General features: G+C 33.7%; 15 protein-coding genes and 2 long non-coding RNA genes across 33 annotated transcripts; 6 read left to right on the top strand and 11 right to left on the bottom strand.

Annotated features, from left to right (window-relative positions):
• Positions 1 to 10248: 10248 nt before the first annotated feature.
• Positions 10249 to 12854, top strand: LOC18095115 (cucurbitadienol 11-hydroxylase). Its single transcript, XM_006369580.3, has 9 exons — positions 10249 to 10545; positions 10673 to 11003; positions 11101 to 11250; positions 11347 to 11595; positions 11705 to 11794; positions 12037 to 12115; positions 12205 to 12311; positions 12431 to 12558; positions 12681 to 12854. Exons 1-9 carry the CDS (start codon positions 10346 to 10348, stop codon positions 12769 to 12771), a joined length of 1425 nt encoding a protein of 474 aa, XP_006369642.1. The 5' UTR covers positions 10249 to 10345; the 3' UTR covers positions 12772 to 12854.
• Positions 12855 to 13319: 465 nt separating this feature from the next.
• LOC112328021 (uncharacterized) lies at positions 13320 to 15116 on the bottom strand. Its single transcript, XR_002982589.2, has 3 exons — positions 14808 to 15116; positions 14663 to 14717; positions 13320 to 13571 (listed from the first exon to the last, which is right to left on the bottom strand). It is a non-coding gene; the product is annotated as an uncharacterized LOC112328021 (long non-coding RNA).
• A 2124-nt stretch (positions 15117 to 17240) lies between these two features.
• Positions 17241 to 19979, bottom strand: LOC7480096 (ras-related protein RABA4d). Of its 2 annotated transcripts, XR_002977842.2 has the most exons (3): positions 19443 to 19979; positions 17393 to 17893; positions 17241 to 17312 (listed from the first exon to the last, which is right to left on the bottom strand). XR_002977842.2 is itself a non-coding variant. In XM_002298411.4 (2 exons), exons 1-2 carry the CDS (start codon positions 19670 to 19672, stop codon positions 17446 to 17448), a joined length of 678 nt encoding a protein of 225 aa, XP_002298447.1. In that variant the 5' UTR covers positions 19673 to 19978; the 3' UTR covers positions 17241 to 17445. The 2 variants fall into 2 exon arrangements, 1 of the variants encoding a protein (XP_002298447.1); XM_002298411.4 differs by having other exon boundaries at positions 17241 to 17893; positions 19443 to 19978.
• Positions 19980 to 21795: 1816 nt separating this feature from the next.
• On the bottom strand, positions 21796 to 25239 carry LOC7480095 (transcription factor bHLH130). 2 transcript variants are annotated; one of them, XM_002298410.4, is made up of 8 exons: positions 25080 to 25239; positions 24609 to 24702; positions 23907 to 24513; positions 22959 to 23251; positions 22689 to 22862; positions 22513 to 22578; positions 22350 to 22418; positions 21796 to 22252 (listed from the first exon to the last, which is right to left on the bottom strand). In XM_002298410.4, the coding sequence occupies exons 3-8, from the start codon at positions 24493 to 24495 to the stop codon at positions 22202 to 22204; spliced, it is 1242 nt and encodes a 413-aa protein (XP_002298446.1). In that variant the 5' UTR covers positions 24496 to 24513; positions 24609 to 24702; positions 25080 to 25239; the 3' UTR covers positions 21796 to 22201. The 2 variants fall into 2 exon arrangements, with proteins under 2 accessions (XP_002298446.1, XP_024441264.1); XM_024585496.2 differs by lacking the exon at positions 25080 to 25239 and adding an exon at positions 24815 to 25027.
• LOC127905309 (uncharacterized) lies at positions 25116 to 25758 on the top strand. Its single transcript, XR_008059207.1, has 2 exons — positions 25116 to 25234; positions 25430 to 25758. It is a non-coding gene; the product is annotated as an uncharacterized LOC127905309 (long non-coding RNA).
• A 4865-nt stretch (positions 25759 to 30623) lies between these two features.
• On the bottom strand, positions 30624 to 36323 carry LOC7463861 (SURP and G-patch domain-containing protein 1-like protein). 9 transcript variants are annotated; one of them, XM_024582735.2, is made up of 9 exons: positions 36114 to 36323; positions 34953 to 35500; positions 34035 to 34161; positions 33792 to 33898; positions 33303 to 33449; positions 32505 to 32639; positions 32235 to 32414; positions 31031 to 31209; positions 30624 to 30877 (listed from the first exon to the last, which is right to left on the bottom strand). In XM_024582735.2, exons 2-9 carry the CDS (start codon positions 35371 to 35373, stop codon positions 30851 to 30853), a joined length of 1323 nt encoding a protein of 440 aa, XP_024438503.1. In that variant the 5' UTR covers positions 35374 to 35500; positions 36114 to 36323; the 3' UTR covers positions 30624 to 30850. The 9 variants fall into 9 exon arrangements, with proteins under 9 accessions (XP_024438503.1, XP_024438510.1, XP_006369640.1 ...); XM_024582742.2 differs by having other exon boundaries at positions 34953 to 35432; positions 36114 to 36305; XM_006369578.3 differs by having other exon boundaries at positions 34953 to 35420; positions 36114 to 36305.
• A 2866-nt stretch (positions 36324 to 39189) lies between these two features.
• On the top strand, positions 39190 to 40918 carry LOC112323333 (DNA damage-repair/toleration protein DRT100). The gene has a single exon (XM_024581001.2). The coding sequence runs from the start codon at positions 39678 to 39680 to the stop codon at positions 40776 to 40778; it is 1101 nt and encodes a 366-aa protein (XP_024436769.1). The 5' UTR covers positions 39190 to 39677; the 3' UTR covers positions 40779 to 40918.
• A 2302-nt stretch (positions 40919 to 43220) lies between these two features.
• On the bottom strand, positions 43221 to 46123 carry LOC7480093 (protein gamma response 1). 4 transcript variants are annotated; one of them, XM_024601512.2, is made up of 3 exons: positions 45957 to 46123; positions 44498 to 45708; positions 43221 to 44176 (listed from the first exon to the last, which is right to left on the bottom strand). In XM_024601512.2, the coding sequence occupies exons 2-3, from the start codon at positions 45681 to 45683 to the stop codon at positions 43473 to 43475; spliced, it is 1890 nt and encodes a 629-aa protein (XP_024457280.1). In that variant the 5' UTR covers positions 45684 to 45708; positions 45957 to 46123; the 3' UTR covers positions 43221 to 43472. The 4 variants fall into 4 exon arrangements, with proteins under 4 accessions (XP_024457280.1, XP_024457289.1, XP_024457284.1 ...); XM_024601521.2 differs by having other exon boundaries at positions 44498 to 45687; positions 45957 to 46117; XM_024601516.2 differs by having other exon boundaries at positions 44498 to 45726; positions 45957 to 46113.
• Positions 46124 to 50971: 4848 nt separating this feature from the next.
• Positions 50972 to 52546, bottom strand: LOC7463860 (60S ribosomal protein L31). Its single transcript, XM_002298407.4, has 2 exons — positions 52358 to 52546; positions 50972 to 51438 (listed from the first exon to the last, which is right to left on the bottom strand). Exons 1-2 carry the CDS (start codon positions 52441 to 52443, stop codon positions 51156 to 51158), a joined length of 369 nt encoding a protein of 122 aa, XP_002298443.1. The 5' UTR covers positions 52444 to 52546; the 3' UTR covers positions 50972 to 51155.
• Positions 52547 to 52749: 203 nt separating this feature from the next.
• On the top strand, positions 52750 to 55234 carry LOC7480092 (sm-like protein LSM7). 2 transcript variants are annotated; one of them, XM_002299916.4, is made up of 6 exons: positions 52750 to 52865; positions 52975 to 53031; positions 53112 to 53193; positions 53983 to 54054; positions 54596 to 54648; positions 54846 to 55234. In XM_002299916.4, the coding sequence occupies exons 2-6, from the start codon at positions 53029 to 53031 to the stop codon at positions 54933 to 54935; spliced, it is 300 nt and encodes a 99-aa protein (XP_002299952.1). In that variant the 5' UTR covers positions 52750 to 52865; positions 52975 to 53028; the 3' UTR covers positions 54936 to 55234. The 2 variants fall into 2 exon arrangements, with proteins under 2 accessions (XP_002299952.1, XP_024458951.1); XM_024603183.2 differs by having other exon boundaries at positions 52759 to 52865; positions 52980 to 53031.
• Positions 55235 to 63987: 8753 nt separating this feature from the next.
• On the bottom strand, positions 63988 to 65005 carry LOC7480091 (zinc finger A20 and AN1 domain-containing stress-associated protein 5). The gene has a single exon (XM_002298406.4). It carries the CDS (start codon positions 64805 to 64807, stop codon positions 64262 to 64264), a length of 546 nt encoding a protein of 181 aa, XP_002298442.1. The 5' UTR covers positions 64808 to 65005; the 3' UTR covers positions 63988 to 64261.
• Positions 65006 to 71046: 6041 nt separating this feature from the next.
• Positions 71047 to 71750, bottom strand: LOC18095113 (zinc finger A20 and AN1 domain-containing stress-associated protein 2). The gene is made up of 3 exons (XM_052456670.1): positions 71737 to 71750; positions 71262 to 71599; positions 71047 to 71177 (listed from the first exon to the last, which is right to left on the bottom strand). The coding sequence occupies exons 1-3, from the start codon at positions 71748 to 71750 to the stop codon at positions 71047 to 71049; spliced, it is 483 nt and encodes a 160-aa protein (XP_052312630.1).
• A 6975-nt stretch (positions 71751 to 78725) lies between these two features.
• Positions 78726 to 85885, top strand: LOC7480090 (uncharacterized). Of its 2 annotated transcripts, none has more exons than XM_024593679.2 (9): positions 78726 to 79162; positions 81285 to 81385; positions 81501 to 81864; positions 82483 to 83319; positions 83436 to 83493; positions 83744 to 83805; positions 83891 to 83997; positions 84087 to 84174; positions 85107 to 85885. In XM_024593679.2, exons 1-9 carry the CDS (start codon positions 79040 to 79042, stop codon positions 85413 to 85415), a joined length of 2049 nt encoding a protein of 682 aa, XP_024449447.1. In that variant the 5' UTR covers positions 78726 to 79039; the 3' UTR covers positions 85416 to 85885. The 2 variants fall into 2 exon arrangements, with proteins under 2 accessions (XP_024449447.1, XP_024449446.1); XM_024593678.2 differs by having other exon boundaries at positions 82480 to 83319.
• Positions 85886 to 90212: 4327 nt separating this feature from the next.
• LOC18095112 (uncharacterized) lies at positions 90213 to 95721 on the bottom strand. Of its 2 annotated transcripts, none has more exons than XM_006369574.3 (4): positions 94752 to 95721; positions 92737 to 92787; positions 91086 to 91282; positions 90213 to 90982 (listed from the first exon to the last, which is right to left on the bottom strand). In XM_006369574.3, exons 1-4 carry the CDS (start codon positions 95605 to 95607, stop codon positions 90500 to 90502), a joined length of 1587 nt encoding a protein of 528 aa, XP_006369636.2. In that variant the 5' UTR covers positions 95608 to 95721; the 3' UTR covers positions 90213 to 90499. The 2 variants fall into 2 exon arrangements, with proteins under 2 accessions (XP_006369636.2, XP_024449448.1); XM_024593680.2 differs by having other exon boundaries at positions 92743 to 92787.
• A 10671-nt stretch (positions 95722 to 106392) lies between these two features.
• Positions 106393 to 106916, bottom strand: LOC112323673 (arabinogalactan protein 23). Its single transcript, XM_024582846.2, has one exon. It carries the CDS (start codon positions 106800 to 106802, stop codon positions 106620 to 106622), a length of 183 nt encoding a protein of 60 aa, XP_024438614.2. The 5' UTR covers positions 106803 to 106916; the 3' UTR covers positions 106393 to 106619.
• A 4426-nt stretch (positions 106917 to 111342) lies between these two features.
• LOC7463858 (mavicyanin) lies at positions 111343 to 112452 on the bottom strand. The gene has a single exon (XM_002298404.4). It carries the CDS (start codon positions 111968 to 111970, stop codon positions 111473 to 111475), a length of 498 nt encoding a protein of 165 aa, XP_002298440.2. The 5' UTR covers positions 111971 to 112452; the 3' UTR covers positions 111343 to 111472.
• A 3901-nt stretch (positions 112453 to 116353) lies between these two features.
• Positions 116354 to 118433, top strand: LOC7463857 (probable mannitol dehydrogenase). Its single transcript, XM_002299914.3, has 5 exons — positions 116354 to 116545; positions 116669 to 116782; positions 117109 to 117622; positions 117728 to 117881; positions 117979 to 118433. The coding sequence occupies exons 1-5, from the start codon at positions 116445 to 116447 to the stop codon at positions 118176 to 118178; spliced, it is 1083 nt and encodes a 360-aa protein (XP_002299950.1). The 5' UTR covers positions 116354 to 116444; the 3' UTR covers positions 118179 to 118433.
• Positions 118434 to 125457: the final 7024 nt, after the last annotated feature.

Genomic DNA, 125457 nt, shown 5'->3' with positions numbered 1-125457 from the left:
GTCAAAACAAATTGAGATGGAGAAAGAAAAAGAGATAGAAACCGAATTGAGTGCAGAGAAGAAACATCCTCCTCCTTCCAAACTAAAACAACGACCAACACTCCAAAGGTAAGTCCTCACTCATTGAATTCCAGTTTTAAAACAATTCCATCATTTCCTATGAATTCTTCTAGGTCAAAGAAAGATGATAAAGAAAACAAAATTTTAGAGGTCTTCAAGAAAGTGAAACTCAACATTCCTTTGCTTGATACTATCAAGCAAATTCCCAAGTATGCTAAATTCTTGAAGGAGTTGTGTACTACCAAGAGAGCTTTCAAGCTGAAAGGTCACGAGACAGTAAGTATTGGTGAAGTTATATCTGATGTTGTTCAAAAGAATACGCCTTTGAAGCGAAAAGATCCAGATGCGTTTATTATCCCATGTGTTATTGGTAATGCTAGTTTTAAAAGGGCCTTATACGATTTAGGTGCATCCATTAGTGTCATGCCTAAACATATTTATGATTCTCTTGGTCTGAAGCTTTTGAATAACACTAGTATTGTAATACAACTTGCAGATCATAGCTTTGTTTATCCACTTGGTGTGATAGAAGATGTCCTAGTCAAGATTGATAGTTTGGTTATTCCATGCGACTTTTATATTCTTGATATGGAACATAACTCTTGTAATTCTTCAAACAACACTCCTATATTGTTTGGAAGACCATTCTTGAAAACTGTCAATACAAAGATTGATTGTGGTAAGGATACTTTATTTATGGAGGTAGAAAATGAAAAAATTTAATTTAATTTTCATGATGCAATGAAATATCCTTATAGCAATGTTTATTCTATCACATGTTATGACCAAGTTATAAGTGTATGTAGCAAGTTTTTGATTTTGACTGTGAGAACGGATTAAGCGTGGCTTTGAGTTATGGTTATGATTTTATGGAGATAGAAGAGATGGAGAGGCACATTTGTATTCTCCAAAACATGCACCAATCAGCATTGGCTTTGCAAGCTTTGCAAACTGTCCTTCATGTGGCAGGAGTCATTTATCCCATCATGGACAACAAATGTGTGGCACCTATCCTTTTGGTACTCAAAAAGACTGGAACCATGTTAGAAGAGATCAGAATGATGCTTATGAGAAAGCAAGGATTTACAAAGAAAAGACTATGAGTCTTCATGATCGAATGATTACGAGAAAAGAGTTTCATGTTGGAGACAAAGTTCTCCTTTATCATTTGCATTTGAAACTTTTTCTTGGAAATTTGCGCTCTCGTTGGATTGGACCCTTTGTTGTTTCTAATATTTTTCTTATGGTGCAGTTGAAATTACAAGTTTAGAAACAAACAAAGTGCTCAAGGTCAATGGGCATCGCTTGAAACCTTTCTATGAAGATTGGACGACAGAACTCACCTCTTCTGTGGAGTTAGCTGGACCAATTTATGAAGAATGAGCATGCCACATGTCGAGCCAATGACATAAAACAAAAGCAACCCAGCACAAAAAGAAAAAAAAATCAGATTTGCTTTTTTTTTCCCTTATCTTTTATTTTTCGCATTTTATTTTATTTTTTTCATTCTCTTATATTCCTTTTCTTTTATTTCAACATTGAGGACAATGTTGTGTTTAAAATGTGGGGGTATTAAGAGAAATTTGGTTTTCTTTGTTATTTTTCAAAAAACATGTTTGATCTTTTTGAACTCCCATTGGTTTATGAGAATATGAGTATTATGTATGAGAATTAATTGAGATAGATGAAGATATAAATCAAATGAATGAGTGTGCATGCAAGTTTTAACGTTTAACTAGTTTAGGGATTGACTTTGAAAATATGTCATGTTGACATTATAATGTTATACCAATGCAAGCTTTTGAGCCTTCAACATTATATTCTTTGATTGTGCGTTCTTTCAATGATATGTATCTCTAGAACTTGCTTCATATCCTGTTGAGATTACATTCGCATTACATATATACATGAAGATGATAAAGGCATTAGGAATTTTAACCATTTTAGCCAAAAAGTCAACCTAAAGTATATTATCATTAGTAAGCCCCTTTTGAGCTTGTTTATCTTTTCTTTGCTTTATCCATGTATAAACCTTAACTTTTTATATGTTTTCCTCTTTTCCCCTGACCAAGGATTAGTAGAGCATATACTTGTGATATCTCATGGAATTATGGTTGGAAATTATGTGAAATGAAAGAAGAAATGATGTTTGATGAAAAGATAGGCAAAGTTGTCAAAGGTGAAAGGAAAAAAAAAAAGAAAAAAATTTGAAAAGAAAAGTGTTCCTTTATGTTCTTAAGATTCTATATTGATGGAGCTTGAAATCAAAAGAAGTTAAGCATCGGTGTTTAAAGATGGAAAATTTATGCGCTTTGAAGGAATATTTTGTTTGAAATATTATTTTTCAGAATGCTCTACTTTTTTTGGTTTGAACATTTTCTTTTACTCTCTTTTAGCTAACCTTAACCTTAGCCCCATTATAACCGAAAAATAAGACATTTTGATTCATGCATTGCTTATAATATGTTAGCAATTGAGATGAGATTGAAGAGTAAGCTTATGGTAGAACATATTCATTGATTGAATTTGAGAGATTTAAATACATAAGCCCTCAACACGTGAGTGTTGGAGTATATATCAATGAGAGGACCTATCACTTTGGCATGATATAGATTTCATTTAAATCTCAACGATTAATTGAGTTTTGAAGTTTGCATGTAAATGACTTCATGAAAACCTATACTCTCTATCCTTCTTGATTGTATTTTTGTTTATAATATAGTTATTAAACTCGGCCCGAGAGTTAACCCAGCCAAGGGGTCGCGTTCCGGGTTTCATGGGTCAATTCGGGTCAACCCGGATCAACCCCAAAAAATTAAAAAAATATTTAAAGTTTTAATATTTCATATGAAAAAATTAAGAAAAAAATCCATGTAAATATAGGATATACATGTTGTAAATAATGAAGTTTAAAAGAATATTTTAAAAAGTTTTTTTATCCCACATTGAAAAAACATAATTTTTTTTCTTGTGAACATAAAATATATATATTAAAGGGCTTCAAATTCCACATTGAAAAGATATTATGTTATCATTTTAAGTTGAAGTATTTAAACAAAAAAAAAATTTATCCCACATTGAAAAAACATAACTTTTTTCTTGTGAATATAGAGTATATATACGAAATGACTTGTAATCCCACATTGAAAAAATAACTTTTTTCTTAGGAACATGGGAGTATATATACTAATGGGTTTCAAATTCCACATTGAAAAAACATAACTTTTTCTTGTAAACATAGAGTATATATACTAAAGAGCTTCAAATCCCACATTGAAAAGATATTATGTTATCTTTTTAAGTTGAAGTATTTAAACCAAAAATTTTTTATCCCACATTGAAAAAACATAACTTTTTTCTTGTGAACATAGAGTATATATACGAAAGGGCTTCAAATACTACATTGAAAAAATAACTTTGTTTCTTGGAAACATAGAGTATATATACTAAAGGGTTTCAAATCCCACATTGAACAAACATAACTTTTTTTCTTGTGAACATAGAGTATATATACATAAGGGCTTCAAATCCCACAATGAAAAAATAATTTTTTTCTTGGAAACATAGAGTATATATACTAAAGGGTTTTAAATCCCACATTGAAAAAATAAAACACTTTTCTAATATTTATATAGTGAACTTTAAAAAGTGTCAATAACCAACTTAAAAAATGTCATAACCCATTTTTGGGTTATTCCCCAATTCACATTTTTTTCTCTCTTCAAAAAAAATAAAATACAAAAAAAATCAAAAAATATTATCAAAAAAATATAACATTGAAAAGAGGATGCCAGAACACTCAAAAAATGGTTAAAAACTGGTTAAGGAGGTTCAAAAATAAAAAGATTAAAATTTGGCAGTATTTTATTGACTGATGAGAGCCTTGTTGACAAAAAAAATTCAATTTGAAGAAGAAAAGTCCAAAATCAGATGTTTATGGACTCAATTAAATTTTATTGAAGGTTTAATTGAATTTATAGAGGGTTTGATTACAAGAAAAATTAATTTTGAAGTTAATTTGGGCTTTAATTGGAAGAAATTAAAGTTCTGAGGTCAAATTATAATTTTTAAGAGTAAATTTGGTCAAATAAAGAGCTTAATTGCATAAATATTGAAGTTTGATGGCCAATTAAAGACTTAATTGAAGAAATCTGAAACCAAGAACCAAAATAAAAAACATGCATAAATAGAGGGGCTGCAATTAAACCAAATCAGGGGCCAATTTAAAGAAATTAGAAGTTTATTGATCAATTGAGGGTCAAATTGCATAAATTCAAGACCAAGGACCAAAGTGAAAAAGGTGGCCAACTTCAGGGCTGCTGTTTGCTTTTTGGCAGGGATGCAATTGCATTTATTTTTAAATCAAAATTGCAATTGAGGACTCGATTGAACAAATCATAAATTGAGGACCAATGCGAACTCTGACACGTTGTTTTGCTGCCTTTTCCTTTTAAATGAAACGGTGCGTTTTGTCCAAAACGACGTCGTTTCATACACTATTCATAAAAAAAAAAAGGAAAAGCCTAAAACGGTGCTGTTTTGAACGGCACTGTAGCCTTTCTTCTTCCCCTGGATGCGCGAGGCAAGGGAAGAAGAAGACTTTTCTCCCCTGCTTTGCCCGTTCCCGCTTTCTCCAAAACCACCACAAAGACGCCGACCCAAAACACCCCACTTGCCTAAGTTCTGACTCGTGGCCTATCACGGGGTAAAGCAAAACAAAGGGGATGCACCCTTTGGACAGTTATGGGGCGGCTGCACAGTGGCCGTCCTTGCCTCTCTCCCCCCTTTATTTTACCTATAAATACAAAGGGGGAGAGCACAAAAGAAGAGGACAAAAAGGAGAGGGTGGAAGACCAAGAGAAAGAAAGAAAAGAAGACCCGAAAAGGAAGAAAGGAAGGAAGAACAGGAGAAGAAAAAAAAGAAAAAACAGAGAGAAAAACAAGGGAAGACAGAGGGAAGAAACCGTCCACCGCCACCGACAGCAGCGCCGCTTGGAACCACCGCCGTGAGCCTCCACAGCAGCCACCGCATGTTAGTTCCCCGCCTCTCTCTTCTTCCTTCTTCCCCTTCTCTATTCCGTCTCCCTTTGCTTTCATTTGCATGCAGAACGTGAGCAATTCACGTTCTGCAGCAAATGAAAATAATTAGCTGGTTATTGTGTTGTGCACAGTAACCAGCTAATTAAAATTTTTGGGCCGGTGTTAGCCCATTTTTATGTATAGCCAGTGCAGGCCCATTTTTTATATTGGGCCAGTGCTGGCCCATTTTCCTTATGTTGGCCGTGCTGGCCCATTCCAATTAAACGTACCGTAAAATATAAATCTGGTATTTTAATACCCTGTTTTCGCCAACCAAAACAAATTTGAAAAAAGAAAAAATTATTTTTGTACATACGACCAAGTGTCTCAAAGCTAAAAAATCATGTGTGTTTTTCATACACCAAAAAACAATGTTTTAGCATGCATGTTGGCTTTAATAACCAGTTTATTAAAATCAAGAGAACATTGGCCAAAATTTCAAAAACAACAATAATTTAAATTTGTTTGTCTTTTAGTATCCGGGGTACGACATTGCACGTAATACGTATTTCAGATATTAAATTCTTTTTTTGGACGCTAGAACAGTTAGGTTTTTACCCGATAAGATAAGGATCTCTTTACATAGAATGACTTTTCTTAAACCGTAGACAGACTGACAATTAGAAACCATAACAAGACTTTAGATTTTATCAGTCAACAAAACAATGCAGCTTACCTTAGGTAGGGCGCAGTTGGGGTGCTAATACCTTCCCTTTACGCAACCAGTCTTCGTACCCGATCTCTAAGACCAGTTAGAGTTCCTAGTGACCAAAATATTAGGCGGCGACTCCCGTTCCATTTTACTGATAGGAGACAAGAATTTCTTGTCTCTCACATTTGCCAGATAAACCATTTACATTTACCTTGAGGGTGGACGATCGCCGCGACGCCGCACACGTGTGACAAAAAATATGAAAAAAGAGGGGTATAGGAGAAAAACCATATTTTAAAAAAACAAAAACATCGGGTCTCGTCCGAGTTCGCCCGGGTCATAGGTTGACCGGGTTTGGCCAGGTCATTGCACCGGCCAGTCTTTTGACAAACCCGGACCGGTACGACCCGCCAGGCCGATCCAGGTTTAATAACTATGCTTTCTAATGCATATATTCTTGGACATTGATGGGAGATTAAGAGATTGGTCATAGTTATTTTTAATTTGATTTTATCTATCATTTCTCGAGGATGAGCAAGAGCTAAATGTGAGGGTGTTTGATGCAAATATATTACTCGATAGTTTCACCCACATTTAACTAGTGTTTTGCCTATGTTATATATATAAAATGTCTTGATATCCTTTGTTTTATGTTTTGAATGCACTTTCGAATGAAAGATGCAAAAATGAGTAAATTAGAATTCTTTATTTTATGTTTTGAATGCACTTTTGGATGAAAGATACAAAAAGAAGTAAATTGGAGGTAATTGGCAAATTTGACCTTCAGTCGATGTTTTGTGCAGAGTATAAGCTCTAGAGGTCAAAATAAAGTGATTACAGTGGCATTAAAAATCTATCATCCTTACCTTTCTAGACATCTAAGGCAAGAAAATAAAATAAGGAAGAGCATGGAAATCGCAGCCTTCAAAGTCAAATCTCGCAATCTGCCAGTGTTGACCTATGGTCATTTCAACTTGAATATCTTGAGCTACAAAAGTCCATTTGATGCAAACTAAATTTTTTTGGATTCCTGACTCAAAGACCTATCCACTTACCAATGTTTAGCAAAAAACGATTCATATGAGTGAGATATGATTTTTCTAAGATGACAAATGAATTCTGCCAACAAACAGGTTTTGTGAAGAAACGAGTCCAAATTACGTCCCGAAGCATCCAAACCAACATCCAAGTTCTTATTTCAACAATTTAACTCCTCTAAGTCAAAGCTTGAAGATTTCATGCAAGGCTATTTCTCCTTTTTTGGAAAATAGTTATTGAAGTACTTAAATGTAAACTGTCTACTTAAGGGAGGACTATTTTGTAAAATAGAGACTAGGGTTTCCTAGGATATAAAAAGAATGAAAGAAGAGAAGGAGAGGAGCCAGTCAAGAGAGAAAAAAGCCCTTTATCCTCCACAAACCCGAAATCATGTTTTCTTCTTTCTTTTTGATTAGTTGTTCAACAAACATGCAAGGCTAAACTCTTTTTCTTGGTTGCAAGGACACAGAAACCTTCGGATTTCAAGAATTGTGAGATCTATTTTACCTTTTCTTTTCTGTTTATATGATGAATATGTTTGTTCTCCTATGCTTATTTTTCCTATGATTGTTTATTTTAATTGCTAGAGCGGACTCTAAGTTATTATTGTAGACAACCTATTGCTAAGTTTGATATCAAAACCGGAGTTGTGGTATATGAACTTGAGAAGCAACTGAGTTTAATAATTGTGGCGGATCTACGTTATTAATCTTAGGGAGAACATTCAATCAAATCAAACATAGACTGCGAACAGTTATGTTTTCTTGATTAATCAACTTATCTAGTTCTTAATGCTGCAATTGAATTAAATTACTAGTGCGGACAATGTGGTTGTTTGATGGTTAGGGTTAGTTATATGGTTTCCACCGTATAACTAACTAATGTTAAGAAGAGATAAATATTCAGAATATAAATTGATGTTTCATTTCTATGATGAGTTCTGATTTCTGTAGGTGGATGTTTACTTGTAACTAAGGTTTATTCTCTTGATAATTTTCTGATTTTATTTAATTTCGCTTGATAGTATATTAAAATACTATTCTTTTGAGTAGTGTTTTTTTTCCCTTGAATTTTTTTAAAAAATTTATGTTCTTCTCGATTGTTTTTTATGAGATTATCTTGGTCTCATGACCCATGTCATAGATTTAACGAGTTCACCCAGGTTGACTCAAGTTATTTTTTTGTTATTTTTGTCGCACGTGCCCCACGTAACGTCGATGGCGATTTTTGTTTGTTGATTCTTGGGAGTCGCTACCTAGTATTTGATTCAGGATTACTAGGAAATCTGAGTATGTCGATCTTTGTCAGAGATTCACGGGTAAAGGACTAGTAGTGGCTAGGGAAGGTATTAGCACCCCTAACGCACCCTACCTGAGGTAAATTGCTTCATAGTTTGATGTGATTTAAAGATTTTGAAAGTTTTCTTGTTAATGTCTTCTTAAAAAAAGAAGAAAAGTTCTTCTCGGTAAAGAGATCCTTATCTTATCGGGTAAAGAAAACCTAATTGCTCTAACATCAATAAAAACAAAACAAACTTTTCTATTTAATATCAAGAGTACGTCTTACGTATAAGATTGTAATCTTAGATACCAAATGAAAACAAAATATTTTTTTTATTTTTGAAATATTGACGTAGTTCTCGTGACTTTAATGAACTTGTTATTACAACAGAAAATGCATGTTAAGACATTTTTTTTTAAAATTTTCTATGTTGTATGAAACTATAATATGATTTTTTTTATCTTTGGCCGTATGCATGAAAACAAAGCATTTTTTTCTAGATATATATATTTTTGCAACATTTCATAGAAAACCGGATATTTTAATATCAGATTTGTATTCTTACAATATAAAAACAAAACCTCTAAATAAATACGCCAGAAAACCACAAATCTCTCTTTTTTTTCTCTTTCTTTTGGGGTGGGCTCCGGTTGACTAACGCTCACATGCGTGAACTAATCACGCACGCATGCTATCCACAGTGCGAAGGTAATTAAAATTACCTCTGCACAGGTTATGTAACTACAACAGACAAAATGAAAAGAACTTACCTGGTGCAGGGAGGCAAAGCTGAAGACGATGGCTGGACGATTCTCCTCTCTTTCTTTCTGTTTTCTATTTGCTTCTTCTCTGGTTTCTGGTCTCCTGTTCTCTCTGTTTCTGTTTTCTGTTCTTCTTGCTGCATTGTTCCTTCCCTTTCGTCTCTGTCTTCTCCTCACTCCTGGTATTCTTCTGTGTGTGTGTTTTTTTGTCCATGTTTCTGTTTGTTTGCTTCTCTCTCTTCTGGTTTATTTTTGTTTCAGTCTCCCCCCTGGTTTTTTTCAGTTCTTCTCCCCTGTTCTCCTCTTTTTTGTCCCCCGGCCTTTTCTCCCTTGTCATGGCCTTTCTCTGGTTTTTATAGCCAGAGAATGTCATGCGGTCGCCTCCAGATAATGAGACGACCATGCATGGACTTTAATGCAGGAATAACGGTCGGCGACTCTTTCGTGGACGTTTAGCAGGCGTGGCGCAGCGTTTCTTTCTCTGGCTTTATAGCCGAAGAAATGCCGTACATTTCAGTAACGTATTGCATCGTGGGCAGCTTCGGCTACTTGTTTCTTCTTCTTCCTGCTGAAATGGTTCCCTGGTGCAATGAAAAAGATGATGGACAATGTCCTTTGAAATGGCGTCGTTTTGGGATGCGAAATGGCCATTTTTAGTTTGGTCACTCAAGTTTTGAACTTTTGTAGTCAAGTCCTTGGCTAAATTATAATTTGACCCCCGAACTTTAATTTCTTCCAAATAAAAACCAAATTGAATTAAAAACAATTTTTCTTGCCATCAAACCCTCCATAAATTCAATTAAACCTTCAATAAAATTTAATTGGGTCCATAAAAATCTAATTTTGGACTTTTCTTTTTCAAATTGAATTTTCTTTATCAACAAAGCTCTCATCAGTAAAAAATATACTGTCAAATTTTAATCTTTGTATTTTTGAACCTCCTCAATCAATTTCTAGCCATTTTATGAGCATTCCAGCATCCTTTTCTCGCTGTTATTATTTTTTGATATTTTTTTTGTATTTTCTTATTTTTGTGTGGGGATCCAAAAATAGATAACAACAATTTTTTTAATTGATTTTTTTAATTTCATACTTTAATATTGGATTAATTGAAAATCATCCAGATTATTTTTAGACCCGTCAGGCCAACAAAGTCATATTAGATTATTAAAATAATTGTGTATTAAATAGATTAAAATATATTAAGTTTTTGTAAATATCTTTTTCTCATTGGAATATACATAAACAAACAAAAAAAAAAAAACTATATCTATTCTATTAAAAACTATATTCCAACTTGGCTTTTCTAAATAGTATTTGACTTGGAGATGCTGTTACCACGTAGCTGGAGTTGTATATAATGCTTTGTAGTCGCACCATTCTTCATCCACCTCTTCATTAACATTCTCTCTTATCTTTCATTCTCTTGCTTACATCCTTTAGCTCAAGAGGGAGAGAAAGATCAAGCAAAAAGATGTGGGCAATTGGATTGGTTGTTGTAGCATTGGTGGTGATATACTATACTCATATGATTTTCAAATGGAGAAGCCCAAAAATTGAAGGAGTTCTCCCTCCAGGTTCCATGGGCTGGCCCCTCATTGGAGAAACTCTCCAGTTCATCAGTCCTGGAAAATCTCTAGACCTTCATCCATTCGTCAAGAAAAGGATGCAAAAGTAATATGCTGGCTACCATAGTTTGCGAGAGAGAAAAAAAACAGAGCATCTTATTTCATAATTAAATCATATATACTTGCCTGCTTTATTCCCTACTAACATATTCATATTGATCTCCCTGTTTCAGGTATGGACCGATCTTTAAAACCAGCTTGGTTGGAAGGCCAATCATTGTGTCCACTGACTATGAAATGAACAAGTACATCTTGCAACACGAAGGAACTTTGGTTGAGCTATGGTATTTGGATTCCTTTGCCAAATTTTTCAATCTTGAGGGTGAAACGAGGGTGAACGCAATCGGTGCAGTTCACAAATACTTGAGAAGCATAACTGTGAACCACTTTGGTGTTGAAAGCCTTAAAGAATCACTGCTTCCTAAAATCGAAGACATGCTTCACACCACCTTGGCAAAGTGGGCTTCTCAGGGACCTGTTGACGTCAAACAAGTTATCTCTGTCGTGAGTGCACTATTTATTTTCAGTGCTTGATACACTGGTATTGATGAACATTTTCTCACGTGTCTTCTTAACCCTAACCTGCCTTTTCTTGCTGTAGATGGTTTTCAATTTTACTGCAAACAAAATATTTGGTTATGATGCCGAGAACTCAAAAGAGACGCTCAGTAAGAATTACACAAAGATCTTGAACAGTTTCATCTCCTTGCCTTTGAATATTCCTGGCACTTCGTTCCACAAGTGCATGCAGGTAAACGGAAGAGTCCCTGAACCTTGAGATTTGCTCATATTTGGTAATCACTGCTCAGGAATGACCATTCAATAACATACCTTTCTATTGATTCAGGAACGAGAGAAGATGTTGAAGTTGCTCAAGGATACACTGATGGAGAGGCTCAACGGCCCATCAAAGCGTCGGGGAGATTTTCTTGATCAAGCCATTGATGATATGAAGACTAAGAAGTTCTTGACGGTGGATTTCATCCCCCAACTCATGTTCGGGATCTTGTTTGCCAGCTTTGAATCCATGTCAACCACCCTAACTCTTACATTCAAGTTTCTTACAGAGAACCCTCGAGTAGTTGAGGAATTGAGAGTACGTATACTTACCCTAATAGCATCGAATTTTAAGCTTTCAATTTGAAGATGCCACCACTCTCTATCAAAACAATGTCCCGCGCTAATTGTGTAATTTAATCGATCAGGCTGAGCATGAGGCAATTGTGAAGAAAAGGGAAAATCCAAACTCCCGCCTCACATGGGAGGAGTACCGATCAATGACTTTCACACAAATGGTTAGTCTCCACATTCTAAAAAATTGTCCTTTTGTATAACAACTTTCCATTAACATCTCTTTTCCTTTTTTTTCTTTTTCCGGTAATAAGACAATGTTATCTTCTTATGAAATATGATCAATCATTCACTGCTTCCTAAAAATTAATATGGTCCTCTTGTCTTTAATAAAAACCGTGTTTTTCATTATTTTGTGGTAGATGACTTATATTCTTAATCACACGATGTTAATTATGATACACAGGTTGTCAATGAAACACTTAGAATCTCCAACATCCCACCTGGTTTATTCCGCAAGGCATTGAAAGATTTCCAGGTCAAAGGTATGCAGCTGCCAGTTCTTAACTCAGAAATCTCTTCGCTTTCTTTTTCCAAAATATTCATTTCAATTGATTCATTGAGAAATCTCCAGGATACACCGTCCCAGCTGGTTGGACAGTTATGCTTGTTACCCCCGCTATTCAGTTAAATCCTGATACATTCAAGGACCCAGTTACATTCAACCCATGGCGCTGGAAGGTACTGCTCCATTTCCCCAGTCAAACCTTAATATAGATTCAATTTACCATAACGTTAATAGAATCATGCTTTTATAACTGCTGAATTTTTCTTTTTATTGTTTCTGCAATGCTAAATAGGACCTTGATCAAGTTACTATTTCCAAGAATTTCATGCCATTTGGTGGGGGCACGAGACAATGTGCTGGGGCAGAATACAGCAAACTGGTCTTGTCCACTTTTCTGCATGTCCTGGTCACTAGTTACAGGTAGAGTTGATTTTTCTCTTACTCTCGTACTCCTACTCATACTTGAACAGTGACAACATGGAAGTTAAATTTATGACAGATCTTTTTGCCAACTCTCTGGGTTTTTTCTTTCTTAATGCCAGTTTTACCAAAGTCAAGGGAGGAGACGTATCTCGGACCCCTATCATTTCATTTGGCGATGGCATCCATATTAAGTTCACAGCCAGAAATTGAAGAATTATTTCCCCTTACCTCTGGAAGTGCATGTTCTTAATTACTTTTGCTTACGTGCTTGTTTATTAGCAACTGTTTTTTTTTTTTAAATAATGATCCTCTCTAGTCAACGAAGGAGTCTCAAACGTCGCACCGTGAAGAGCACGCCGTTGAATCCTTCTCTCTTGTACAATATTGTATGATATATGAGGTTTCTTGTATAAGCTAAGTGTTCAAGCAATGCAATAAAAAATCTATTTCCCTCCCGATCCGTTAAAAAAACAAAATCTTCTGAAGATTTTTCCTTGATGAGAAAAATGAATGGATTGGTTTATTTTATTTTATTTTATTTTATTTTATTTTATTTGTTGTTGTAGAAGACAGATATGGGTTTTGAATTCATCCAATAAATAAATCTACCATTACATGCATGGACGCCACAAATGGCAAGCTAAATGTTACAATCAAGGTTGTTAAAATCGTGATTTTAACACGGCACGGAACATGCAAACCAAACTCGGATCGTAAAAACGGATCGTAAAATCGTAAGTAAAAGTGAAATAAACTAATAAACAATACAAATGTCCAAACACTTAAAATACATGATTCAAATAAAAATTCATACATGATTTAAATAACTTAAAAATACAATACAATACAATTATGTCCATAGAATTTCATTAACTAAAAATTAACAAACTTAAAACAAATAATTTGTTGGTGTGTTATATAAACTAAACATGACCTCATTGCTTTGATCTTCCTCGGCATGTATCCAGCGGTTCAAGAATTAATATATACACCAATTCGGATGTATAGTGCTGAGAATTGAATAAAATATAACATAAAAACCAACATGGCAGCAAATAGATTTTTTAAATGAACTAAAATGAAACTATTTTAAAATTATAAACAAAATGTAGCCTACCAGGAGATAAATATGAATTTTGTTCATTAGATTTTTTAAACAACAATGCCGTCATAAGTTGTTCTTTTATCTCATTATTTATCAGACTTTCCAGGGAATACCGAAAGCTAAAGCAACACATACAGAGACCATTAGATCATGCTCTGCCCTTTTGCAAATATTAGAGAAATAAAAAGAGCTTTTAAAGAGAATGGTAGAGCTTGCTTCACTGACAAAACAAGCAATGATCTTGCAACGTGAAACTCCAGTTTGACTAAGATAATATGAATTCCAATAATCACAAGTTGTGGAGTATGTTTCTTCATCTTAGATATGCTAATATAGGAAGCATGGGCTCGAAAAATACAGTAGAAAGCAACCAAAATTCAGGACAGTATTAAGCATTCATTTCATGCTCTGCCCTTCTGGTGGGAATTGCAATAAAAAGAAAGATGGGTTTTGGAGCTATATATGATGTAGCAGCATTGTAGCAATCTCCACATTGTTTTCGCCAATAGTTAACAGGATACTCTAAAATTCCTAGCTGTCCAAAGTGGTTGGCTTCAGGATTCATTCAAATTCTATCACGGGATCACTCCTGTTAGAGCTTAGAGGATTCATTTATACATTTTAATTATTTGCCGAAACCATTAGATATTTACAAAGGATCTTGGACAATTAAAATTATGAAAACCAGAAACTGAAAGCAACCATTTGAAAGCAACATCTTTGGTACCGTCTATCAGATTAGGACACAAACATGCAAAGATTGCAAAAACCCAATATGGCAATATATATATATATATATATATATATACATACACATACAAGACTTGTCAGCACAGTTAATAAGGCATGCGAAATTACAAAAGAGAAAAGATCTTATGATTCAGCAAATGAGCAAATGTTAATATGATAGGCACTCAAGTCTTTTTCTATATCAGACACTTCATCGCCATGGATGAGGAGGAAGAAGAAAAGATTAACAAAAAATAATGTGTTTACCTGGAAGATTTTCAGCACCAGTTGCAAGATTAACAGCAAGTTCAATATTATTTAACTGCCAAATCACCCAAAAATGATATAAGATTGATGGCCCTCTTTTGTATAATAAAACATGATAGAGAAGGAGAGAATCCAGCAAGCAAACCTGACCACTAATGAAAGAATCCAGCAAACAAAGCAGAGGAGTGGAGACTGGAAACTGGAGACCGGAGAGGCGGAGACAATCAGATCAAAGGCAAACGAAATAAAGAAAAAAAATGGGGGTTTTGAGAGAAAGAGAGTGGAAGGCGTTGGCTTCTGCTGGGTTTAAGATTTGAGAATAAAAGAATGTGAGATCTGCTTCTGCTAGGGTTGATTTGGGGAAAGGGAAAAGGAAAAGGGGGGATTTTTGTGAGACTAACGGGATGGAGAGGAGAGGACTGAGAACAGTGAGAAGATTCCATAGTTTTTGATAATTTTGTTAAACTCGGTAAACTCGGACCGAGTTTACCGAGTTTAACCGAGTTTGACTGAGTTTGACCGAGTTTACTGATTTTCGAGTTTTCTACCCGATTTCACACGATATATCTGAGTTGATTCGTAAAATCGTACGATTTTACGAGTCAACTCGCGAGTTTGACAACCATGGTTACAATCATTAAGATTTCATTTAAATTCAAGTTCTGTATAAATTCACTTAACTGCGTGCATTAGTTCTCCTGTTTTTGGATTTTGTAAAGTTCTCGTTTTAATTTTACATGAATAACGTTTTAACGTTCACACTCTTAGCTATATATAGCCCTTCCTACATTAATCACACGGTGGTAATTCTTATGCCTATAAATAGTGGATACTAGATTTTATTTTTATTTTTTTAGCTCGCGCTAGGAGTGATTAATTTTTTTCTAACATGAAAAAAAAAAATTCAAACAATAATAATGTAAATAAACTTAATTTAAATTGACTAACTTGTGATTGGAGGCAACCCTTGAATAAGAAAAATAAAAAACTCAGGTCCAACAAAACTATTTTTAATTGTGATTAAAGATATTACAATATCAATTGGGGTTAAAGACACAATTTTATGCTTTTAAAAGTGTATTTTTTTAGAATTGTCCATGAATAAAGAAATTTATATGCTCAACATGCAAATATATATAGGGTTATCATGGTTATTGAAAATTTGATTTCATAATTTATTTTGATTTTTTTTATAGAATTATCATGGTTTCATGACTTGGCATGTATATTGACAGATTAACCCGGATTGACCCGAATCAATCCAATATGTTATCATCTCAATATTTATAAAAAAAAATCTCATTTTAAATATTTATTTTAAATTAAACTATATTTTTATTAATCATTTAGTTATTTTTTGACCTGTCAAGATAACCATATCTCAATCCCTATGCATTTGGGGAAAAAATGTTTCTGCTAGGAAAAAATATTGGCAATGTATATTTTTCAACATTAAAAAAAAAGTTGAACCCACGGACAAAATGATCTAGTATCTACCACTGCAAAATCATCTTCAATCAATCTTTTAGCCCAAGGTCATACCTGTCGGTTTTCAATCAATCTGCGGGCCATCTATGCCGTTGGAGGCCTGGCATCGGGTTTGTTTTACGCCTCCAGAACTAATAATGTAATGTACAGGGATACTGTGTGGTGACTTGGCAATGGCAAAAATACAGAAATATCATTCCTTTTGCAGGAAACCACCGGAGCAGTCCAAAAAGAATGTCACGAGGGGTTAGTCCAGGTTTTAAGTTTATTTTTTAATGAATTATAAATTAAAATTCCCTCAAAACCACTAAAAATTTATATAGTTATTAATTTGATGTAAGAATATCCGTATTAATAAATAAATAAATTAATAGCACATACAGTACATTCCCTGCTCAAGTAACAGTCTCTCAATTGGTGGCAGAGAAAAAAACAAATGCATACAGTCCAAGCAATTAAAAGATAATCCATCATTTCAAAGGAGAAGTGATCTGCAGAGCACCCGTGACGTGACATTGACCTTTGATATTGTGTTTTTGAGCTGAATGAAATGAACTGCTTTTGTCTTGTATTTATAAAGTGATTTAGCCTGTGTTTCTCACGGGCGCAAAATCCCCTCCACGCAAACTTTCTTTGTAATTACGGGTATATTTGTTTTGTATAAAATTTAAAAAAAAATCTCTTGTTTTTAAGTGTAATATAAATACTGAAAGATAAATCAATAAAAAATATTTTTTCATTTAACTTCTGAATAGTGTCAAGTCGATAGATAATATTTTAATCTAATGAAGGGGGAGAATATTTTCTTTGATACGTAACTCACAAGACCGCCACCATCCAACCACCGCAAACGCTAAATATTAAAAAAAAAATCATTCAAGAATCGAAATAATAACGTGCTATCAACAAAAATAGCAGAAGAACATAGTGAGTTTTCGATTGGGAATGTTTTTTTTTGTGTAATGAAAAACCTTTTTGTTTTAGCTGCCAGTATCAGCTGAAGTGTTAATAGTAACAAGACAAGTAAGTAATCATAATGGGTTACAACGATGTAGTTTCATGCATGTCACAACATTTTTCAAGTTTGAGCTACACAAACTGGAAATCTCCGTGTGTGAATTACTTGATATACAAAATTCCGAAGGCGCAGCACAATGATTTGCTGCCAAATGATGAGAAACGTTAGTCATTTTAAACAAGTAAAAATACGAACCTTACATGAACCTATAAACAGAAAATTACTTGAAACTATAAATAGGGAAAAGCTGTATGGTATAACACAAAAGGGAATTATCCTATGATGTCCCGCAACAACTGAAACTCCTTCCTCCAGATACTGGCTCTTGTTCAGGAACGACAATGTTGGTTCCCTTCAGAAGTGATGAGCTACCCCCAGATTCTTGTTCATTCGCTATGAGGGCCTTCTTGCTGATGACTCGATAAATCTCGGTCAGCACTGATAGGAAAGCTGATTCAACATTAGTGGCCTCTAGAGCTGATGTCTCCATAAAAAAGAGGTTTTCCTTCTGAGCAAATTCTTTGGCATCCTCAGTAGGTACAGCTCGAAGTGTTCCCAGGTCTGATTTGTTGCCTATAAGCATGATAACAATATTATTATCTGCATGATCCCGCAATTCCTCCAACCACTTGGCCACATGATCAAACGATTGACGTTTGGTTATGTCATACACCAACATTGCCCCCACTGCACCTCTATAATATGCACTGGTCACAGCCCGATACCTAAATTGTCATCAAGATGTACAAAACAAGATCCTAAGTCAGGACTTTCACAGTAAAAGAAGCAGGAGTGACATAGAAACCTGCTCAATAGTACAAAAAAACGATGTGCCAATGCATGTACATATAGAACTCACACAAATAATTGGTAAGGTATCCTGGCACATCTGTGCTCTTCCAATAATTTTTAGCAAGCAATATAAATCATGTTTCTGCATTTAGTTTAGACGAGTCAAAACTGTGTACAACTAATCCCAGTGTCATTAATTATCGTATTACTAAGAGAAAGACGCTTGATCATTCTGGATAAAATTTGGAGAGAGCTTCTTTGACATTTTGCATTAAGAGGCTAGCATCAAAACTCTAACATGCAATCTTCTGATAGCAGGCCCCAGCATTTGACCATGGCATCAAGTATTGGACCCTATTGCTGAAAACATCCGATTCTCCTTCTTCTTCTTCTTTTTTTTTCTCCTTCCTGTGCTTTAAAACACCCTTAAGATGCAAAAGCATCACTACAAAACTTCTATAACCATAAAACAGTCATTTCAGGTAGCAGAATTCTGAAGGTTCAATTATTTGGCATCTATAGTCCTCCAAACTCTTCCCATTATCCACAACTACATGGTCGGATTATTAAACCTATCATCAGACGAAGTTAATTCTTCCTTGGGTAATATGTTTTCCAGGACCATGAAGTTGCTTCACCAGAAATTGACAATATAATCATGCAACAACTAAAGGTCTAAGCAGCTTACCACACAGAAAAATGCACAAACAAAAGGGAAATAGGAAAAGAAAATCACCGAGGGCTTCCCTGTCCTCAGTCACAACTTATTTTCTAGATTTTTTTATTTCACAACTCCTCTTGTCCCGCATCATTCTAAACTCCTTAAATTCCAAGATAACTTAAAAGAAAATTTTTTAGTTTGGCCCAATTCATTGCTCAATGCTCACCATCTCTTCATCTAAAGAATTACGTGCACTAAGGAACTGAGTCGATCATTTATATGCAATCTGAGAACAAAAATACTCCTAGCTTAAGGGCACATTTGTTTTCTTTTCTCATCCCATATACTTTGCCTGGCACAGGTTACCATACTTTCTATCACATAAGTCCAGACAACACTGATTAATTCAACACAAGCAGCACTCGATGATTAGTCCCAGACTAGATTATTTGCACACGCTCAGCACAGAAGAAACAACATAACATACAAAACTTATTAGTTCAAGTGATTGCATCTATTAAGAAAACACCAAACATTTCTTCTCACTACCTGAATCACTCATTTATTATGCACAACTCAAGATCCAATTGCCTTGAAAAGCCATAACAATCCCCAACCTTAATAGACTCACAGCTCAAAAAACAAACTATACAAAAGTCAATAAATAATAAATACCCAAAAACAAATCACAGTTAAATTGGAATAGCAGAGATAAAATTCTGATCATGTTATTATCAATGACAAACTAAAGATCACAACCATCAAAACCCCAAGAAGAAAGAAAGGTGATAATAAGACGAAAAAAGGAGAATTAGGAGTACCTTTCTTGACCAGCAGTGTCCCAAATCTGAGCTTTGACAGTTTTGTGATCAATAACAAGGGTTTTGGTTTGGAACTCAACACCGATCGTTGCTTTGGAATCCAAACTGAATTCATTTCTAGCGAACCGAGCCAATAGCTGCGATTTACCAACCGCCGAGTCCCCTATTAACACTATTTTAAATACATAATCTATCTTTTGGTTGTAAGTCGCTTGCAAACTCGACGACATCTGGTCCTTGATTCCTACAATTTCACTTTGATCGGATAATCGAGAGAGCGAAGCCGACAAGAGAGACTCTTATGTTGTTTTCGACCTATTCGGAAACAACAATCATCGAATGTCGTTCTTGTTTTTAGATGTGAGATTTGAAAGATCAAACGAAAGTTAGGGTTTGTTTGATTGATAAACAATAATTCCTTTACAAGGAAGGAAGAAAGTGCGCTGTTTTTTTTTTTTTTTTTTTCTGGACGTTGCACACCCAGAGAGAGGAGACCAACGACTTTGTGCGTGTCGGACCCCACTCAAAACGGTCTTGTTTTATTTTGAGCACGTAAGAAGTTCTTTGTTTTTTATATATATATATATATATTCTTTATTACCCTGCTGAGTTGATGTCTAAAAGAAGGATGACAAGCTCACGTTCGGCATGTTTGGAAACTGTATTAAGAATAAAATTTCAAATGAATTTTGGTTTTTTAAAAATATTACAAAAATAAATTAGAAGTTAACTTATCTAATTTACTATTTCAAGGAGAATAAAATTGATTTTAAAAATAATTTTCATAAAATATCCATTTAGATTTAAAAAAAATAAAACGAAGATAGATAATATAGAAAACAAAATAAATTAAATTTCTATTTTAAATATATAAATTTAACTTATTTATTAATTAAATTCAAATTGATACAGACAATCTAGTTATGCTTTCTTCGTTTATTCTTAACACAGTTAATTGATAAATGCACAGGAAAATTCATCAAAGAGAGGCCGATATTTTTCTTAATACTTTTCCACCTTAGATTGATAAAAGACGATATATATATATATATTTTTTTTAAAAGAAAAAATGGTATAATTGAATGAAATGGATTCGAGCGTCATGAGAGGGCCGAAGGTCAACTTGCTAGCGAAACGAAAGAAAGGAAAGGGGGGCAATTAGCCCAAGCCTACATGATAGAGTTCAAATAATTAAGTTTTTTCCTTCATCAAAAATATCGCAGTACAAGCACAAAATAACACCAGGCCCATTTAAAAACATTAGCCCAAGATATGTCCAAAGTCTTTGTTTTTGTTTTGGGTAAAAGATGGAGCCCAGGCCCAAATAAATAGCCCAGGAACTCATTTCCAGCTTATGTGAACAGCTATAACAGTGTTTGAAAACTCAATTGAAATCACGTTTCTTAATAATTTTTAAAATACTTTATTATAATGTAAGATTATCAAAAGAACTTAATTTCGATTGAGGAGCAAGCTGTCTTGAAAATATCTCTTATTATTTAATCAAATTATCAAGAATGAAAATATTACAAGGGTGACCATAGAGTTAAAATTCATAGCACCTGCCAGTATTAAATCGGTTCTATCTAATTTTAAAATCTTGAATTTAATGGTCTGGATTTTGTAAGTGGATCAAAGCTAAACAATGTTCCCATGTCGATTTAGTTCACTACGATTTGTTTTTTTTTTTTTTTTTTGGTCTCATGCTACACTATTAATCAAATTAAACTGGTTAAAATATTTTTCAAATACTTAAATGGTGACATAGCACTGTATATTCTTTTAAAAAAAATATATTGAGACGGTGATACATTAGATAAACTTGAATTTTATAATTATCTCGCGAAACCCGTAACGTGGGTTTATAGTGATAAAACCATGTAACTCCTAATAAAACAAAATAGAAAGCCTGATTACAACAAACCAAATATTAAAGATAAAAAGTGAAAAAACAATTAAAAAATAATAATTTGAGTAAACCTATATCAATGGTCGGCGCAGTGCTTTTAAATAGGATAAATTTTTTAACCTTAAAAAAAAAAAGTCACGGCAACGCTAGGATTTTCAAATAAGTAAAAGAAATTCAAGACTCAAGTCATTGAGTCAATTGAATTTAATAAGTTTGGTTAAACTAATAAAATATATAAAAAACAGCCCCAATTTAATAACATAAAAAACTAAACAAACTCGGAACAATTCTCTAAACTAAGGTTAATTTTTAAAAACCACAACCCTTAAAACCCAGACTTGAACTAAAGTAAAAAACTCAATATCCAATCAATTTAATTTTAAATGATAAATTTAAAATAAAATAATAAAAAAAATGAAAACCAAACATGAAAATAAAATAAAATTGCAAGAAAATAATAAAATCTATAAATTATCCCAAATTGCTAGCGTTTTGTTTTAAGAGATTCCGGCTCAAACGAGGTTGTACTATTGCATCTTAGGTACACTGAAGGAAGAAATTGACAGGCAATGCAATAAACAACCTTGCTTAACACATCAAAAGCTACAAACAGGAAAATACAATCCGAAGATGAGCTATGAAAGGGCACTGCTTCCGGTACCGTGTAATGAGATCAGCAGTGGTACAGAATATTGCAGTGAAAAGTGTATCTACTTATCCTTGAGAGTTCACAATCTCCGATACCCTATTATTTTACAGAAGATAACTAAGGAGCTATGCTTTTTCTTCTTTTTTTCTTTTTCCTAGTGCAATCTGTACAGAAACAAAATCAAGCTGAGGTACTTGAATATTATTTCTGTTTACTTGAACACGTGCACTTAGCTTTAGTATCCGCGAGACTCTGCACAAAAAGAGAGAGTTTTTGGTAAAGGAAGATAGAGGTAGCTAGTTGAAGGTCAGGAGAGCTTGAATGATGATTAGTATCTTTTGTATGTTACCTTAACTTGTTTCTGGAGGTCTTTGATGAGCTCAATTGACAAATCTAGCTTATCTGCGGTGCTTGTTTGCTGTCCAAGAAGAAAATGGAAATCGTTTAGCATCTAATCTCGATTGCCAACTTGAATTACTGTGTGAGAATTACATATCTAGAGTCAGAACTACCTTATCCATGTCTGGGAAAAGTTCTTGCAATTTTCTCATTCTTTCACTAATCCGAGTTCTTCTTACCTGAAATAAACACCCAACAGAAGGTATGAATAGTTGCTTCCTGGGTTTCCTAGACAACAAGGAAAGGCCAGTGTTTCATGACAATCAAGTAATTGTGATCAGGGACATACCCTCTCTGCTATGCTTCGTGGGTGAGTAGCGAAACCTCTCTTGGCTCGAATCTTACACGGAACAAAATTGCCTTGGAAATCCAAAAACTTCTCGGCCGTAGCCATTTCTGCAACAGTCTTAGGCAAGCTCAAGTGATGAGTCAAACCAGTCATGCGGTTTCCAGAATTCCCAACCTGATGGAGAATTATAATACCATTAGCATCTTCACAGAGCATAAGCAGACTAAGGAAAAGCTACAGATCAATTGATCTGCAGGCTGCAATTGATACCTGACTTTCCCGTCTGTTCAGGCCAGAAAACATGTTCCCATCATTATCCTTCAATCTCGAAGCATCACCCCAAGTATCACTATTGAAGTTATACATGTACTTTCTCTTGCTAAAATCGCCTTCTGGACTGCTCCCACCAATACATTCTTCTCCAATTTCAGCAATCTGAGGCAAAGTCCTATGCCCTGACGAGAAATTCACGTGACTTCTTAACCTACTAGTTGATGGAGTAGCTTCTCCATTCGTGCCATTGCCAGCTCTGAAGCTACCCGCATTTCTCATTACAGCAAAGCCTGATAACCATTGAGAGTTATTCAGCAATGAATCAATATTAAAGAGATGAACATAAGAAAATTAACTAGTCATAGATATTGAACTAAAGATTAAAAAGAAACGTAGTCAATATCCAAATCAAAAGCAGACCTACTTATTTTGTCATTAAATTAAGATTTAGGGCTAATTACACATTCAATTGCATTGACCACTTTCGTTCCAGAATTCTGCGCTGTCTTCCATTTCTTTCTCCGACAACGTGAGGAATTCAATGAGAAGAAAAGGAATGGGAAAACATTTCTAAAGTCAGCCTTGCATAGAGTAAAACTTTTGAGATTCATTCAGCTTTCCGGCCAAAGAAAGTGCAACCAGTCCAGGAAGACCACATCACGTTTGATTACTGAGAATGAGAAGAAAAAGGCAGTGTATTTTCCTTTTTCAAAAATTTAATCTTTTACATTATTTCAACTTGAGAAAACAAAACGCTATTTAACAGACTGCCATGTTTTTTAGGCAATTTTTTTTTCCCAGAAATTGATGAGAAATAAATCAACATAAAAACATTATATTCTTACTGTTTTTCCCATATATAATAAAGAGATTTTTAAAAATAAAATAAAAATACAAACTAGGATTTCAGAAGTTCAACCGAGAGTGAGAAGAAAGTAGCCATACCATTATCAACGCCATGGTTGGACAAAATTCCAGCTGGAGAGCTGTTTTGCCTAGCAAGATTAGATCCATTTCTAGTACTCATCTTTGTTGCTTGCTTAGAATTCTCTAAATCCATGGAATTCATAACACTGAATGCGCTATCCAGAGAATTCCCAACACTCACTGAATTGCCTTTAACCAAATTATGCCCTGGTAAACTTCGATAAACCATTTCTGAATCTTCCTGTTCTTGCCTTATTGCTGGCCTCTCCTCAAATTCTTGCAAATTTTGGGAATTGAAATCACCAGAGCCATTACATGATGACATAGGCCTCTTCAACATGGTGTCCATTCCAGGACTTGAAGATCGAAGATAGCGATAATCTTCGCTTCCAACCCCACCATTACCTCCATTATGGCCACTTGTACCATTCACAAGGCTCTCAAGGAATGAGCTTGGAGCAGAGCGATAACTCTTCAGACCTGAGTTTTGCTGGATTTGTTGTTGTTGTTGATGATGGTAATGATAAAGATTTAAATCCATGAATTCTTGACTCTTTCTCAATTCTCCATCTGAATAATTGAAACTAGGGCTATACAAAAGACTCATGTCTTCTTCTGAGGATCCCTGAATACCACCAATACCATAAATCCTTCATCAATTTAATCGCCAATTGATTTCTTTTTGGCTAAGCTTAATTAAATTGTTGGTAAAGAAAATACCTGAACAAGATTTAAACACTTCTAAATTGTCAATTGCTTTGCTTGCTGCAGTACTTGGACCTCTAACTTGGCTTAAACTTGAAAGTTGCTTGCCCTTCAAAATATAGAATATAAAACCAAGAAAGATCAGCTTTTCCTTCAAAGTAAATCCCACCAAAAAAGCAACAAAATTCACATTAAAAAAATAACCAACAGCTTGCATTTACACAGCTATAACTAGTCGACTCTGGCTTAGCATACAATTCAGGAACCAAAAGAAGCAGCTTTTTAAATGTTGTATCATGTAAATATGACAAGAAGAGAAAACCAGCTTTGCTTCAGCTCAGGATCTTTCTTCATTTAGGTTCATAGGCATTGAAAGTGGAATCAAGGCAAAAGAACCCACTAAGAGGGGGGGGAAAGGCAGGTAGTATACAGAGTACAGTCTTAGCTCAAATTCAACAATACTTTTGAGTACTATCAAGAAAGTACCTCAGTTTTTCCTGGGTCTTAGCCAAAGTCACAGCCTTTTTACCTCTGCAGAGACACATAAATAAAGAACAGACAAAAGACAGACTCAGAGAGAGAGAGTTGCAGGAGTTGAGCAATCGTGTACCCTTGTATTCATGTTCCCGTCTCTCCACAAGGTGTATTTATGAACCTTTTTGCTACATAATTACACTCATCTTTTGATACAATTTCATGAATGCCACTATAGATTCCCTGTCATGTAATCATGATGTTGACCAAACTACCCTGGATAGGTATTATTGTCTGTTTGTGGGTTTACCAACAAGTTTTAATGTGATGTTTTTCTTCTTCTTCTTTATTGTTTATTTTAGGGTTTTTGACATCTTATCCAATAGGGCTTAAGAAGTTATGGGATGTTTCCCTCAAGGGTCAAGCGGCTCTGGTATGACATGGAGAGACAAGTCGTTGTATGTGTGCTGCTGTGCCTGTGGAGATACGAAACGTGCATGGAGTATCAGATGGTGTGGCTTGCCGTTTTGCCTCTTGATTAATTTATCTAAAAAAAGACGTACAAAGTTGATAATAATTTTGTTTCTTCCATGAAATATTTATTGGTTTTCGTTTATTAAACACTTTAGCTGCTAAAATTTGATAGATAAAAAGGTTAATAAATGTTGGCCGATGATGTTTCATAATCACGCATGCTTAGGAATAGGGTTTTTAATTCAGTAACATCCAATATACAGGGGATCCAATTAATTGAGGATTTTTTTTACTTAGAACCTAATTAAGGATTGGGAAATTGTTGGGGGATAGATATATACTTCTCCCAATTAAAAAGGACAAAAGAATTTATTTTTTCCCATCTATGTTTACAAGTTATATCGAGATTAGTTGGACTCATATGAGCCTCACCAGGTATACGTGAACTCAATTATTCATTTTCTTATTTTATTTTATTTTGTGAATGTTATAAATATGTTTGTGTGTGTGTGTGTTATGGTTTCATAGGTGATATGGACACCATACACTGATAATTTGATTGAAAGCGCATCTCTATTATGCATAGAGGGAAGTGATTTATGGCTAACAGTGGTCCTTATGCACTATTTTGTCATAGTTTAGATGTATTGTCCTGATCAGGTAATGCATCGGTTTAGGTTGCATCGACACATACTTGATGATGTTGACACATTTGATAACATGCATGTTGTTAATCGTTGAGGCAAAAAGAAAGATGATTGATCGGTGGTTCATGCACAATATGTCAATTTATAGCATGCGAGGAGAGATCGAATATTTACAAAATTGTATCCGCCTATTGAGTTAGATCTCTACATGTATTGATACAAGAACATAACAAGACGATTCATAACATCACCATAGGAGCGTGTGACAAGACACCCATGTGACACTCCTCGTCAGCCGACATGTAATTTTGATAATTATGAGCCTCGTGTACCAAAATATAATAGATTGATATGTATGTATGAAATAGTTTTTTAACATGTAATAAGATTCTTATTTGTATATTAAAAATAATAATAAAATCTTTTCTAATATATTAGGTGAATTTTTTAATATGTGAGGGTCAGACGTGATGCTACGGACAATGTTGTGCGCGGTGCTTTCAATACTTGGTTCCCATTGTCCCGTTCTTCACTTGACGAGGTTAGGGAGGCTCAGTGTTTGGACAATACAATAAAGGAGGATAATCGTGTTGTCATGCACAACGACAACATACCCGTGATTCTGATGGTGTAGGTCCATCAACAGGTTAATTTGTTAGATGTTTAACTAAGTAATTTAATTAATCTGTAATTAAATTGATATTCTTTATTGTAATGAAATATTTTGGTGTTGTGATTAATTTTTATAATTATAAATTTACCTATTATGTAAATTAGTTGATTTTGTTGGTTGTTGGCTATTGTTGATGTTTTTATGATTATATGAAATGTTGGCTTGAATTATTGTTGTTGTTTTTGTGACTATGTTATTAGATAATGAGCTAAAATGATTGAGATTCAGAATGTATGGTGTTTTAATAGGTTGTACATGTAGTATTAGCGTGACCAATAGGTAGCCCATTTAGTATATACGCGACCGATCAGTATTGTCAAAGAACCAATTCAACCTAAAAGTTTAAACTGCTAGGTAAGGTTTCAAGATATGATTTATATTATTTTCTAACACACCCTTTTAAGTGAAAGCCTTTTAGGCTTGAAACTTGCACAAGTTCATATTACTTTATATTTAATTTTTATCAAATAAATGGGGATGGTGAGATTCGAACTCGTAACTGCTTGGTCATCAAGGCTCTGATATCATATCAAAAAACCAATTCAATCTAAAAATTTAAGTTGTTAGATGGTATTCCAAGATATGATTTATATTATTCTTTAACAAGTGTTTATGCTACAAATGCAACCACTGAATTATGCTAATTTAGAAAATAAGTTTTTCACCGGGAAAAAACTCCAAATGTTGATGTAATTGTGAAAAGTTGGGGTAACAGTAAACTTGGTCTAACATTCACGTGCCATAGTAGAATTAAACGATGGCGATCGGTGAAGGTAATTTGGGGTGCGAGCTGGGACTTTGAATTTGGATACCCTGGATTTGAGGGAAGAATCCTCCCACATCAAACCAGTGGGTTTATGTAAAACCGCCTTCACACATGGTTTTCGGGGGGTTTTCGGGCAACCATTAATTAGAGCTGTAGTTGATGCAAATTTCTCCGCAGACATGGTTTTGTACTGGGACGAGGTGGTTTTAAAGTATTTTAAAGGCATGACATGTCGTTTTCCTTCCATGTGAACATATTGCACATGAATATTGACCCTTCCAATCGGTGAACTAACAAAACCAAGTCAGGTTTTAAATAGAAAACCCTCTTTCGGCAAGTACAAGGTAGGTCGCATAATTCAAAGATTCAAGGAAGAAAGGAGAAGAAGACAATAACGAGGTTTCTTTCATCGATCTTTGTCAAAAAACCATTAAAACCCTCTTTGTTTGAGCCCGATTATAATATAAAGTAGCCTTTCAACGAGTGACAATGTTGACCTAAACCATGCTGTTCATGTCCTGTAGTTCACGCCCACAAGTGGTTCCAGGGTGGTTGCTAACTTTGGAAGCATTTTTGCATGAATTTAAGGAGATTTTAATCAATTTTCCGTGCTGATCTCGTGTTGCTTAGCTAGCTTATTATGAATAATGATAATATATATATATATATATATATATATATATATATATATATATAAATACATTTTTCAGTTGAGATTATAGCGCTAGTTGACTTGCAAAATGTCCACCCTCTCTACGCGGACAAAGTCAGAACCTTTTGGGTTGGATAGACCTTTGGACCGTGTAAATTGTGTCGAGTGCCATAAATGGCCACTGCTGTTGAAAATGAGTTTCAGCCATGTGCTAAAGATTTATTTTTAAAAAAAAAAAAAAATAGAAAGCTGGGTAGTATTAATTCCACACTCTTCGACAATGAACATTATATCCGTACCGCATCATCATCCCTTTATTTGATAAGAACTTCACAAGGTATGTTTTAAAGTGTTTTTATTATTATTATTTTTTTAACAAGATTATGATTTTGCAACCGTCTCCCACAGTACAGTTTATTGGAGCGCTGCACATGGTTAAGTAAGAACTTGCCTCGTAATGTCTTAATCTTCTGTTAATGGGTCGATATCAATTATTTATTTTTTAATGATTAAGATATTCTAGTATAATTTTTCACTCACTAAAACTAAATATCTTCCTAATCAATCTTAAATAGATTATGTACATGTGCATTTGAACGAAATTGATGTATTTTGAGGAACTGCTTCCCCCTCTCTTCCTTTGAATCCAAAATCTTGTATAATAATAGGAGACAGACCCACTTAATTAGCAAGTGACCATCCAACCGTCTTCCTAGGAACACACAACTAATTTCATGAAATACCCATTATTGAACAATTCGTGTTTTTTTATTTTTATTTTTGTGAAATTTAGGGCGGAATGCCCAGCTAACAGTTGACCCAACTTGGCTAATTTTGTATATATATCCTCTCCCTTTTTTTCTTGTTAAGCAAATATCTTAAATCATACTCCCACAAATGATATAAATGAGCCTTATTAGGCGTTACGAATTGTGTGGTTCTCTCCAACTCTGACCTAGAAAGTGGCATCTTGTGGGTAAGTGAATGGGGCACCTAAGAAATGCACTTCCCCCTTATTAAATGGGGTGGCTGTTCTTGATATATATATAAAAAAAAAAAAAGGTAGGATCTTGTTAATTGGGATTTCTCTCCGAGATAAAAAAAAATAAAAAATAAAAGGAATCAAACAAATACTTTGTTCTCAAATTCAATGCACTGGTGACGAGTCTACCATCTTGATGGGAGTAAAGAATAATTTAGAAAACGAGAAATTCTTTTATTTCTTCTATCTTGGAAGAGCCTTTTGTCTTTTATTTCCCCTCTTGGTACCAAGATAAGCCTTTTCTCTCTGAGGCCCACCAAACGATGAGGCGATAAAGGGCAACTCCTTTAATAAAAGTGATGATGAATCTTGAGAGCCTTTGTTTATGATTAGCTGTACTCTACAAAGTAGAAACAGGAAATTGGGCAGCATGTACTTCAAAGAAGCTTTTTTAGTGCCTCTTTTTTATGAAAATATCGCAGGCGGCAGTTCAATATGACAGGAGATTGCACAATAAGATGGGATAAAAAGCACAAACAAAAGGTTTCCGAGTATTTTTCTTCGGGAGAAAATCGAGACATACGTTAACCCAATCTCCTTAATTGGCGGTTGCTTCAATTTGTATTGCACGTGTTATTTTGGACTTATTTATTGAGAGTGAATTGGCCATTTAACAAAAGAAATCGTTTTGATATATATATATATATATATATGATAAATAGAAAATTAGAAGGTAACTTAAGCCACCAGAAAACAGAGCCCTCTGCCTCAAAAAAATAGAAGGAAGAGGAAACTGCTCTTTGCCCTCACTTTTGGTTGCAGTAATCGTTAGTTCGAATTATGGATGGATGCACACTGGTATAATGCAGGGGACCTCCCTTCCGTAGGAGCATGCTTTGCTCCAAACCACCCAGCCTCCAATTGGAGGTAGCCACCGCTACCAGACACTATTCACGATGAAGATGTCATGTGCATCATGATATTTTTTAAAAATAATTTTTTTTAGATTTAATATCAGCACATTAGAAAAACATTAGAAAAAAAAAACATCAATTTAATATTTTTTTTATACACATTTTTAAAAAACATGCAAAAATAAAAATTACCTTACTCCCAAACATGTACACAGTTAAGAGGCCCACCAACCCAGGAGTGCAGAGGGCTCAACTTGCCTGCCTACCAGGGAAAAATAAAAACAGAGATTGGGCAAGCCAGAGGGCAGTGCTTTATTTCACTTCTTGATGGGTTGACGGCAATCGGTCTACCATTCTGTCCCTCAGGCCATAGTCGATGCCAGCTAGATTCTTCAATAATTAAATTTAATTTGTGCACATGGATCGAAATATTAAGAGGACTGCAAACTAAAATGAAAGCAGAAGATCGTTTCCTTGCCGATACTGCACCACTAATAAAATGAAAGCAGAAAAAGAATGTGAAGGAATTATCCTTGAGCACTGATTCCACACATAGCAAACTCTAGACAACTCCCATTCTGTCACAGGGTACAATCCAATAGCATAATAAGCAATTCGACACCTGATTATTTCTTAAAGACAGTCTACAAACAAACAGCTTGCATGAAATATTGCTCAGTAGTATGCTTTTCGAGGGTTGTTCTGCCAATGGGAAACGGGAGATCATCAGAACAAGGCTAGCCTTGTAGTAATTGAACTTGCAATTCCAAGGAGGATATAATGGACTAATTTATTAAACTAATAACAAACATCAAATACATGAAAAGGGAGAACAAGAGAAACAAGGGATAATACCAGGGGGTTCGGCCGGTGACGGTAACCAAGCATCATCCGCTTCTTGTACTGCTCATATATATCATCATCAGCAGTCACCTCCCCAGGATTGTGAGCACCAACACCCAAGTGATCCTTCTTTACATCACCAGCCATGATCGGATTTGAAATACCATTTCTGGAGCTCCCTAGACCCTCACCTGAATGCCACACACTATTTCAGGCTTCCACTCCACATTACAGAGCAAAAACAAATAGTTTTAAATAAATAGAGATGTCCAACTAAGTTTTCAGAAATCATTACAATCCACTCAAGTATAATACATCCCAAGTCATGCTGCAAACGAGGAATTTAACAAAACCACTAATGATTCCAACTCAAACCACATATGTTGATTGAGAAGGAGAAATGAACTGGAGTCATCTGTATACCATGCATCTGAATCTACATAATCCATCTTTTACAAAATTCAAGCAACTTGTGGACATTTTAAGGAGGTTCAAGCAGATCAGTTATAATCTTGCTTTGTGGCCCTCAATAAATAATGATCAAGTTGAACAAAATTCTTTAGTTCCAATCTTTCACGTTAAAAAGAAGTGGTATTCATGAGAACACCTTGTTCCCATTTCCTTGCTGAACCAACATGCAAAAAGGTAAGCCATTAGAATAAGTACACTTTATCAATATAGTAATAAAGGCTCCAATTTCATTCCTTTGACTGATTGTTCACATCAGATCTCAGGTTTCCCAAACTCCCTGTACAATTGTTCCCTCAAGGCCTCAACAGCCAAACATGCACATAATTAAACTCCATCTCGATTTTCAAAAAACATAATGCAAAATGCTATTGATAATTCACATGGTACAAATTAGGCACTGGCAAAATAAAGACTCACGAGCACACTTGGTTCCAAATTCCCAGCAGACCCATCATGCAAAATGTAGCTGTTAAAGTACACTTTAAAACACATGGTACAAATCAGGAACTGGTAAAAAAAGAGCTAACACAGGCCAAATGAACTAGAGGAAACATGCTATGAATAATTTATTTATTTTGTAGAAGAGAAGATAATTTCAATCCTGCCATGCAAAGAAACCACCGTGAATATCCCATCATGAAAGGATTATTTGATTCATGATTTATGACTTCAGAGAAAACTAGTTTTTCATGTGGCACCCACATGTGTGCGTGAGAGAGAGAAAAAAAGAAGGGGAGGGGGGGACCTTCTTTCCAGCCCATTTTGGACAAGAGTTTATGCCCAACATTATCAGCCTGGATCTTTGCCCTTTCTGCAGCCTCCGTAGCAGCCTTTCGTGCAGCTGCATCGTTACAAGTAGACAAGAACTTCTCAAGCTCTACTGGTGGGATGTAGTCACCCATGTGATGACCTTTTTTGGAAAGACCTGCAGTGCCACCAAATTTCAAAATAAGACGATTATATGAAGAAATCATTTGGAGACCACAATTTCTCTGCACACAAAGCATATAATAACCTTGAAGGGAAGCAGGAGGAGGCATCTCATCCTTAGAATGTTTAGGTTGTCTCCTCCTCTCTTCATGAGCAGCCTTCTTCATGTAGAACTCCATCATTGCTATAGGATCTGTACCTGCTGGTGCACTAGATTCACCTGCAACATGAAAGAGAAGTAAATCCAATATCCAACATATGGATACAATTATGCATAACACATCACATGATTGATGGCTTCCCAACATAACATGGAAGTCCACAACTAGACAATTCATCCATTTGCACACAAGAGAGGAGTGATGTACTGACTTGCCACCTGTACCTCTCTACATGATAATATCATGATAAAAAAATGCAACTGCTAAAAATCATGCGAGTCCAAAGCAATTTCTAGACACTCGTTGTAATATACAACCAATACATATATTCTTTAAAAATCTGACACATAACGTTGGAACACAAACCAACTATCCAACATTAATTGGCTTTAAACATAATGAAGCCAATTCAGTAAAAGAAGTGTGAAACAAAGTCTGTTTGGTAAGCATTCTATTGTAGAGAGAGATTGATGGATTTGGATGGACCCAAGCCTGAAAGGTTTGGGCAGGGTACAGAATTGGATAAACTAACATTAGGATTATCTAATTTCATACAATCTACAGACTCCAATCAGTTGACCTTCACCAAGTGCGAACATCTCCAGTGTGCTCAAACAGCTTCTATTGTTAAAAGAACTTAAAGAACAGATTTTTTTCTCATGGGTTATCAATAGAAACAAAATTTTCAAATATATCCATTGCATACTGATATGTGCTATTACCAGTTCTTCCTGAAGATGTTGACATCGAACCCTTTAGCTCTTCAGCATCATCGTATAGAGCTGAAGCGGGAATTTGGTAATTTGAATGCTGCTGCTGCAAGCTCTGATAACTACCTGTGGATTTAGATGCCGAAGTACTTGTACCACCTATGCAGACAGACATGAAAATTACATTCTATGATGGACAAAATTTGAACAAGGAAAATTAAACACAGCAACACAAGCAAAGAACCTCAACAAGACAACAAACAAATAACGTCCTTCTCCTAGAGCAATGTTACAATACTAATTTAATATGTCGAGCATTTTTTATCAGTCATAAATGAAGAAAATTTAAATCTTAAGAAGTGACTTTGTGTCAACATCAACATGTGAAGTTTGTTCCTGGACTTATGGGCAGCGAAAATGCAGCCATGGAAGCTTCAAACAGCCTTAGCTCCCAGCCAAAAAGAATACAACTGCTACAAGGATCGTAATCAAAGTACTAACCACTAGAAGAGATTTGAGAATCCCTGCTCTGTGAAAGAGCCTTTTCTTCTTCAGCGAGCCTATACTCATAGTACTTGAAGTCTGCACAATTCTCATCAAATAAAAATCTGCAAATAACACAAACACCACTTATAAATAAAGCATTGAAGACCCCAACATGCAACATGAAGCAAAGTAAAAGAATATTATCAGAACTAAAAGGAAAATCATTGTGTAATGAAGCTAATGTTACTCATGACTAACTTGAATGGTGTATCTCCAGGATTCTTTTGGCGTGTAACATTCTCAAATTGCCTTCCATGTTTAGCAACAAAACTTGCTAGTTTGTCTGCAACATTCTTCACAGTGGGATCACTTGGGGGAGGTGGTGCTGCACATCACTTATAAAACTGATTAATACCAGGAGCATGAACAAGGGAATGCAAATTACTCTTGTAGCATGCGTGCCACAAATGCCAAATCTTTCATTGAACATCTCTTTCCACCAATGTTCGTTGGTACTTAAGATATAAGCTGCATTCATGAGACAAGAAACATTCAAGAACGATTTGTCCTCTTCATTTGCCAGTCAAGATCAGAGTAGCCATACCCAGATGGTGGTTTCAATCACACTCTACTTAACAACAGGGGCAAACTTTATTCCACAGCTAAAGGCTCCTTGTTGGAAGAGATGCATACAAATAAAAGCTTTAACAACATGAAGACCTTAGGAATTAATGAAGATTGATAGCTACTAAACACTTCAAATGTGTCAAGGGGAAGGGGTGAGAAAGGAAATCATTTTACAAAAAACTTTTGCTCTAGTCATCTGTTTTGCAGATGAGAAGATCAAAGGAACATATACTCGTGACATACATGCAAATCCTCAATACAAATTCAAACACATAAAAAACTACGAGCAAAAAAGAGAATAGAATACGAATCTTTAGAAAGAAATAGGTAAAAGCATAAGCACTCTAACAGCCGTGTGTGCAAGAGTGGTAACTAAGATCATATCTGACACTGCAACAGACATCTTGTCAGAATGTAAAGCCACATTCATAAATGATAAATATCTCAAGTGTCATCTATCAATCAAGAAGTCGAAACAGCAAAGAATTCACAATAAGCTTTCACTTCAACTCAACCAGATGAGAGATTATATATATTAGTAGTAATTACCAACATCCAATCGTCTCGATGATTGTTCAGAGGTATCCAATTGACCCAACTTCTGCCTCTTTGCCGACACATCACCTGAAGCATTTACAGCATCAACTTCATCTTCATCCTCCTCATCTTCACCCAACTTAACCGCAGGTGCCATAAGCTTTGACTTCTGTTTCAAGCTGAAAGCAAGTTTGCCACCCGAAGCAGTCGGTGGGGTCTTTCGTCCATCGTTAGCCTTCAACTGCATAGTTACTTTACCAAAAGAAGGTTTGGGCGTCACAGACCCTGAAACAATTGTTTTGGGTTTAGAATCCTTTTCTGCAGCCCCCTTATCCTTTTCCTGTTCCTTCCCATTCCCTTGCTGAAGTTGTTTAAACTTCTCCATGAATGAACCATCATTAACAAACAGACTGGACGGTGCTCCTTTTTCCATTTGCTAAAGAGCCAATTATCCTCAGGTTGTTTACAGGAAGTTACTGTCTGACAAGTAAGCTTTCAAGCAATTTAGACATACATGGCGACCTTTAGGCCTGATCTTTGCGACTGTAAATCTTGCGTTTCTTAATATCACAATAATAATAAACAAAAAGGAAAAATAAACAACTATGTTACTGATAATCCACCCATATCCTTAATTCACAAAAACTATATCTTCTGCGACTCCATTGGGACTAAAAATTACTAATCATACAAAGCTGCTAGCAATAAATTAACAATCCACAGAAACTAGACCAAACCTGCCCAACCACTCTGTCGCTTCTAAAACCCCTCAACTTCAACCACTTGCAAGCCCAAATCCCATTTTTTTTAACTCTCATATTTGTTTTAGCATCTTTATGATCCTTTTAAAAAAAAAAAAAGGATTCTTAGCTTTTTTGATTAAAAACTTTCACTCATTGCAAGAAAATAATCTGACTCCCAATCATGGAAAAAACCCAAATACTTGAGAAATTCTATAATCGATACAAAAACGAATTTTCCCAATCCTTTTGACGGATACAATCAATCACTAACTCTAATAAACTGACATGAATTCAATTCAGGTACGGGAGATATGAGAGAAAAATAATTCAAACGGAAAAAATTAAACAATTCAAACAAAGAATCGGAAACCCTAGAAATCAAATCTGGCAAAAAAAAAGATGAAATCTGAAATAAGTGAATAAATAGTACCTGAATGGTTTACTTCGAGCGTTGATGTCAATTTGTGAATTTCACTAAGATCGATCGTGATGATTTTCTGTTTCTTTTGGGGGCTTCATAGAGAAAGAAGGATACGAGAATGAGCTAAGGCTGCTAAGCCCCTTTTTTTTATTTTTTTTAATTCGAAGGGACCGTCTAAATTGGGGAAATAGAGGGAGGGTAAGGTGTTGCTTTCGTTTATGTACAGAGTAAAAGTAACACTATTGTCCTTGGTTTTGAGAAAATATGTGCTTCGGTACTCTAAATACTATTTCCCTTCTCATTTTCTTTATTTCTTTTTTTTAAAAAAAAAAAAAAGAATTATAAAATAGACAATTATAAAATTGATTTTTTTATTATAATATATGATATTTGAAGAGAATTACCCCATGTTGTTTTCGTCAAATCCTATTTCTGACTTTATTTGTGAGAAAACAGTAGCAGGTAAGGAGCTAAGGCCACCTGTCCAACAATCTCGAGGATCAAATTGATACTTAAAAGAAGATGAGAGACTGTTATTTCTTGTTCTTGAAGGAGTTATTTGTACAGCTCCATCAAAGCAAGAAGCCGAAAATGCAAGAGAACCTGGAGGAAATTCCATTTCCATGGAGACAAGTAGGAGCATAGAAATCTTAAATGCAATAGCCCCTTTACCTATCAGCTTCTTTCTACTCAAGAGCTTCTGCTCAACTTACCACAACTCAAGAAGCATCTCAACTACTCTCTTTCATTACCTGAACGCTTCTCTCCTCCTTGCTCTGTATGTAAATACTCTGTTTAACTTCCTGTTTCAATACGTATAAGATGCTTTATTTAGTTTTTGAGGGATGTTTCTTGTTTAATATTGTGGGTATGGCAGAAACAGGGAAATCTTTGCCGAATGAAGTAGGTAAGGGAGTTAGAAGAAGCTTCTAGACAGTTGAGCTATGAGCAGCTTCAATTCCCCTCGGAAACTTGCGCGCATGGCACTGAGGATATCTTGCTTGATTTTGGCAAACCAGTGAGAAAACCAATCATTTATTTGATAATCATTTTGTTAGCAGTTATTTGTAGGAGAGACGATAGGTGAAGTGTGTGTTGCCAAGGAACTCTTCATAATGCAGTCAGTGTGGGTCTCCCACTCTTGTGGCTCTGTTAAATGCTTCTTTGCTCTTCATGAAACACAACTGTATGCAAATCGACTAACATTCCCAGATGAATTGCAAACTTCTGGAATGAAGGCTACAGCTAGGCCCTCAAGTTCAAGAGAAACTCCATTCGAGCTTCGTTCTTTATAATTGCCCATTACAAAGTTGCAGTGCAATACAGAAATTGTAAGAAATCATAACAAGACACGTGCTTTGTCCATGAATGGATAAACAAGTGCTTGAATCTGAATATCCCAAAACAAATATATTTTCATCGGGTTTGTTAGGACCACCAAGAATAAAACAAGCTACTATAGGTGTAGCCAGGTCAACAACAGAGCAAACTCAATAAAAATGAAACAGGTGATTATGCAAAATAGCTACCGCGACTCTGTCTCTCCACCGACATGAAACAGTTGGATTATATTATTCTGTGATGATTTAGCAATTTAAAATCTCATGGCATTGTCGCCTTTTTGACGAGGAGAGGTGTATGTTGGAGGTTGACCATTCTCACATGACAAGTTTCAAACTTTCCATGATTTTCTAATCAAGACAACTCCATGTTCTTTCATGGGTGATCATTTCCCATGTATCCTTCATTTAGGCCATTTATACGCTCAAATATTGTCCTCTTTTTTATATATTTTTTCTTTCATCTTTTTTATACTGTTCTCACATATTTCCTTCTAAAAAAATTTAAAAGGTGAGCTCATCATTGGATTTCATTGACCGTTTATATTAACAAACAGAAGCCACGATGAAACTTTTTTTTCTTAATCGTTTACGAAAAAGAAATGAGACTTTTTGGAGACTATGAAGTCAATGTAAGAATTTTACAGCAAAGAAACATTGCTGAATATAGTGGAGAAAATATTTCAAATTTATCCTTTATTTTACGTGGTTCGGAAGATCTTTACCAACAAATTAAAGAAACGATTTAAAGGCACTACTGACAATGGTAATGTTTCATTCTACATCCAAAGTTTATAAAGTAGGAAGGGCGCATCTTGGCTGAAAAACTACAGAGCACCCCCCCATGTGTGCGTGTTCATAATACACGTGCTATGGTACCCATACAGCATTATTATAGTACAGTATATCAAACTCAAACTCAGTCCTATACAAGTCACTGCCTGATTTCATCCTTGATTTTATGAAATGGAAGACCTGTCAGAAAAGGAGGGCCTGGTGTGATTTTATGGAGGGACATGAACTGAAAGAAAGGCCCCCAGAAGATTAGGTAAGACTGACATTTAACAGGAATGCTTATATACATTAATGCAGGTTCTCTTATGTCGTTAGTTTGTATTTCATTGATGGACCTGGAAAGAACAATGGTCCGGAATTTATACGGAGATTCTTTCTGAAGGGGAAAAGAAGACAGATGTCCTCAGCTCCACAGCTACAAAGGGATGAATTGTGTCAGCATCCCTAATCAATTCGTGAACCCATAATTTGGTAGAAGAATTCTCGTCCAGTACTAATGAATAGCACTGATTTCGTTGCTGATTTTTGTGCTATAGTAAACTTGTTTTACACGGCAAGATCTACTTCTGAAAAAAGTAAAAACTAAATACAAGAAAACGTCTTAATCATTAGGATGGGGGTTTTAATAGTGAAATCACGGTAGGGTCTTAGTACCATTGTGGTAGATGATATAGCCATTGTCCATTCTCAACTGAAAGTCTTCGTGTTTTTGCATTTTCCAGCAGATAATGCTATAAACGCAGCCTTTTACTTAGAAACTGCAAAGCTGGAGAAGGGGCATTTGTGTTTTGGATTCACCTTTCCTGTCTGGTGACTGAGGAAGCATGTGCTAGGGTCCCTCATGGGCCTACCTCAACTATATTTGCTGCCTGCCTTCGGGATTTGATCGCAATGTAGTGTATCATCATAATATCACCAGGAGAGAGAGCTGGAAGGTTTGTTGCAGAAAAAGTTAATGGTTGATTCCAAGAATTATTCTTTCTAAGATGTCAATTAACCGCTCTCCGGTTAAGATCAAGCTGTAGATAAGTATAGATTGTGTTATATTATTAAAAAAAAAAAAACTAACGTGGAATCGGAATTAAGAAACAAATGCAGCTAAATCATGTAATGTGCTAGCTGCTGGTGCATGTGCAAGCAACTAATCACAGTATTTATTTATCAAAAAAAATGTAATGATCACAGTATGATCTTGAACTGTAAATTAGACAACATGTCAAGGGCATACTGATCCAGAACAAATATATATAAGCAACCTCGTCTCCCAACTTCCAAAACCTCCTCTCCCCACCTAATCATCTCTCTCTCTCTCTCTCTCAACGCACTCTGTTTTCATTACCGCCATCCTCCTCTTCAAAACACAAAACTACCATATTCTAGCAATTAGCAAAACACCTCCTCCGGCATTTTACTCCAGCAAAACTCAAAATCATCAGGGATGAGTGTGTTACTACTCACAACAGTACTAACTCTCCTCTTCACCCTCATCTCCGTCACTTCCAGCTGCACTCCATCAGACCTAGCAGCGTTACAAGCCTTCAAGTCTACCCTCGATGAACCATACTTGGGCATCTTCAATACCTGGGCAGGCACCAACTGCTGCTCCAACTGGTACGGCATCAGCTGTGACCCCACCACGGGCAGAGTCGCAGACATCAACCTGCGTGGTGAATCCGAAGACCCCATCTTCGAAAAAGCTGGCAGGTCAGGTTACATGACAGGTTCCATCAACCCTTCAATATGCAAACTTGACAGACTCTCTACTTTCATTCTAGCAGACTGGAAAGGGGTTTCAGGTGAAATCCCTGAATGTGTTGTTTCTTTAAGTAATCTCCGAATCTTGGATCTCATAGGTAACAAGATCTCTGGCAAGATTCCTGCTAATATCGGGAATCTACAGAGACTCACGGTTTTAAATCTTGCCGATAACGGACTCACTGGAGAGATTCCTTCGTCACTTACAAAGTTGGAAAACATGAAGCATTTGGATCTTAGCAACAATATGCTGACTGGTCAGTTACCTTCTGATTTTGGTAACTTGAAAATGCTTAGCCGTGCATTGTTGAGTAAAAACCAGCTAAGTGGAGCCATACCAAGCTCTATATCGGTTATGTATCGGCTTGCAGACTTGGATTTGTCTGTTAATCAGATTTCGGGTTGGCTACCAGACTGGATAGGCAGCATGCCGGTTCTTTCTACGCTTAACTTGGATAGTAACATGATTTCCGGTCCATTGCCACAATCTTTGTTGAGTAGTACCGGTTTGGGGATGTTGAACTTGAGCAAGAATGCTATTGAAGGTAACATACCGGATGCTTTCGGGCCGAAAACTTACTTTATGGCTCTTGATTTGTCGTACAACAATTTGAAGGGACCGATACCCAGTTCACTTTCGTCGGCGGCATATGTGGGGCATTTGGATTTAAGCCATAACTATCTCTGCGGACCAATTCCTGTTGGGTCACCATTTGATCACCTTGAAGCATCCTCATATAGTTTTAATGATTGTCTTTGCGGGAACCCATTGAGGGCTTGTTAATGTATTGATCGGCCGATAAAGCGTCAAATTGGGGGTTTCGTTTTTCTCCCGGGGTACCGGATGAATGTTGTTTCATAGATGTGTCAAAGTGTCGTTATTGTAAAAGTATCATCATCGTACTAAAGTGTGAGTTATTTCTAGATTTTGTTGTTGTTGATCCGAAGTTGAAATGGACAAAACGTAGGGCAGTTGCATGCACGTGATAAGCAGCATGAGGTAGATGGACAGAGATTCTTGGGAAAGTTAGATTAAGATCGTTTAATATTAATTAACTACTAAGCACCATTATAATTATTTGTATAATGAATGGGCATTGTTGAAATAATGGTAAACAATAGAGTTGTTTTTCAAAGTAATTTTTACTTATAAAATATATTAAAATAATATTTTTTATTTTTAAAAATTTATTTTTAATATCAATACATTAAAACAATTCAAAAACATAAAAAATAATAATTAACTTTAAAAAAATATATATTTATATAATATCGTATAGATCGTGTTTCCAAACACTAATCAGAATGGAGAGGGGACGCCTTGTATCATTTGATCGCTCTGGGGTAAGGTAATTAGGAACATATCAAATGCTTTCTCTTTGTTTATAGTCTTTGGATCCGAAAAAAGAACAAACATGGCAAAAACAGCATCCACGTGATCAACAACAGTAGGATCATAAAGATATTCGACATCATTCGTATGTAAAGATTCGCTTATAAATTACTTTCTTAGTTTTGCTGTTGTTCTTCAAGGCCTTGGGCACTTGAAACAGAAATCGAAGCATGTATCTTTCTAAACTTGAAAATAATTATCCACGAGTAAATAAGGTTCCTGGGTTTCTTTAGCTACTGCTCCACTTTCTGAAACCTGCAGATTTTCTCGGTACTGTACAGAAGAGGAAGGACAAATCAATCATTTCCTCCATTGTTTGATATTGCTAATAGGTTTGACGATAATAGCATGATGATCTAGTTGGCCTACAGAAGATCTTATGAACCAACTTATCTCATAAATGAAGTCCATGCATAATTCAGATAAATCAGTCCAATACATTGGATTTGAGCAAGCTCCTACCAAGCAGTAGCATACACCAATTATTGTTTGCATAAAGATAGAACATATCCATACTTTTGCGCATGCATTTATTAAAGATAGCACTTATATTTCCCACACAGCATTTCTGCCATGGCTGGTGGGAATAGGAGTAACGACAGAAGCAGAGATCAGACTCTCGTACAGCAATGCATGTTCCTGAGTAATAAATGTTACCTTCCTAATTGATTCCCATTTTGCAATGCTACCCTTCTCACCGATGGAGCCAATTAGCAATAGAGGCTTTGATTTGCTAGTGTGCCCCAGATGTCTCTACTGCTTTGACGAGAACCAGACTAGTAGCCTCCATCCTCACAGACCAGAACAGAAAAGGTAACATGAGCTTTACCTCCGAAAATGGCATCCCTTTAATGACCCTTCATTAAGATGGTAACAGAAACAACTTCCAACAGCACATGATGAAACCTGCCAATTCTAAGTAACTTCTTGAACGTCCTTCCAAATCCAGAAATGCGTACCATCCACTAGTGACGCTGAGATTCCCCTGGTATCTTTCCTTCTTTCAAAGATACCCATCAAAGTGCAAAACACAACACTTCTCTGGTGACTATCCATGCTGTTGATATAATTCCAATTGCGTTGATCTTGAAATCCCAATACCAAAACAGGTAGACAGTTTTCTGGAACACTTTTTATAATATGTTGATAAAATATATTTTTTTTAATTCCAATGGCGTTGATCTTATTTCCATCAAAGTTTTGTGTTGTGGTATCTCAGTTTCAGTCATTATGTTCTCTCACCGACATCTGAAGAAATTAAATTTCAGTAATTCTTCATCTTGGACCCAGAGCAAGGATAGGAAAAATATCACCTCCTTTCCCCTTCTTCTTGACTTCTTTTTATATTTGTTGTTATTACTTGTCAAGTAGAAAATGGAAGTTGTACCTCTACCTCTTGCTTAGAGCTCCGTCTTCATTTATTAGACCAGGTTCATAGATTAGTATCCGTTTAGGAAAACTGTGACTTTTGAAAAGCTCCAAATTCTAGCTTCTAAAAATAACATATGGAATATTAGCTTTTAAAGTATTGTCGAATAGCTAAAAGCCACAGCCACGACGGAAGATGAAATAGGTTACACATGGTACAGCATTTCTAATCTTAGCAGATCGAAAGATTCGAAACAACACATGAAGCTTGGATTTTGAACCTATAAAGTGGTCCAAAGGAAAAAATAAAAAACTGCAAAGGAAGTTGGAATCAGAAAAATAGACAAGTCATAAAGCAGAATACCATAATTGTATCCCTGAGCAACTGTAGGTCGTTTAAAAACATGCAAGAATTTCCTATCCCAACTGACAGTAAAAGGACTATGCTTAGCATAAAAAGAAGCCTAAGGAACATCACCTAGATCTTTGTAAAACTGCTCAGGAACAGTAAATTTCCATATTGGAATGGTCTCTCAATGGAAAACAAGAAAAGGAACCTAATGTTAAGTTTTACTTTTGATACACATCAGGTAACAGGGGAAGAGGATTGATCTTGCAGATGCTCAAAGATACGGGCTTCCATTTATCAGTTATTTACCAGATTGGTTTAAAACTAAAATTAATGGAATAAACAGTTAAGACATTTCAAGCTCAAGATCACATTTCAGATTCAAATCCAATATTCCAAAATCCCTCAGGAGTCATGGGAGGAACATACTTGTATCGATGCCTAGAAACACCATCATGATGCTCGCAGCGGACATTCTGCTTATGACCATCACCTCCATTATTGGGGAGAACTGCGTCATAGAATTTTTTGCACTGCTTGCATTCAACTCCTTTCAAATTTTGCCGCTCAGCTTTCTTTCGAACTGGTTCAACATACTTGAAACCTCTTTTGCCACCTATTGTTACTGGCATCTGCTGCTCCCGTAGGTTACGATCAAGATTTATATCCTGCGTTTCATCATCTGAACTGCTAGGGTCCATGTTTTTATCATTTTGAAGTACAATGTGGAGATCCTGAACTTCTTCCTCCATGGTTTTGTCCAAGTCTGCCCTGAGTTTCTCCAATGGGGTATCAAGGAAATCATCATGAGGGTCAGGACCATCTTTTCCTTGATGAGATCTAGTATCTATCCAACTAGATGCAGGTCTCTTTGTGCCAATTATTTGAGCGGATTTCACAGTGGGAGGACATTTTGGTGTGACAAAAATAGAAGTAGGAGATTTGAAGTTTGCGATTGGAATTGATTTCACAACTTTATTGTCCACCAAGCCATCGCTGGATTCATTTTCAGTTTTGACTTCTTTCGTCTCACAAAATGCTGCAGATGCATCTACACTTTTGTTTCCACCGTCTAAAATACCAAGCAACGGAAGCTTGGTTAGTATCAGGAAGAGAAGTACATGCAATTTATTGTAAACAACAAAGCATGCCCTGAAGATTGTGTTCTTTTCTTCTTCTTTTTTCATTGCAGGATTTTATAAAGCACAAGCACCACAAATTCAGAGAAAAACAGAATAAACATACATGTCAATCTTGAAGCAACTACCAGAAAAATTCACCAATTTATACTTCTCTTCCAAGCTACAACTACTAGCAAATCACCACTAAATTCAATCGTCTAGTTCCTCTCCGCTTTATAGAAAAATGAAGTAAAAAAACAATAAAACCTTACCAGATGAAGTTGTCGGCTGATGCTTGAAGGAACCACTTTCGTCTTCTAGTTTGTCTTTGAGCATATTCTTCATAGTAAGACCAGACTTTGTGCAGAGGTAGTTGTATTGAGACCTCAACTTCATGTAAAGACCATGCAAATCCCTCGTCTTCCTCTTCTCGGCCAATAACTCAGAGTCCTTCAATTGAATGTTGTGAAGAAGTTTATCGTACGAAACCTTTCCTTCAGCCTCTTTACCACTGCTACTTAGATTTTCCTGTAGCTCATTGACCTTCTCCTCTAACCCATTCACTTTTTCCAAGAGCTCCTTTTTATCATTCTCGGACATGTCTAGCTGTTCTTTTTGCTTCAAGATTTCTACAGCGTTCATATCAATTTGTTGAAGCAATTCTGCTTGCAGTACTCTTCCCCCTTCAGTTTCTTCCGTTTTCTCCCTGAGCTTGTTTTTAAGTCCACTAAGATTCTTCTCCAGACATTCTACTTTGTGCATGAGTTGTTCATTCTCAGTCTTCAACTTCTCATTATCCTCAACCATTGATAACAGAGACAAAACTCTCTTGCTCAAATTGTTTGCCAACTCTGTTTTCTCTGCTACTTTCTCCGACTTCTTCCTGACCTCATCTTGCAGTTCTTCAACATTTTTCTCTAAGCTCTTCACTTTAGCAAGCAGCTCATTGCTCTTCCCTTCGTTCCTTTTCAATTCCCTTCCTTTATCCACTATCATAGCCGCCTTCGTTTGAACCAATTGGAGTAACTTATTCTGTAATTCCATCCCCTCGTCAATTTCCTTAGACTTCTTCACAACCTCCTGTTCCAGCTCATCAATTCTAGATTCTCGATTTCTTAGCGTAGCAGCAAGCAGCGCATTTGCCTTCTCGTTCGGCTTTTCCTTCTCAACCTTGTTTCCTTCAACAACTTCCTGCTTCTCAACTCGAAGTTTCTCAATTTGCTCCAAGAGATCTTTTTCCTTCTCTTTCCACGCCCCTTCCGCATCCGCATAAATCTTCTGCAAACTCTTGGATTTCGCTTGGAAATTCGGGTAAAGCTGGTTGCAAAATATGTATTCTATCTGAGAGATCCGATCTTTCGCCTCCTGGATTGTTGCTACCAGTATAGTACTGAGTCCAGAGACATACTTGACATCGCCATTTTCTAGTTTCGGACAACACTCCAGGTCGCCCTTCATTTTTCTAACAAGATGGATAGAAATCCTGTAAATTTTGAAGATCCTCAAAGCACAAAAAACCAACTTGATTACACAATGGCGTGAAATGCAGTTAAAATGAAAGGATCGATTATGAGAAACTAAGCAACATAACCTAAAAAAGGTTTTAAATTCCGCAAATGGAGGGTTTTTATTTTTTTTTACCTCGTTTGCTCGGGAAACAAACGGGGAATGAAGATAAGGAAATGGAAGGGGTACAGCGTTGATAAGAGAGCAAAAAAAATTAGGGATTACCTTATGTAATTGAATAGAATGGATTCAGTGTGGTTAGATCTGACGTTGTGAAATTTTGAGCAGGCGGTGGCGGGTTTAATTGTCCATTAAAATGGTCAAGAGCAAAAGCTTCGCGGGCACGATTTGCTTTCCCTCGCGGCAATGGATTGATTGGGCCCTTTAGTGAATTGATAATGGACCAGTTCACCGAATTTCAACTTAATATGGAATTATTCTTTGTTGTCCAAATAGAGGCATTTTCTATATCATAGTGCTTTTATAGTATTTTCATGCTAGTAAAACCTAACTCGGGATCAATTCAACTTGGAACTTGAGTCGTTGATCAGGTAGTCAATCCAAAAAAATATAGAAATAAATTCTTGAAATAATTTTGTTTTAGAAGAAAAAAATAAAATTTTCTCATTGATTTTTATTCAAGTTAAATTCTAAGCTAATGAATTATTGAGTTGATAAGACATTCTAAATTTTATAAACATAATATTTTTTTACTATGTGTGTAATTTTCAAGTTATAATAATTTATATTAAATGATTAATGGCTATCTTATTATTGTTTATTATGTTGAAATATTAATTATAATAAAAATAATGTTACAATTTGAAACTCTAAATATTATAATTAAAATTAAATAACTTAAAATTATTAGATACAATTTAAATATTTTATTATATTTACTCTCTAGTATAAAATGTACTAGTCCATTGACCCACACTCTGACGCAGGTCAAACTATTTTTTTAAAAAAATGTAGAAAAGAACACTAAGAACATGAAAATTTCTTGTAGTGCTATTAAACACGAGTAAGAAGATAAATCTTGAAATCTCTTGACTTGGATCCTTGGCATGAGTTTCCAGTCAAACTATATAAAAACTAACTCCATGTGAATTGGTTTGTTCATTAGGTTCAAAGGAAACTCGGATGATCGATTTTTATTTTAAAAAATTAATGTTGAGCGATGAAACTTAAAAAAATAACAATAAGGCAAAAAATAAAAAAATGATGTTAGGACACGTCAACTTTTCAAACTCGTAACTCAGGTTATTAAATTGGAAATATCATACATGGAAAAACTATGAAACTCAATCATTAAAAAATCTAACGTTGAATGATAAATTGTCGCTAATATTATTATCATTTTTATTGCTATCATTGTTACTATTATTATTATCATTGTAGTTATTACTATCACTATTGTTAATAATAAATAATATCATCATCATCATCATTATTATTATAGCTATTATTATAATTACTATTACTATTATTATCGCTATTATTCCTATTATTGTTAATATTAATAGCATTGATATCACCACCACCACCACCACCACTGCTATTATTATTATCACTATTATCACCATAATTATTAATATCATAATCATTATTATCATCATAATAAACTACTATTGTTATTAATATCTTTACTATTACTATTATTATTATCATCATTGTTACTATCTTAATACACTACTATTATCATTATTATTATCATTGTTAGTATTATTATTATTACTATCATCATTGTTATTACTACTATCATACTAATATTATTATTTGTTACTATTATTATTACCACTAACGTTACTAATGGTAGTATTATTTTCATTATTATCACAATTATCACAATTATTAGTATTATTATCCTAATTATTATTATAATTCTCGTGTTATTATCATATAAAAAACTATTATTATAGCTACAATTGTTATAACAACTAAGTAGTATTGTTATTATTGTTACTGGTTTCATTATTATTATTATTATTATTATTATTAATGCTATTATTATTTTTGTTTTTATTATCACCATTGTTACCACCACCACCACCATTATTATTGTTGTTGTTATTTTTATTATTTGTATTATTATTATTATTATTAATACTAGTACTAGTATTACTAGTAATATTGTTGGTATCATTACTACTACCACTGTTACTACTATTGCAACCATAGTTATTAAACTCGGACCAGCCCTGCGGGTCGACCCGGGACCCGGTCGACTAGGTAGTTGGACCAGTCCGGGTAAGGCAAAAGACCGACCAATGCAAAAATCCGGTCAAACCCAAGCAACCCGGATAAACCCAGACGTGACCCCTTTTTTTTAAATGTGGTTTTTCTCCTAGACCCCTTTTTTATATATATTTTTTAGTTGTTTATTAACCCTTTTCAAAGTTCACTATATAAATAGTAAATGAATGTTTTATTTTTTCAATGTGGAATTTGAAACTCTTTAGTATGTATACTCTATATTCCAAAAAAAAATATTATTTTTTTAATGTGGGATAAAAACGCTTTTTAGTTTAAATACTTTAACTTAAAAGGATAATATAATATATTTTCAAATGTGAGATTTGAAGGATTTGAAACCTTTTAATATATATACTCTATGTTCAAAAGTAATTTTTTCAATGTAAGATTTAAAGCTCTTTAGTATATACACTCTATCTTCACAAGAAAAAAAATTATATTTTTTCAATGTGGGATAAAAAAAAAATTTGGTTTGAATACTTCAACTTAAAAGAATAATATAATATCTTTTCAATGTAGGATAAAAAACTTTTTGAAATATTTTTTTAAAATTCATTATTTACAGCATGTATAGCCTATATTCACATGAATTGTTCTTTAATTTTTTCATATGAAAAATTAAAATTTCAAATATTTTTTTTTCTCAGGTTGACCCATATAACCCGCAACCCAACCCCTTGGCCGAGTCAACCCCTGGATCGAGTTTGATAACTATGATTGCAACTACTATAATTACCATAATTAATATTATTATTATTATCACTATTATCATTGTTATTGTTGTTGTTATTGTCATTACTGTTATTGAAATAACAAAAAACACAAACTTAATTTGAAGGATAAAACTAAAAACCATAAAAACTTGTCATTTGCCAAGAAAACAAATGAAACAAATAAGAAATCAAAAGAAGAATGATCAAACTGAAATTAGTATTACTATTGCTATTGAAAAAAATCATAAACCTAACTTGAAGGATAAAACTGAAAACTAATTTTGACAAAAAATATCAAAGAAAAAAAATAAGAAATCAAAAGCAGAAGGACAAAATCAAAATAATTATATATATAAACTATAATTGAAAAATTAAATTGAAAACAAATAAAACTTCAACAAAAAAAAAAGACTAAAATCAAAACCCAAATGATGGATTATGAAACAACAACAATAACAATGAGGGTCAAATTTAGTTTTTTAGGAACAAGATAGAAAAAAAAAAAGAAAAAAAAAAAGGATCATCTGCGATAAACCAACCACTTATAAATGACATGTGTCACCCATCGAGGAAAATGACACGACAAAGAAATAAATAAGATGATGAAAGCATATTTTCAATCACCGGAAGGTGTCACACGCACCATCCAAAATACACGGCACCTCCTATGCACTGACACGTGCACACGTCAGCAACCCTTTCAATTTAAAAAATAATAAATTACGTTATCACCCCGACCAAACTAGTAATTACAAAATAACTAATATGAAAAGACATCAACGCCCCTGTGTTAATAGCTTATTTTTTTTTTTAACTCTAAGATCAAATCTATAATTTAATTGTATATTAAAAAGGTAAAATGTTGAAAAGGCCATTGACCAAAGTAAAATGATTTTTTGCTTTTAAGGGTAACAAATTAATTTTATGATGTAAAAACATAATAAAAAAACAAAGACACCTCTAAACAATTCTCAAGTGACAAATGAACTAAAGAAAAATATCATTATACCTTTAAAAAGACAGCAATATGAGATATTTTTTCAATGATAAATTTATCATTTTACTATTATAATCCATAGTAAACAAAGGTATATATACAATAATTATCCCAAGTGTTTTAGCTTTTCTCTTTAATGTATAAAGATTGATTTGTGAAGCTGTTAAGAACACACACACACAAGGCACTGGATGCCTAAATGAGCCTAATCCATAACTTTCCTGTGGATAACTCCTTATTTTCTTATGATATACTATACTGTTTACCTGTATCACGCCTGGTCAATTTTTTTTTTGTTGAAAAATAAATTAAATTATATGGGGATTAACTTGATGTGACCCAATTAATTTTATAGGTCAAAAAACAACCCGGATGACATGTAAAAATATAGTTTGACTAAAAAATATTTTCAAGATGATATTTTTTTTAACATTAAAATAACAACATATTGGATTCACTTAGGTCAACTCGGGTTAACATGTCAAATTTATAGCCCGGGTTGGAAGACTATGATAACCTCATTGAAAGCAAATCAAAACAAATTATGAAACCTAATTCTCAATCAACCCGGAGGATAAAATTAAAAACAAAATCAATTAAAGAAAACCTATAAAAGCAACTCGAGTTAATTTGTCAAACCCGCAATTTAAGTTATAAGTCTTAGATAACCTTATAAAAAAAAAATAAAAAAAATTACAAAATTCAATTTTTAATTATACCAATATTAAAAATTAAGATTAAAAAAATCATAAAAATAAACTTCCAGCAAACTGAAAGAAACAACAGCACTTAAAAAATGTTGAAGGTTGAGTATTAAGTTTCTAAAACACCCATTTGGACAGCATCCTAGACAGGAGACTTCATAATTTGTGCGTGCTAAAATCCATTTCCATTTCAATAGCACGCGAGCTAGCACTACAAGTAGGCTTTAGCGGTAGCAGATCTCTTGCAATACAGTTAGCTGCATACCCACTAAAGGAAACAAAGTTCAGAATTGCACTTTCACAAGACAAACTTCTGCTCGCATAAAAAGATTACACAGTAGAGTTCTTGCCAAAGTATGTGAAAACTATACCAAATTAACATCGACTGCATCCTATCGCACAACTGAACGCCATTGGAACCGCACATGAACAGCACGGAGCAATTTATCTTATATGTATAACAGCCATTCATTTTCTTAAATACGAAATTATGAATTATGAAGCCAAACCTAATTAAGATGTCATTCGCAGATACACAAAATCGCGTTCACTTGTAGAGGCGAGGGCCGATTAAGAAACTTAATACTCAATTAAACATCAACCAAAACTCTGAATGCATAAATAAAACGTCAACGATACTTTCTTTGCTAAAGATGTCTCCAAGAGAATCCAAAACAAAATGAAATTCACTGGATGAATCAACAATATAGCCAAAACTGCAACTTAACATAGAACACTAAGGAAGCAGGTTACTTCATTCTTCTTCGTCATCAATGACCTTGGTGCCCAAACCCTTAAATCCCTCTGGAGGAAGCTCTGAAACAGTGACAAGGGAATAAAATTCTTCCTTGGCATCTTCTTCATCATTCCTCTTCCGTGCAACACGAACACGAACTCTCCTTGGCACACTCCTAATACCTCGGCTCCACACATGCTTGTTTAGCTTAACATCAACTCTGACATCAGTTGTCTTCATGGCCTTCTGTGCAAACTTCCTTATCTCCTTGATGGCCTTTGGAGCCTTCTTCTTGAAGGTGCTTCAAATAGAAATCAAACAAAATTTAGTTCAAAGATTATCGAAACATATCACATCAGTAAATCTATAAATCTAGATTAGCAATGAGAAATCAACTTTGTTTTTTTAAAAAGGCTTTGAACACAACTTCAGAAAACTTATTCAATTGCACCAATTATTCATCTAGCAGGTTTAAACTTCGTTACTTTACAGCTTGAACAGCCCTGGGTGTCGCATTCAAAAGCACAAAGTACACCATTAGTTTCAACAAAATACCCTGCATTGTACTGTGAAAATGCGTACACATCACATGCTAAGAAAATAACGCAGAAGGGAAAACAAATCATACAACAAAAACCTAAATAAGAGAGATAGCAAATTGGAAAGGGAATAAAATCATTTTATCATATTAAGCTGTGAAGAATAACAACAATCCAGCCAACATCTAAACACAAACAAGTATAAAGAAAACATTTTCATATTTATATCACAAGCGAAAAGCTAAAAAACAACAATAACAACCAAAGCTGCAAGTCAGTCACACGCAACATCTCCATCTAGAAAAAAATAGAAAAAGAGAAAATAGCAAACAAGAGCATAAACAGATCTCGTATTATACGCAACCCCCCCAACTTTTGTTGCTTCTAATTATCTTAACATATTCACTAAGGTATTCGATTTGCAATCACAGGGCATTGCCATTAAGTATTGTACTCTTTCGTTGCTGATTAATAAAATAAATACCCTCAGCTTTCCAATCTAACCAAGATTAGTTGGTTTACACGGTCCAGCGAACATATCAATAACTAAGAAAAGAAACATGGAAAATAGAACCAATCAATAAATCAAAATTAACAATAATTAAAGATGAAATTAAACTGTTCTTAAATCAGATCTAGACCATTTTTAATAAATGATGAGAGAGTGAATGAGTGAGATACCATCCATGCAAGCGTTTGTGAAGGTTGATGGTGTATTCTCTGGTGATAACCTCTTCCTTTCTTCCTTTCCCTGATTTCTCCGGCATCTTCGCAGCTCAGCTATTCCCAGAAACAGTCTTCCTCCTATCGGCTGCTACAACAAAACCCTATTACCGCCGCAGCCCCCCCTAAAGTAACTAAATAAAGCCTCGTTTTTCCACAAAACTGCCGGTTATATACCCTCATGTCCGAGGCTAGTTTTGTCATTTGGATTTCTGTGTTACGAAAAAAGCCCTAGACTTTTGTTTCCTGGGTCTGCTCCTATCTGGGCCCAAAGGAAACCGTACATATGGGCTTTCATTATTGGGCCGATGTAAAAGAAGCCGGGAGTCGAAACCTCACTTTAGTACCCCGACTAGCACGAATAGCGTTGTGGTTTTCTTCGGTGTGCAGCAAGCAAAGCGGGAAAAGCACAGCAGGACAGGGAAAGAGAGAAAATCTAGGGCACGCTTCACTTCCCCGAGAAAAAGCAAGTTTTTTGCATAGATTTTTTTGTTTATTTATTTAATAACTTTTCTTCTGTGGATATATGTCTCGTTGCTGTCTATGCATTTATGCTCTTCTTCTTTTTGTATCAGTCTAGGGTTATTGGATTGTTGTGTAAAGAGGAGCTGTATAGTTAATCAGATAAGATGGTAAGTATGGATTGAGATTGTGTGTTATATTGTTGATTTTGTGATTAGGGTTTAATGTGTGTAACTAATTGTGGTTTCAGTCAGGGAGGAAAGAAACAGTATTGGATTTGGCTAAGTTCGTGGACAAGGGTGTTCAAGTCAAGCTCACTGGTGGTAGACAAGGTCACTACTTTTTTCACTTTTCTTCTTCTTCTTCTTTTTTAATGTAGATTTTATGGATATGGATTTCTGGATTATGATTTGTTTTTGCATTGTTTGGTATTGTTTGGGGGTGATTAGGTTAAATAAAGGAAAAATGAGAGGACGTGTAGTGTATTTACTTAAACCTAGTGTGATGTGCAATACTGTAATCTTCAACTTTTCACAATATGGGTGTAAATGGCCAGACAAGATCCCTATTGTTTGAGTTTTAGACACCAGGTTTGTTTCTTTTTGTTAGTATGAAAGCGGATAACTAGAATGGACTATGGAAGGAGCTTTCAAAATTCAACAGTGGAAATCACTTTACATTTTTCGGGGGGTAATATTTGATCTTTACAGATGATCTCTTTTTTTGCAATTAGAGATCTGCTAGCCTTTATTTTCTGTCTGTAGATTTTATGATTTTTGGTTTTGAATTAGAAGATTTAGGATGCGGATTCATAGTTGGTCATAAGAACATAACAAGTTGGAGCACAAGCCATGCTTCAAATTGTATGGTGTAGATGGGTGTGGGACAGATTTTTGAGAATAAGAGCGTGGTTGTTGAGTTAATAACTGAGTTTGGGTATAACTAAGAAAGAATAACTTTGTGTAATTCTTCTTTGTCACCAGCAAATATCTTGGCAGATCTTTGAAATTTTTTTATTCTGCCACTAAATTTAGAGAGAGCTTCCAGATCTTTCATAAATAAAACATTAACACTTTCTATCTGTGGTGTGCAAGACTAAACTGTTGCTCTTTTGGGTTCAGTGACAGGGACTTTGAAGGGATATGACCAATTACTAAACCTTGTCCTGGATGAGGCGGTAGAATTTCTAAGAGGTAACAATTTTATGTTGTTATGGTAATGTATTATGGTAGTTTGTATCAGTGATTTAATGCATGTGTCCAACCGTATTTAGTTTGATTTGGACTAAAAGAACACTTGCCTGGACTTGTTTTCAAGCATCCCTCCAGGTGGCTCTGTTATCCTGTCACCTGAATCATGGAAAGTCGCCATTCCATTCAATTTAATTCATATTAACAACAGCCAACACCTTTCTACTATCATTTCATTTGGGCGCTGTATTATGTTATAATAGTGTTAACTCCAGAATTGCACCATGGCACTGGGGATTTGTAGAGTGGCCTGCCATGCCATGCAACTCACCTGTTACTTCTATGTCACTGAGATCATCTTGAAATGGACAATAGTCTAATATAAAAAATGTTGAGCACCAATATGCTCTAACTTTAGCAACATTTTTATTGAACTGTGCAACTGAAGTCACTTTCACCCTCACTAAATGCTGAAGCTTTATCTATACCATTATGCATGTGCTATTCACAGCATTGATTTTTATTTCTTTTCATTGGGTTGCAGATGCTGATGATCCGCTAAAGACCACTGATCAGACAAGGCGCCTTGGCCTAATTGTATGTTTTCTTTTGATCTTGGTTATTCTATTTAAACATTCACAGGAAGGGTCTAGTTTCATATGATCCTGGACTAGCGAATATGTTTTGAAATTTATTGTGACCAGAGGTGTTGTGGGATTGCAAATGAATTGTTTGACCCTAGATGACATAGGAAGTATGGAGATAAAGAGGAGAATGTTTCATTTTTGCTACAGGTTTGCAGGGGAACTGCTGTGATGCTGGTGTCTCCAACTGATGGTACAGATGAGATTGCCAACCCTTTTGTCCAGCCAGATGGAGCCTAGTTATATCTTTGTTTATATTCAAAGTCGCTAACTTTGAAACTGTATGCGCTTTTGGCGTGTCTCTCATTTTATTTTTTGAGAATTGCCTCGTTACTAAGTAGGTAGCTGGTGATGAGCTACTATTTAGTCTACTCATGTGCTCATGAATTTTTATCTTCAGTGAACTCAAATGGTAAGATTGTTATCTCACCCTATTACCTAGTTGCCAGAGTTGTCTAAGATACCATATATTGCACGCAATATAGTTGTGCTTGCAAAGTTATCCTCCTTTAAAATATATGAATTAAGTGTTATTGCAATCCTTGATGTTATTTTAATCTAGTTCAAACAGAAAAGCTGTTGAATTGTTGTGCATGGTGCCAGGTAATTTGATTTTCATTACTTGGTTCTTGCAATTATTCCTCGTCTCCTTTTGGCGTTTATTTGGTACACTCGTTGAAAAAAAAATCATTCCGACATCATCCACGCAATAAAAAATTGTGGGGTTTATTGGCTAAAAGATCCGAGCAGAAAAATCAAGGCGTGCCTCCCTATTGATTTTCTACTAATGCACAGTTGCGCTGACTATGCACGATAAAACCAAGTAAGTGCCTTGTGCGTTTAAGGACTCAAGAGGGAGTTGATTTTAAGTTGGTTAATTATGATTTCATGATGCTTTTATTCATGGAAACCGTAAAAGGTTCACATGTGGGCTTATGGTGGGGGTAGCCCACCACCATGCACTTTCGGTCATTTGACAGCTATATTTCTGCATTTGAAAATTATTGCATAGATGTGCTGCGGCCATTTCCGCTTGATTTTCTCTTCGTTTCTCTTTCAATGTGTAATTAACCTGATGATTTTTGTTCAGCTGGCCACAATTCCTGTGCACCGCGGCGAGGTGTTCTTTGCTATGTAGCTTCGTCCCAGTTGGTTAACTTGACAACTTGCGAGGTTCAGCTTCTCAATGACTAGAGATTTTCACTGTGAATTCTAAACCTCCCTAAAAATCATGATTTATTTAATTGTTTTTTCTTTGGGTTTGTTGAGTCTGAACACCGTGAATATATCTTGGTCATGAATGATGAATAATTATCTCAGAAATGTCCAAGCTTCTTATGTGCTGAAATTTACGAGGGGATCTCATCTAGTTGCCAAATTTGAAAAAATCTTCCTAGTCAATCAGTTGATGGTAACGTCGTCGGCAGTTTTCTCAGCCCCATTAAAGGAAAATCCCTCTCAGCCCCAGTGCCAATATTTTTATTCAATGACTTTCCGACGCTTAAAATCAGGCATTGCTTAGAATTAATCTTAACTTTTCATGTTTAAATTATAGAATGGGGGTACAAATTCAGGAACAGGAAAAGCTAAATCTCTTTCTTTCTATAGCTATAGAGCTGCTGGGCTTCCAAGCAGAGCGAAAAACAAATTATTGGGGGCTACTTATTCCATGCTGACCGTATATCAAGTCTGATCTGGACAGTCATCTATACATGGCAAGAGCCAAAATTATTATCAATAAATTGTTTTCTTAAAATATATCATAATTGGGACGCTTAATTAACATAGTTTAAATTGTTGTGAACAGAGCATATATTATCAGCTGCAAAAACAAATGAATAAATGTTAAATGTCCACACGGACCGGTTGACGGGGGAGGCAGCAAAATGTCTCTATCCTGCTTCATTGTCATGCGTGTTTCATTGAACCAACTCCATGCCTGACTTTCTGGTTGGGAAGTCTGCCAAAATGCAGGAACGCTTGAGTTAGCGAGGCTTCAAGAAAGACGAGTGCTTTGGGACCCTAAAACAAGGTGAAGAGGACATGCGTTTTTTTTTATATCTTTTTTCGCATCGTAGAGGATGTTAGAAAGCAAATTCCCACCCACCCTACCCCATCCCTTTTCTTTCGGAATTTTATTAAGGATAAATTATCCAGCAAACTAAAACTGCAAGTCTAAAATTTAAGCAATTAAACAAAGATTGTTTAGCTTTTTTTTATATAAAAAAGCATGCTAAACATAAAGATGTTTCAAGAAAAATCTAAAGTTCATACATGTTGAAGCAATAAACTTAAAAACACACACATATGTGTGTGTAATGACAACCATACTATAAAAGATTAAAATATATAAATGTTATATCAAGCATACATTCAAAGAAGCATAAAAAATCGAAAAGCAATCCTAGCATGCATGCATAGTAAAGAATAAGGATTAAACAAAATAAAATAAAGATACCCACTTGTTGAGATACTTTAAAATTAATGAAGCTTTGTTGTTGTTAAGGATGAATCATTTATCCTTAAGATTTGATTGTTCATCTCTTTACCGTAAATCTTTCAAGATTTCAATACCACCACCTTATTTTATATACACTTTAAACAAGATATTTGAACAAAAAATTATGCAACTCAAATATCTTTCAATAAGATGAATCTCAGTTCTAGATTTAAGAGAAAAATCAAAACTCAAAAAGAGAAGGAAAACACTAAAAATGAGGTAAGGAAAAATATATAAAAATATGAAGAAAAAAACATTGTTCACATCCTTTTTATAGTAGATTTTAAAAGGTAAAATGTTAAAAGAATTAATTTTGATGATATTCAGAATATACTTCTGGAAGAGACTGTTGACATACATGGGTTGAATTGGAGAAAACAATGAATCGAAAGAAATAATTCTTTGTGGACTAGGTTGGGCAAAAAATAATCTTTTACAACCTAACATATTATTTTATAATAAATTTAGGCTCAAAGCACAAGCATGCACTAGCACATGTGAGTTTAAACTCAAAGCTTACTTTGCTTAAGACTTTTCTCTCTCGAGTAACCTGTTTGTTTTTGCAGTGGAAAATTGTTTTTGAAAGAATTTGAACTTTTTTTTGCTTCAAATTAATTTTTTTATGTATTTTTAGATCATTTTGATGTGCTAATATCAATAATAGATTTAAAAAAAAAACATTATTTTGATGCATTTCCAAGATAAAAGCATATGTGAACATTATCAAACGGGCTCTAAAAGCTTAGATACTTTTCAAATTCAATTTTAACTTTTTACTTTATAAACAACAAGTATAATTTTTTTCTTTATATATGGGATAAAAACTTTTAGAATCTTGGATTTCATCAAAATATGTTTACAAAGAGTTTTTTGAGATCAATTTCTCATTTACCCATAATTTATTTAAACCATATTTCATGTTAAAAAACTTATATTATAGATTAAATTCCAATAAAATTTTAACATAGAAAACCTCACTTTTAATTTCATATCGAATACGAAATCTACCCATATTTTAACAAATCTTTCCAACAGAAATTTCTAGAAAACTAGTCGGCTACAGGAAAATATAAAGAAAACAGACAGATAGAATTAATCCCATTCTTGTCATCATCCAATCATGCACCAAACAAGTTCTCTATGACTACAACAAGACCTAAAAAACTAAGAAATTTTGGAGTTTTAAAACCCTTTCATACAATATTTTGTTTCTTTTCTTGTCTTCTTCTCGGCTTTTTTTTTTGAAACCCAAGGATAGCTATAGCCAGAGGTTCTCTAATATGTAGCAGCATCATCATCATCTCTCCATTAGGACCACGTATGAACATTTAATACCACAAATTAAGATGGAATTGCTCTCTTTGTTTTATGCAAAACATAAACTTTTAGCTTCTGTTTTTATGACTTGAAACAAGGAAATTGGTGAGGCCACGAAATGGCTTTCAAAGTCCATGATCGAAGGAAAGGGACGTTGTTTTTATCAACACATTAGTTCCCTGAAGATTATCTTATTAGGATCTAATCTTGGTGGAGCAGGTGGAATATCTCCAAGTCCCATCTGTCCCTGCCGGTATTGGAGCTGCCGAGAAAGTTTAAGCATGGCATCTTTTAACCAAAATAAATATCACTGCCGAATCCTCTTTTGCGTTTTTTCGGCAAATGCGAGTGTTTGAAAACATCTCAATCAGACGAGTGGTTTCATGCCCGAACGCCAAGAGTTTTACAGTCTATTCAATATCTAGTTACAGCGAAAACTGTAAATAATAAACCTGATATTTTTTATTTATTTATAAAGAGTTTAAATTAGACTAATTTAGGTGAGAAAACGAGAATATTAGGGATACAACATGATCCATAAGATAGAAATCGTCCCAACATGTCGAAAGAACCCATTTTACCTGATTGATCTGATGAAGTGATTATTTAGGGTCGTGGTTCAACACTTCAACTTGTGTTTTTCATCGAAACTTCAATTTGTTTTAGTTTTTTGAATTATTTTAATGTGTTTATTTAAAAATTAATTTTTTTAAAAAATATATATTATTTTAATATAATTTTAAATTTAAAATATTTTAAAAAATAATCACTAACATACTTTAGATAAATAACATGGGTGGAGTTTTCACAACTTGTTATCCACATCCTTTCCATCAACTTGACCCCGCCCATCTAGTTCTATATATATTTATTGTTTTTACATTTCAAAAGTTGTTTTAAAAAAATTTTAATTTTTTTTCTTTACTCAAATTAATATTTTTTTATATTTTTATATCGTTTTAATGTATTAATAATAAAAAATAATTTTTTAAAAATAAAAAAAACATTATTTTAATAGTAAAAAACATTTTAAAAAGTAATTGTTATTATACTTCTAAATATATATTAAAAATATCATAAGAAATTTAAAGAAAATTAAAATGCTATAAGGCAGCGAGAGATTTTTAATGGAAAAAATATAAAATTGATATTTTTTAATGGTTAGAAAAAAAATATAATTTTTTTTAAAATATTAAATATACTTGCATTACCTATTAAAATATTAATTAAACTTTGTCGGCACTCTCATTAATGTTGGTTTCCATAGTCGTCACCTTATCATTGCTAATGGCATTTCCATTATATATATATATATATATATATATATATATATTTTTTAATTTAGAAGCCGACAAAGGTGCTCCTCTTTATATTTGACATCAATTATTGGGTTCGAATCCTTAATATCTAAAAACAGCAACACGGAGCACTTAATTATTACACCACAGGTCATTTGTTATACTCAATGTTCCATTAATTTATTCTACCAAATATACAGTCTCAAAATAAAGTGATATATATATATACATTGAAAGTGCAAATAACAATTAAAAACCATTTCTCTCAAATACTTACTTTATAAATTTAGCATTGATAAAACAAGTATTTATTTTAAGTTTGGTGTTGAAAATATTTTCAAACATGTTCTTTTCTATGTGCATTACATCAAGGTTATAGTGAAGGGGATTGGTCTTCCAATTAAAAAGCTCCTAGAAAATACTTTGCTTAGCCCAGTTGTGGGTCAAACCAAAACAAGAAACTTCTGCTTATCGAATTGAAAACCAAACATAATGTTATTGTACTCTAACACGTCATACAATTTCTCAACCAAAAGAAGTGTCAATGCAACATCTTTCTCAACTCTGCCAATCAAAAAGTCATTCTTATTCTTTCGGTACTTGTGATTTGTTAGCAAAACCAACTAGTGGTAGTAAAAAAGGATTTTTTACCGCCTTTTGTTAACGTGAATGACTTGTTATTTTCCGTACAGTATGAACATGATAGTTTTTCATGCTTACTCCAACTAGAAAATATTTCATAAGCAGGAAAATCATTAATAGTTTACATCAAAACCGCTATCATCAAAAAATTATGTTTTCTCTATACATCACAGGTCAAAGCCCTGGATAATCACAACTGTTTCAACTCATCAAGGTCAAAGACAAATATCTATATTTTAATATCGATTATTAGAACCGGGTATGATCATAGATAAAAACATGAACTACAACCTTATACACATTCCCATTGACAAGTTGTAAGTCGTGATTATCGCCGGCCAACAAGAATTAAAAAATTGACACAATTTCTTTTGCACTAATAATATAGTAATGCTATATTTCTATACCCTAATCGAAAAAAATGAAAGTGGCTACTATATTAATAATGTTATTAAATATTTTCTTAATTGTTAAACCAAGATTATTGTTTAAAGATTGTTATATTCTGTTATGCTTATTTTATTAAATATGAAGCAGGTTATACACTCTGGTATCTCTTATATAAAAAAAAATAGAGCATTGAGTTCAATGAATGTTTCGTGGCTCGTGGATGTTGGATGAGGTATTTAGAAGTGTTGTAATGGTTGTAGTTTAAAGTGTTTTTTTTTTATAAATACATTAAAATAATAATTTTTTTATATTAAAAAAATTATTTTTGATATCATCACATCAAAATAATCTAAAAATATAAAAAAATTATCTTTTTTTTAAAATAAAATTTTTAAAAAATATGATTTAAACTGCATTGACTAAATAAATAAATTCAATGCATGATGTGATCTAGTGGCAGAGTGCTTTATGTTATTCTTTTTTAAAAATTCAAAGTTTCAACTCCAACAATTGAATTATTTTTAAAAAATCAAAACTAACATTTCAGACGACAGAAGCTGTAACTTTATCAACTTTCAAATTAAAAATTATGGAAGTGCCATTAATTAGCAGAAACAAAAAAACACTTCAAATAGCATAAACACACACAATCTAAGTACGTAGTGGTGAGAATATATAAAACCCCACCTGACTCTAATCAATCCCAGAATCGTATTAGCAAAAAACAGGTGTTCTCTTGAACATGGTTGTTGGAATTGTCCAAGAGTTGAAGGTCAATAAGTCATGAAATCAATCTTAAAATTAAAACATAAAAACGCTTATATTCACATCGGTTTGATTGGCTTATGACGTCCACGGTAGTCATGTCTTTGAGCACAGTGAACTTGTCTCTGAAAATATCTTGGATTTAGATTGCTTTTCTTGAAGAAATTAGGTTTAGAGGTGGTTTGCCAAGTGACATCCTTTTACCACTGCTCTTTTTTAAACCGACTGCAATAACGATGGTGGTTTAAATTATTTTTTATTTAAAAATATATTAAAATAATCTACAAAATCTTTTTAAAAAAAATTGAAAGAATCCACGTTTTCAAACTGTGATGATGTTCCTCTGTGGTGAGGTAGGGGCTGACAGCGAGGGGACAATGAACCCTTGGCATGTAGTTGGAGTGACCCTGCCACGTGGGCGGGAGGTCCTGTATGCAAGTGCTGGTTTTTGCTAGCGGTCATGAGAAAGAGCTAAGTAAGGTGTAGCGGTGAATTAAGGATCGTTATATATCGAGATTTCATGACGCGAGAACTTTGTCGTCTAGATAGTAAAAGCATTATTGCTCCTTTCACTATATATTCGTTAATGTTAAAATACTTATAAATCAGTAAAATCGATCACTTATACCAACAACTAAAAAAACTAAAAGTTAATTTTACAATTTACATGAATAATAAATCAAGTTAATATTTTTCTTTCGTTGCTTTAAATCAAATCCGTGTATCAACTCAAGTGGTTAGCGTGCAAGACAAGTCTAAGGTCATGATTTTGAATAAGGGTTGATATTATTTTTTTATAAGAAACATAGATGACTTGTCGTTTATATGTATTTTTGTTTTTTTTTTTAAAAATCATGTCATAAACAATAATAAATTATTGAGTCAGACACGCAAGCCCGACTTGCTTCTGGTGGGCGATGCACTTGGCCTAGCTCTTTGTTGTATTTTTATTTTTTTTGTTGAATTTTTTGCTCCTCATAAAAAAAATACTATATTCGCTTAGTCTTCAATTTTAATATGGTTCTTAAATGCTACTATAATTTTTTATTCAAATTTTAATAATTTATCTTCAATTCAATTATTATGTATTTGATATGAAAATAATAATATTAATAATAAATTCTTCATGAAAATTTAATTTAAATTATTTTTTATTTTAAAATTTTTTAAATAGATTTTAAATATGAATTTTATCATATTTATAATTTTTTTAACTTCCAATCATCCATGAAATATGGACATAATATTTTTATATTTTTTTATTAACTTGCTTTAATGATTTTTTTTTAAAAAATCAATAATTTGATTTAAAAATTGTGTTTGTCAAGATAAAAAAAAAGCATTTTTAATAAAAAAATTGATCTCAATAAAAAAAATACAAAATAATTATGTTTTCAAGCTTAATACTAATATTAAATAATTATTTGAGATTTGAATATATTTTTTTAAGTTTAAAAAAAATTCACAGTTCACACTTGTAAGTTACAAAATTATCTTTTTAAAGCGTCACAATCCGAGACTCACGTGATTGTAAAGGCTTTACAATCACGTTACGTCGTTTTAAAATTCGTCCAAAAATAAATAAAACCCATAACTCATCTCCAAACGAGCCAATGGCAAATGCAACAAGTTATTGGTTCACGGGTTTATTTTTTAAAAAACTATTTATTTTGATATTTTTTAATTTTTTTAATATATTAATATTAAAAATAATTTTTATTTTATAAAAATACTATTTTAATACATTTATTACTTCCCAAACACCGCTACATCTTTTAACAGCTCTACAGAGCATTGAAAGGACACCAACCTCTCCCAAAAGCAAAGATGGTCCCAAATACCTGCTCAAATCCACCCTGTACCCGCGCCACTATGAAGTCATTTGCACGATAATCAATCACAGCCGTCTGATCATTACTTCTTCCTCGAGATCTGCCCACCTCCATTTTTATCTCACATATAAACGCAACCAATTGCCTTACGCAAATGTTCCCGTCAGACCCGACTCACCTTCGCTGCCTTTTCCTTTTATAAGCCACAGACTTTATACTTCCCATACGTGGCACTATCTAAGTGGGTCTGTACTTGTTGCCAATCCTGTTGATAAAAGAAATTTAACACGATATTTAGCCACGACCCCTACTAACTTATTTAAATCTCACGATATATTAAGCGAACATAACATCGCATGTCAACATATGGGTCCGGAGCTTTCTAAAGCTTAGAAATGAAATTTCCAGTTCATCAAAATAGACATAAGAGCCCACGCAGTTCCCGTCCGATTTACATTCACATGCCATTACCATCATCAAGTTTTCCAACAGCCACCATGTCCAAATTCTTAAAAAAAACAAAAACAAAACAGCAAACATAACTCCGGTAAAGCACAATAATTGCCATGATAATAATAATAATATTAATAATAATCTTTCATTTCTGAAGAAATGCAAAAAAAAATAAAATTATAGATTGATCCAACACGAATAATTTCAATCTTGATCTCGGTCTTTAAACATCTTGATAACTTGAAATCCATGGTGATTCAACGGCATGCCTTGCTAGCACGCACTCAATCGAGATCTACTGGGTTTAGATCGAGAGAATCGATCAACCAGATGTTTTGCAAGCACGAACAACACGTTCTTTTTCTTGTTTCAAACTCTAACAATCTTTGCAGCTTTCACAACAGGATTCTCTCTCGCGATAGCTTCGCGACCTACAGTTTTGTAATCGTAACTACAATCATGTCGATCTGAGTACCGGTGCTCCCAGCAAAAAAGCTCCCCGCAACGACATCGGAATCCGGTCAACCCTACCCTTCGTCGGCACCCTGAGCACCTGTTCACCTCTTTCTTCGCCACGGAAGAACTGTCAGATCTTTCTTTATCCGACGCAGTTTTTGGTTGCCTTTGATGATCCTTCGCCGGCGAGCGAGATATGCTGGATCTCAACGATTTCTCGCTGGTGAATTTTAAGATCTCGTTGGTAGACACACCGTTGGTTGTTGCTGCAAATGTTATGGTGGTGGTGGTGGTGGTGGTGGAGGAGGAGGGATTAGATGTGCTGGTGCTAGCGTTGAAACATTTCTGACACATGTTGTTTGTTGCTGGATTACCTGTAACTCCACAATTATTGATACATAAAGTCAAGTTTTCTGGTACCTTGCACTCGGTCTCTTCTTTCTCTGTTCTTTGAGCCATTTCTTGATTATTATTTTTTTCTACAAGAATTCAGAATTGACGAATTCTTGGTTCTTAATAGTTGCAGTTTCTTGTATGGTTCTGAGAGAGAAAGAAGAGAGAAGGGTTGGGGTTTGGTGCTAAAGCGAAGAGAGATGTGGGGGATTTGAAGGGATTGAGAGATCGGTAATGGCGATAAAGAATATGGGCCTCATAGAGACGCGTATCAGACATTTCTCTTTGGACTTTGTTTTGGTTTGTGACAAAAATGACCTCGTGATTTTGGTGGAATTACTACTCGAGAGATTTACTTAATTCTTAAATTGGATTCTGACGTGTTAATCGTCATTATCGAGAAAGTGTATTATGTGGCTTGCTTGTTTTATGCAAAATAGTGGGACCTGTAATTTAACCACTTGGATTCCCTGTTTGTTCCTTGATTCTCGATGCCCCTGGCAGGCTGGCTCGCTCGCTCGCTCCCTGGCTACAGTATTTGGTTGCTGAGTTTTTCTGTAAAATAATTAATTGCAATGGCACCCTTTCTTTTTCATAATTAAATGGTGGATGCAATTACTAAAATCTTCTCCTCCTTGCGAATGAGAAACCATGCAGACAGACCAAACAATACTGAAATAATTGATAGAATATCACTGATTATTAAAAAAAAAACATAAAATTTTCTGGAAATTTGGATAGGAATATCGTCTCCTCTCATTCTCTCTCTCTTTACACCCGATTTCCACCCTTTCATCATCACTTCCACCACTTCATTCTACCTTTCACTCTTTCTGTTTTTTATATTTTAAAAATATTTTTTAAAAAAATTAAAATTTTTATTTTTTTATTTTAAATTAATATTTTTTAATATTTTTAGATTATTTTGATGCGCTGATTTTAAAAATAAAAAAATTATTTTAATACTTTTCTAAATAAAAAACAGAAAAAATACTACTTTATGAAATAAAAGTACTCCTTCCATCTCGTAAAGAAAGTTTTTATTTTCTTATTTAATAGTCTCAGAATACGTCTCTAGTTAAAAAAAAAAAAAAAACTAAATATATCACTTTACTGCTTTGCTCTTCGTAAAAAATTAAATTCACTAACTTTTCATCTTTCATATTTAATGTAGTATTTAATGTTTTTAATTAGTACGTGTAAGAGATTAAACATGACTTGTTTTATGGGACGGAGGAATCTGTATGATTTTAGTCGAACTCATCTCTAATATTATTCGCAGTTATGAAATTTTTAGAAGGTAGCGCCACAATTATTTTAATAGGATGATGTTTGATATTTTGATTATTTTTTATTTAAAAATATATTAAAATAATATTTTTATTTTTTAAAAAATGATTTTTGAATTTAACACATAGAAATAATTAAAAAATTAATAAATTATGAAATGCTATTTAAACCACGTTTACAAACTGCGCCGAAGGATCTTCGATTAAAAGAAAGTCTAGGAGATCGATCACCTTTACACCACACAATACTGTGAAAACTGTACCCAATAAAAAATTTGACTGGAAATTTTGCGAAACTGTAAAACTGCATCACTCCGCCCTTTGTTTTCCTTTGTGAGGTGGGGCGAGCCACGTCCCTTCAGCCCACAGGTATTCTTGACAATCATCTCTTCAAGGCTGCTTTTATTATTATTATTATTTTTTATTATTTTTTTAATAGTAGATATTCAGATTAATTTACTTCTTTTTTAATTATTTTTTTAAGATTTTAAAATTAATAACATGAAAGATTTAATGTCTTAATATTTATGACATTCAAACGGATAACTGTAAATTCAAATATTAAAATAATTCAAAAAAAATTTTAAAAAATAAAGTTTTTTAAAAGTTGGGTCATGGGCGTGATACCAAACCGGGTCTAAATATTATTTGTATGCTGTAATTTATTTTCGCCTGTAATGAGGTTCTATATATCGTGTGTACCAAGACAAAAGCAATGGCCAAAGTGAACGGAATGATCGTGGAGAGTTTTAATTAACTATAACTGGTGGTCCTGATTTTCTTATCGGGTAGATTTTTATATATAATATTAATAAATGACGAGTACAGGTGTACTGGATTATCATTCCTTGCCGGTGATAATCTTCCCGTTCTAGACCACAACCGGCGAGACTTGGTATTCTCGCCGATTTCTTTGACTGTAGAATTTGTGCGAGGTATCGTGTTTCAATTATTTTTTCCTGAGACAGTGCCAAAATAAAATAAAAAGGGAGTGCTATAATAGACATACAAAGAAAAAGGGGGCGTTGCAAATAATGATAAATTTAGGTTTTTTTTTTTAGTTTAACGTGGATGTCCGGGCCAGTTTGCGCGTACTTTAACTAATCTCACGGATCCTAAAGTTAACGACCATGTAAACCTCCAGTGGCCGTCATATGAGCAACCACAGGACTTGAACCTGAGACCACAGAGGGAGCAAACCTCTTGATCCCAAGCTCTTACTACTGAATCAGCACCTAGATAATTGATAAATTGAGTTTTTGTTACGTCCCTGTAGTTGCTTTTTGGACAGCATATATGATTCCAACTCACATTTGTGACTAAGTCTCTTGCCTTAAAATCAATCCATGCATGTAGTTTATGTTGAAGATTCCGGTAGGCAGCATGTCCATTCATTAATGTGTTGTTTTCCTTCCATCTTTTCTACATCAAAAGAAGATGCAGTAGGGAAGCACAGTCACTCCACACATACCCATACAAGTTGGTTGATGAACTTGAAGCAGCTTAAAGGTGAAAATATAGATAGCTTAACATTCAAGCAATCTTGTCCCACGAGATGAAGGGTTCCTGCGAGTGAGGTTGTGGTTTAATCTATTTTTTATGAAAAAATAATTTTTTTTGGTGTTTTTTGGATTATTTTGATATATTCATGTTAAAATTTAATTTTAAAAAATAAAAAAATATTTTATTTTAATATATTTTTAAGTTAAAAATATCTTAAAAAGTAATAGCTAGAAACCCTTATCATATTGTAGAATAATCTCAAATATTTTATTTTTAACTTTTTCCTCCGATCAGATTTCAACTAGATGCGAATATAATGACTTTTAGAAGCCAATTACAGAGAAAGCTTGGAATTACTTGAACAAGCAAGTTGCAGACTCGTTGCCTGATCTTTTGCTGCCATCATCAACCATTTGGTCCTTGGACTCTAATTCTATGCTACTGGTTTTACACCAGCCGGGGTAAAAACACAGTATTTCATGCGTCAAAGGCAGCTTGATGGGGGCAAATCTGGAACCGCGGACGATATTATTGGATATTAACGGCGACAGGGGGCTTTGAGCCGCCCAATCTGACTGACCGCCCCCGCCTTTCTTTTTTCTACTAGTCCCTGTCGAACCTGACATGGAGTACACGTGTGCGAGACACGCGTCCGTGCCTGTTGCAGACGCCTACGACTCTCTCTGTACGCGCGTGTTATAGTTCCCAATGTGCAAAACGTGAAATTAGCATGGATGGTATAATATCTGGAAAATCTCGTGGACCGACTTGATTTGTTTGTCATTACATTATTCTAGATGGAGTGCATGTATGATTACTTCAAATGTTGGTGCCATATTGTCTTTTAAAATATATTAATGGGGGTATTAACATTAACCAAACACCGGTTAAATAAAATCTATTAAATATGATTCATTAAAATGATATTTTAATTTAATTTAACCCTTCAATAACATAATTTTAAATTTTTTTTCTTTTTAATTTCATCTTTAATGCTAGTTTCTTTTGAGTATAATGATTTATAATTATTTTTTATTTTCTTTTGTGTTGGGTTATATATAAATTTCATAGATTTATTTTAAAAAATATATATATTAATGGGGTATTAACAAATCACATCTATAAAAAACTATTCATTAAAATGATATCTTATTTTAATTTAATCATTCAGTAATCTAGTTTTATTTTTTTTAATTTTTCTTTTTCAATTTCATCTTTAATATTAAGTTGTTTTGAGAATAGTGATTTATAATTTTTTTGTGTTGGTTATATATAAGTTTCATAAATTTATTTATTTTCAATTTCAATTTCAACTTCAACATCTAATATTAGATTTGTTAGAAGTAAGGCTTCATGTATTTTTTTTTATTTTCTTTCTCATAATTTATCTTGATCATATGACCCAGGTCGTTGATTAAACAAATTGGATAAAGTTGACTCTATTGTTTTTTTACCGCTTCTCTGATTGATTTTTATTTATTTCATCATTCAATGTTGGAGTGGTTGGAGAGTTTAATCTTCTGATTTTTTTTTTGTTCTTGATTTCAACCTTTATCATTGAATTTGTTGAAAACGAAGCTTCTTAATTTTTTTTATTTTTTTTTATAAATTTATCTTGATCTCATGATTCAAGTTGCAAGTTTAACAAGTTAGCTTATGTTAACTTGAGATTCTTTTTTATTTTTTAATTGAATTTTTTAATTTTATCTTTCAATGTTGGGTTGGTTGGAAATCGTGATTCATGATTTTTTTTTATTTTTTATGGAATTATCCTAATCTCATGACCCGAGGTGCGAGTTTAGTAGGTTAATACAGATTTGCTTGGGTAGTTTTTTTTGTTATTTTTTAATTTAATATATTTTTAAATTTTATTATTTAATATTGAGTTTATTTCCATAATTTATCTTGATTTATTTTATATGAGATTATCATAATCTCATGATCTGAGTTATAAATTTGATAGATTAACTCGGATCAATTTAATATGCTGTCATTTCAATATTAAAAAAAAAATCATATAATTTATCATTGTATCAAGATAATTTTAAAAATATCGTCTAATATATATTATATTTTAAATTTATAGTTATTTTTTATTAGAAAACACACCTACAATTCTTAAACATTATTTTTTACGCTGGAAAAAATAGATTCAACCCATAGCCAACTATAATTAGTGAAGTTTTCAGGAGAGGGCGAGGGTGATTACCCCCCCCCCCCCCCCCCCCCCCCCACATGTGCCCAAGGCTCAATGGAGTTTTTAACCAAACCAAGAAAAAAACTCAATGGATTAGGCACCAGCGTATTTTAATGACATTAATAACATTGAATCCCTTAAGTTTTTCATCAACTATTAACGTGATTCCTTGTTTTTTTACCTCTTAGAGATCTGTAGACACACACAATCCCTCCATCTTCATGCACTCCGATCCTACTTTCCAGTACCGAAGACGACACCTTCTCGTGCCCAAAGAGGAAAAGGAAAGGCAATATCCTTCCACGATCGTAGATCTCGATCTTCTTCATTTTAACCGAGGAACGGGAGGCTCAGGTCCTGCCCGGTATTACTCTTAAGCCCTGTGCTTTAATTTATTTTCAAGCTGGAAACCATTTTGAAGATCGAACTCTCCAAGTTCCACGAGTTCTTGACATGGTCTGACAGCTAGAAGCATACCTACGCGGCTAATCAACGCCTGAAAAGCTTGGACGGTTAGTGGTGGGTCAACCACATGACATGGTCAGCTTGTGTGACTTGTTCTGGGTAGTCAAACAAGAAGAGCTATCTGAACACGTGGCGGATCCACATGGAAGGATAGAAAGCGAGGCAATATGGCTGGCCACACATGAACCTGGCTCTAGGCTGGTTTCCTTTCCATATATACTACAGAGTGGGACCCGTGGGATGTACGAACGGTCACACGTTGGGATAAGATCACAATTGGGTTGACGAGATCAGAAGTCTCTGAACTATCTATTTTGTTTAAAGAGGTTCTCATGTTTGAAATATTTTTAGTACCGCGAGTGCCTTCTTCGCTAATATAGCGTTTGAGAGTATACTATTGGCTATCTTTTGAAGTATTTTTATTTGGAAATAAATAAAATAATATATATTTTTAAAATAGTAATAACAGTGATTTTTTTAAAAATTATTTTTTAAAAAAAATTAATTTTTTTAAATCATTTTAATGTGTTAATAATAAAAATAAATTTTAAAATATAAAAAATTATTTTTTAATATATTTTTAAACAAAAATAATTTTAAAAAACAACTACCACAGTCATTCCGCATCAAACACTACCTAACAATTATATCTAGCCACTGATTTGAAATATTCTTCAAAATATACCTTTTATGCTTTAAAATCCCAAGAAGATAACCCACAGGGGACATGTCTGACTATCTGCAACTTTAACATTTTGAGCCACAGGGACATCTAACATAAGGAGATAACCCCATACAAGCCCTGTACATAGTAATCAGCATATGAGTGTATTTCGTTCAATGGCGGACTTTCAGATTTTATCAAGCTTTTCAGCCTTAACAATGGGATTTGCCTTGGCAATGGCATCTTGACCAGCAGATCGATAGTCACTGGAGCAATTATGTTTGTCTGGGTAGTGATGAATTGCGCGCAGAAAAGATTCTCGCAATGACAAGTACTGAATCTAGTTAAACCAATGCATTTCTTGCGAGTGTTGCACCTGTTAGGACTCTCTCTCTCTCACACTTGTGTGATCGGTACTGGAAGCAGCTGCAGACAATGCCGGTATTGAGCTAATCAATGGCACTGCTGAAGTAGCTGGTGGATCTACAGCAACAGCGATGACAGCATTGCTTGTGGTGTCAACAGAGAGAAAACGTTCATAACACACGCAGCATATTGATAAAGCCATTTTAGCATGTTCTTGCTTTAAAATGAAGTCATCGTGGCACTTGGAACATAAGTTCATTGTTGTTGCTGTTCCAAAGAACCCACAGCTATTGGCGCAAAGCTTGGGAGCCTTTGAAGGACCTTGGGGTTCAGGTCTTGTTCTGCTCCATTTTCCTGCATCAGAATCGCCTTTACTTTCAATAACACAAAAAGAAAATGAGCAGACATCCAAAGGCAACTATCCTCCCCATCACAAATCCACAAGCACGTTTGAGACCACCGAAATATGCACATGAGCCTCTGACCCCCCCCCCCCCCCCCCCAAACATACACAGAGACTCTCATCGAGAGATGACCAATGACAGCCTAAAATTATGATCAAAGAAGCAGATGGCAAAAACTAAACAAAACTAACACAATTTTTTGTTTGAAAAGGAAATAGCCATAAGTAACAAGAAGGAATGGGAGAGTTTCGAGCATGCTTTCAATCTAGAAATAACATCACAACAGCTAATTATGTGGACTTCTAAGGCTTTAACTATTCGATAATTGCTAAATAAATTCTTTTTCAGTAGTCGCAATTAATGAAGTACAGTAGAATGGACATATACATACTTTCCAGATACAAAAGTTTCTTCAATATGGATAAATTTAAGAAGTCGAGGAGGGAAAGAAACATGGAGTGAGCTAATTCAGAATTTCATTTGTTGAGTAAGCTGCTAACTGCCTTCATCATTGGTTTTTGGCGTAAGAGTGAACAAGAACAATACATGGAGTGTGGTTGTTTCATGCTTAACTAAAGCATCATGAATCATGTCTACAAGTTTAATATCACGCGCTAAATAAGACATGCCTTGCTTTAGGTTCTACTGTAGAATACACGGTGCTGGTTTGCCCCAAAAGAAACACCATCCCAGAGTCCTAATGGGACATCAAGCTCACCCGGGAACAAATTTAAATTGCATCCTATCAAGCATGGGCATAGCATGTGACCCACTACTTCACTAGATCAAGGATGATCAGCTTAGCCTACTAGAAGCCTTGTTGACCCACATCTCCACACTTCTCGTCTCTTAATCGAACCCAGGGGTCCATATGGCCCAACTTGGCAACACCCCGAAGTTGAAAGCCAACTTTGTTTCCTTGAAGACTAATTAGTAAATGTTGTTTGTTTTTAATGTTTTAAAAGTGTTTTTGAAAAAAAATTAAGTTTTTATTAATTTTATTATTAATTTTAAATTAATATTTTTTTGGTATTTTTATATCATTTTCATGTGTTGATGTCGTTTTTATGTTTTAAAAGTGTTTCTGAAAAAAAATTAATTTTTTATTTATTTTAAAATAATATTTTTTTGGTATTTTTATATCATTTTCATGTGTTGATGTCAAAAATAAATTTAAAAAAATAAAAAAACATTATTTTAATACATTTCTAAGTGAAAAACACTTTGAAAAGCAACCGCAACCATAACCACACTCCCAAACAGACTTTCGAGACTATTTGTTATTATAGTAACTGTTGCTTTTTTGTTCAACCTTAATTATATAGTATTGGTTACAAAATAAAATGTGGTTTACTTTATGGAACCTATCAATAAATAAGGTTTGACCTTAATTTTTGGTGAAACCATTTTTACCTACTTCTATTAAACCACTTATCCCACCTTTTTTTATTTGTTGAAAAGACACATATGCTGAAATAACCTTCAAAAACTTTCTTGGTTCAAGAGACAATTGTAAGAACTACAAGAGAGTTATAAATAAATTTTCACTAAGAGTTTGAATAGTTTGTATTTGCATAGATATACATCAAGAGTGCTTGATGCAAGCAACAAAAGACTAATTTTTTTCAGTGAGTTTGAATGAATTTCTTGATGAGATGCAGATCATAAAGCTTAGATTATAACCATGTGAAATCATTTTCTTTTTAGCTTCAAACTCATTTTGTAGCTTAAAAAATTTATGAGTTTTGTTTTTTTAGCCTGGGGTTCTTGATTCATGAATAAGAAATGCATGTATTTGCTATTTGATAATCATTGTTTTTTTTAAAAAATTAATCGATCATTTTTATACTAATATTAATTTATTGAATGATAAAGTAAAATGAATTAGATGGATGAATTTAATTGCTCATGTTTTTTATAGTTTAGTAATAAGCAACAACTACATTACAATGAAATACATAATCCTTTGTGTATGAATTATATTTGTGATGAAATTGTAGCGAATAAATGAGATAATAAAACCAGCGTTGTTATTCGCATGACTATTTTTACAATGCATTAACAATCAAATGCACATAAATGTAATTGTAAAATAAGAAATTAATTATATGTTTTTTTTTGTCATTTTATTATCAACATAAATTTCAATTACAATTTTAACTAAACACATTGAACTTGCTTTTTGCCAGACAAGAATTTCAATCATGGTTTTAATCAAACACATATTTTAATCAAATCATTCACAACTAAAAGTGTTTTTTTTTCTAAACTTATTTTTTTCAAATCACAATCACAAAAGCTACCACAATACCAAACACAAGCCTGGACCAGACAAGCACATTTTAGAGCCAATTGTTCACCCCCTGGATTCATTACCTGTTAGTTTAATATGCATTGCAATCACTCGGTTAGTTACATGTGACAATGTTATATTCGTGTAAATATATATTTATTATTAATAAAAGCTTAATTTATTTTTAATATTCATGTAAAGTTAGATTAATAAATCTAATATTTGATTTATAAATCTAGAGTAAAGTTAAAGTTCATGGGATAAAAATGCTTTGCAAATAAAATCATAAAGTTGTTATAGTTATAGGATCCCTATTTTATCAAAACATTGTTTCTAAAATGTTTCTGGTTAATACTTTCTTAAATATTAGACATTCATTATAGCCGTAGAGACTAATATATATTATGTTCTTTCATTTATGAAAGGAAGCATCTGTTCTTATAAGTTGAGGTATAAGAGATATTTAGAACTAATATATAGGTGCTTGTCATAAGATATGTATACCAAACTGACTCGCATGAGAATTCCATATGGAGAGATTACCCATGTCTATGGAAAGACTCACATGACAGTTATGTAAGTGATCCTTAGACTTGAGATCCCTAAAAGATCTTATATAGAAAATGTTATGCTTTGATCCTGTAACATGTTATCTTAATTGAGGTAACGAAAGAGCAGACATTGAGTATAACATGAACTATATGAAAGTACTTGAGTGATCAAGAGATGATTCATCACCTTATCTTAAATATTATGTTCTTTCATTTATGAAAGGAAGCATCTGTTCTTATAAGTTGAGGTATAAGAGATATTTAGAACTAATATATAGGTGCTTGTCATAAGATATGTATACCAAACTGACTCGCATGAGAATTCCATATGGAGAGATTACCCATGTCTATGGAAAGACTCACATGACAGTTATGTAAGTGATCCTTAGACTTGAGATCCCTAAAAGATCTTATATAGAAAATGTTATGCTTTGATCCTGTAACATGTTATCTTAATTGAGGTAACGAAAGAGCAGACATTGAGTATAACATGAACTATATGAAAGTACTTGAGTGATCAAGAGATGATTCATCACCTTATCTTAAATATTATGTTCTTTCATTTATGAAAGGAAGCATCTGTTCTTATAAGTTGAGGTATAAGAGATATTTAGAACTAATATATAGGTGCTTGTCATAAGATATGTATACCAAACTGACTCGCATGAGAATTCCATATGGAGAGATTACCCATGTCTATGGAAAGACTCACATGACAGTTATGTAAGTGATCCTTAGACTTGAGATCCCTAAAATATCTTATATAGAAAATGTTATGCTTTGATCCTGTAACATGTTATCTTAATTGAGGTAACGAAAGAGCAGACATTGAGTATAACATGAACTATATGAAAGTACTTGAGTGATCAAGAGATGATTCATCACCTTATCTTAAATATTATGTTCTTTCATTTATGAAAGGAAGCATATGTTCTTATAAGTTGAGGTATAAGAGATATTTAGAACTAATATATAGGTGCTTGTCATAAGATATGTATACCAAACTGACTCGCATGAGAATTCCATATGGAGAGATTACCCATGTCTATGGAAAGACTCACATGACAGTTATGTAAGTGATCCTTAGACTTGAGATCCCTAAAAGATCTTATATAGAAAATGTTATGCTTTGATCCTGTAACATGTTATCTTAATTGAGGTAACGAAAGAGCAGACATTGAGTATAACATGAACTATATGAAAGTACTTGAGTGATCAAGAGATGATTCATCACCTTATGTGAATTATAAAAAATGTTTCATTTGTTCTCAAATAGTATTGACTGAGAAATTCTTGGCTAAAGTGGAATGAGATTTGAAAAGTGTTTCAAATTTTATTCAAACAATCAATGACTATTATGTAGAGAACAAACATGATTTAACATGATAGACATACTTCATGCTTTAATGTTAAATCAGAGCATTATTGATGAAAGAATATTAATTACACTGAGAAACAGTCACTAAAAGATTAAATTAAACCATTAATGATTTTTTAATATTTAAAGGATTATGACGCATTGTTAGATGACTCACCTAATCTTATGCACCTGATCTTCAAATATAAATTAATCAATTATTGAAATATTAATTAATTAATTAATTTAATTAATTTAATTCTATTTAACTAGAATTATAATTTTTATTTGGGTTAATATATTAGAAACCTAATGAGTCATACACGTTAAGAACCATTAGTTAAAAATTAAATCAGGATGATTTGTTAAGTATGACTTGATTAAAATATATTTTAGAAATTAAGGACTACAATATAATTAATACAATGATTATATTTCTAGACCTAGAAAATCAAGTACGAACTTGATTAAACTAATTTATAAAGTTGTCCTATATTTGGTACCAAATCCAGCTCCACCACCAATCATTCTTCAAAGTTTTGCATTAGTCTCCCCACATTACCATATAATTTAGGTCTTTTAATGGTGTCTTTAAAATATCCTTCTTATAATCACTTCTTGCTCCTTGGGTCCATCACAACTCATTAAATGAGAGAACCTGTAATGGTAAAAAGCTTCAAAATGTCGAGGTTGATGTTCTCATCTTACCACATGACATGACCACAATTTGAAATTGCTTGGATCATAACGCCAAATATATCATTTATTCTTCCAATATCATTAATTTATTTAAATTAATTTAATTCTTAAACTTTAACATTTAGAAGTTGTTTGGCTCTGCGGTAGCTGTTGCTTTTTGTTTTTTAAATTCAATAATATAGTGTGTGGTTATAAGTAGCAGTTGTGGTTTGGCTAATGGGACCCACTAAAAATGAGGTTTAACCGTAGGTTCTGCTGAAATAATTTTTTCATGCTTCTCATCCTGCTGTGTTTTTATACAGTGGAGAGTTTCATTCTCCACTATTCACTTAAGTGAACAGTGGAGAGTTCAACTCCACTGTTTCGGCCACTGTTCCGGCCGGTCCGGATTCGGTCTAAAGCTAAATGCATTGAACCAAGTCTGATCCAGTTAAAAAAAAAATAATTTTTATTTTTTTAATTGTGTTTTATTCGAAAAATTAGAAGGAGATCGTTTGATAACGTAACATTTATAGAATTTGATCTCAATCCCAATTTTGTTCTTGTCGGGTTCGATCGAGTTAAAAAAAATTCAATTTTTATTTTTAATTGTGTTTTATTCAAAAAATTAGAAGGAAATCGCTTGATGACATAGCATTTGCAGAATTTGATCGCAACCTCAATTTTGTTCTTGATGATATTTTACTTGATGTTGTTGCGCGCTTAAGAAACCATGGAAAAATAGTCATTGTTGGATAGATTTCGTACGTTATGAAATTGCACATAGTTTAATGGAACAATAAAAAATATTTGATATCAATATTATTTATTTCATGATGTAATAGCAGTAGTTAAATCTACAATATTTAAATTAAAAACCATCAATATATATATATATATATATATATATATATATTTAATTATTTTATAACCTCAATTTGAAAAGCATTCTTTTAACAAAAAACGTTAAGCTATTTTTTATTCAACTTCAATTTCAACCACTGTTTTAACCAAATATATATTTTTCCAAACTAACCTCAACTAAAAGTACTTTTTATAAAATAACTTTTTTCAAAATACAACCACAACAGCTACCATAATACCAAACAAATTAAATTATTGTAATAGCCGGTTGATTGTACCAAGTCCAGCTTTACCATTAATCCTTCTCCAAAGTTTTGCACCAGTCTCCCCCCACATAACAATGTTACCTCGTCCCCCATTAGCAAATCTAGCTCCACCATAAAAAACCTAGTAGATCTACACTAATAAATCCAATTTCACCATCAACAATCTCTATATCAATGGTACATGGGAGCTTTGAATTGACCTTGCTCTGATTAAGGATGTATTTGGTTTAGCTTTTGTGGTTGAGATTGTGGTAGGGTACAACCCATTTATGCACAAAACTCAACCACAAAAGCTAATTTTTCTTGTTTTTTATGGCTTTTTAGTGGGTCCCACACCCAACCTCCACCTCAAATACAAACACACATTAAGTGTTTGCTTCCGGATGAGAGAAAAGAAAAGCTGGGATTTTTATGTGATATCTTGCGAAATATTTGGTGGGGACTCATGGTGAGAGAACGACTATTGTTGAGTTGGGGGGTTTGGAAAAGGTTAACATGAATAAAAAAATTGAGTTTTGTGATAATAATTATTTTTTATGCTTTAATATATATAGTGGTATTATTATTATTTCGTTGTTTTTCAAAATCTATTGGACTCATGCTGCAAATTACAATATTAAAAAAATTAGTAAAAAAAATAAAAAAAATAAGTTTTGTAATAATAATTATTTTTATGCTTTAATATATATAGAGATATTATTATTATTTTGTTGATTTTCAAAATCTATTCGACTCATGCTGCAAATTACAATATTAAAAAAATTAATAAAAAATAAAAAAAAATGAGTTTTGTGATAATACTTATTTTTTATGCTTTAATATATATAAAGGTATTATTATTATTTAATTGATTTTCAAAATCCTTTTGACTCATGCTGCAAATTACAATATTAAAAAAATTAGTAAAAAAATGAAAAAAATAATTAAACCATAGCATGTTTATAGAGTTATTTACCTGCTATTGTGAAAACTAAGCGCATTTAGTGTTATTTATTATATATATTATAATAATAATAATAACACCTTTATTTTTAATTTTATTTATCCTTGGCGAGACGGTGGGTATATATAGACAAACGCAGTATCGCAATTACAAAATTTATTTCTCCCTGTAAAATCCACAACCCCTACCTTAACCCCGGAAAATTAAAATTCGGGGGTTATGAAACCTCAAAATCCTAGAATTTTCCCTCACTTTCCCGAGAAAATCTTAACCCTTCCGCATTCACCTCATTTATCATCATCTCTTTTATCTCGAAGAATTTCAATTGCCTCTTAAATCCTCGAACTTAGGGTTTGTGTTTTGAGAATCGTAGATTTTCAATCATTGTTTTTTTTGGAGGCGATTTTATTGCCGGAGAATTTAATTAGGGTTTTTGATTTTTTGATTGATTGAGTGAGATGGGAAGCGTGGATAAAAAATTTAGGGTAAATTTTAGTGAAGATGGGGCCGCTTTGTTGAGAGATAGAGTTAGCGAGAAGCTTAAGGAGTTCATGGGCGATTACACTGACGATGTTCTTGTGGTACGCATATACATGGATAACAATCTTCGTCGTTTTTGTGTATTTGAATTTTTGAATTTCGTATTTTAGTGAATTTTTTCTCTTCTTTAGGGTTTAATTTGACTGGCTAATTTTGGACTCTGGATATCGTGCTATTGTTCATTTCCTTTTATTAAATGGCGGGGTTCATTTTATCCTGACTAGTTTGGGATTGAGGCTTAGTTGAAGCTGAATTGAGTTTATGCTGTTTATTGAATGGACTGTTTTGGTGAAGTATCTGTGGAATTTCACCATGCGGCTTTGCCTGTAGTGGAGAATGCTGCTGCTGGACCTACATTAAGAGAGGTGAAAATGGCAGGATTTAGAATCGGTAGAGCTCTCTCTTAGTTGTTTATGTCCCTGGTTATATGGACATACATAGTAAGATTATTGGTGATGCGTGTTGGTGAGAAGATAAATGGTGCAATTGTAGTTGAGAGCCGTTTGCTTTTGTACTGGACAATTTGCAAAATTGTGCGAGGGATATGCGCCAAGTAGTTATAAAAATTGACCTCATTTTATGCGGGCATAGTTTGTTGAATGATATCTAACCCTCTAGGTGTTTATAGGAATGTTTCAGTTCAGAGATCTGAAGCTATTACGATGCTAGGTGTCTCGTTGATGGTTGATATCTGATCACTGCAAGGAACTCTGCGGATAGAGAGCTTTTATATTTTATTTGCTATGACATGTTTGATTTCCTCACGTGGGCTTTGGTTAATGAATTTAAACACCAAACAATAAATCTTTTGTAGTTAGGTCTAGGTTGTGGAAACTTCTAAGGATTTGGTGTTTTGCTGAAAGATAAGATTCAAATTAATGACTTTGCTCATAGCATTTTGCCTCATTATTGTTGAACATGCTACAGAGCTATTATAATTCTTTATTACATAGAGAATCTAGAACTGACAGTACTTTATGAATGTGAATAAAGGCAAGGCAAGAGTACAAAACGTTGCGGGATTTTGAATTTGTACTTGAGATTGTTTGAGCTTCTTGCCCTTATTCATATGGATTGTTCAATTATTTGAGCGGGCTCTATCAAGTGAGATGGAATTTAGCTGGAAAATGGAGTGTTATAAATTTGTTTGTGGTATCATGTCGTGCTCATTGGTGCTCAGGTACACGGTGGGATTTGAATTCAAATTGGACATGGAGTTCGAAGTAGATTTTTTATTTTATTTTTAAATACAAGGCTACTTTTGCTTTTATTTTTTTTGTGTGATTATGGGAGTAATTATCTCTATTTGGTTTAGTCTTGTCTATCAGGTCAGAATTTGTACAGTTTGACCTGGACTGGGGTTTTAAGTGCGAAGCCAATATGCTTATGTATTTTGGAGATATTGATGTATGTTACAGGTCATGCTTTGAGAAATTCTGTGATGTAGGTTGAGAAGAGGAAAACAGTAGAAAACTACACTTACAGCTGGATGATGGCTAAAATATAATAAAATTCAAGTTGGGATCCAGATAATAAGGTTTTTGGTTCACCAAGAAACCTCTAAAATCTGAATAGATTGAAAAATAAACAGATCAAAAAGTCTATAGAAAATAATCCTTGCAGCCTATTTATGCCAATTAAAGCCCTAGATCTTTGTAGGAAAAGGATTCACTAGTCTTGGTTGCAATGCAACAAAATTAACCACCAAGGAAATATTTTAAAAGTCACATGTGAATACTCTTAATAAATTAATTAATAATAATTTCAGAAAATAAAAATAATTTTTAAGACCGGACTGCTCCTGCATTATTTTGGGCAATTTTGTCAATAAATTTGAGTAGCCTGCAACTACCTGTATCTTTCTTCCTATATTGTTTGTAAAGGTTTGGTCCAGAAAGTTCTACCCAACGTCAGTTTAGGTGTTTGGTTCCAGTTTGATGTTCTTTTGTTATGTATACTGTGTTTAGCATGTGAAAGTCCTGTTAGTTATTAGCTAGGTCTTTAAAAACTTTTTTATAATATGTTTAAACACCTCTATTATTCAGAGATTCCATGGTTCAGCAGAGGATTTAACAAGATGCTCTTCCATGCCTAAACCATAAATATTTTGAGTTTCTAAATGATTCAGCACTACAATGTTTCATAAGAGTTTTGCATTCGCAGGAATATGTGATTGTCTTGCTGAGAAATGGCAGGGATAAGGAAGAAGCAAGAAATGAATTGAATGTTTTTTTGGGGGATGACAGTGATTCTTTTGTATCTTGGTAATTTGATCCATTCCTGTTTTTGATACATTTGATATTGTAAAAAAAATATTTGTTGACAACTTTGTTTTAAGTTATTCCCATTTGTTTCACTAGTTAACTTGATTTTGAACAGGCTATGGGATCACCTGGCTACAAATCTGGATATGTATGTACAACCTCCGGAGACTCATGCAGATGAAGTGGCCAGAACAAATCCCACACTGATAGAGCAGACTGGGGGTAACGAATCTCATCAATTGGATTCAGAACATGAAAATGTGAAGCCTGATAATTCAAGTAGAGGCAGGCATAAAAGAGAATGGAAAGGTGTAGCGAGAGACGTGAACCAGCCGCCTCCTCTTCGAAGCTCTGTGGTCGATAACATTCACCTAGAGGAAAAAACTCATGGAAAAGCCAGTCGTGCAAGAAGATCTCCATCTCCCCAACCCCCACAAGAGCAGAAAAGGAGTCGGCATGATGAGCAACAACATGTGAAGGTTTGGATTTCAAATTTTTCTTTCACATTTGATTGGGTAGTAAGGCTTAAAAGTTAAGTGATTCTATTTTATCTTTATGGTTAGTAACAAGGTGTTTGGGAAGTCAAGAATAGAAATTAGGAGATTTATGATATAAACTAAAGTTCTTTAAAATCATATAAAACTCCACACATATTCATGTTTTGTAGGACATTAGGAAATTAGGAGATTTATGATGCTGCTTTGGTTACAATCTTGAGGCCATGATTTTCTTCCCTCACTCACCTATAAAACTATAGTAGAACTGCTTCTATTGCACACTATACTGCAGAGGGTTCTGCTTCATAAAATAACTTCAATTTTTAAAGTGAACATACACAAAGTAAATCAACTAATTTCCTATTGTTTAGACCTGGTGAATTATATTTCTTACCTAAAATATGAGGATGTATGATGTGTGATTGCTGGTGGTAGGGTTACCAATAGACATTCCTACTCATCTGGTTGTGAATACCGGATACCATTATGCTGCAAATTTTTAATATAATTTCAGAACTCAAAATTCATCTTTTTTTTTTAATGAAAATAAGCGCCTTGTTTTTTGATCATCAAATTTCGCATGCACTAATATTTCAGCAGAGGGATGCAGTTTCTCAAGCAACCAGTGGTGCTCCTCGACGACTGCTTCAGTTTGCAGTGAGAGATGCTGTCAGAACTTTGAGACCATCTGGCAGTGTAAAAGAGCCCTCACGGAAGCGTCTTCGCTCAGTGGTGTCTGCATCCACTGAAGACACATCATTGGTTGATCGTCCTAGGAGGCTCCAGTCAATCGCAAGAGTTCCAAATCCGATGGCTACTGTACTAAAAGCTGTGCGAGAAGCTGCTGAAGATGTAGTAAAAGTTAAATCTTCAGGAAGTGTGTTTGACCGGCTTGGTCGTGACATGGATGCATCATTGATCACTGAACAAGTTGCAGAATTTAGAGATCATGCTGTTGAAGATGATGAATATGAAGATTTTAATGAAATTCAGGAACAAACCCACTCAAACTATCCTCGAAGAAGCAAGTACTGCGGACGTGCAGGGACTACGAATATGACAGGGCATGAAGCTGGATTGACTACTGGTTTGATGTCTGATTATGAAGTTTATGATGATTCCAGCCCTGTGGGTCATAGGGTTATGGATGTTTCTCAAACTGGCACATATTTGGGAAGTAAGGGTAAGGATTCACTCATGTCAAACTACAATGTAGCTAAGGATCAGGATCAATCCGTTTCAGCTGCGAACACTTCTCGTAAGATAGTGAACATTTCTGTGAATGTAAATACCTGGAGACCACCTCATTATCAAGAATCGAGGGATACTGTAATGGATAATCTGAAATCAGTTCAGGATAACGAGGCAGATGCTGGGAGCTTTGGTGCTCAGCTAATGAAGGAAATTAGCAACCCTGTCTCAGTTAGTAATGGAAATGTAAGACAGTCTTGTTTGTCTGGGTTCATTATTATTCTTGCTATTTTTCATATGAAATTACTTATTATTCTTTCTTTGCATTGACTGCTGACGATGTTTCCTGTGGTTATGAACAGGTAAAACCTGCAGGTGATATTCAGCAAGAACCTCAGAAGCCTCCATCATCTGCATCTGGTCAGTTCTCATGTGTGTTTTATAAGTGTTATTGAATCTGCTTTTTTTTTTTAAAATGGGAAACAAAATCAGTTTATGTTAGTGATGTTGCAACTTTTGGAGCTCTACCCTTTTGGGTGTTTCTCATGACTGACATCATCTTAAGCTTCTCTACTGCAAGATGGTTGCCATTCTGATATCTGTCATTTTTTGTTTCTTATGGCCATTTTTTCCAAGTATTTAGATGAGGTTGTTTTTGATGATTCTGCAGGTTCATATACTGCAGGTCGTCCCTTAGAGGATGCTGATTCTCGAACCATTTTTGTTAGCAATGTAAGTACTGATGTGGATCAAGCTGTAGCTTGGAAGGAGTATTTATTGCTGTATCCTGATCATATTTTCATTGCTGTCTTCACAGGTTCATTTTGCTGCGACAAAGGACAGTCTGTCACGGCATTTTAATAAGTTTGGTGAAGTGCTTAAAGTGGTTCTAGTCACTGATGCAGCAACAGGGCAACCAACAGGGTGAGAGTTGTTTAACATTCTTCTGATCTGTTTCCTTAGCAAATTCTGGAAATTTTTTTTCGAGGGGGCTGAGCAATATGATTATGCAGGTCAGCTTATGTGGAATTTATGCGGAAAGAGGCAGCTGACAATGCGTTATCTCTTGATGGCACCTCTTTCATGTCACGGATTGTCAAGGTAATGAAAATAGAGACTGCATCTTAATTTGCTATTAGTTGGGATCCTTTTCTGTTCTGTTGTCTCTGTTCTTTTGTTGGATGCATGTCTGTCAGTTGAGGAGGATGTTTTGTGCATTTTATTTTTTATTTTTTTCAACTTCATTTATTGGTTTGGTAGATAGCAAGGTTGCCGAAGTTTGAAAAAGTTAAATCAATGGTTGTATCAGCTGCAAGATAGTTTTATCATGTTAAATGTTTAGAACTAAAAAGCAAACCATGGTCATGTGCATTTGCTCCTCATTGGCTGTGGCTTAGTAGCTGTTTTGCAAGTTTTCATGGAGGCACAATGGTTTGCTACTTTTATACTCTTGCATGCTCTTTCTTGTGTGCGTGAGTGCTTGCACTTGCCTGTGTGCGTGCATGCATTCGTAAATGAAAAGTATTGCAAAAGTATATGGAATGACTCCATGATGGAAAGTTGAGGGAAACTGTCGAGATTTGTTCAGTTACATATATTTTTGAAAGGCCTCAGTTCTTTTGCAAGCACACACCGAGCTATCAAGTTTGAGCTCTCCTGATATTCCGGGATTTCTAGATGATTTTAACAGTTTTTTTTTTTTCCTGGTAAATGGTTATTGTGCGGTGTGGAGTTGTTTCACAGAAATCACATGGTCTGAGTAGGTAGAGTCATGCATGCCATTTTGTAGATGAAGAATCTAAACTGGTATTTTCAATTCTCCGTTTTTTATTCTTATTGAGAACAAGGGAGCTTCTTATTTTCTATACAGAGCAATCAGAACTTAAAGCATGTGTTCATTTAAATTTGAAAAAATGGCAGCTAGGATTTAGCTTTGATGTGAAATTTGTTGGAACTGATGCACATTTTATTACTGTCTTAGGGGTCCGCTCCAAGATTTGATAGGCATCTTAACATTATTTTTTGTGCTGCAGGTCATGAAGAGAAGCTCTTCCAACCAAGAAGCTAGTCCTGTTATGACATGGCCTCGCATTTCCCGTGGCTCCTCATATGCTGCTGGTAGGTTTGCTAGAACACCTTTTCCAAGAGGCACTCCTATATTTAGGCCTCGACTCTATGTGAAACCTGGTGCAAGAAGTTTGCAGTGGAAGCGAGATGCTCAGGGCAGTCCGGCCGAGAGTAGTGCTGCATTCTCTGGCAGCAGTGTTGTCTCCCCCTCTGCCCGCAGTCTCACCTATGTCCGAACAGAACCAAAACCAGATGGGAATTCGGGTACTACTTAAGTTTGATAACTCATGCTTTCTTTTCCCAAACATCCAGATTATGATCAGAACAAGTTACATTGAAATGCCTGAATCATGACTGCGGCAAACTTTTTGGTTCTTGGAAAGAGATGGATCCACAGATTCTCTTGTCCTCAGTTTATGATGTTTCTGTGCTTGGGTGGCATTTACTACAATAGGCGGATATCTAAAGTGTAGTGACTAGGGAGGGTTTCTTTTAGCAAATATTTTGGGGTTGTTTTGGAGGGTTTTTTTTTGGAGTTTGCTGGATCTGAATGGGAAAATACCAGGGACTCCCGCAAAGTTGTTCCACCCCCGAGTTATATATACCATCATATTGAAATTTGTGAACAGGATGGATGGATAGAAGATGCCTTTATTTTGTGGGATTTTATTTTGTTCAGTTTTTTATTTTTTATTTCGAAAAAGGAGAATAGAATGAGAAAAAGAATTGAGGAAGTTACCCAGCATATGCACAGGTAAACATTGGTTCTATGTCATTACTATAGCCTGTTCATCATCTCTCTTCAGCATATGTCCATCACCCCGAAAAAAAAAGGAAAAGAAATAAGAAAAGGATTTTTCATTGCTTTGCTTTTGTGTGATAGCTGAAGATCTTTTAGGTTTGTTCGTTGGCATGTTTCCAAATTTTAAATTTTGGCATGGTTGTATCTTTTTGCACTAGATGCCATTTACAGTTTGGTGAGTACTAGGAGCCCACAATTTCCCAAGAGATTTTTTTTACTTTCTGAACAGCAATTTGAACTTGCCCATTAAATCAAATTTGGTCTTGGAAGCCATCTGCATGAAGCATGTTGCAAATACTCCAATGTGGGGAAATTAACCAGTTACAAAACCCCTAGTATAATAATCCTTTGCAAGAACTTTCGAAGTTCCTAGATCCACATCTACTGATTGTATCTACAATAGCAGTTGTTCCTAGATAGGTGCCTTGCTGAATTCTTGCGTTAGTATTTACTTTCCATGCAAAGCTGTTGGGGTATGAGGATGTTTTCCCCTGCAGAGCACTCTCTGGTGGTATTCTTTGAGCAGGGAAAAAATTCGTCGCGTCAAGGGGATTGGCCTTTGGTGTTTTGTTCCGGTATAGCCAGCCATCCATTTCCTTTCTCCAAATCTCCAAGGATCATACGTGATAGTGCAGTTGATTTATCATTGATCCGTTGTATGTCTCTGTGATCCATTTTCCACAGATTCCAATGACCAAGTTAGGAGAGATCTGCAAAGTCGAGAGACTAGATTCTATACTACGTTTGCAAACACTTTCTCAGAAGCGAGAATTCCCCATAGATGACAGCTTTTCAGTTTCTGTTCTTCTCTCCAAGGTTTTCTTGCTTGGCAAAACTACTAGGCAAAGGAAGTTTCTTCTTCTTGGGCGTTGTTGTATAGAACAATTTAGAATGGATATACAGCGTTCTTCCAACTTGCAATTTGGCTGAGTTTTCTGTGGTGATGGGTCAACTAAGGAAATAAATATTAATAGCAAAGGGAAATCGATTGCTGGTATGTCAGATGCACCAAGGTACTTAGCATGAGAAAGAATCTAGACAATAAGTAATCTATTAAAAAAGATGTTATAACTGGATCCCATGCCCAAAGTAGTGGAAGAGAGGCCTTGAAGGGAAAATATGCGGACCACAGCATGGATGAACTTCTTTCTCTGGTGAAGACGGCTAAGAAAAAGGTCCAAGCCCGTGAACAAGTGGTAACAAATACCACAAACATTGTCGGTCTAGGTATGGCTAAAGTAGATGTTGCAGCCAACACTAACAGTTGTGATGGAGAAGGACATATGCAAGGTGGGCAGACACAAGAGTTCAATATTTGTCATGCTCCTCGACCACCAGACACTGATCCTATGGCGGTAAAAGAAGTTAATAGAATTCTAATCAATGAGGAGGATAACGAGGAAGGTTTCTCACAAGAGGACAAGAGGGACATTCTGCGAGTTAACTTCTTCTCCATGAAGAGGATGCACGAGGTTTTTTTTCTTCTCTAAATGTTATTTTAATGAGTGTGTTTTACTATAATTGTAGAGGGGTAGGAAGTAACAGGTTCGTCTGCTTTATTATTCATGATTTTAAGAAAACATATGGGGTTGATATCATAGCAATAGCTGAATCAAGAATTAGTGGTCGGGCTGCAGAGAAAATAGTTGAGAAACTAAAATTTGATGTTAGTTTTCGAGTAAAAGCGAAAAGTAAATCTGGGGGTATTTGGTTACTGTGGAGTAAAATCAAAGTTGATATGAAAGTGCCAAAATCATCTAGACATTTGATTCACATCCTGGTAGATGAAGGAGGAAGTTCACCTTGGTTATGCTCTGTGATTTATGTCAACCTGAAAGACCATCTTAAGCGAGAATGCTTCGAGGAGGTTAGAGCTATGGCGCAACACATATCCTTGTCTTAGATGGTTATAGGAGATTTTAATGAAATCTTAACAGCTACTGAGAAGATTGAAGGGGCTACTGTCAATATAAGAAGGTGCCTTCGTTTCAGCAATTGGGCTTAAGATTGTGGTTTGATAGATTTAGGCAGTGTTGGTCCAAAGTTTACATGGAGAGGACAAGAAAGTAGATGGTATATTAGAGACTTTGAGAGGCTTGATAGAGGACTTGTAAATCAACCACTGAAATTGAAATTTCAAACCTGTGTATTAAGGTGTTGCCAAGAGTTAAATCGGATCATCATTCTATCCTTGCAAAGCTCTACACCAAAGACATGGATTTCTAAACATGTTGTCCTTTCCTATTCGAAGCAGCCTGGACATCACATGCAACCTTTTCTACCTTTATGCATGACAGTGGGGAGGGAAACCTGGATTTAGTGACCTCACTCAATGACTTCACAATCAAGTTAAAGGAGTGGAACCCTAAGGTTTTTGGCAATATTTTTTATCGGAAAAAAAAGTGCTTGCAATACTTGAGGGGTATTCAGAAGGCCTTAAATGGTGGAAGGAATCAATTCTTGCATAGGTTAGAATTAGACTTGACAAAGGAATACACTCAGATTTTAACTCAGGAGGAAATCTTTTGGTATCGGAAATCTAGATGCCAATGGATTTCTTTCGGCGATAAAAACTCATCGTAGTTCCATACAAAAGTAGTCATTAGGGGTCAGAAGAACATAATTAGATGTCTGAAGGATACTAACAATTAATGAGTATGAGATGAAGTCTCCATCCTAAATATGTTATCGTTTCTAATTACCTCTTAAAACTTCATTCAACAAACACATCCCTGTATTATATGAAACCATACATAGTTCTTTATATATATAATTAATATAATACATGTTTATAGCTCTAGTCGTGCATATAATTAATTTTTTCATATCAAACTGTCTCCTTAAAAAAAAATCACCATCATCATCACTGTCATCATCATCATCATTACTGTCATCGTCATTGTTGTTGTTGTCATTTCCATCATCGTCATCTCCAGTAGCAGAAACTGAGGCACCACTACCTTCACAACTAAGATAATTAATGTGGTCTACAATGCGGTTCATTACATTATCATAATCACCATCAAAGTTTTTGTTAAATATGACATTAATCCGTGGATCATTCATATTTTTAATTTTATGTAAATTAAAAAAATGATTGGTTGTTAATAAAATACTATAAATCCAATTTAATATCATTCAATAAAAAAAAATTAAAGACTTGGGAAGAATAATTTTATCACAAACTTATCAAGCCTAAGAAGACGTTTCACTTGCTTGTAACAAATGCAGTTGAGATGTTTGTTCTGAAGATAGTTATGTTATTGGAATACATGATAGAAGCATCCCTTCTTATATAGAAAAAAATAAATGATGCCTTGCATAAACAATTTGAATTTGTTTGTCGACATTGCTGAAATAAACATATCTACATATCTTTTGTACATGTTTTGCTTTTAATATAATTGCCTGCACAAGTTCTGACATGTATGAGCTGTAAAATTTAAATATGGATGTTCTTTTGTATCAGACATTTGTTACTTTCACGTGGTTTCTAGTAAATTATTGTCCTATCTTTATTATTCTGGAATTTTTGCTTGTATGACTGTTGCACTCTAAAAGCTATCACATGCATAATTTTCGTACCATTTATTTTCTTCTTTTCATATTTTTTTTTTGTGCTAGTCGATTGTCTTTACCTTTATTATCATTCTCCTACTTTTCATTTTTTATTATGCTGGCATGCATCTTATTTGGATAATAAAACTACTATTATACAAGGCTTCCTTCCTTATTTTTTAAAGTATAGTATTATATTAAAAGTCACACACCATAACATATTAAAAGTCACATCGTAACATGATTTCTTTCAATAAATTTTTCATTCAAAACGTTGCACTTTGTAATATTTATTTCCATCAATATTCACAACAAACATACATATTGAATTATTGAAACAAACATTCATAACACTAAAAGTGTTACATATTTATAATAAATAGTTATACTCACTAAAATATTACATGTTTACATTAAATCGACATCGATCTAAACAATGCAATAACACAACATCCGTAAAAGAGAATCTGTTTTGGAACAACAACTAATCTCTTAAATTACAATCCGAATAAAAACAAATACTGGCAACTCAACAATCTAATAACTCACATAAAAAGTCCATAACTATAATAACATTTAAATAAAGATACAAAGCAATTAAAAACAACCGAAATAGATATGCTCACATCTCACAACTTTAAATGTTGAATAATACAATGAATGAAACCAACTTCTGCAAATGAAAACTATTCTTTTCAAAACTGTCAGCTCATTATTCTGCAAATGTAAACATGTATAAATAAATTATCAAGCATGTCAAATAACATAACACATTAAATTTAGCTAGCACTTTAACATAGTTATTAAATTAACGCTTTAGAAAATAAAATCATATCATATTAGCTAAGCACGTTTACTTCGTGCATACATTCGCTTCAACCATTTCAACTTCTCTTCAAGACCACCCATACTAGACCACATTTCTCTTTTCCTTCTTAAACTCAGATACTCCGTAGCAAAGTCATGAAAATCATCATTAATTGAAACTCCAGGAATTGATTAGAGCTCAGCCATCACCTCGAGAATACTACAGTCTTGCCGATCCATATGTAAAGAAGTGAAATTACTCCTAGTCGACATACTCTCAAGTAGTTGATCCCACCGTGACAGCAGCTGGACACCAATTCCAGATGTCTTCTTCTTTCTGCCTCGAACCTTAGAGGGATCTCTTTCTTTTCTTTTGCCACTACTCTTTATGTTGTTGCTGCTCGACATATTCACCCCGCCAACCATTTGAGACATGTCATTCTTCAAATTTGAAATCTCATCCTCCTCTGAATCATCGCTTCTTTCTTCCATATCAGTACCATCAATGTTGACCTTGTTAATGAAAGGATCGATATCATTGCCACCAAGTACTCCTAATGATGGAGCCCACGCATATTCTTCAATAGCAGCAATGCTGGAATACATTATGTCAAATTTAATCTTCAAAGACGGTTCAATACCAACATGTCTAAATTTTTTGGCTCCTCTAATTTCCTACATAAAAGAAATAAAAATAATTAATACAACATCATGTATTAAAAACATTTATGAAATCTAACAACAACAAATGAAATTGTTAGGATCATGAGGAATTAACCTGAAGTTTTGCTTTCCACCACTCATTGCTAGCTAAATTTGTTCCTAATTCACTACTCCAGCCCACACCAGTTTCAGAAATCAACTTTGTCCATATCCTCCAATCCTTTTTGCATCCATCCCATTTTTTTTCCGGTTGTGTTATAGTGAATGCATGGCCGGTTTGTTCTTTGAATGATGTTATAAGAAATTTCCATCCTGTTTTATCAAAATGGATATTAGGTCTCATTCCCATATCAATGGCCTTAATACATAGGTCACAAAATATACGCAACATTTCCTTTATTCAAGCAGCTTTATCCATAGATTCAAGACCTTCCATTGTATCTTTTAAAACATTTAACAAAAGAAAACAAGCAATGATATCATACGTGTATGCAAAAATCAGCATTAACACAAATACAAAATACTTATTATAAATAATAAGAAAAATTGCAAAGTACAAAATGCTTGTTGTGGAACACTTTAGTTTATTGAATATATTTAATAAAGCACACTTTAATAACCCTTATTTAAGGAAAACTAAAAGCATGAGGTGTTGATATAATATAGTTTTAATAATTTGTAAGACAAAACAGTTCAAAAAATAGCAGGCTATGAGGGGTAATTATAAAGATAACTATAGGCATGTCACATGCTTGCTTACTGTAAAAATCAATAGTGAATTTTAATTTTTCTTTCCCTGGCTTTCTACTAATTGGATTTCAAGTTTTGAAACTATCTTATCTATTTGTTGAGGTTATTATTGGAGCAACAATTGTTCTTGTTAATTTTTTTAAAGTGAATTTCAGTTCTGTTTAATTAGATGCCTTTTCCAGTGTCTTGTTTCCCTCAATATCAAATGGAAAGCATGAAGGACATATATCAGAGCTAGCATCAAAGTCATACAGTACAGACCAAATGAATTTATTCAGAAAGGATAGGGGTATTAGGCTTTGTTTATTGATTCAGTACTTCAAATAATTAATGCAACTTTCCCTCCTTTGTTTCAATCGCAACTACTTTACCTAGTTATAGCAAACCCTGCTTTTTACAAATCAAATTCAATCTGCAATACAAGACTTTAAACATTACTTTCTACAAATCAAACTCTATCTGCAATTCAAGACTTTAAACACTGCTTTCTATAAATCAAAACCAATATGCAATTCAAGACTTTCAACACTGCTTTTCACAAATCAAGCCCAATATGCAATTCATGACTTTTGTTTGTTACAAACAAGATGATTATTTACTCTTATGTATGAAAAAAACCCTCAAAACTTCATCAATTACACAACACTTTAATTCAATCATCACAAAACAAAATACACTTCTTTCCCGCTATATACAAAAAGAAAACAAAGAAGCAGCAGTTATCCAACTATTAGCCGAATTAAAAGGAAACTCATTTTAGAGCAGACAAAACCCATGTTAATAAATTAATCAAACATTCAAAACTCCAAAAAACATGAGTAATTTAAACAGAGAAAAAAATGTATAAAAAATAATAATCTACTTTCAAGAACAAGTTGCAAACGAGTGCAATAATTTGTAGTTAATTAACAATATTGACACGTAATCACAATAAAAAAAATTAATGAAGCATCACACAAATTAATATTTGTAGTTAATTAAAATAAATTTTAAGATGGGATAAGGAAGAAATTCACGGTTACTCTTCTCTCGTTTGAGTTTCCCCAACACGGATCTGCTGTTTATTTCTGCAAACCAAAAAAGCAAAGAAATGTTAGAAACATCATAAGAAAATCTACGTTGAATTTGATCTGACTTGAAGACGAATGAAGAAGGGGGTGCAGGGATATAAGATTTCAATTTACAGGAAAAAAAATACAAAGCTTTGATGAATGAGCTTATTAATCACTGAAAATTACTTTTTATTGAACGAGTCTGGCAAGGTAAACTCTCAGAGAAATAGAAGGAGGCAAGTTAGAAGAATATCGAGATGAGAGAAGGGAACAAAGGGGAATAACACGGTTGAAAAGTTGGGAATGAGATAATAATGATATATCTCAGAAATGGTTAGCAATAAGAAGCAGGATTTTCAGATCTGCGGGACATTTTGGTATTTTTTTCCAATAGTTTTCTCCTCTATAAATTTTTTGTCCGTGAAGGCAAGAGAGAGTGCTTTTAAAGAGAGGGAATGCACCCAAAAGCAAATGAAAATTGATTTTCAGAAATTGAGGCTCAGTTTCTGGTAGGACCCATATGCATTAAAAAATATGGTTCATATCTAACCAAATACTATACAACTTCGTTTTAACATAACCACACCCGCAACCGCAACTCCAAACACCTTTTCAAACCTAGGACATGCGGGGAGGCTTGATTAGAGATTGGCTCGGTTCTTGGATTGAGGGTTTCACAATCAACATGAGCTTCTGTTCATCTGTCAGAGTAGAATTATGGGCAATATTAAAAGGTCTTGAGCTTGCTTACATTTTAGGTATTCGAAAGCTAATTCTAAAGTCAGATTCCATGCTCGTGGTCAATCTCATAACACAGGAATCTAAAAAAGTTGACGTAAATTTTGCTGATATCCAAAGCAAAGGGTTTGCTGACAAGAGAGTGAGTAGTTAAAGTAACATGCTTTTCGTGAAGCTAATGCAACGGCAAACTGGTTAGCCAACTTCGATTTGTCAAAAAACACCCTTGATACAGATCATTGGACAATTAGTAACCCTCTAATGAGTTTGTATTCAATTTTATTTCAACATGATTGAGTTTAAGTTACCTCCTTTAATCAAAGGTTTTTTTTAAAGGGCTTTGAGCTCCATTTTCAATAAAAAAGAACGTTTTTGCTCAGTCTCTACAAGAATCGAACGTTTATGCTCAGTCTCTATCAAGTACCTCGTCCCTCTCTTGTTCATATCGTTTCAGAGTGACTTACGGAGGCCCCTTTTCTCTCTGGTTAGTGAATTGCAAAACAGGAAGCAATCAAAAGCGAGCTGTTCGGTCCAAAGCCAAGCAGTTAAAAAGGGAAAGAATCCACTTGGACCTGTTTGGAAGTTTGGACAACCCCTGACCGACAACATGAATCTATCCTCAATTCGTGGCAGTTAAAAGCTCACCTAAGAGCTAAGCCAAGGAGAAAATGAAGCAAGAGTAGAAAAATAGCTGACACTATCAAATTAACCAATGAAAACGTCCAAGGACTAAAAATTCAAGACTCATGCACACATGAAGATGAGCTACACAAAGACTGAAATTGAATCCCAGAGGAGCTACAAGGCATAAATCCCATAATTGGAAGTGCTACAAATAATGTCGATGCCATTCAGATTTCCCTAAAAGCTATCAAATCATTGGCCAAAAATGACCCGCACATTTTGTACCCAAAATGGCCACCAGCGTAACAGATCCTTCTGTTTGGGACATCTCTAACATGTATAGCAAGTATAGCAAACACAAATTTGTAAATCTTTTACATCTTCAAAGACTTCAAAGCAAAACATTCAAGAAAATCCAACCATGAGAAGTACATTTGTTTATAACGATAACTGACAATTAAAAATTCAAAATGGAAGAAATCATCTTGACAGTAGAGTGAACAACAATCCAACAGACATCCCAGCAATACACAAGAAAGAAACCCCACGAACCCTCACAAAGAAGATATTCAAATTTTTAGTAATCTGAAGAGTTAAAGTCAAAATTTGCAACCTACCTAGCTCCTCCATCTTTCTGAAGAAGAGCATTGGCTTCAATGTTTGCCTCAACTTAAATGCCAACGTAAAAGGAAATCCGAATGCCACAAAACTTTGAATTGACACCTCAGTCATTGGTGTCGCTTTAGTAACATAAGAAATCCAAGCTCCAAGTCCAAGTTGAACCAGACCCAGAACAGCAACAGCTCTGCTCAAACCATATATGTTCTTCATCGTCCTTTCTAAAACCTCTCTGGTCTCATTGGCTAAAGCTGAGAGGTCTCTTTCTACAGTTAGACCCTCAATTTCTTGGTCTTTGAAATCAGGGTTTTGGCTTGGATACTCACTTTGGTCTTGGGGTTCATCAGAATCTGATGATGAACCTGAACTTGAAAAATATCTGTGCTTTGGGTTCAATAACCCAATATATCTAGGATTTTTTAACTTAAAATCCAAACTTGAATTCATGGATTTTGCAAAAATAGAAATCTTTTGCTTGAAACCAGGGTTTTGAACTGAATTTTGGGCTTGTCCAATACTAGGTGCAGAGAAAATTCTAGGGTTTTTCATTGTTGACCGAATAAAGTCATGATCTTTGGTTTTAGTACCTGAATAAGAGTGTGATCTAATAAAATTGAGAGTAAGATTTGTGGGTTTTGGATCTGATTGGTGTTCAAGAATGGAGGAACCAGCAGGATAGCTTGACAAGGAATTAGAGAGATTGAGATTAGGGTTTAAGGGTCGTTGAGGAAGAGTGGGCTTAGAATCAAGGGTGTGGTTTTGGGGTCTATGGGAGATGAAAAGGGAGGAAATAGATGGAGGAGAGGGTTTTAGTGACTTAGGAGAGAGTCTACGCGAGATCACCACGGAAGCCATGCTGGTGCCTCCGAACACCAGAAATCTTGTAGTGGCAGTGGCTAATGATTTGTAATGCACAGAAATCAGGTGTTGAGATGGTGGCTATAGGAATGGGACTTGTTGAAGTCTAGTTGTCTGAGAAACTGGTGCTTTATAAGATAAATTTTATTTAAAAATATATTAAAATAATATTTTTAAAAATTTATTTTTAATATAACATAATTAAATAAAATAAAATTTTTGAAAAATGTAAAGGCGGTCCAAACACCCGCAGAAATTAATGTCTGGTATAAAGTGGCGGGTGGGCCATCTGTTGGATTAGGGTTATTAAACTGGAGTCCATGCCCAGTTCTTATGTTCATCTTGCTCAAATCCTCTCCAAAATTCACTTTCAACTTTTTAGAAAATCTGTTTGGGAGTATATTTATTGTTGTTTTTTTAATTATTTTTTATTTAAAAATATATTAAAATAATATTTTTTTATTTTAAAAAAATTATTTTTAATATTAATGTATCAAAATAATATAAAAACATCAAAATAATATTAATTTAAAAAAATTTAAAAATTTAAATTTTTTTATAAATTTTTTTAAAATATAAAAACAAATATAATCTAAATTTGACGAGATCCATAAACTCTGAGAGTTAATTGGGAATACCAACACGACAACATCTGCGCTCCAAGCTTGGAGCTGTGGAGCAACCACTCCGAAGCATGCGAACAAATTTTTGGGCCCATTTTCTTTGCGAAAAAAAAATCTAGTTATTGTATGATTTAAATTATAGCCTGATAAAGCTTCATAAATAGATTTTATTTTAGTTAAACAATAAAAAAATTGACAACAATAATAAAAATAAAAAAAAAACATGTCAAAAAACTATTGGTAGTATGTACTTGAACAAAGAAATAAATAAAAAAATCAGGATAAAGTAAACTTGGTATAGCATTGTGGATATGTAAGTTGAGTAATGAAAAGCGAGTCAGCTTGCGTTAACCGCAAAACTTGTAGTGTAAGTTATGTGATCATATTAACGCAATGTAAAAGAAATTTAAAAAAACTATAAAGCTTTTTTATTTTAAAAAACTAATATCAGACGATGAAAAAAAAAAGACAAATAATAAAAAAGGATGTCAAACAACATCAACTTTTCAAACTCGTAACTAGAGTTATTAGACATGAAATACGATAAGTTAAAAAACAGTGAAACTCAATCCCCATTAAATACAATGCTAAATAATGAATTATTACTATCATTATTACTAACTACTGTTACTATTACTAGTATTACTAATTGTTAAAAGAATCCCCAAATTAACACAAAATACAAACATAAGAGAGAAATAGGCTAGAGTTTTTATTAATCATTATGTTCTAAAGTGTTACTTTAATCTAAATACAAAAAGATTTATATAGGCTAAACTGAAAATACTATTTTACTCTTAATAAATAAAATAAGATAAATAAATATATTTCTTAAAATCTCCCATCAAACTCACGATGTGGCAACTACAAATATCAAGAGTTTGCCAACTAGAAAAACAAAAGTGAGAAATAAAATGCGATTTGATAAAGAAATCTGCAATCTGCAAAGAAAAAGAAACAAAATGCAGAGTAATGGTGTCATGTTTAAGATGATGATGAGTAAGATGACAATCAATCTCAATATGCTTAATTCGTTCATGAAAAACCGAGTTGTGAGCAATCTGAATATAACTCTAGTTGTCACAATATATAAGAGCAGGATGAGAAAGGGAAACTCCCATATCCGCAAGTAACCAACACAACAAAACAATCTCTTTAGTAGTAGATGTCATAACACGATATTTTGCTTCAGTTGAAGATTGAAAAACAATAAATTATTTTTTACCTTTCTAAGAAATAAGAGAATCACATAAAAAGATACAGAAACCAGTAATAGACTTGAAATTTATGGGATCACTACCATGATCAGCATCAAAGTATACGCGTAGTTTCAAGCAAGAGGTGGATGAAAGTAAAAGACTTTAAAAGACTGTACCCCGAAGATATTGCAAAATACAAAGAATAACTGCCCAGTGAACGGTAGTAGGAGAAACAACAAACTGAATAACAACATGAACAACATATGCAGTACCTGGACGAGTAATAATGAGATATACCAAGCTCCCAACAATAGTACGGTATAAAGTAGGATCTGTCAAAGGTAAACCATAAGAAGAATAATACCTTACATTAACCTCAATGAGAGTATCTATAGTCTTATTATTAGTAAGTCTAACCCACTCAAGAATATCTGCAATATATTTCAACTGAGAAAGAATGTAACCTCTAGGTGAGTAAGCTACCTTAATACCCATGAAATATTGAAGATAACCCAAATCTTTTTTTTTTTTAACTTTTTAGCCAACTCTGTCTTCAAAACTAAAATACCATCAATGTCATCACTAGTAATAATCATATCATTAACATATAAAAACAAAATGATACGACTTGTATCAGTGCATTTAATAAAAAGAATAGAATCATGACTATTAGAAATAAATCCAAGAAACGAGATCACAACAGAAAATTTTTCAAACAAAGTACGAGGTGCGTGCTTAAATCCATATAATGCTTTCTTGAGCTTACAAACATAGTCATGTAACCATTAAGATGGGGTGCCATATAAACTTTTTCTTAAATATCTTCATTCAAGAAGATATTTTTAGCATCAAGTTGAGAGATATGCCACTGACGAACTGAAACTACGACAATAAGAGTACGAATGGTAGTCATTTTTGCAACTGGGGCAAATATCTCCTCATAATCCATACCATACTGTTGAGAGTATCCTTTTGCAATCAACCTAGCTTTGTATTGCTCAATAACCAATAACACTCGTATTAGGAATAGAGGAATCAAATCTCAATTATCTGTTTTATGCAAAGCAATAAGTTCCTCATTCATAGTTTGCTGCCAAAGAGGATAAAAAAATACCTTTTTTTTTTTTATAGGAAGAAAGCTTAGAGAGACAATGAATAAAAGCTAAAAAAAGGAAGTAAATGATGATGAATAACAAGAATACGCAAAATTTGGTAGCTTTGTGGACTTATAAATACATATGAATTGACGTAAATATGGATCCACAATCTCAGATGAAGCTTAGGAGACTGTAGATGAGAATAGAGCTTCAGGTGTGCCGGAGAGTAAAGTGTCAGTACCTGCATAATGATGAGTACAAATTTGTCGAACATGAGAAGGGGTATCTGAGTTACTAGATTAAAGCAACAATACCTTTTTTTACCTTCACCATAACTAAGAAAGACACAAATAACAGATTGAGCGGACAACTTACTGTGTTCTACATGAGGATAAAGAACAAAACAAGTACAATAAAAAACTCTAAAGGAGGAATAATCAGGGGCATACCCATATAACTTTTCAAAAGGAGAAAAACCTAAAGTATGAGAAGATGAAATTTTATTAATCAAACTTATAGTAATAAGGATAGCTTCTCTCTAAAACTCACTAAGAACAAAAGTAGACAACAAGAGAGAACGAGCAATTTTGACAATGTGCTTATGTTTTCTTTTAGCAACTCCATTTTGCTTATAAGCATCTATACATGAAGTTTGATAAATGGTTTCATCTAAGACAAACAACTCACAAAAATTATTAGAGATGTATTCTCAACCTAAATCACACCTAAAACATTTGATAACAACAAAATATTGAGTTTTGACAAGAGCTTGAAAAGCTTTTTATATCTCAAAGAATTCAGAATGATGTTTTATTAAATAGATCTAATAATAACGAGTATGATCATCAATAAAGAAAATATAATATCGAGACCCTCCTTTTATGTCAATAAGAGAAGGTCCTCATATATTAGAATGAATCAAGTTAAATGGGGAAGAAGAAACAATAATACTTTGATTAAAAGATAAAGTGAAAATTATCGCTAGTTTACATCCACGACAATCAGAAATATCACAAGTTTGCAAATTTCCTAAAGCTCATGTGGATGCCTAGAATTTCAAACGGGGAGATGAAACATGACCTAGATAAGAATGCCATAAATAAAAACTAGAAGGGAAATGATTCAAACAAAAAGAAGACAAATCAATAGTAGGAGAAGCAACAACAACAACAATTGACACCTTTAACTCATTCAAAATATATAGTTCATTCTCCCTACGACCTGTTCCAATCAGCTTCTGAGATTGCAGATCCTGTACATAACAAAACAAAGAGGAAAAAATGACTAAATAGTCATTAGAATTACAAAACTAACTAACAGAAGCAAGATTCAATCTGAGTTTCAGAATAAGATAAACATTAAGGAGAGACAAGTGAAGTGTGACAACAGAATTAACACCTGCTAAGGGCATGAGAGTGTCATCAACAGTCATAATATGAATAAAAAATGAAAGGGACACATGAGTAAAGGATGAAGAATCTGAAGATATATGATGTGAAGCACCAAAATCCAAGATCCATTTAGAATGTGACATACATGATGAACTATAAGATAACTGACCTACGGAAGAAGAAACGGATAATGGTTATGGTTATATGAAGAGAAACTTCTAAAATTGCTCAACTAGAGTACTAGGATCGGTGATAGAGCCTGGTGAAATCACTACTACAGTATTGTCGTGTGGTGGTTTATATCCCTAAGGTGCTCTTTAAGTATTAGATTGTGATCGACTGTTAGGCTTCCAAGCTTAATTCTGTTGTCTCAACTTGGGACACTAAGCCTTTTAATGACTTTTCTACTTATAAAAACTACACTCATCAAAGGTAACCCTTGTATAAGGCTTATTTTAATGATTAGAGAATGGCTTAGAGGGTATTACTAGTACAAAAGGATTCAAAGCATAAAGAATTCCCTTTTCAGAATAAGACTGAAGACGTATTTCTTCAGCTACTGACTCACTGGCAACAAAGTCAGCAGAAGACAGTGCAAAATGATGCAAAATCGAACCTCTAAGTCCTTTAAAATCACTGTGAAATGCTGTTAAAAACTGTACTAGTCATTGCTGCTTTTTACAATCAATAAATGCACTATATGCTTTTAATTCTACTGATTTTATAAGAGCCAATTGATCCCAAAGATCTGTCACAACAAAATAGAACTACTGAATACTCATATTTTTCTGGTGAAAAAGCTCGTATGTCATTATTTAATTGATACTGTTTTGCAAAATTTGATTGCGGGAATAACCTTTGCAGGTGATCCCAAACCTCCTTTACTGTCTCATACTTTGCTAACTGTGTACCCATGGAATTCTCAACAGAATTGTTAATCCAAGTAATAATATTAGCATTGTTTGCTTCCCATGCATCTATCAAAGCATCATCCCTCTTCTCAGTATTCTTAGGTATCACATAAGTTCTACTAAGATATCGTCACATCTTTTTACCTTTTAATAAATTTCTCATCATATAACTCCAATACGAATAGTTTTTTCCATCCAATCTCACACTTACAGACTGAAGCGAGTAATCTCTTTCAATAGCCATAATCAACAATCAATAAGAATCAGAATGCAAAAGCAGCGAAAAATAAAATACAAAATTGCAGAAAGTAAACAGATATTGCAGAGACTAAATAAATATTTTCTCAAAGTTATACAATTACTCCAAAACAAAAAATTACAGAAACAGAACACAAATACCAAGTTGCAGAAACTAAAGAGAAAACGAAATACCAGATTTGCAGAAACAGAATGAATATCACTCTAAGAAACAGAAACATAACCAATATCGCTCTGCCCTGAACCCTAGTGGGGGCGCGCTGCCCCCTGCAAACCCCCAGCCAACTCACTGCGAAGTTGGATCCGTGAAACCTGTGTTTGAGATGAAGTCTCGTTCTATGAAATTAGCTCTGATACTATGTTAAAGAAATCCAAATTAATGCAAAACGAATACGAACATAAAAAAGAAGGAGGCTAGGGTTTTTATTAATCAATAGGTTCTGAAGTGTTACTTTAACCTAAATACAAAGAGATTTATATAGGCCAAATTGAAAATACCGTTCTACCCTTAATAAATAAAACAAGATAAATACATATATATTTCTTAACACTAATAATTAAGTAATATTGTTGTTGTTGTTGTTGTTGATGAGGTTTGGAAATTAATTTTTTTGGAACAAAAGTATTAGTGTGTTCATGGTTTGCTTCTAATAATATGGTCTGTCCTCGTGGAGATACTCTGGGATTTATTGTTGTTGTATTCATTACTTTATAGCTGACTCGATTGTTCTTGTATTGTCCATCCAATTCATATTCTGGGTCATTTAGAGTTACTGTATAATTTGGAAAACAGGTACAGTAGGCTGCTCCTGTTCCTGGGTTTCACTAATTGATTCCTAATAATGATCTAGCATCTCCATTGGAACATCCAGTCCTAGTCTAAATAGTGGTTTAATTCCTCTTTGTACGGCTCCCATGTGTAGAAATTTATGTTCATTTTGTATGTGTTTTTTAATGGCTTGTGCTGATAGCGCGCAACTGTATTGATTCAAGAGATTGATTTAAAGCTATAGCTCTTTCAGTAGTTTTCACTGTGTAATCTGTAAATAATTCGATAAATTGTTCTTGTTTTTAACATTAGGTGTTGACCACTTATGAACATCTTGTTCTATTTTTGTTATGCTTGGGTATTAATTAAATCGAGGTCTTCTAAATTATTATCGTTTATTATTGAATTACTAGAGAATTTTTCCAGCATTAGCAAAACAAGGTTTCGATTTAATTATTTCCTGCAAGAACTCTCGTATGAACCAACTTTGATGTTTGCCTTCTCCTTCAAAATTGCATGGATTCTTGGTTGGGATTATTTCATTACACAACCTGGATGTCATTACCAATACCAACAATTATGCCAACGATTTTTAGCACGAAAAACTCAATTATTACCTCAGGCGGTTCAAGATTGGCCCTCCAGAAATCCTTAATTACACAGACCAGTCAATAATTTTAGCACGAAAAACTCAATTATTACCTCAGGCGGTTCGAGACTGGCTCTCCAGAAATCCTTAATTACACAGACCAGTCAATAATTTTAGCACGAAAAACTCAATTATTACCTCAGGCGGTTCGAGACTGGCTCTCCAGAAATCCTTAATTATACAGACCAGTCAATATTTTTAGCACGAAAAACTCAATTATTACCTCAGGCGGTTCGAGACTGGCTCTCCAGAAATCCTTAATTATACAGACCAGTCAATATTTTTAGCACGAAAAACTCAATTATTATCTCAACTAGCGGCGTGCCCGTCACCATGAGAAATGGCCCAAGTTGTCATTATATTAGCTTTCTCTACGGGACCAGTCAATTCAGATTCTGAAGAATCTGCTAGTGCTCCATAAAATGAAGATGACTGTTGTGGAGGAGCACAGTATTATTCTGTTTTGATAAAAGTTGTAAACCCCTTAATAAAATCTACAATGTTAGTAGGGAAAGTATTATATTAATTAGTAAAGTGAATATTTAAATACCCATCTTGGTCTCTCTGGGGTAGACTCTTCAGATGGTTTGGGTGTGTAGGCTGTCTGCCAAAAGACCCAAATCATAACCTTCAGGAATGGTCCGGCCTATTAAAAGGAAATTTTCAACGTCAAGCAATTACCCTTCTCTGTAAAGGATTATACTGGTCAATTTGGATAGCGCGCAACAATATGATCTTCGACTCCAAAACTCCAGACTGGGATGTGATTTTTGACCTCACCTTTCATCGGCTGGCCTTTTGGTTGAAGTCCTCTGTTAAAAATTTCAGTTACACGGGTTCCGATCTTTATAGAAATCCTGAATGTATCATGAACTGGACTAACTAGTCGGGGTTGTAAATTCCTCGCTCTCTTTATGATTTAATTCCTCCCCTGTAATCTTTCTTATTTCAGCCCTCATCTTCTTAATGGGGTCGCCTATTTATAATATTCTCGATTACTATAAAAAAAAAAGAGGATGTTGATAGATTTTATAATTGGTACTCCAAAAAAAAGTTACGTGGGAGTTTTTTTATCATTATTCTTATTATTAGTAGTATTATTAATAATATTATAGTACTATTACTATAATTACTATTATCATCATCATCAACAACAACATTATTATTATTATTATTTTATTATTATTAGTAATACTAATAATAGTACTGTTATCTTTCCTCCTCCCACTCCTCTCAATATCACCACCACCATTATTATTATTATTATTAAAATAATAAAAATCATAAACTTGATTTGAATGATAAAATTAAAAACTATAAAAACTTTAACAAAAAAGAAAAAGGAAAAAAAAAAAAGAAAAGAAGAAGGACCAAATTGAAATCAGTATTATTCTCATTAAAAAAACAAAAATCATAAACATGATTTGAAAGAAAAAAAATTGAAAACCATATAAATTTTAACAAAAGAACCAAGGAAAAAAAATTAATATATAGAAGGACCGAATTGAAAAAATTATATATGAAAATTAGAATTGAAATATTATATTAAAAACAAACAATTTTTTTTTTAAAATGACAAAAATAAAAAATCAAAACTAAAAAAATTGAATCGAAGAAACTAACAAAAACAAAGATATGATTACATTTTTTGAGGTAGAAGAGAGAAATGATTCAACCACTTTTAAATAACATGCTTCACTCATCAAAGAATAAAACATGATGAAGAATCGAATGAGATGGCAGTAGCATATTTTCCATCATTAGAAAGCGTTACAAGCATCGCTCAAAGCATGTAGTGCCTTCCACATGCTAGCAATCTTTTCATTTAAAAATTATTAATTAAATAATAAATTACATTATTATTCTTTACCGAACCAAATATTATAAAAAAACCTAAAAGACACCAATAATGGCTTAATTTCTTTAGATCATAAAGTCATATATGTAAGATTGTTACTGTATATTAAAAAATAAAAAGACAGATTCACCCTTCCTTGTCTTCTAGTAGTATTTTGATTTATAAATATATTGAATAAAAAAAATATTCAAACATATCTATAACGAATAATGCATCGTTTTTTTTTTTTTGAAAATGCCATATACGTCATTTCATTGTAATGAATAGTAAATTGTTTCTATTGGCCAAGTGAAATCTCTTTTAGTAGTGGCTTGTGAAATTACTTTGATAATCTATGCATGTGGTTGCGGTTGCGAAAGTATATGAAATTCTGTGATTTTAAAGTGCTTTTCATATTATATGAGAATCAAAAACTTTCGAATAACTTTCAAAACATCTTTTTATACCAAGTTTCTTCTTCCTGAAGAAAAAGACTAAATGCTGTTTTCCCTTGGGTTATGAAGAAAAGCCATAAAAGGTGGGGGGAAATAAATCAAAAGCCATAAGATAAGAAGATCATACTAATGTTTTAACACAGCTGCAAAATTCTACCAGATACCGGTGACCTGGTTCTCGTTTTCCATGTGTTCCTCTGGTCACTAATGTTCCAGTTTGAGCAATTTTATCTTCTAATCTTGGCTTAGATATATGGGAGAGATTGTGAACAATCCTTGCTCAATATTAATGAGTGGTAGACTTTAGTTTAGAACTCTCGAATTGCATCAGGAGATCATCCTAATAATGTAAACAACAAAACAATAATCAAGAACTCTAGTACTTGATTACCCAACGGCGAGTGCTGATATACTATTTTGCTTAAAATACACACATGTAGTCACTATAGTACACAAACATACATTAATTTTAGCCACGAGAAATCTAATGCAGCATCACCTCAAATACATAAACCATAAGAGAAAAACCCATGGCAGCAACCGAAGCCGAATAGCCGGCGGCTGATCCCGTAGCCATTGCTGGCATGGGAGCCAAAACATCATCATAAGCAAGGACTGCGAGTTTTGAGCAAACCACTGCAACAAACACAAGAGAAGCAAGCAGAGATAACTTCATTGAGGCCATAACTTTTTAAACTTCCAGCTGTGCAATATACCACTAGAAATATATATGGAGTAGCCCTGGTAGTGCAATGTGAGTTATTAACAGAGCTTGTAATTAATAGGGAGACTTGTGTGCCGACCCCATTTCAGCTCCCAGTGCATGGATCGCACGTGTGTAACAAGATGAGTCCAGTGGGCAGCAGATTGTCATTCGTGTGGATAGTTGATGATGCCACGCTATGTTATGCAAACTCTTTTGTTTATGAAACGAGTGACAGATATTCCTTGTTTTCCGACAAGATGTCAGAGATGCAAAAGCACAGTCCTCTGTAAGCCAGCCCTCGATCGCCCGACCAGAGGCCCATCCTTGCACAACACGTGCATTAGAATATGCTACATGATATAAATATCACTGTCTACGTACAGCTCCTATGTTTCCATCGATCAAACGTATATTAAGCAGGTATATATATATAATTAGAAAATTGATGCCATGTTCCTGTTATTGCCCCCTACATTTAACTCCATCTTGATCTCATTTCTAAGTACAATTTGAGATTTTTAAGGTATTATTTATTCTTTCCCTCCAAAATTGCATCATAGAATTGAGAGTGAAGTGTTATAAAGTAAAGGTTAAGAGTGCAAAAAACCTCTAGAATCCATATACACTAACGATACCTGGCTGAGAATCTAAAAATGGAGGGGATAGTAATTTGTTCCACGCATGCCGACAATTCAAGAAATAGTAACACTTGTTTTATTTTTTGAAATAATTTGAATTGGCCCACTTCACTTGTAGATAGCAGTGATTGTCCGCAAGCATGCTTCGCTGTATCATCGTGCCTGATGGATAACTGTGATCAATCGAAGCAAATGAAAGCAATAGCCATTGGCCCACTCACCCAATACTGATCAAAATGGACATAAAAATTCAGCAGAAAAATTTATTGCCTTTATAACATATGACCAAATAAGAATCAAGCAAATCAGAAAGAGAATAAATTAGCCCCAATTCTTTGCATGGAAAAGGAAATTCTAACTAAATAAATCAGCTAGAACATCTTGGTACATTTTTTTTTTTATTCTCCTCCATCTTGATCAAAATTAACTCCTTCCCCCCCTCTCGATCTTCCTTTGTGGTTTGAGTGCTGAGCAGTTTATTGCAAGTACAATGCAATGAGTGAAGCAAGGGAGGCACCGACCAATGAACCAACTACTGGCAAGCTAACTGAGGCACCACTTGTTGGTGATGGGGCAGGAGCAGCAACCTCATCAGCCATGACTGCACTCACGGAGGCAGCAGCGAATAAGATAGCACAGGCAATCTTCTTCATTTCCATTTCTTTTTTCTTTGGGCAGTGAACGGCAAAATAAACTCGAATAAACGACAAAAAAAACTTTGCCGAACCTGCCTTAATTTGGTATGGAGTTTGCAGCCTGAGAAATATTGATGGCATTGTGGAGGGTATATGTAGGGGTTTGGTTGAGCTGTTCTCGGAAGATAACATCTGTTTTTGAGCACTTATTTAGGTCAAACTTATAAATTAGAGGCTAATTTTTTGTTTCTTAGTGGAAAAGCTCATTGTTTTGAGCGAGTCTTGTGCTTTGTTGGTTAAGACAGGAGGACTTTTCTTTCCTTCTTTCTTTTTTTGAGAATCCAATTTTGTTTCGTTTACAACCAATAATGATATGGCCAAGAGAAAACTTAGGCACTTTTAATTAATGGAAAGCTTTTTTTTTTTCTTTTTATTGAGAGAGGTACGATGAATTTTGAATTACACGGGAAGTTAATTACTAGTTAAATTCAGTTTTTAAAGCATGACCAAGCTAATATGGGTTAATCGTAACAAAAAAGAAGACAAATATCACAGCTTATTTTCAATGGCCAGAGTCCATTTTCGTCCCAAGTGCTCCTTAGTGGCCTTGAGCATCAAGGGAACAAACAGGAGTTAGCTACAATATTGTTGGATTTGATTCAGCTCTTGGCAATCCTCTTGGTGAATGCGGTGTCTCCCCATCTGGACTCTCTTTGATGTTAGGCAAGGTCGGTGCTCCATTCATCTCGGCGGCACAAAACGAGCCGAAGGTTCGAAAAATAGGGGGGAAAACATATAATACCGAAATCGGTAAAATTTAATGATTACGATTTAGTGGGGTTTTTTTTTATATTTTATTTAAATACTGTGAATTAACAAGCATCGAATCCAATCCAGATATTCCGATGAACAGCCCAGATTATTGGATCAATTCCGTTTTTTATTTTTTAATGAAGGATGAAAAACAAGTCAAATTGCGCAAACTGAATTATTTTTTTAGAGTTAGGTTCCGGATTGTGAAATTCCCATAAATATATATGGATGACAACATTCCAGGCCAGCTAGCTAGCTCGTTCAAAGAGAACCCCACAACGCGAAGAAATAAGTAGAGAAATGCCCCTTAATTTGAAGAAGCTGGGATTAAAAGATTTGTTTTTATGGTTGTTAATATAATGATTATTAGAAGTTTACATGATCATTAACTTTAGAATCTATAAAATTAATCAAGATACACGTAAACTGATCCGAATATCTACATTTAAAAATAATAAGCTAGAGAAATGCCCCAAACAGGTAAAATGAAAGAAAAAAAAAGGTCAGAACAGTACTCGGCGAACATCTTAGCTTTCCAAATTCCAACCACCTGTTATTTGCTGGTAGAAGCAAAGAAACTCAGTAGGACACGGAGTTATCAAAATAAGATATATACTTTAATTCTTTGCTGGAGGCAATTACGAATTACATATACTATACGACAGAAACTCACATTAAGATAAGAGTTACTGTAGTATATGGCGGTAAAAACAATTATTTTATATATATATATAATAACGAATTTACATTTTATAATGATTTTTGTCTTTTTATTATTATTATACGTTATACATTATAATTATAAATAAAAACTAAAAGGTAAAGAAACTCACACTAAGACAAGTATTACATTTTGTAATACCCTTTCACTATTAATTCACTACTAACTCGCAAACATTTCATTATCCATTTATCCTACTACTCATTCTTTACTCATTGTAAAATTAGTCCCCTCTAATTTTTGAAGTTTAAGAAAAAAACAATCTTGGTCTAAAACTTTATTTTTTTTTAGTTCATGGTTTGAGAGATGAGAGAAAAAGTTAATAGATTCTGGTAATAAAGAGAAAAAATAATGTTAATACCGATTCTAGCCACCAAAATATTCTATCTTTGTGTTAAATGGTTTCATATGATGAGGGAAGTTTTCATTGATAAGTTTTTTTTTTACATTAAAAACGCATAAAAAACAAATCTGAGCCTGAGAATTTTTTTTATTTTCCGGTTGATTTTGGTTTTAGGAATTCTTGAGGCCATAATTTGGTTTAACAAGTTTTTATGGTTTTTTTGAGTAAAAACTAAGTGTTTAGGTAAAAAAAATTACCCTTGATTTTTTGGCCACCACAGTGGCCGGAATTTGGAAAAAATCAGAGGACACATTACCTTACTCTATTTTTTTTAAAAAAATTGGGGTCTTTTTCCCTATCTGCATGGAAAGAAAAGGCCCAAGCACGGGGCCCTTACTAAATGGGCCAAACATGCTGGCCTGTAAACCCCGTGTTTTATTCCAAGTGTTATTGTATATGCTATATAGTCAATCAGTTGGTTACATGTGACATTGACTTTGTTTATATAAATATATTTAATTTATTAATAAAGGCTTGTTTATCTTTAATATTCATCAAATATTTTATTAATAAATATAATATTTGATTAATGAATCTAGAGTAAAGATAAAGTTCCAGGGACAAAAATGTTTTGCATAGAAAATTATAAAGTTGTTATAATTATAAGATTCTTATTGCATCAAAGAATTGTTTCTAAATGTTCCCGGTCAATACTCTATTAAGAGTGAACATTAATTAGAGCTGTTAAAACTGATACATATTATGTTCTTTCCTTTATTAAAGGAATTAGTTGTTCTTATAATTAAGCTGGGGTATGAGGGATAAATAGAACTAATATGTAGGTGCTTGTCGGATGACGTGTACACTAAACTGACATGCATTAGAATTTCATATGGAGAGATCACTTATGTTCATGGAAAGACTCACATGAATGTTGTGTGAATGATCTTTATATTTGAGATCACTAAGTTATCTTATATAGAGAGTATTACGTTTTAATTTTGCTACACATCTTAATCAAGGGTAACAAATGGGTAAATATTAGGTATAACATGAACTATATAAAGATATTTAAGTAATTAAAAAAGTATTTATCACCCTAGGTGAATTGAAGAAAATATCCCACATGTTTTTAAATAGTATTGATTGTAAATCTTTGAGCAATGCGAAATGAGATTTGAAAAGAGTTTTAAATCTTATTCAATGAATCAATAAGTATGATGTTTTAAACAAACATGATTTGATAGAGTAGACACACTTTATGCTATAATATCTAAATCAAAACATTGTTGATGGATGAATAATAATTTCACTGAGAAACTAGTCACTGAAAGGTTAAGTCAAACCACTTGTGACTTTCTCAATATTTGAGGGATCATGATAGATTGCTAGACATTGTACTTGATCTTCAAATATAATTTCATATGGATTGATCTTCAAATATAATTTCATTGTACTTGATCTTCAAAAGCTGTATATATAATTTTTTTTATTGAAAAAAAAATTTGATCAACGGTGTAATGCGGGTTAGATGGCTAGTATAACATATAAATTGTGTAGGTTTTTTTAGATTTATATAAATGAATATTTGAAGGAAATGATATTTGGCTCATTGCCTTGAGTATCATCGGGAAATTAGGAATACTTAGATTTTATCGTTCAATCAAGTATTAAATTGAAATTATATTAATTTCTTTGCCTTTCCAGTTTTTTTTTTTTTTTTACTCTCCCACGAGACAGATGGTCTATATTAAACCTAATATTCTGGAATTAAAAAAAAAAACAAAAAACAAAAAACTTGAAATGTATTCAAAAAATAAAAAATAGACCTAAGACAATGAAAATGGTCTCCTATGCTAATATTAGTATATGCCAATATAGCTTTATATTGATTTGTACTTTGTCCCAAAATTGTCGGTCGGTGTATTCTATTTAGAGTGAGAGGATGAATTCTTAAGAAAACACGTTTATTTTGGAGAGATTATATAAATTATCGAGTGCCAACAAGTGAAGCACGAGTGGTTTCGTTGCTCTTGTTGCCTTCTACGAAAAAAGGAAAAATTCATTAAAGAGGGCCAAATTGACGAGGAAATTACTGGTAACCTATGGCAATTCGTTGCTGGCAACATTGAAGGGATAATTTGGAGAAAGATGAATGGAACCATTCATTAATGTGTAAATCAAAATGTAACGTTGAAGGGATATTTATTATATGATGTATATTTTTTTCAATTCAAATGACAATATGATTTAAGCAGATAATGTGGAGGTAATGTTTGGAATGCTGGACATAGATGAAACATAATAATTTTTTTATGAAGTTATTTGGTGTATCTTTGGACAATATCAAAATTAATTTTTGTCGTGTTTAAAATTGTTATAATTATGAAATTTTTGTCTAGCTAAAAAGAGTAGGGTAAGCTTATCAAATTAATTAATAATCTAAACTGTAGCATTGAGATGTATTATTATTCTTGGTACATGGTAAAACACTGAGCCTCCTTTGTTTTTTTTTGTTTGTTTTTTCTTTTAATTTTAATTGCTACTCCTTGCTTCATCAGATCGGGTAAAAAAAACGTGGTTAATTACAAAGTGCAATAAGCGGCAGCAATTATAATGAACGAATAGTATTATTATTCAAAGCATTCATGTAATTGATGACGAATCTCCATTAAAGAAAGGAGAAAAAAACAATTTTAATCTGTCATTAATCATCTCTTTGCTAATTAAAATAAGAAAAAAGAAAGTAAGCACTGCATCAATGAAACCGAAAAAATCCCTCGAGGTTGGAAAAAGACAGGCAACTTGAAAACCTTCCTAATAAGCAAATCCCAAGAGACAGAATCCTAGCACACCTAAAGTCCAAGACAGATTACTAAAATAAGGAGATGAAGCGCTGCTAGGTGATGCAGCAGGACTCAAATTTGAAGTTGCAGGGGCGACCAGGATATCAATCTTTTGTCCTGCTTGGCAGTGACCAGGGTAACCACATATGAAGTAGAAGTGGCCAAGCTGCTTTCCAAGAGTGACTGTATCGGAGCCGTTGGTGTAAGTAGCTAGTGGTGATGTTGCATTGCATGACTCGAAACCCTGATGCGTCACTTGCTTCACGTTGTGGAATTGGTTGTTGTAGTTGAAGACAAGAGTATCACCACCGTGAAAATTCTTGCTGGCAGCCCAATCTTGGTAATCAACTTGACCCATGCTTGTCCAACCAGCAGAGTCACCGACTTGGTAAACGGTAGCCATGGAGACTCCGCAAAGAGCCGTCGTCAAGAAAGAAACCACCAGTATTGTTTTCCTGAAATTAGCCATGATCGCTTGGAAGACAATGAATATGGGTTGCAAGGAATTGAAGCTGGTGCGTAAAGAGAGAGCACTGAGAGAGAATTCTAAGGTTTGCTTGAATGGGTTTGTGAGATAAATCGCCTCAGGTATCCTGTATTTATAGTGCGGATCTAATCCGGATTCTTCAAGGAAACGGATTTCCTGATTTGTATATTCTTTTTAACGTAATCCATATCACTGAAGGAGAAGTTCCTAATTTCAGGTGTCCATACTGAGTTCGGATGGATTCGCGTTGGTGAAGCTGCCATAATTCGTGCCTTGCTGGGCTAAAGAATGTTTAATCCTTTACATAGCGACTTGGGTTTGAGCAGATCTCTGCATATGAATGAGACCAATAGGCGATAAGCATTACGTTTATGTTAGCTTAATTAACTAGTAAATTGATCGTATATTGTTTAAAAATTATTATTAGAGATCATATATTGTTGATCTAATTGTCTACATCCCATTACAAGGTGATTAATCTCAGTTTTTATTTTATAGATTTTTTTCGTTTGATTATAAAAATATTTTGAATTATAATATATATAACCCGTGAATTGTACTAATAAATGTAATTTTTTATATGATAACTTGAATTAATTAATGTAATTAGTTTCTCAATATTGTTTTTAGTGTATGAGTTGGTGTTAATGAGTGTCCGTGCGCATATTTGAGATACTATAGTAAAATAATTCGCTTAAATCTCAATGCAATTAACACCCAAATCTCACTTATTTTTCTTAAACTCTAGACGGACCAACAATTAGAAATGCAACAACACCTTAATATATATTAGACAATTAAAAAATACAGCTTACTTTAAGTAAGATATATTTGGGATGCTAATACCTTTTTTTTATGCAACCAGTTCTCGTATCTAATTTTTTAGACCAATTAGGATTTCTAGTGATCAAAATATAAGATAAGGAGTCTCATTCCACTGATAAAATACAAAAATTTCTTATTTTCTTATTTTCCTGATTACTCAAACCAAAAGTGAATATTTGCTGCGACGTCGTATATATACGACAGTTTTGACGGAATAACCAGGGGAGGGGCTAAGGGACCGAGAAAAAAAAAAAAACGCCTTCATCTACATCTCTCACTTACTGGACTGTCTAGGGTTTCTCATTGTGAAAACCATCACACAACCAAACCTTCCGACAGTCATTACCAAGTCTTTCCCCAAGCCATCGTCAGCCTTGTCATAAAACAAACCCATCAAACTCCATCACCCACTGTCAGTTACCAGACAAGCAACCATTTCCAGTAGCCTCTCCACACAAGCTTAGATTTTTTATTTGCAGTCCCAAGTTAGAAGGGGAGCAAAGTTTGTTTGGGCAGGTTTTTTTCAGTTAGAATGTTGTCTGTTGGGATTTCAGTAGTCTCATTCTATTGTGGCAAAGATAGAGCATCTTTATCAAATCGTAACATTAATTAATTAAAATTTTATTAATTTAAATGTTGCCGTTGTGAAACTTAATATCATTTAAATATCGTGCTTTTAAAGCATGACAAAATCAAACTATATTATTTCATCAAATATTTCATAAACAATGTTATTATTAATTGCTCAATTTATCTCAGGTCAGAAGGGTCAACCAGAGTTGATTATAATTAAAAAAAAAATCAAAACAATTTTATTTTGATCAAAAAATTCAAAAAAATCAATGATTTTTTTACCAGTGTTTTATCTAGGGCTGATTGAATGACAAGTCGACCCAAGTTTTTGATTGAGACAGGTTAAATCAATTCTTCTTTTATTTTTTATTAAACTTATACTAGTCTAGGCCTCAGAAATGTCGTGTCTTATCCAAGACCTACCAAACATAAAGTAAAATAAATTATTCAATTCAGTCTAATGCATACGAAACACTAGACAATATAATTATTTGTTTAATCTAGTCCAATTAATATTGTGCCGTAGACCAAACAACACCTCAATGACTGATATTCTTTCATGTTTCCTATATATTATATTCATTTCACTGTTTTTTAAAAATAAATGAATAGCTAGGATTCTAGTGTGTGTGTGTGTATACATATGAAATAAATCACCACAATTAGATCATTTTATGTTAACACTTACCTTAGCAAACAGTTTTAATTTTGTGACGGAAAATCTTGAAAAAGGAAAGGGAGATAAAAACAAATCCTACATAATATCTTTCAAAGCACCTCGTTGGAGAATTTTCAACCCTTTTAAGTTTCACTGTCATCGGTAGCAAAGGATTTTCTCTCTTTGTTTTTCACATTATCATATTAAAACTATTAAAATTATATTAAAAAAATATTAATTTAATATTCTTTTTCTAGTCAACAATATTTTTAAAAACATGTAAACGCAGAAACAGGACCTTTGTATTTGGATAACCTTTGCATTTTTCCATAATTAGATATGCTATGATAGCACCACTTGCATGACGTGATCAAAGTGTTTCATGGACATCACTCATTTATCTATATATATATATCAATTTTAGCAATTTTAAAAGGTGTACCTTAACTAGTCAGGCTCTGGATTTGCTCTTTAGACGTCATTAGTTTGAGTCCTACAAGTTTTAGGATTACTGGAAACTTACATGATCATACTAAATTCAGGACCCGTGAAATTAGTTGATATGCGCGCAAGCTGGCCCAGATACTATGTTAATCTAAAAAATATATATATCAATTTTAGCATTTATTTCCACGGCTATCAACAATGTCATTTTCTACGACAAAAATCTTTATGTCATAGAACCGTGAATAGACATAATTATATTTTGAATATCATTTTCATTGAGCACTAAAAGCTAACAAATAGGATTGAACTCCAAGTTCTGCATCTTGTGAACGAATATATGTGCAATAACATTATTATTTAAAAAGGAAAAGTTATTTGTGCATACATATTTTTTTAGTTTAAAAAGAAAAATGGGATATTTAGCTAGTTTAATTAAATGAAGATGGCATGTAATGTCATTTTGAATACAAAGAATCTCACTTTCTATTTACTTGTTTTAAACATTTATTCACAAAATACATTAATATTTATCAATGTTTTAATTTTATAGAACATATTGAGCAAACACTAACAATAATATCAAGTACAGACCTATGTTTAGTTTAAAAAGTATGTATCTCATAGGTTTTTTTTAGATTATGCAAGTTCAAATCCTGGCGAGTGAGTTTTGTAAATATAAAAAGGTGGAGGAATTATTACCGACTATACCGAGAAAAGTACTTATGTAGATTCATTTTTCATATAAATAATAAAATAATTTCTCAATTTTTTTAAATTTTATTTTTAGAGTTTTCTTAACAATCAACCGGGTTGTTTTTTAACCATTCAAGTTGATTAGATCACATCAACACAACTTCCACTTGATTCAATTTCAAACCCAGGCTAGACAATTAGTTGAGTTGAGATATTTTTTTTATTAATTTTTTTTTTCTGAATCTCATCTTTATATTTTTTTTATCGATCAGTTGATGGGATCATATTGAAACAACTTCCATATAATTTAATTTTAAATTTGAATTAGACAAAAACTTGTGTCCGAAAGATTTAATATTAATTCATCAAATCGAGTTTAATAATAATATTAAATAATATTCTGCAGACTGATTTTTTTTTTTGTTATATTCATAAAAAAATAATTGAATCTTACCCGCATTATAAAAACGTTACTAATTCTAAGCTTAGACTTATATTTTATTCTATTTTCATTTTCCAAGTTGATGGGGGGCCTCATTAAATATGGTGACATCATTGTGAGAGTGAAAGATCGAGAACGTCGGCAATGTAAACTGAAATTACAAGGAAAAAAAAAACCGGAGAGTTCGGTCACGGATGTTACTGTCTCGTTCCTTCTTGCGGGCCACCTTTACTGTTTGATTTCAAAGGCTGCTTAGCGGAACCTTCTGCGATGCTTAAAAAAATCACGGGTAATAGATCTATTTACCTATTTAAACGCAATTAAAAAAAAGTACAGATGAACATAATTATAGTGACCACGACAACACAAAAACCATAGTATAATAATATAATAAAATAAATGAAAGATGTATATTAAAACCTTAAAAGATAAAATATCATAAAGAATTATCCAAAAATCAATAGGAATTACACCTCCACCGATGTTATGACAAAAATTATCTCGCAGAGGTTGGGATAACACTTTTTCCAAGTTGATGGTATCTATGATTGGACTTGCTCAACTGTTTTGGAAGAAGGCCATTCAGCACACGGAAGAGGAGGAGTCCAAAAGGCATGCGCGAGAAAAATCTCGGCCGAAGTTTAGTTTTGTGTTGCGTTCAACGACTTCTCTCTCGGTGCTTGCCTAAAACATGGTACGCTAGCCCTGCCTACTTCAGCAAAATAGCTAACCATCCACCATTATAAATAGGTGCACCATTTCCTGTACATGAGCATTACCATCCACAACTTAATTCGTGCAAAAACAGAGGAAAAGAAATGGCAGCAAAATCTTGTCAGGAAGGGCATCCCACTGAGGCTTTTGGATGGGCAGCAAGAGACCACTCCGGGGTCCTCTCTCCTTTCAAATTCTCTCGGAGGTTCCATCTCTTATCTCTGAACTGCTTTTTTGGGCTCTTTTTTTATCCCCTCCGATTGATCACTCTATACCTATGAATATCTCCCGTTTTATGAATTGTATTAAGAAAGAATTTCTCTTGCAGGGCAACAGGAGAGAAGGACGTCGCATTCAAGGTGCTGTTCTGTGGAATATGTCACTCGGACCTTCATATGATCAAGAATGAGTGGGGTATCTCTTCCTACCCTGTTGTCCCCGGGTATGTACTCTGATATCATATAAATATATAACGACAAGTTTGAATTGAAGAGCGAAGATCAATTATGGTGATAAACACCCTGATGAGTGACGAATTAATTAAAAATTATTCGTTCACGTTTTGACACTGATAAACGATCAAAATATATGGCTGTATATACCTGAATCTTTGTATCATGGGAAATGATCTTATCACGAGTTTTTTTTTTTTCAGTGCACATTTATTTGATAAATGGACATTTAGGATAACATATTAAGTTCACCAAAAGTTAGTTTCCTAACATGGACATGCATTTGAAGTTTATGATGAGAAGATTGACAATGCAGGCATGAGATTGTGGGACAAGTGACAGGGGTAGGCAGCAAGGTTGAAAAGTTCAAAGTTGGAGATAAAGTTGGGGTAGGGTACATGGTTGGATCATGCCAATCTTGCGATAGTTGTCATGACGATCTCGAAAATTACTGCCCAGACACAATAGTCACCAGTGGTGGCAAGTACCATGATGGAGCCACCACATACGGAGGCTTCTCAGACATTATGGTCGCAGATGAGCACTATGTAATTCGAATTCCAGAGAATTTGCCTCTTGATGCCGGTGCTCCTCTCCTATGTGCTGGGATTACAGTGTATAGCCCCTTGAAATATTATGGCCTTGACAAACCAGGTATGCATGTGGGTGTAGTCGGGCTTGGTGGGCTGGGTCATGTAGCTGTAAAGTTTGCAAAAGCTATGGGGATCAAGGTGACAGTGATCAGTACCTCTCCAAAAAAGAAGCAGGAGGCTCTTGAGCATCTTGGCGCTCATTCATTTTTGGTTAGTCGTGACCCCGATCAGATGCAGGTATACATGATGCAGAGCACAATCCTTGCATTATTAACTGATTAAAGAAACTCAATATTCTTTCCTATATGCTTGTCTTCTAATCTTATTGCTGTTCGCTATTAGGCTGCAATAGGCACAATGGATGGTATAATTGACACGGTCTCGACGATGCACCCTCTCTTCCCTTTGATTGGTCTGTTGAAGACTCAGGGAAAGCTGGTTTTGGTTGGTGCGCCGGAGAAGCCACTTGAGCTACCAGTGTTTCCTCTTATCATGGGTATATTATATACATATCTCAACTAATCTAAATTAAGCCTCATTTAGCATGGTAGTAAATAAACAATGCAACTTACTCTATTGTTTTGGATAAACAGGAAGGAAGATAGTGGGTGGTAGTAGCATCGGAGGAATAAAGGAAACACAAGAGATGATTGATTTTGCAGCCAAGAACAACATAACAGCAGACGTTGAGGTGATTCCAATGGATTATGTGAACACTGCCTTGGAGCGGCTATCGAAATCAGATGTTAGGTACAGATTTGTGATTGACATTGGCAATACATTGAAGAATTGATGTTTGTCTTCCATATACCTCAGTGGAGAAATGGCCTGTGTTTTGAGGATTCGTAGGTCCGAATCATTTTTCAGCTTTCAGCAATAAGTTTTTGTCTGTTAACGAAAACATATATCGGCTTGTAATGCTATGGTGGGCAAGGGAATTGGAAGGCCCAACCCTTGTGGTTCCTTTTCTTCCAAATCCATTACTTTGGATCTACAAATATTGCTCGCCTTATTTTTAATATACTAATTGTTATTTTTTATGTCACAATTCGCGTTGTTTTTTTTTTTTTTTAATGAATGAAATAAATTATTTAATAATAATGAATAGTTTTATGATTCAAAGCAATTGTCATTGATTTCGCAATCCCTTTAATTCTTATGTCATCATTTTAATTATTGTTTTTAATATTTTCTTTTTTATAATATTATCCAAAATACTTCTAACATAATTACATAAAAAAACCCTATAAATTCATAAAAAAATATTTATTCGATGGCTAACTATACTTTAATCAGTAACCATCCAAAATTATTTATTCGATGGCTAAGTTGCAAATATAACTAAAATTCAAACACTTTTTAATTAGTCTTAAACAATATGAAGAAATCAAGGCATTCTTGGCTCCACTCTTATATGAAGAAATCAGGTTTTTTTTTAATGAAGTCTGATACTCGAGGGTGGTGGAAACTAAACTAGGATTCGAGTATCCAACTCACGATGGATAAAATTTGAAACCCTAACCATGTGATTAGCACACACTAATTCTCATTGACTTTCATAACATATATTGTAATTATCAATGATGAAATGCATATCATCCATGAAGGATGCCTTGTTTGATAATTGTATTGTTTAAGTGTTTTTAATCTATAATTTTATTACTAATAATAGATTATATTTTTTAACCAGTAATTTTATAATTTTAAATTTAATGTCAAAATTCATATTAGACACTTTTTTGTAAATTTTATTTTCGAAGTTTGTATATTGAAAAGAACCTTTGTCTAAATCAACCTTTTTATATTACTATATATTAATTTCTATTTTAAACAAATAATTAGACTTGAATGTCTTTTGTTAGGAATAAATCAATATTTGAATAGTTAGAAATATGATCTACAATGAGTCGAGGAAACAATTTAATATTCATAATATTATTTAAAAAATTATTTAGCATTAAATCACTGGACATCTTGATCATCCTTGTTACACGATAATTGCAATTAAAAGCACGAATTCTTTATATTTTTAATCAATTTCTACACATATTTTTATGTTCAATAATATATAAATCAATGAGTTACACTACCGCAAAATAGCAATAGACCGACAACATATTTCATAGGTGTTTAAAGCTTGATTTTGTCAGAATTACAATTATTAATAGAATAACGGATGAAAAAAATATTGTTAGAAAATATATCATTGGTGATTTTTATTTTGATGGTCATTTTCTCAAGAATATAATCACCAATAGATTTATCGATGAAATTATCATGCCAAATAAATAAAAATATCGACAATAATTCTATTGGTAAACCCATTAGTGATTATGACATATTAAAGATGAAACTAATCCGTTGGAGAATTATATTTATATGTATGTTACCCATGCCATAAACCGATGGTAAATCCATCGGTGAGTATATGTATATTACCAACAAAATTAATCCGTCAAAGAATTACATTTATATGTGTGTTACCGACATAATAAACTGATGGTAATTTCGTCTGTATTATATGTAATAAACTTTTTAAATAAAATTAAAATAAACATTACAATTAAAAAAATAAAATAAAAATGCAAATTTAAACAAAACTAAATTAAAATAAAAAAACAAATTTGTATTATTAATTTAAAAAATATTATTAAATACAATTTATCTATATAGATAACAAAAGCTGAAGGAGGAGACGAGGACAGATCTTCATCGGAATCAGAAGTGCAACGAGGTGGAGCATAGGTACCAGTAAAAGTTGCCAACAACTGCTCGATGACATTTAATTTATCCCTCAGTTCGACCATCTAAAAGAGAATGAGATTCTATACATCTCTTAGAACACTACATCTAGATAAAATATATTATTAAGGCTAAAACATTGGATGTTTAGCTTAAACCTTAAGAAATATAAAATCTCTATAAATTTGGTAGGACATGTATGCATCAATAAGATAAGGACCTCTCATGGAAACTATGAATGATATTTTACTCATAATTGATGAGCTTACCAATTACATAGAAGAAATATATGATATTTATTCCAAGAAATAACTTGAAGCTATGTACTAACCAAATTTGAAACTTGGTTGATCCACTTCAAAGGATAAAAGTCAATGGATCTAAGTGAGTTTTTAAGAGAAAGACTAACACGAAAGGCAATGTATAAATGTATAATGCAAGCTTTAAGGAGCAAGAATATCTAATTTAGATGATATAATCAACATATTTGATTTCATAAAAAATATGGATAAACCTTGTGTTTATAAAATATTTGTGAGAGTGTTTTTTTTTATATCAGAATGTAAGTATGTATTAAGATCAAAAGTGACTATGCTGGAAACCAGCAAGTCCATATATATGTACAGAAATGAAGAGAAGACAGAGAAGAGAACATACTCCCTATGAAATCAAACTGGATACAGCCAAATCATTTAATTGCGTTAGCTGACCAAGAAAGCAAAGGAAGCAACATATACACATAACAAAAAGGTGGGGTGGGAACAAACTCACAATCAGAACTAGTCATGCAAGGCCGAAAGTAATAAGTATTCAACAATGGTTAGAGAAGAAACCAATCCATAAATGGTGGTGTCTAAACTAACCCTAACAGCATCATAAAAATGAACAGCAGGATGAAGAAACAAGAGTACCATCTCCAAGACAACCAGAAGTCGAGCTCCCAACAGAACCAAAATCTCAATAAGATCGAAGTCCAGTGATGTTGTTTTTCTAATATTATATGTAGATGATATATTATTGTTAAGAAACAACATATCTTACTTTAATCAGTAAATTTAGTTGTTGAATAATTTCTCCATAAATTAATTGGGAGAAGCAACCTATATTATTAGATATAGAGATCTATAGAGATAGATCTAAAAGGTTGCTTAGATTGTCTTAATCCATGCATATAGACTAGATGTTAAAATAGCTTAGCATGAAAGAATTTAAGATTTGATTTTTATCTATTGTATATGGAACATCTCTCTCCAAATACATGTGTTCTAAGACATAGATTGAGAGAGTTATGATGAAAATGGTATCATATACTTGGCTATAGGATCCATCAATGAAGAAGATAAACTAAAAGTTTAAAATTATTTGAATTAAGATTTTTTAAATGAAATGTTGGAAAAATAGTAAATACCAGTCAATATATTTTACTTTAAATGGTAGTGCTATGAGTTAGAAGAGTTCCAAACAAGAGAACACAATTGATTTGTCAGACCCAAACATTATTGGGCTGAGCTACACACTAAGCTCAAATGCATTTGGGTCTGGCAAAGTATCCTTAGATCTAGCTATACGATGAGTCCAAGTATATGTGGGTCTAGTGAAGTGCTAGACCCAACATCTTTAGGTTCAGCTACGCCCTAAGCTCAAGTGCATGTGGGTCTAACAAAATATCAGACTCAACTACCTTGGGTTCAGTTACGTGTAGAGTCCAAGTGGATATGAGTCTAGTAAGGTACCAGACTCATCACCTTTGGGTTTAGAATCATTCCAAATCAAATACATATAGAGCTGATAATTTTTTTAGGCCCCATGATGGGTTATAAGGATTTATTTGTTTATTTTTATGTCTTTTAACATGAAATGTTAAAAGTTAATAACGATTATCTTCTTATATCCTCTAGTGCATTAAAATCTCCTAAAAGCTTATCATATTTTTATCAATATTAATATTGTATAAGATATATCAGGAGGTATTAAGGTGATTTCGATGATTATGTATGTGAACACTGTCATGCAGTAATATTGGCAACACGTTGAGATTTTGAATTCTGATTTGTGTATATTAATCACTAAAGGAATAAATGGCGTGTAATGTGAGGATCTTCACTTTTTGGTTACTCGCTTGCTCCACAAAGCGCCGATTGTTTTGTTTTGAAACACTGATAATGACATTATTTAGTACCTCTATATTTGTTAATTTTCTATTTGAATATTTCAGCTTTTGATTGTGCTGTTTATGTACGTTAGTATTTATGAATCCATCAATGTTCTTCGTTTTGTAAGAGTTTTTAAGATTTTAAGCCAAACCTCGTAAAAATTGCCAACATTTAAGGATAGTTTTAGTGAGGTCGATCTCCATTAAATTCCGAATGTATCTACGAGTTCTCAATTATTCGCTTTTAGTCAACAGCACCAACCAAATCAGTCCTAAACTAATTAATTTGATTACATATAATCTTTTCTTGTGGTATTCACGAAATAGAGGATGATTGGCAACAAGATTTTTTTATGGGAAGAACTAACCTTCAAAAGAAAAAACTTGGAATATTCTTACACCAGTTGATAGTATTGGGCACTCTTTATTTCAGAAGTTAGAACGAAAATTTCTATTGTCAACTTGCAGGGAAAAAAAAAAAGGGCTTCAATGGCTGTCAACCGAGTAATACGTAGGGGACGAAAAGCGCTTCCGAAAATTAGTGTTTAATGTTTTTTTTACACTGCACTCAGTTTATATTGTCACGTCTGGGTGTTTGGGAGTGATTTTTAAAAATGTTTTTGAAAAAATTTGAATTTTTTTTTTTTTTACTTTGAATTAATATGTTTTTAATGTTTTCAAATTATTTTAATATACTGATCTCAAAAATGATTTTTAAAAAATAAAAAAATATTATTGGCATACTTTTCTGAGTGAAAAACACTTTGAAAAGCAACCACAATCACACTCTACAAACACCAAGACTTTATGAATCAAGTTACGTTGGATATTTGGATATCCTATTTTTTTAAAAAAAATTCAATTTTATAAAACTATTTTAATCTAAAAATTTATTTTATTAAATATATAATTTATATTATTTTATAGTACTTCCTCTTAAGTAAAAATCTTTTAAGTTTGAAACTTGTATTTATAAGCACACAATATTTTATGCTAAATAAAATTCAAATTCATAATCATTTAATTAATAAAGCTATGATAATATATAAAAAATTATTTCAATTTAAAAACTTAAATTGAAATGTGAAGTCTTAAAATATAAATTATATTATTATCAAAAAATTATAAAGTATGTTTGTTTAAAAGATGCGATGCACGACACACCTCTTGAAAAGTATGAAATTCATGCTTTATAGAAGGTATGTCACGTACTGCAACTTATAGACAAATACATTTAAAATTATTTTTTATAGCGGTTTAGTTAATGAAATTTACCATCGTTCTTTAAAAAAGAATCCAAGATAAAAGATAAAAGAAATATTACATTTCAGATTGGGATTATTTGTCCCCAATCATTCAAATTCAAACCCTATCTCAAGTTTAACAAGCTCAATCTTAGTAGTTCACTAGTCTCTTTTGCAGTAACAATCCACAACCGAAAAGCAATTTTGATGTGCCGTGAATGATTCGAAAATCGGCAACAATGAATCTGACGAAAATGGATGAAGGATGGGTCTGGTTGTGTTGTCTTTCTTTTGGTGTTTAGGCTGGATTATAGTGATTTCAAGGTAAATAAGATGGAGGATAGACTAGAATGATACTTTGATAAGTCGATCTGGACGCCACAAAGATCAATCTAGGATTTCGACGCCACACTCTTTGTGATTGAAGAGTGATAAGTCAGGTAGGGTTCTTCACAAAATCAATTTGGAAGAACAACTCTTAATTCTGTGAATTAAGTTTCAAATCTTGGCCAAAAGTTCTTTATTACATATTCTGATACTATATTTATAATTGGAACATCCCTCCAAAGTTAGGAATAATTCAACATGGCAGAAGTCAAGCCCAAAAAACAGACTTTGACAAACTAACCTAGACAAATTAACTAGCACACGTTTTTTGACCTTTCTAACACAAACAGACCAAATTTAAAACAACCATATCTTCTTACACAAAAGTCCAATACAATCATGGTTTGACAATCTAGAAAGAAGACGTTCTGAACTTGAAATCCACCTTGATTAGTCTTGTTTTCACATGCAATGGATGACTTCAAATTCGGGTTCAAATTCATTTGCTGTTCTGACCATAAACAACATCAATTCCTTCACTTATTTGCATATCAACCCAAATTCGAGTAGCCCAGCATCAAAAGAACAATTAAGGGCTTTTCTCATCTCCAAGTTCCAATTGTAGGCAAATAAACATCCTTGAACCAATTTCAAACTGATTGCTAATTTTTAACTCTGACGCAGCTTCAATCATTCCAATTTGACTCGTCAAGGCCCTTTGTAGTTGTTTCGCTCTCGCTCTTGTCATTGGACCATCTGAATCCTCTTGCACATTAGTTTTAGCCTTACAAGATGGATTATAATTCCCATGATGCACATCATCAGCCCCGGGTTGAAAATGATTTGTCCTCAAATCAGAATCGTCATCGTCATCCAAGTATGGAGTCAAGTCTTTCACATTAAAAGTAGCTGATACGTTGTAATTACCAAGAAGATCTACCTTATACGCATTGTCATTCACCTTCTCTATAATCCGAAATGGACCATCAGCTCTTGGCATCAACTTGGACTTACGTTTGCTTGGGAATCTGCCCTTGCTAATATGAATCCAAACAAGATCTCCAGGTTCAAACCTAACCATTTTCCGCCCCTTGTTAGCCTGTTTAACATACTTTATCGTTTTCTCCTCAATATGTAATCGAACCTGCTCATGTAGTTTCTTCATCAATTCTGCCTTTCTAATTCCATCCATAGATGTCCTCTCATCAATTGGAATATGAATAAGATCAATAGGAACACAAGGATTAAAGCCATACACAACCTCAAATGGTGAAAATTTTGTAGCCCCATGCACACTACGATTATATGCAAACTCCACAATAGGCAAACAAGTATCCCAACTCTTCAAATTCTTATGTATAACAGCTCGTAACAAAAAAGATAAAGTTCGGTTTACTACCTCAGTTTGTCCATCAGTTTGTGGATGACATGCCGTACTGAAAAGTAACTTCGTTCCAAGCTTCCTCCAAAGAGTCTTCCAAAAGTGGCTTAAGAACTTTGTATCACGATCAGAGACAATGCTTTTAGGAACTCCATGCAAACGAACAATCTCTTGAAAGAACAAATCAGCAACATGTACTGCATCATCAGTTTTGTTGCAAGGAATG

The sequence above is a fragment of the Populus trichocarpa genome, chromosome 1 (genome assembly GCF_000002775.5).
Source record: "Populus trichocarpa isolate Nisqually-1 chromosome 1, P.trichocarpa_v4.1, whole genome shotgun sequence".
Taxonomy (NCBI): domain Eukaryota; kingdom Viridiplantae; phylum Streptophyta; class Magnoliopsida; order Malpighiales; family Salicaceae; genus Populus; species Populus trichocarpa.
This window is presented reverse-complemented; position numbering and strand designations above follow the sequence as displayed.

Coding starts and splice junctions, on each gene's coding strand:
- LOC18095115 (XM_006369580.3), top strand. CDS start 10,346: ATGTGGGCAATTGGATTGGTTGTTGTAGCATTGGTGGTGATATACTAT. Junction 11,004..11,100: donor TCAAACAAGTTATCTCTGTC/GTGAGTGCACTA, acceptor TTCTTGCTGTAG/ATGGTTTTCAATTTTACTGC. Junction 12,312..12,430: donor TCAACCCATGGCGCTGGAAG/GTACTGCTCCAT, acceptor AATGCTAAATAG/GACCTTGATCAAGTTACTAT.
- LOC7480096 (XM_002298411.4), bottom strand. CDS start 19,672: ATGTCGTCGAGTTTGCAAGCGACTTACAACCAAAAGATAGATTATGTA. Junction 17,894..19,442: donor GACACTGCTGGTCAAGAAAG/GTACTCCTAATT, acceptor ATGACAATTTAG/GTATCGGGCTGTGACCAGTG.
- LOC7480095 (XM_002298410.4), bottom strand. CDS start 24,495: ATGAGTCTTTTGTATAGCCCTAGTTTCAATTATTCAGATGGAGAATTG. Junction 23,252..23,906: donor CAACCATGGCGTTGATAATG/GTATGGCTACTT, acceptor AATGGTTATCAG/GCTTTGCTGTAATGAGAAAT. Junction 22,863..22,958: donor TGAACAGACGGGAAAGTCAG/GTATCAATTGCA, acceptor ATTCTCCATCAG/GTTGGGAATTCTGGAAACCG.
- LOC7463861 (XM_052452804.1), bottom strand. CDS start 35,373: ATGGAAAAAGGAGCACCGTCCAGTCTGTTTGTTAATGATGGTTCATTC. Junction 32,415..32,504: donor TCCTCCTGCTTCCCTTCAAG/GTTATTATATGC, acceptor GTGGCACTGCAG/GTCTTTCCAAAAAAGGTCAT. Junction 31,210..32,234: donor CAAAATGGGCTGGAAAGAAG/GTCCCCCCCTCC, acceptor TGTGGCATTCAG/GTGAGGGTCTAGGGAGCTCC.
- LOC112323333 (XM_024581001.2), top strand. CDS start 39,678: ATGAGTGTGTTACTACTCACAACAGTACTAACTCTCCTCTTCACCCTC.
- LOC7480093 (XM_024601512.2), bottom strand. CDS start 45,683: ATGAAGGGCGACCTGGAGTGTTGTCCGAAACTAGAAAATGGCGATGTC. Junction 44,177..44,497: donor TCAGCCGACAACTTCATCTG/GTAAGGTTTTAT, acceptor TTGGTATTTTAG/ACGGTGGAAACAAAAGTGTA.
- LOC7463860 (XM_002298407.4), bottom strand. CDS start 52,443: ATGCCGGAGAAATCAGGGAAAGGAAGAAAGGAAGAGGTTATCACCAGA. Junction 51,439..52,357: donor CACAAACGCTTGCATGGATG/GTATCTCACTCA, acceptor TTCTATTTGAAG/CACCTTCAAGAAGAAGGCTC.
- LOC7480092 (XM_002299916.4), top strand. Junction 53,194..53,982: donor GCTCACTGGTGGTAGACAAG/GTCACTACTTTT, acceptor TTTTGGGTTCAG/TGACAGGGACTTTGAAGGGA. Junction 54,055..54,595: donor GGCGGTAGAATTTCTAAGAG/GTAACAATTTTA, acceptor ATTGGGTTGCAG/ATGCTGATGATCCGCTAAAG.
- LOC7480091 (XM_002298406.4), bottom strand. CDS start 64,807: ATGGCTCAAAGAACAGAGAAAGAAGAGACCGAGTGCAAGGTACCAGAA.
- LOC18095113 (XM_052456670.1), bottom strand. Junction 71,178..71,261: donor TTCCAGTACCGATCACACAA/GTGTGAGAGAGA, acceptor TGTCATTGCGAG/AATCTTTTCTGCGCGCAATT.
- LOC7480090 (XM_024593678.2), top strand. CDS start 79,040: ATGGGAAGCGTGGATAAAAAATTTAGGGTAAATTTTAGTGAAGATGGG. Junction 81,865..82,479: donor ATGAGCAACAACATGTGAAG/GTTTGGATTTCA, acceptor CTAATATTTCAG/CAGAGGGATGCAGTTTCTCA. Junction 83,998..84,086: donor GCAACAGGGCAACCAACAGG/GTGAGAGTTGTT, acceptor ATGATTATGCAG/GTCAGCTTATGTGGAATTTA.
- LOC18095112 (XM_006369574.3), bottom strand. CDS start 95,607: ATGGCTTCCGTGGTGATCTCGCGTAGACTCTCTCCTAAGTCACTAAAA. Junction 92,788..94,751: donor CAGAAAGATGGAGGAGCTAG/GTAGGTTGCAAA, acceptor TTTGGTTTGCAG/AAATAAACAGCAGATCCGTG. Junction 91,283..92,736: donor CAAACGAGAGAAGAGTAACC/GTGAATTTCTTC, acceptor TTGATAAAACAG/GATGGAAATTTCTTATAACA.
- LOC112323673 (XM_024582846.2), bottom strand. CDS start 106,802: ATGGAAATGAAGAAGATTGCCTGTGCTATCTTATTCGCTGCTGCCTCC.
- LOC7463858 (XM_002298404.4), bottom strand. CDS start 111,970: ATGGCTAATTTCAGGAAAACAATACTGGTGGTTTCTTTCTTGACGACG.
- LOC7463857 (XM_002299914.3), top strand. CDS start 116,445: ATGGCAGCAAAATCTTGTCAGGAAGGGCATCCCACTGAGGCTTTTGGA. Junction 116,546..116,668: donor CCTTTCAAATTCTCTCGGAG/GTTCCATCTCTT, acceptor TTTCTCTTGCAG/GGCAACAGGAGAGAAGGACG. Junction 116,783..117,108: donor TCCTACCCTGTTGTCCCCGG/GTATGTACTCTG, acceptor TTGACAATGCAG/GCATGAGATTGTGGGACAAG.